At 44.7% G+C, this 144,179-nt stretch overlaps 2 protein-coding genes and 1 pseudogene across 2 annotated transcripts in view; 2 read left to right on the forward strand and 1 right to left on the reverse strand.

Moving 5' to 3' along the window:
• Positions 1-9,428: 9,428 nt before the first annotated feature.
• Positions 9,429-111,373, forward strand: SHLD1 (shieldin complex subunit 1). Its single transcript, XM_088478074.1, has 3 exons — positions 9,429-9,561; positions 16,002-16,186; positions 110,885-111,373. The coding sequence occupies exons 2-3, from the start codon at positions 16,006-16,008 to the stop codon at positions 111,340-111,342; spliced, it is 639 nt and encodes a 212-aa protein (XP_088334200.1). The 5' UTR covers positions 9,429-9,561; positions 16,002-16,005; the 3' UTR covers positions 111,343-111,373.
• LOC148517902 (parafibromin-like) lies at positions 49,751-78,336 on the reverse strand (annotated as a pseudogene).
• Positions 111,374-128,862: 17,489 nt separating the features above from the next.
• CHGB (chromogranin B) overlaps positions 128,863-144,179 on the forward strand; it is a 64,542-nt gene continuing 49,225 nt past the window's right edge. Inside the window, exons 1-2 of the mRNA XM_088478075.1 lie at positions 128,863-129,120; positions 141,436-141,479. Of these exons, the coding sequence (XP_088334201.1) occupies positions 129,072-129,120; positions 141,436-141,479 (93 nt within the window). The 5' untranslated portion in view covers positions 128,863-129,071. The remainder of the gene's footprint in view (positions 129,121-141,435; positions 141,480-144,179) is intronic.

The raw sequence follows: 144,179 nt of genomic DNA on the forward strand, positions 1-144,179 counted from the left end.
TAAAACCATATTCTGCCCTTCAGCAAACTGAAAACTATTATAAATGTCCAGCACATCCTCTCCTATCACATGGAGGAAAATGGATGCCTTGGTCTTATCTTCCTCATTATCTGCTCCACATGCAGTAAGGTAAATATTAAACCTTTGTTTATATCTTTTCCAGTTTTCAGACAAGTTACCAGACAATTGCATGCCTGTTGGAGGAGACAGCTTATCCATTGGTACTCACAGTTTGATGTGACAAGAGCACAAGGTATATTTTTCACACACTGAGTATCACAGCTTTGCAGACTTTTGCAGGATCATCTCATACTCTAAGCACTAGCAGAGTCCATTTACACTTCTTCTGACACCATGTTTTGTTTGCATGCTTGTATATGCATTCATATGGACACTGATGCATGGGTTACAACTACTATGCTTCTTTATTCAGCCATTTGCAAACTATTGACATACCGTACACAACACTAAACCCACTTCCCAGCATTCCCCATGGTCCTAGGGACCGTCACTGAAGATTCAGGCTTTCACATACAAGTTAGGGAGTGTCTACAAACATTAGGCATATCTAATGCAATAACATCACATAAAGTAGGTGCCATTTTAGCTTTGTGTAGTTCTGCTCTGTGACCACTGAGGCTTGGTGTATACCTGCTGAACGCTGTACGATGCTTAACTGCTCTGCTTTGTTTTGCCTGACAGTGTCTTTTCTACATTCTTTTGTGATTGATCCTTTCTGCTATACAGTTATAGGGTCTCATTCAGACCTGGTCGCAGGCGCCGATGCGCTCGCAACCAGGTCGATGGTTAGCCCTGCGCATGCGCAGCGGCCGCACTGTGCGTGCGCAAGCCCCGGAGCGAGAGAGAAACTCTCTTGCTCCGGAGCTCTCTACAAAAGGGGCGGCTGTCGATGCTGATCGATAGCTCACCCCATTCTGTAGGTGGGCCTTAAGGAACGCCTACCGTTTTGTGGGCGGCCACACTGACATCATCAGTGATGTCAGTGGGGAGCTTCCTGCTCGAATAGAGCAGGAAGCTCCCTGGGGCTTGCGATTGCCGAGACCCAACCGTAGGGTCTCGTCGCAAGCCCCGATGGTCGCTATGGTGTTCACCATCGGTGACCATCAATCTGGTCGGTCGCTAAGCTGTGGGTGGTAACCCACAGCTTAGCTAGCGACCAGGAGGCGAGGCCGCACTAAAGGAAGCGGACGCCCTCATTCAGAGAGAGCGATCGCTTCTTGCGACCGCCTCTGAATGAGGGCCATAGTAGCATATGCTGCAGCAGTGGAGCTAACTCATAAGGAGAGGGCCCAGAACAGGAGAAGCCTAAGATCATGCTGGACAAAGGAGTGGCTGCTGCAGAGGTAGTCCCTCTCTCACATGCAACTGCTTATGGAGATTCAGGAGAACAATCCAGATGACTACTGCAACTCCCTGCGCATGGACGAACTGCAAAACTTAAAAAAAAAATGGGTGTATTACAAAAAAGGACTACGGGGAAACCTAGCTTTTCAACAGGGTCGTTGGTGATCAGTAACATAAAATAGCGTAATTGTGCATACACACGATCAGATTTTTCCTTCAGATATGAACGATAACGATTTAAAAATCGTTCAGTCGTTCATATCTGAAGGAAAATCGTTCATATCTGACATGCCTGAACGATGGGCGATCAACGATGTGTGTTCCCGTTTGTCAGATAACGATATCTGACATCTGATGGGTTTGCAGTCAGACTTGGACGATTCCATTCATTTTAATGTAGTCAAAAATCGTTCAATCGTTCAAATCGTTCAAAACTTTGGTAAAATCGTTCAAATCGTTTAATTGTTCAATCGTTCATCTGACAAATCTGACAAGTCTGACAAATCTGACCGTGTGTACGCTCCATAAGTTTGTATATATGAGGCTTGTTCAATTAAGTAATGCCTAAATGCTCAGAACTCTGAAATAATATGCAATATTTATTTGAAACTTTGTCAGTTTGTAGTTTAATATGTCTGCTAGCTATATATGTATTTTTGTTTAGGTAGTCCAAGAAATACCATGGACTCCAAGTTGAAACAAAGAGCCGTCACTGAATTTCTGGAAAAAGAAGGCTGCAGTGCTACAGAAATCCACAGAAGACTGAAAAAAGTGTATGGTGAGCGTACAATTGACTATAGCAATGTCAGAAGGTGGATGAAGTTTTTTCAATCGGGAGAATGGTCCGTGTGTGACAAACCTCGTGGTGGCAGACCATCAACTGCAATGACAGCAGAGAACCGACACAAAGTTGATGCCATGATTCAGAAAGACCGTTGTGTGACCATCAGAGATATCAGTGATGAACTTGAATGTAGCCATGGCACTGTAAAAACACATCAATGATTTGGGATATCGTAAAGTGTTCTAAATGGGTTCCAAAGCAATTAACCAGGGATCATAAGGCCCAGAGGGTGGAAGTGTGCAATGACCTTTTGACCAACTTTGAAGCCAACCCTGAGATGTTTTTGGAAAATGTCATTACAGGAGATGAGACCTGGGTATTCCTTTATGACCCAGAAACAAAGGCCCAATCAAAGCAATGGAAACACCCAAGTTCACCTAGGCCAAAAAAGTTTAAATCACAGCGAAATGTAAACAAAGTTATGGCCACATTCTTCTGGGATTGCCGAGGTGTTATTCTCATCGATTACTTGGAACCAAACCAATCAATCAACAGTGATCGATACATTATTACACTTAAGAAGCTGAAAGAAGCCATCCGCAAAAAAGGTCAACAATTCCACTGTCAAATGTCATCTTACACCACGACAATGCCAGACCTCACACTTCGATGGCAACATCTGTGGCCATTGCCAAAATGGGGTGGGCAATAATGCCACATCCACCATACAGTCCTGATTTGGCCCCTTCTGACTTTCATCTGTTTGGTCTTCTCAAATACTGTCTCCGGGGTCAACAATTTGAAGACATAGAGGTTGTTAAAAATGCCATACGTTCCTGGGTCAAACGCCAACCACTGGAATTTTTCTAAAGTGGATTCACAGCTTGGGTTGAGAGGTGGAGAAAATGTTTGAGGGCAGATGGTGAATTTTTTGAGTAGAGTCATTCTGTTACTAAGACTTCAAAGTATTTTACTGCAAATTTTCAAATCTGTATCTATAATAAAATTTTAGTTGTGAGCATTTAGGCATTACTTTTTGAACAACCCTCGTACTGTATTTCTAATGTTTTTTAATGTTGAGTTGTTAATGATTTTAATTGTTTTTTTGAAATAAAGTTTAAATTCGTGCACCTGTGTCTACATTTTTAATAAGGATATAATTGCATTTTTAATGTTTAGGTAAACAGAAATATTAGAGTGGCGAAAAACAAAACAAGATTCATGCACACAAAGGTAATTTTTTTTTTATGAAAAATGCTCACAGTAAAAAAAATTGTAAACAAAAGCAGTGATCTGTGTGTGAATGAAACTTACTAGCCTAAATTACACATGGTTCAATAGGGTGCAATATACAGAGATGTAGCTAGGTGCCATGGTGCCCGGAGCAAGGGTATGTTTCGGCACCCCCCCTCCCCTGTACTGAATTGGGGGCATGGCCAACATATAGGGGCATGTTACATTTGAAAAGCGCATGCACAGTGTCAGATTCCCCCAGAGGAGTCTTTCACAAATGTGAAAGATTCTTCTGATGTAGCCAGGATCTAACTCGCAGGAATAGTAGTTATCGCTATTGCTGTCCCTTTGAGCTTTGTTTAGTACATAGAGGGGGTATTTAAATGAAATTTTCCAACACGATATGGACGGGTAATAAACACGGCATAGACCCCCCAAATTAGATACATATTTCACCATCCATGCAGCATGGATGGTGTAATGGTTAGCATTATTGCCTCACAGCACTTGTATTCAATTACCACCATGTGTGGAGTTTCTATGTTCTCCCAGTGCTTGTTCTCCGGGTACTCCGGTTTCCTCCTACAGTTACAAAATATACTGGTAGCTTAATTGGATCATGACAAAAAATAATCCGTACATGTGTAAATATGGTAGGGAATATAGATTGTAAGCTCCACAGGAACAGGGAATGATGTGCATGGTAAAATATTATCTGTAAGGTGCTGTGGAATATGCGTGCGCTATATAAATAACTATATGTATATATATATATACACACAATGCAATGCTCCGGTACTCCAGCACTCAGGGCCTAATTCAGACCCGCTCGCGAGCTCTGAGCGGGTCGATGGTGCCCTAGTGCGCATGCGCACGACGGAGGGAGCTCCGTCGTGCGTATGTGCGAGACCCGCATGGCGACAGCCAAGCTGTCGCTATGGGTCTCGCACCAAAGGGGGCGTGCTGTCGATGGTGAGGATAGCACGCCCCCTTTGGTGGGTGTGCCGGGGGCGTTGCTGCCCAGATGGAGGCGTTCCCATGGGAACGCCTACCGTCTGGGGCTGGCCCCACTGACATCACTAGTGATGTCAGTGGGAGTGCTTTTGGCTCTGATAGAGCCAAAAGCACTCCTGGGCTTGCGGCAGCGAGACCCTACCGCAGGGTCTCGTCGCAAGCCCGATGGGCGCGATGGTCTTGACCATCGCGACCATCTTTTTGGCCGCTCGCATAAGCTGTGGGTGACCGCTCCAATTTTAGGTAGGAGGGCCCTGATTCAGAGCGAGCGCTCTGGTCAGAGCGTCCGGCTCTGAATCAGGCCCTCAGTGTATTTGAGCGTTCAGCCCCAACTTGCTCTAGTGCCCTCCTCAGGGGACAGCACCCCCAAATTAATCTGGAAAATATCAAGGGCGGCACTCGGAGACAAATAAATGCAATACCCTCACCAGAGGGATTTTATTGTGGGTCAACGTTGTCCTGAGGAAGGGGTGGAAGACCCCAAAACTTTGACCCACAATGAAATCCCTCTGGTGAGGGTATTGCATTTATTTGTCTCCGAGTGCCGCCTTGATATTTCTCATATAAAATATATAAATATATATATAAGCAAACAATTAATCTGGCACTCCGCTGGACCCCGCAGGGACTGACTTGCAACGGTGTGAGAAAAGGCGGCACTCAGAGATGGTAGCAGGGTGAAGCTGTAGTTTATTAAGTCTATGCATTTTTTATAACTGATAATAGTGGCAGTGTTCCCCCTCACTGATTGTAGCAGGTCCTCATCCCTTATATTTATTATTGAACCCATCAGTCAGTGACCTGTTAATTATATATCAGTGCAATAATAAATATAAGGGATGAGGATCTGCTACAATCAGTGAGGGGGGAGGGCACTGCCAGTGACTTTCCTCCCCCCTCATTGATTGTAGCATGTCCCCATCCTTTATATTTATTATTGCACCCAACAGTGACCGCCCCTATAGATTATAAAGCCGTATATAGCCTATATAAGTGCAGCCTGAGCATACTTTTTTTTCTGTGTCGGTGCGTTGCATCCTGGGTGGCTCCTCTGTCCAGACTCCTGTCCGGTCTCCGCCCACCTGATGTCATACGCATGTGCGTGTGACGTCACACGCATGACTTGGAGCACACATGGAGGAAGCTTACGCGTCTCAGGCTGTCACTGACAGCTGCGTGCAGCGGGGCGCAGGCGTCCAGATGGTAGGTGCCGTGCCAGAATCGGGCTGCGGTGCACCCTCTAACTTTTGAGGCGCCTGGAGCTTGCACTCCACCGGAGCCGCCCTCCCTACGCCCCTGGCAATATATACGTATACACATGTCTAGGTAACATTGTTGGTCTGCAGTGTTTTATCCAAAGTACATTAGGGGTGCATGTGTGAATAGAACATACCTGAGACGAGGTCTCTTTGATTCTGTACAGACACCAAGAAGGCCGGAAAGCCAGAAAACAGCTGCAAAATTGAAAAGAAGAATGAGTGTATTACAAAAAAAGAACATCACGAGATAATAAAGGTATTTAGCGGGGTCATTGGTAGTAACATTGGTGGTCTGTGGCTTAAAATACATATTTGTTGGTCAGTTACATATAATACACATTGGTGGTCAGTGGCAAGTTGGTCTGTAGTGTTTTACACAAAGTATATTAGGTGTGCACATGTGGATATAACATACCTGAGACAAAGGGGGTCATTCAGACTCGCTCGTGAGCGGCAGTACACTCGCAAGCGGGTCGATGTTCCCCCACTGCGCATGCGCACGACGGAGGGAGCTCCGTCGTGCGCATGCGCGAGTCCCAGCTAGCGATGGGCTCTCCATCGCTCCGGGTCTCGCACCAAAGGGGGCATGCTGTCGATGTTGATTGACAGCACGCCCCCTTTGATGGGCGTGCCGGGGGCGTGCCTGCCAGATGGAGGCGTTCCCATGGGAACGCCTATAGTCTGAAGCCGGCCCCACTGACATCGCTAGTGATGTCAGTGGGAGTGATTTTGGCTCTGATAGAGCCAAAATCACTCCAGGGCTTGCGGCAGTGAGACCCTACCGCAGTGTCTCCGTCGCAAGCCCGATGGTCGCGATGGTCAAGACCATCGCGACCATCATCATGGACGCTCGCTATAGCTGTGGGTGGTAACCCACAGCTATGCGAGCGTCCATGAGGATGCTCCAAAAAAATGTAGGAGGGGCCTGATTCAGAGCGAGCGCTCTGGTCAGAGCGTTCAGCTCTGTATCAGGCCCAAAGTCTCTTTGATTAAAAATAAAGAACAAGAAGGCCAGAAAGCCAGAAAAGAACTGCAAAATGAAAAGAAGAATGGGTGTATTACAAAAAAGGACATCACCAAGTAACCTACTGTAGGTATTCAGAAGAGTCATTGGTGGTAACATTGGTGGTCTACGGCAAATAATACACATAGGGGGTCTACGGCATATAATACACAGTGGTGGTCATTGGCATATATACACAGGGGTCTGCGGCATTTATACACAATAGGGGTCAGTAGCATATATACACAATGGGGTCAGTGACATATATACACATAGGGGGTCTGCGGCATATATATACACTTTGTGGGTCAGTGGCACATATACAAATTGGTGGTCAGTGGCATATATACACAATGGGGGTCAGTGGCATATATACACAATGGGGTCAGTGGCATATATACAAATAGGGGGTCTTGGCATATATACACATAGGGGGTCTGCAGCATTTATACACAATGGGGGTCAGTGACATATATACACATAGGGGGTCTGCAGCATATATATACACATTGGTGGTCAGTGGCACATATACAAATTGGTGGTCAGTGGCATATATACACAATGGGGTCAGTGGCATATATACACGTAGGGGGTAAGTGGCATATATACACAATGGGAGTCAGTGGCATATATACACATAGGGGGTCTGTGGCATATATACACAATGGGGGTCAGTGGCACATATACACAATGGGTGTCAGTGGCATATATACACAATGGGGGTCAGTGGCATATATACACATAGGGGGTCTGTGGCATATATACACAATGGGGGTCAGTAGCACAAATATACAAAATGGGGGTCAGTGGCATATATACACAATGGGGGTCAGTGGCATATATACACATTGGTGGTCAGTGGCGGATCTAGACTTTACTTTTAGGGGGGCGGTTTAAGAATTAATACCGACTCCTCCCCTCTCTATTCATTACAAAGGCTCCCCCCAGCCCATCATGTGCACCAGACCCTCCCCCCCAACCCCACTGATATACCTCACAAAGACAGACTGACAGCACTCTTCTGAAAAAGTGACAGGCAGGACCAGACCCTCCCAAATAATAATTTGCCACACAAAAGCTCCCCCCAGCCCCACATGTGCACCAGACCCCCCCAACCCCACTGATATGCTCCACAAAGACAAACTCACAGAACTCTTCTGAAAACATGACAGGCAGGAGAAGACCCGACCACATTGTCAGCCCACACAGCCCATGCAAGGAGGACAGGGGTGGCCAGCCGCAGAAGAGGTTATTACCTTAGCCGGTGCGCCCACCCACCCGCTCCGCCAACCCCCTTCGCGCTGCGCACACCCTCTGCACCACCCGTATTCCTGCCAGCCCGGACACAACTTGTGACTGTGTCAGTGACAGTGTCACATAACAGACCCACGCGCTGGTGCTGCGCCGCGGCTGCCTGCATGGCAACCCTGTTGACAGGCAGCAGCACCAGCAGCTAAGCCCGGCCGGCTGACACTAGTTGTGTCACTTAGTTGGCTGGGTTTTTAGGAATCTTAGCTATGTGTACGGGGGGGGCGATCACCATTATCGCCCCCCCCCTGGATCCGCCGGTGGTCAGTGGCACATAATACACATTGGTGCTCAGTGGCACATATACACATTGGTGGTCAACGGCATATAAAACACATTGATGGCCAGTGGCATATAATACACGTTGGTGGTCTGCAGGGTATCACTAGGCAGGGATATTATACTTACCAATATAGCAGAAGATGCTGTGATCGCACCTGGATTTTGGTGATGCTGCTAATCTCAGTCACGAACCGGAACAAAATGGATGAGGGGAGAATCCAGGGGGTGCCAGTCAAGCGACGCCCACATCGACCAGGTGGGATCGACATATCGTTCATCGTTCAGTAGTGTGTACATACTGCACGATCTGCAGCGAATTCAAAACGAGATTGATAGATCTTCCTGCATGTACAAAAGACCTTAAGATGCGACGGGTGACGACGCAGGAGCGAGCTTAGTGCATACATACTGGACGATTTGAATGATTTGTCGTTCGACGCTTTGTAATCGGGCAAATAAAAATATTAAGAAGTAGAGATGTGTGGTTCGGTTTTCCAGAAACCTGAATCCACCCGAATGTCATGAATCCAGATAAATCAGAGTCATGGTTCTGATCTCCTGAGGAGATCCGGATAATCCGAGTCGTGGTCCTGATCGCCTGAGGAGATCCGGATAATCTGAGTCGCGGTTCTGATTTTTCCGCGGTCAGGAATTCAGATTTTTTTTATGCGAATTTCGGATTTTGGATTGCATAAATTACATTATTTTGGCTGTTTTTAAAAACTTTTTTCAATAATAAAAAAAAAAAACAGTTCCAAAACTAAAACACTTGAGGGTGGTTTTGCATAACCAAAACAGGAAGATGAGTCCAGATCCAAAACAAAAAGCAAAACCACGTCTTTACAGATATTTTAAAGGAGCTTTGCATTTTTTAAATCCCGAGTGCAGCTATTTTTTTTTTAACCGCTTACTAGACTATATATACTGTAAGCTTCCACCAGATAAACATAACATAAGGATGATTTCAGAAGTTTATTAGTGTTTTATATGTGTAAGTAGCCAGTTTACTTAAAAAAATTTAAAAAAACATCGGTTAACATCAGTTCCAGAACCACAGTGTTATTTAAGGAATAAACAAAGTTTTGTGACCAATGTTAAAACATCGGTATTTCCAATGCTTTCTTTCGATGCCCTATATACGTTTGCCAGGATCAAAGATCGTAGATTGATTATGCTGTCTGCCACAGTCTGAATCTATCGAGTGCTGAGCTGCTCATTATCATTCCTCTGCTAAGACAACGAGTCCTGTCCTGTGTACTGTGTATATATATATATATCACTGCCTGCAGGAAGAGCTGCTGTAAGATCAGACAGTGAGTACTGTGCTAAGGCAGGGCGTTTAATAAGAATGTGGTGCGTGCAAACACAGAGTGCTGACTAGTATATACAGTATGGTCACTTGAAACTACTCAGGTATGCATAGGGCAGTGTGAGCAGAGAAGGATGATTCACATTATTTGCAGCTCGTATATATAGGGTCTGATTCAGCAAGGAACGCAGTTGCTAATACGAACGCAATCGGCTGATTGTTGCGTACTGTGCATGCGTATGCATAGCAGTGTGCGTGCGTGAACTAGCTATTGCGCTCGCAGTGACTACGCAGACCCATCACAGAGTGATTGACAGGAAGTGATGTTTGTGGGTGGTGACGGAGGGGGGAGTCGGACGAACGCAGGCGTGCCCGTGCGTTTGAACACCGTTGTAGGGGTGTGCATAAATTATCCACTGCGATGCCCTGCGCAGCCTGGGGCCTGATAGCGTGCATGGAAGTTAGTCATTTCTGAGTAAGGTCAGAGCTTGTGCAAGTGTGCGTGAGGCTGCGATGGTACTCGATGTTACCGATGGTTTCACAGTCTTGCTAAACATTACGGATGTGTGTATGGTAAAATGGGCGTCCTTATGTATAGCGGCGGCGGCATTGCGATCGCAATGGATTTGCATACTATCGCAGTTGAACTGCCTGCGTAATCGCTATTGCATTCGCAGTTGCGTTCCTTAGTGAATCAGGCCCATAATTACAAGTCCCAAACTGGCTCACATGGCATGCTGGAATTTGTAGTTGCACTAGTCACACGTCACAGAAGCTTTTATACAGCAGCCAGTAGCAGTTATTTCAAAGCTCAGATAAATTACTGTGTAATTGATGCAAAATAACCATTTGATAACTGTTAAGTTAACTATTAAATAATCATTTATTTTTAACAAGCTGTGATTTTAGCATTTAATGATTTACAATAAGTAGCTACTTTATTAGAAATGCCGTTTTCAGCAGCTGCAAATATACAGCAACTTTACTCCTCTGCACTGTTGACCATCAAAGGTTACATCCATTTGTAGATATAATGAATAGTTTCTGTATTGCTATGAATTGCTGCCACATACTGTAAAGCATACATGCCTACTCTCCTGGGAAGGTCTGGAGCCTCCCGAAAATCGAGTTGCGCTCCCGCCCCCGGAAAGGTGGGCAAGTCTCCCAGTCGGCGCCGCATCCCCCAGCACCCCCCCATCTCTGGCATCCAATCCGGCTTGTAAGTGCCAAAGTGGGCGGTCCGGGGGATCCGATGACGCGATTCAGTGTGACGCGATTCGCACTGAATCGCACCACCGTGGCCCCGCCCCCCAGCTGCACAATGCCGGTAATCTCGGCATTGTGTGATGGGGGCGTGGCCACGATGATGCGATTGCAGAGTCACGCCCCCGATCCACCCCTAAATTAGCTCCACGCCCCCATGCTGTACAGTTATGGCTGCCTTCTCCTGGAGGATGCAGCCACAATGTCGGCATGTATGCTGTAAAGATAACACTGTGGAAGCCCATTTGGATGAGATTGTCAGACTAGTGCAGCTTTGGAAATTGCAGAAAAGATTAATGCAACATTGCAGAAGTTTCATGTTTTTAAGCTTTGGCGGTAAACTTATTTATTGCTATAGACAGGCACTGATGCGGTCTCCTGTCCTGGACAAACTACATCCTATAAGCAATAGCCATAGATAGGCACTGATGCGGTCTCCTGTCCTGGACAAACTACATCCTATAAGCAATAGCCATAGACAGGCACTGATGCGGTCTCCTGTCCTGTACAAACTACATCCTATAAGCAATAGCCATCCTTGTGAAGTGGACAGAATGGGGAGAATTTACGCGGCGATAACGGGTCCCCGTGTAGTGGGCGGGGCTTAATGACATGATTTTCTGTGAATCGCGTCATTTAGACCCACCCCCAAATTAAATTTAAGCCAATTGCAGCAATTTGCCGTGAAGGGGGCGGGGCTTAATGGCGCAACCAGCAGGCCCTGCTCCCATCACAGCCCACCTGCTTCTCCTACCAAGGCTTCTCCCGGGGCAACTATGGGTGAACATGCCCCTGTTTCCGGGAACGCCAGCTGTCCCCGCACCTTAAATGTCTCTGTCAGAGGCATAGCAGGGGCTGCATGTGATCATGCAGGGCTCATTCTGCACATTCGCAGAACGGTTCCTTCGCAGATTCCCGATAGTTGTGTTTAGTACAAATAGTGCACCTATATTCAGTCTTTGTAAATGTGCCCTATTGTGTCTACTTTTCAGATCAGGCTAGTAACAAAATGTTGCTCTATCATCTAAGGTTTACGTACTATCCTGAATTGCGCATGTTGACGTACATAGCACCTGATTCAGCAGCAATCTCGAATGCAGCTACGTACGTAGATCGAGCGATTGTTAGCCATTGCGCATGTCTATAAGTCGCTCTGCGCGTGTGCTGTGATCACGTGCGCACAGAGGAATCCATAGCAGAGTGAGTGACAGGCTGTGAGCGTTTGGGGGTGGTGATGGGGGAGTGGTTGGAAAACGCAGGCGTGCCTGTCCGTTTGAACGCCATTGCATGGGCGTGCATAAATTATCCACTGCGACTGCATACGCAGCTTGAGAGCCCTCTGCGTGCGAGGTGACATGCAGCGTCCGCAGCTGGTCAGACTTAGTGTAAATGCTGCGTACCTGTGCGATGTGCGTCGATGGTACCGATGTTTATGCAGTAGAGCGACATTGGACGGATATGAGAAAGCAGCAGTGGGCGTCTTTATGCCGGCTGAATGTTGGAAAGTATTAGCATATATTAATTTCTGCCTTCTGTAAAAAATCACAGCTGCGAACGCAATTGCGATCTATTCTGAATCAGGCCCTTAGAGTACCGGTGATCTGGTTTTATTAATGGGAGGGGCCGGGACTGGAAGTGCAGAGAGTGATAAGTAGAGAAGGGAGGAGTCAGGATTCATTTACTGCTCAGAAAAGCCCCATTACACGGTGGTTCGCAGACAGATGGATCAATCCCTGGGCACTAGTCAATTCTGTCTGAAGTCTGACTTGACTCATGCGTAGTCGCCAAATTCTTCCTGTAGCGCACTAAGCTGGTATCTGTGAGAACCGTCTGCATTTCCTAAGTTGTGTGCGCAAAAGAGGGAATGGTCTCGTGTTCTCAAGGCCTCGCCCCCTGGGATGTGCCATTTTAGGGCCGTGACTGTGTGTCATGCCCCCAGCCTCTCCCAGCACTAAATGAATGCCACGTGGATCAGTGCACCATCCATGCTCCTGCTATGAAGAGCAGATGTGACAGACACCACAGCCCGCAGGTGGGCCTGAAATGCAGGACTGTCCACACTGAAATCCAGACGCTTGTGAGGTCTGACATTGTCAGTGTTAATAATAATAATGTAAAATTTCCCATATGGCTGTTAGGGAATGGGTGCATGTTATGAGAAGAGTATAAAACCCCTTCAGTAGCCGTACCTGGAAGTGACGTGAGTGAGGGCGGAAGTGGAGACTTCTGCCCACACTTTCCACAAAAATAAGAAATTTGGCCCCTTGCGGGCTCGCTTCTCTCGCCATGCTGCGGGCACAGTGGCTCGCTTCGCTTGTCACAAGAATATATTCCCCGTCTATGCCCACTTGAATGGTAGGGAATGACGTTGGACACTGGCAGATGACGTCATCGTACATCTACGGAAGGGGATCTATCTCTTCCCATGTCAGCATATGTGTATCATTAATCCTTCAGCAAATTACAGGACATGAGGTGCAATTTTTTTAAAATTTTTAATGCCACTTTAGAAATTGTCAATAAAATATATATTAATGCAAAGTAATTTGTAACTATGAAGGTATTTTATTGTTGGAAGAGATTCAGCTAGCACGAAAGCTGTTTTCCATAACATGCGCAAACTATTCGTATATTTTTTGTTTGTTTCCATTTTTTAATAGTCACAACATTTTGGTTTTGCCTTAAAAATGACAAATTTAAGGAATGTTGCAAAAATGTGACAGATCACTGCTCATTACATGTCACCCTATGTGGTAGTGGGCTGACAACTTCTGTATGTGGGACCCGAAAGGAGGGCACTAAGGGGGGGAGGGGATGAAAAACCTGTAAGCAGAATACTGACACCTACCACCTAAAACAAGGGTTCTACCACTGCAGTGTAATCTCCGCCATAGACAAGATCCAGTCACTTACATAGCATAGCTAAAGATCATTCCCCCCCCCATAATTTGCTCTACTCATCCAACCAGTTTGTGTTTTTCTGTTTTGTTTTTAAAGTAGTTGTGTAGTGTTTTTTTTTCAAATCTGCTTTCTTCTTGTTTTTTTAGTTTTTGTTGTCTGCTATCAGTCCACTCTGCAGGCCTCCAAAGATCCCCAGAGTTCAATGCATCAGTTCAATGCATCAGTTGTGATTAGTTTAAACACTATTGGAGCTATTTAATACACCCTCTGGGGATGCGAGCAGAAATCCGACAAAAGTCCAGGCACGAGGCTGCTTTCTGCCCTTCGCGCTTGGAAAACAGCATCGCGCCAGGAAGTTAGGTCGGGGAAATGCCCGTTCTCGCGCCTTAAACAGCGTGTTTAGTCGCATTCTCCTACTTAACACCGCGCAGAATTGAATAGCTCAGGGAGCTATTTCCCTGCGCTATTTACATCGCGGGCAATTGAATCGAGACCTATGTTTGCTTTTAAACTTATATTTCAATCCGGCATCAACCATATTAGTCAAGTTCTATGAGCAGGTTTCATTATGACCAAATATATCATGCTCAGTAGTATATACTTGCCTAACTTGATAATATGATATTGGATTAATTTTTTTATATCTTAATTATAAACTACTAATTGAGGGCCTGATCCAGCAAGGAATGCAGTTGCTAATACGTACACAATCGGCCTATTGTTACGTACTGTTTATGCATTGCAGTGCGCAAAATAGCCATTGCGATCAGAACTGCTATCGCAGTGACTACACAGACCCATCGCAGAGTGATTGACAGGAAGTGCCGAATGTGGGAGTTGCGGGGGTTGGGCGGCCGAACGCAGGCGTGCCAGTGCGTTTGAACACTGTTGCGGGGGCGTGCATAAATTATACACTGCGATGGCCTACGCAGCCTGAGGCCTGATAGCGTGGGTGGTTGTTAGCAATTTCTGAGTAAGGTCAGGGCTTGTGCAAGTGTGCGTGAGGCTGCGATGGTACTCGATTGTACCGATGGTTTCACAGTCTTGCTAAACATTACGGATGTATGTAAGGTAAAGTGGGCGCCTTTATGTAGTGCTGAGATTGCATTGCAATCGCAATGGATTAGTATACTATCACAGTGAGATTGTGTGCGCAGTTGCCTTCCAAATCGGTTTTGCAGACATATCTTTATAGTTTTCACACTGCACATGCCAGAGACCAGCTCCCTTTACTCCTAAAGGGTCGCAACCAGGTGGTCATGGGTCGTTCACACGTAGGCTACTGTGAATGGACTGAGGGTATGTCAGTGGACCTGTGGGCTAGGAAGAGCTGTGCGTACACCTAAATACACTTGTTCTCAGGTAGACATTATGCACGGAGGAAAGGGCTGCTTCAAGTTTGCGTTGATAATAATTACAGCTATGAAGCCAGGCATGTGGGGGGGAAAGGCCCAGTCCGGTCGCACGACTGCATATTTTAAGTTTACATTCATGTAGCTGCAGCGATACATCACATCTAAAATTTAGCCCTTCAAAAATAAAATATGCCCTCCTCACTGATCACCCAGCACCTAGAGTGAACACTGCATTTAGGGCCTGATTCAGATTGGTTCACAAGGCTGCGTTCGCACGTACCCCGCTCACTGCGAAAATATGCTAATGAATGCAATCGCACAGCAACCGCAGCTCTATACCAAGACGCCCACCACTGTATAATGCCGCCCACTTCCCATGGCATGCATCCGCAAGTCAGCGAAAACATCGGAACCGTTCGTACAGTTGACCCTACCGCACAAACTGCTAAACTTTCTATCGCCATCTAGACCTCTGCCAACGTATGCTATCGCAGGGGCTTAATTATGCACGCCAATGTAACGGCGTTTAAACGCCCAGGCACGCCTGCGTTTCTCTGACCAACCCCCGTCACCACCCTCAAAACGGTCACTTCCTGTCAATCACTGTGTGAAGCCTCTGCGTGCTCACTGCGATAACTTCCCGATTGCAGAATGCAAGCATCGGCTGGTTGCGTGCGAGCGCAGCCTTGCAATCCAACCTGAGTCAGGCCCTTAGTTCCATGCATGCATTCTGGAAGCAATTACGGCGGATTTGCATCCATCTCTGCATCAGGCCATTTATGCATCGGAATTTGCTTTGCAGTTTTTAATTAGTTGCAGATAGTATTACGTTTCAGTAATAGAATTCTGGTACATTTTAGTGATCTATGGGATGTATACCTGTATTTCTGTGTAATATTCTGCATGGTTTTATTTGCTTTGTCAGAGTGATGGATGCGGGAGGAACAGCGCCCAGCCAGACGTCTGAATGTAGCAGTGTCTTGGATCTCTCCTGCACATATAACATATCAGACAGAGTCCTGCAACAAGAGCCACCACCCGGAACATGGGAAGAGGATGTAAGTCTTGATATATCTCCTGCTTCATCGCTGCCTTCACAAAACAATACAGGTAAGGTAGATATTAGTGTGATGTACAAAGTAATTGTATGATGGAGAATGAGAATGACTGAGCTGCTGGTATGTAGGTTAATGAGTATCTATGCACGTTGAGGTGAAAGTGGTCAGTTATTAAAATAAAGTAGCTTAAGCATAATGGGCCTATTGCATAACCGGTTAGCATGGCGTGCCTTCTATTCTAACGTTGTACAGTAAGAGAGTGTTTGCGCAATTGCGAACAAATGCAGAATGTGACACAAATCCATATATGCCCCGTATTATTTCTGGATGGTCAATGCCAGGTACAAATAGCAAATGATCTTGTTCGCCAGCACTAGTGAGCCCCTTGCGTCTGTTTGCGATAGCACCACTGTTGCTCAATGGCGCGTTCTTCGTTGCTTGCTCATATATTATTATACTTTCTACTTCAGGGTCCATAGGGTATCCACAGGATACCTTGGGGTATAGGTGTGACGTCAGTCGCAGGGCACCAAAGAGTTAAGCTTTCAGCCTCCCAGGATGCACTAGGTCCCCCTCCTATACCCCGCCCCCGGGCCAAGGCACCTCAGTTTAGTTTGGTGCCCGGCCGGAGTCGGGTGCACCTGTTGGAGTGGGGGCTAGAAGAGCCCCTGAAGCTTTTTCTTCATGCAGCTGTGGCTGCACATCTGGATGAACAGCATGGACTGTCAGTCCTGATGTCCATGCTGTCTTCCCTACACCCCGCCGGTACCAGAACGCCGGTACTGATCCGGGGATGCTGGTGGGCGTCTGGGGTCACAGCTAGCGGTGACCCCAGATGCTCCGGACCATGGCCGGATTCAAGGGGGACAGAGGTAAGCAGCGGGGTCCCGCGGTGGGTCCCCGCTGATCACATGGTCCTAAGTCCCCAGGCAGGGGGCTCCCTGGGGACTGGCTGCAGCGTGGAGCCAGGCGACCAACCTGCGCTTCCACTACCCCCTGGGACAGCGGACCGCAGCAGAGCGGTAGCGCTGCGGCGTCCCAGGGGTTAAATGCATGCCAGGGGAGCGCGCCTTCCCTGTCTCACAGCCGGCGCCTCCCCCGCTGCACACAGCCCTCTCTGCATGCTGCCGACTGGTCCTGTGGCAGCGCTCCTCCCCCAGGCCAGCCTCCTCTCTGCTCCTCGGCGGCCATCTTCTCCAGAACGCATGGTGAACGCTGCTGGAAGCGCTGGACGGAAGCATCGTGGTCTGGGTCCCCCCGCATACCTCTCCTCCGCTGTGGCTCAGGTCTGTGTATGCAGCGCTGTGTCCTACCAGGCCCTGTGTCTGTGTAGTTGAGTAATCAGCGCTGTTAGTGCAGGAATTGTTATTTCTCTGCATTGTATGTGACTGTGCTAGCGCTGCCTGTAACTTTTCTTCTCTAAACTGTCAGCTTTATTACTGTCCCTGTTCTTCTGCTAAAGCCCTTGCGGTGCGGTGCTGCAGGGTGGTCTCTCGCCTACTTAATACTTAATTGGTGAGAGAGGTCACATACGTGGTGCCATCATGTCTGAAAGTGATTTTCCCCTCCGGCTACAGTGTACCACGTGCAAAGTACCGTTAGCGGAGGGGGAGGGTAGCGCGGAGGGCCTTTGCCGGCAGTGTTTGTCCATGGCGCGGCCTATTACGGTTACAGCACCGGTACAGGAGCCGCCCTGGGCTTGTTTCGCTCAGGCGTTAACAGCTTTAGTGGGCCAGTTAGCTCCGCAGCCCGCGTTTACTCCGATGGGTTTGTCCCAGCAGTCTGTGGTGTCGTCACCCATGCAGGGGTTCCCACGACAATTCCTGGTACCCCACAGTCTCCCTATTTCCCCGCTCCCGGGTTCTCAGGAGCCAGCGTGGGTTAACTCCCTGACGAGTTCTGTACAGCACTTGTCGGATGTGTTGCAAGGGGAGTCTGTGATGCGGCCTCATAAAAGGCCGGTGGCGTCTCTGTCCGCTCCTTATGAGGATGACGAAGGGACGTCTGATGATGGGGAGATTCTGGATCCTTACGATCAGGAACCTCTCCATACTAAGGACGCTGATGCTAAGTCCAAAGTATATATTCCTGGACTTATTCGGGCGGTCCGCACAGCCTTGGTGATTGAGGACGAAGTTCCCCCAGCGGCTAAATCTAAGTATGCCTTTTTCAAAGATGTGAAGGGCGATGCCACAGTCTTTCCTCTTTCGGGTCAGTTGGTGGACCATTTAGAGGAGGCGTGGAAACAACCTGGCAAAAGATACCAGCCGCAGAGACGCCTGGCGGTGGCTTATCCGTTCGCGGATAATTATTTTGCTAAGTGGGAATCCCCTCCACAGGTGGATTCTCACGTGACCCGTCTTGTCCGTAGTGCCACATTGCCGATGCCATCCATGTCCTCCCTTAAGGATGCTACGGACCGCAAGGTAGAAATCTGCCTGAAGTCCGCTTATTCCCTTGCAGGGGGGGCAGCACGGCCGGCTATGGCCATTTGCTGGGTTGCCAGAGCGATGGAGCGCTGGGCGGATTCATTAGAGGCTTCTTTTGATTCCGACTGTCCGGCCGAACAGGCGGAGTTGATTGGCAATCTCCGTGATTCGGCCACCTACATCAACGAGGCGGCTCTAGACATTAGTACTCTGGTGTCTAGAATTTCTTCAGCAGCGGTGGCTGCTCGTCGCACCTTGTGGCTGCGATCCTGGAAGGCGGACGCAGATTCCAAGAAAGGTCTGGAAGCGTTGCCGTTTACCGGAGAAGTTCTCTTCGGTCCGGATCTGGATAAGATTGTGGCCACGCTGGCGGCAGCCAAATCTGCTTGTCTCCCGTCGGCCGCTGCTCCTTCTGGTTCGGGACCATCGTCCTTTCGGTCATCTAGGGCCCAGGGCAGGCCCAAACCACAGTCGTTTCCTCGACAGGCTGGCCCTAAGAAATCGGTCAAGCCCCGGAAGCAGGCATGGAGTACCAGACATCCGGCCCCCAAGCCAGATGACAAGCCTGCGGCCTGACGGTCCGGGCCTCCCTTTGGGGGATCCCAGGGTGGGAGGCCGCCTGCTACAGTTCGCCCAGTGTTGGTCGACCACTACGACAGACACTTGGGTTCTGGAGGTGGTTTCCCACGGATACGCCCTCTCCTTCCGGCACAGACCCCCGGCTCGCTTCTTCACCACGGGTCTCCCATCAGACCGGAACAAGGCTACGGAGCTGCGGAAGGTATTGCACACTATGCTCCAGGCTGGAGTTATAGTGGCTGTTCCATTCTCCCAGAGGGGCCAGGGTTTCTATTCAAATCTATTTTTGGTACAGAAACCCAATGGGTCATATCGTCCGATTCTCAACCTCAAAGCACTCAACAAGTCTTTGCGGGTCCCGAAGTTTCGGATGGAGACCCTACGGTCCATCATTCTGGCGCTGGAACCTGGGGACTACTTGGTGTCATTGGACATACAGGACGCTTACCTGCATGTCCCTATTCTTTTGCGCCATCAACAGTTCCTCAGGTTTGCAATCCGCAGCGACCACTTCCAGTTTCGGGCGTTACCTTTTGGCCTGGCAACAGCACCACGTGGTTTCACCAAGGTGATGGCGGTCATGGCGGCTTCTCTGCGGCTGCAGGGAGTCCGCATGTTGCCGTATTTGGACGACCTGTTATTGGTGGCAGGATCTCCAGAGCTCCTGTTACGCCACTTGGACCTGACCATTGCACTGCTGCAACGGCACGGCTGGCTAATCAACTGGCAGAAGTCCACTCTAATCCCGTCTCGGAGGTTTCTGCATCTTGGAGCCTTATTGGACTCGGGACAGCAAAGGATCTTCATGACGGAGGACAAGATCTCTGCTTTACAGTCAAGGGTGCGCAGTTGCCTGCACAGCCGCCGGGTGTCCTTACACTCGGCGATGAGGTTACTGGGCTCCATGGTGTCGGTGTTCGACATGGTGGAATACGCCCAGTTTCACTCCAGACCTCTGCAGCACCTGATCCTGTCCAAGTGGAACGGGCTGACTCAGTCTCTGAAGTCCCAGACGATTGTGCTCACCCAGGAGGTTCGCCTGTCCCTTGCGTGGTGGTTACAGACGACCCACCTCAACAAGGGACGTCCGTTCTGGGTTCCAAATTGGGTCCTGTTGACAACGGACGCCAGTCTTCGGGGCTGGGGAGCAGTTTCAGGTCCACACTTGTTCCAGGGCAGGTGGACGCCGACAGAAGCGGAGCTTCCAATAAATATCTTGGAACTCCGTGCGGTCTTCAATGCTCTCCAGCAGGCACAGCGGTTTCTCCAGGGTCGCCCGGTGCAGGTCCAGTCGGACAACGCTACCACCGTGGCCTACATAAACAGGCAAGGAGGAACTCGCAGTCGGGCGGCTCTCGTAGAGGTCTCTCGGATCCTGGTTTGGGCGGAGCGCAATCTTCCGGCCATATCAGCGGTCTTCATCCCGGGAGTGCTAAATTGGGAGGCGGACTTTCTAAGTCGCCAGGACGTTCATCCGGGGGAATGGTCCCTGCACCCGGACGTTTTTCAACTACTGGTGGACAGGTGGGGTCTTCCAGAAATCGACCTCATGGCGTCCCGGCACAACAACAAGTTGCCGGTGTACGGGTCTCGCACAAGAGACGAAGGGGCGTCTCTGGTGGATGCTCTGTCCGTCCGGTGGACGTTCCGGTTCGCATACCTGTTCCCTCCGGTCTCCCTTCTTCCACGGGTAATCCGGAAATTCAAACAGGAAGGAGGGACGCTCCTGTTGATAGCTCCCGCGTGGCCCAGACGGCACTGGTTCTCAGACCTTCAGGGTCTGTCCGTGGACAGTCCTCTGCGGTTGCCGCTACGACCGGACCTTCTGTCTCAGGGTCCTTGCCTTCACCCGGACCTGACTCGGCTGTCTTTGACGGCGTGGCTGTTGAGACGGCCATGCTGAGGTCCCGGGGGTTTTCCAGCTCTGTGGTGCGTACCATGTTACGAGCTCGGAAACCGTCTTCCGCGAGGATATACCATCGCGTGTGGCATACGTTCTTCCAGTGGTGTCGACCGAGAGGTTATGCACCGCGGGAGTTTCGTCTGTCTCGGATTCTCGCCTTCCTGCAAGCGGGACTAGATCATGGGCTTCGCCTTGCTTCTTTGAAGGTACAGGTTTCGGCCCTATCTGTCTGGTTTCACCGTAGGATTGCTACAATCCCGGATGTGCGCACCTTTATGCAGGGTGTTCTCCGCATTCAGCCGCCCTTTGTTCCACCTGTGGCGCCTTGGGATTTGGCTGTGGTCCTGAGGGCTCTCCAAGGACCGCCGTTTGAACCACTGGGCTCAGTGGATCTTAAATGGCTAACAGCTAAGACTGTTTTCCTTCTGGCCATTGCTTCGGCCAGACGTGTTTCTGAGTTAGGGGCTCTTTCTTGTAGACCCCCTTTCTTGGTTTTTATGGGAACAGGGCAGTGCTCCGCACTCGGCCCGAGTTTCTTCCCAAAGTTGTTTCCCAGTTTCATGTTAACGAGGAAATAGTTGTTCCGGCCTTTAACTCACCGGGTCTTTCCGTGGGTGAGGCCTCTTTGGATGTTGTGCGGGCCTTAAGGACTTATGTTGACCGCACTTCTTCGTTTAGGAAGTCGGACGCTTTGTTTGTCCTCTATGGCTTCCGTAAAAAGGGTTGGCCTGCTTCAAAGCAAACTTTGGCAGCCTGGATCCGTATGGCTATTTCTGAAGCTTATCTTCATGAAGGCCTACCGGTCCCTCCTTCTCTGAAGGCTCATTCCACTAGGTCTGTGGGTCCTTCGTGGGCAGCTCGACGTGGTGCCTCGGCAGTTCAGATCTGCAAGGCTGCTACGTGGTCTTCTGTCCATACCTTCGTGAGGTATTACAGGTTTGACACCTTCGCCTCTCAGGATGCTTCCTTCGGGCAGCGGATTCTCCTTTCTGCACAGGAGCGTCCCCACCCTTAAAGGATACTGCTTTGGGACATCCCCAAGGTATCCTGTGGATACCCTATGGACCCTGAAGTAGAAAATATGAGATATGGTAAGAACTTACCCTTGTTATCTCTATTTCTACGAAGTCCATAGGGTTCCACAGGACTCCCGCCCTGTCGCACCTGTGCTGCAGATGGGCTTTGCTCTGGTCACCGGTTTTCCGTCTCCCTCTGGTGAGAATGTGATTCTTGTATGTGTCCAGATCTTTGTTCTCTCTCTTCCTTCTCCTCCTCCGGCCTATGGCTTGGTAACTAACTGAGGTGCCTTGGCCCGGGGGCGGGGTATAGGAGGGGGACCTAGTGCATCCTGGGAGGCTGAAAGCTTAACTCTTTGGTGCCCTGCGACTGACGTCACACCTATACCCCAAGGTATCCTGTGGAACCCTATGGACTTCGTAGAAATAGAGATAACAAGGGTAAGTTCTTACCATATCTCATATTTTTGTGTGTGATTTAGCAGGTTATTTTCTGCTGTTGTTCATTTTCTATTACACAGGACAGAGATTGTTTGCATTAGGGAAGTATTTGACGTTTTATCGGTGTCTAATAGCGAGTACATATTTTGGAATGGCCATAGGCAGTTACATATACCTTTTATAATTTCTAAGTCAGGCTCAAGCTGCCCATCCACTAGGCGATGCGGGGGACGACGGCACAATTACGGGGTGAACTGCATGCACTGAACATTCAGACGTTCAGTGTATGCAGATCAATCATCCCCGAACATGGCAACCTGACGGCGGTCGTCAGGTGGACCGTCATGTTCGGGCAATGATTGATGTTAAAAACGACCAGCGGGCGCGTGCATCGCTGGTCGTTTTTAACCTTTTACTGCCCGATTTGCGGGCGATTACCAAGCGATGGAGTTATAATGACCGTCGTTATCGCTCCATCGCTAGGTTTAATCGCCTAGTGGATAGGCAGCATTATGTAACTTGTCTCTCTCCGGTTGTGGGGGAATATCACGTCCCAGCAGGTGCTGGCAGCTGGCTGAGTACTGTATATGCATGCTGTTTCACTAAGAGAATACATCAAATTGTTTACAGAGGGGTGTGAGAGAAAAAGCCACTGGGAGTAATAAGAGAACCTGGTGTCTCACAGACTGTAGTGGGGATATGGCCACTGGTAGTGACATCAGGACCCGATGTCTCTGCAGACGGAATCGGTATGTAATGCTGGCTGTCGGGATCTCTCCTGTCAAAATACAGACAGCGGCACCCCAATGGTTGCTATCCCTACCCCCTTCTCCCCCCAACCCTCCCTTCTTGTAGCCTAACCCTCTCCATCCTGCACCCTATCCCTCCCCTTTCGTGCCTAAACCTAACCCTCCCCCCTTAGTGCCTAATCCTACCCCCCCCCCCCCGAGTGGTGCCTAACCCTATCCCCCCCCCCCCAGAGTAGTGCCTAACCCTATCCTCCCCCACCCAAAACCTAATGCTAACCCTGCTGCGCTGTCTAAACCTAACACTCCCCCCCCCTACCGCTAAGGGTGCCCCGGACTTACCTTGTTCGGGCTGGCGTTCTTCTGGATTTCGGCGTCGGGATTAAGATAGGCGTCGGTATTTCGATGCCTATCTTAAGTCTCTTGTCGGGCTTTCCCCGTCGGGATTTAGACCAGCGGCATCGCGGACACCAGTCTCATATCTACATCCCCCGCAGACTGTAGTGGGGAAATAACCACTGGGATTAACATGAGGACCCAGTCTGCAGACTGTAGCAGGAAAACAGCCACTGGGAGAGGAAAGAGGACTCAGTGTCTTTACAGGCTGTAGCAGGGAAGTAGGGAGAGTGCACACAATAAACGTACTGTTAATAAGACATACATAATTTTGTTTTTAGGTGAAGAATGTTTTAAGATCTAAACATTCATTTTTATCTGACTCTTGGGGTGGGGGGAATTCATTTGTTTTATCGTGGCCGCAACTGCCGTCTAATGTGTCGGGAGCTATTGAATTATTTTTGGGGCGACCATCACTATCATGGATAGTGTTAGAAATACCATCCAAAGAGACAGTTAAGGCGCCCAAAAGCCCTACTTTGGGCAGATTTCTGCTCACAACTATCAAAAACCTGTGATAAGTGATTGGCGGCCACAGAACAATTGAATAGCTCTCGTCTAAAGTGGCGGAAGCTATTCAATTGTGCGAACATAAACAATTTAACTCCACCACTTTGCATTCTTCTCCTGACTTTATCTGAATGGTAGAAATACACATGCATATGCATGTTACTATGCAGACAGGTCTTCGGTGTTTACCATATGGACCCCCTTTTGGCAGACATGTATGGCTTATTACCCTTAACCAGAAAATAAACTGAAATACAGGCGCAGCTTCAGGCCAGCCAGACCAGGAAAGGGGGCAGATAACCATCCATGACCAGGTTCACGAGATTTGTGGTATTTTTATATAACTGTGTCCTATTTCTTATGCAGACAGTTATGGGACATGGGACACTTTGGGTAGCTCTTCAAAAAATGTCCTGTGTCATCTTGACAGAAGAATGTGCCCTAACTCTGTGGACTTTGCATTTTCTCCCTGTGCTTGCGTGGGTTTCCTCCGGTTACTTCGGTTTTCTCCCACACTCCAAAAATATACTGGTAGGTTAATTGGCTACCAACAACATGTGTGTGCATGTGATAGGGAATATAGGGGGTCATTCAGACCCACTCGCGAGCGGCAGTACGCTCGCAAGTGGGTCGATGGTCCCCACTGCGCATGCGCACGAAGGAGGGAGCTCCGTCGTGCGCATGCGCGAGACCTGGCGAGCGAAGGACTTTCCATCGCTCCGGGTCTCGCACCAACGGGGGCGTGCTGTCGATGTTGATTGACAGCACGCCCCCTTTGGTGGGCGTTCCGAGGGCGTGCCTGCCAGACGGAGGCGTTCCTATGGGAACGCCTACAGTCTGAAGCCGGCCCCACTGACATCACTAGTGATGTCAGTGGGAGTGATTTTGGCTCTGATAGAGCCAAAATCACTCCTGGCCTTGCGGTTGTGAAACCTGACCACAGGGTTTCACTCGCAAGTCCGATGGTCGCGATGGTCAAGACCATCGCGACCATCTTGTTGGACACTCGTATATGCTGTGGGTGGTGACCCACAGCTATACGAGCGTCCAGGAGGACGCTCCATTTTAATGGAGGTGGGCCCTGATTCAGAGCGAGCGCTCTGGTCAGAGCGTCCGGCTCTGAATCAGGGCCATAGATTGTAAGCTCCACTGGGGCAGGGACTGATGTGAGTGGACAAATATTGGCCCTGATTCAGAGCCGGACGCAAGTGGCTGCTCGTTCGCTCCGAGCGATGTTTGCCCAACTGCGCATGCGTACGGATCGAAATACGCATGCGCGAACCACTCAGTATGGCCGAAAATCGTGTGCTCGCAAAATAGCGAATGCCTGCTATTTTGAGTGACAGAATGAGGTGTATGTGGGTGGTAACAGGGGAAGGTGCTTGAAAACGGGGAGTGGAGATCCGATCGCAGGCGTGCTTAAAGGTCAAAACGGGCGTTTTATGGGTGTGCATATTTAAAACAGCAGCGTCATTGACCACGTCACTGGGTTATTTTATAGCCAGAACTGCTCGCAAAATTGTGGTAGCAAAAACCAACCCCAAGAATAGCGAGCAGTTCATACGCTGGTCGATGTAGTCGATTAATCTAATAAATAGCGGACATGACGTAGGATGCGAGCGGCCAGGCCTAGAGGCGTGAACAGACCGCAAACAGTTCATTTGAATAGCCACCCCTTGTTTTAGAATGAATGACCGCAAATAGCGAGTGGCTCTGAATGAGGGCCATTCTCTGTAAAGAGCTGCGGAATATGTGTGCGCTATATAAATAACTGGTAATAAATAAATAAATAATAAATGTATGCGAGTCACAGAATTCATTAACCTTGGACACTGAGAGAGTTAACCAAAAAGTGGGAGATCTAGGGGAGGGCCCCTGCACAGCATAAGAATCCCCATCCCTGTTGTCCATTCATTGGGGAGAAGCTGAAATGCTGTGGATGCACCAAGATCTCCTATTTGTGAATCTACCACAATAGCAGTCCTAAGGCCTCCGTTGTGAAGCCCTGTACACACTGCACAATTTATTTGAATGATAACGATATCTTCCAGTCGTCCAGTGTGTATGCACTTACCGACGAACGATGTGCACTCCTGTGGGTCGTTAACGATATCCCCAGTCGTCTGTACATGTAGTCCAATCTGGGGATATCGTTAACGATGCCATGCTGCCGGATGCCGTATGGAATCTTGCCCCCCACACACACCGCCGTCATTGCCTGCATCAGCAAGTGTTTATGCATTTACAGATGCTGGCACCCCCAGGCGGACCGACGCATCCAATATCTAATGTATACCCAGCTTTAGTGTCCTAGAACTCTGTGTTATTCCTTTTGTTTTTGAAATTGTTTGAATGTATAATTCTGCATCATTTTATTTAATAATTTTTTGTAACTAAGCTTTGGAAACATTTTTTGGGATTAAACACATTTAATCTAGTGTATGCTTTGTGATTCTTACTGAACCTGTGAGCCTGTGAGGCACGTGCTACATACCTGTGTGTAACTGAGGGTGAATTATTAATAAGTGTTCTGGAAATGCAAAGGGACACTTTCACTGCCACCCTTTTGCGGTGGCAGTGAAAATGTGTATTTTGGTAAGTGACCGAGGTGCGCCGGCGTCACGACCAGCGGGTCCGGATTGCAGTGTCTGAGAGTCATTCCCTTACCTGGCTGCAGTGAAAGTGTGTATCTTGGTAATTGACCGAAGTGCTACGGCGTCACGACCAGCGGGTCCGGATTGCTGTATCTGAGAGTCAGCCCGGGTTTGTGATCTTACCAATAGCACCAAATCGGCTTCTACCTGTCATTTTATAAAGAATGTATTTGATAAATGCTGCCTTGAAGCTGATTGGTTGCTATGGGCAACTTCTCCACTCTTTAGAGGTACATTTCACACTTAATTTAGGTGATTCTGTAATAGTTGGGGAGATGTATTATAGTGGCAAGGATAGTGCCACTATAGCTCTTCCTGCTTTGCCTTTACTGAGGCGCACCAGGAAGCAGTACCGACGAAATGTGATAACATCTCATCTGCAAGAGCGGGGGAGTGAAATCTCCCCCCACCTTTGATTCCTGCCAGACCCCACAGTACATCAGCCTGGTGCTTATGCGCTGTTTCACCACCCGGCCGGCTCCAGTGGGCATCGCGAGATCTGCCGTGCACAGCCTGGAGCCCAGCAGCTGCCGCAGCCAGGGACAGTGCTTGCAGCTGTCGGAACGGTCAGTGCCACTGACCGTTCATACATTTGCCTGCGCCTCGGCGACCTAACTGGGAGGTTGGAGCGCCAATAATAACAGGGATGCATAACTTCTTTGCATTACTACATGCAGAGAAGTGGTAACTGCAGCACTTGACGTGCGCAGTTAAACTATTGCCCCCTAACGCCCCTTCATACATCTTCCCCATAATCCCATAATAGTGTACGTTATACAGAGCGCAGTTCTTATAGTTATTCTTTTTGGCTTCACTGATTGTACAACTTGGGTAAAACCAAACTTACTTGTTTGTCTAGTTGTGATTTCTCCAGTGCTGTAATGTGATCCTCTACCAATGTTATATTTGCGAAATGCTGAAATTGTCATTTTATATTTTGAGTGCGTATTTGTTTGGGCTTTTGCACGTAATGGAATTAGTAGTGAGGCATTGTCTTGTGCTTTTGTTTGTTTACTTCCTGATTAAATTGACATTGCACAAAGCGTGGCTTCCAGCGTTATCTAGTGTCATTTGGCTTAGCCTTTTCCAGGGAGTTAAGTGAGCAGGTTGAGGCCAGAATGAGCAAGACAAATCTGGATGAATCACTCCTTATAAAGGAGACGGGCTGAAGGGCTTGTTGTTGTTAGTAATGGATTACAGGAAGGATGACTGTCTCTCAAACCGCTAGAACATCTGAAGGTTGAGGAGAAAGCGGTTACAATACATTATTTTATCTGTGGAATATTCTTTATCGTACTGTGTGGATTAGGAGTTGCATATATTTCATATCATTTGGAGGCCGTAACAGGGCAATAATGCACTGCATGCTGGCCACTGGCGGTACCCGGGACCAGGGAGAATTTGAAGCTGACTGCATGGAACATCTTAAGGGCGCTCTGGCCCACTTTGAGGTAGCTTGCTACAGGCACTGACTGGCCGAGCGCTTTCTAGGCTGCAGACTGCCATTCCACTATTGCCTCATTTAAGAGGCTACTAAAATATGAATGCATGTGCAGCCTTTATGGGTCCCAGAGCTGAAAAGGGCTTAGCATTACCAGTAGGCCGCCCTACCTCCAAGTCCCTTGTTACCCCCCAAGGCCTCTACTCTGCTCTGCTTTGTTCCATCTCTGCAGATCAGCCATTATCAAATTAAACAATACCGTACCAAAGCATGTATCAATAAAGTATTGGTTATAAAGATTGACACACGTCTTGTCAATAGCTTTTTACCTGTGGTCAGGTACATTTTGTTATATACAGTGCATTTTTTACCGAAATAAGTGACTGTCCTATGGTCAGGCAATACCCCTTCACACCAAAATCCCGGGTCCAACCTGGGTTATTGAACACGGTTTCAAGACGTGTCACAGCTGCTGAAATGGTCTTCACACTGCAGACTGGACCTGGGTTACTGCCGGGTCGTGCCTTTACACCCGTGTGCAGTCTGCCTGAACTGCGCGCTCTTGGAGATGACATCATCTCCAATCGCAGCTGATCCGCCTCTCTGGTCCTTTTAGCGTGACCCGCATCGCGCCGTTCACACAACAGCCTACCCGGGTGAAAGCCGAGGTAGCTTCCAGGGTCGGATTCCCGTGTAACACAACCCGGGTTGACAATTTCACACCAAACCTGGACCCAGGTTTCCCCGGCAATAACCCGGGTTAAGAGTTTGGTGTGAAAGGGGCCTACAGTAAGCGTCTTCCTGGTCTATTAAGTAGCTTGTGATACAAGTTGCAGGAAAGAGTGTTAAAATATATCAGCAATTCCTATAGAACAACTGTTTCCAAACAGAAAATAAAGGTCCCATCATAAAAAAAAATCATATAATATAATGCATTTTATATATAGAGTGATTAATCCCAGAAGAGTTTGTGCTATCCTTATGACCTTGGGGCTCTCTCTACTCCACAAACTTCTCTAATGAATACTCTGCCGCCGGCATTGTTCAATTGGAACGTTCTGTAAGTGCAGTTACAATGTGCAGATAAACTCCTGTAAAATAGCAATCTGTCATCAGGTATGCTATTCTCTGTACAACCGTGCGTGGGAGAACTACGCTAATGAATCTATGTTTATTATGCTTCAGTGGGCAGGTGAATGGGGTTATGCGTCGTGAAATAGTTCACAAAGTACAGATTTCATGAAAAGTGTGGAGTAAAAAGTGGTGATAAAAGGAAAGTAATATAAATTAAATCCTTCCGACACAAAATATGAAACAATTCTCTTTCTTTATTGACGTAAATGACTGTATAGACTTAAACCGGTTACACACTGGAGTGATTTCGGGCCGATATGCCGTTTTGTAAGGACATATCGCCTACATCGCTCAGTGTGTACCGACGATTGCGTGCACCCACAGCCACCAGCGACGTTCGCCAGGTTTGACGTGTTGCACATCAAACCTAGCGATATCGCTGGTGGCTAGTGCATTGTTAATGAATGACGTTCCGCCGTTCATTAAAGTCACCCAGTGTGGACGTATAATCAGTGTACTGTTCACGGGTGTTAGTTTTGATGTCGGAACAAATGCCGTCGCCCCAGTGCGTGCCCAGCCTTACATGCAGAAGTCATTAAAGCGAAGATACAAAAAGGATTTGGTCTTCTCTTGTAGGCGGTATAGGCTTGTAGTACAGACGTGTCCACATACATCTATCCTCCGTGCGCTACAAGTCGCGTTACATATAATGTGGGAGCTCCGTGTGACTCGGTAGCGCTGAGCATCTTATCGTGCAACTTTTAACCTTCAAATAGTATTATGTATTACATGTTTCAGGATTAATTATACAGATGTGTCCTCATACATCTAGCCTCCTTGCACGCTAAACGGCCCTTCTAGTCGCGTCATGCCGTGGCGTGACTCTGTAGCGCAGAGCATCTTTTTGTGCTACTTTTTACCTTTAAATGCGTCTTATTCGCACAGTGATGCGAATATTTTGCACAAGCAGCTTCTGCGGATTAAAATAAGAATGCCTATGTTCTGTGTACAACTGCGGGTGTATCTGCATACGATAAGCTACGTTACAGTGTTACAGCCGCTGACATTGTAACATTGCGTTTTGCATGCAGATACACCCAAAGTCGCACACAATAATCCTGAAACATATAAACGTGTGTCTCTTGCGCGTGTTGGAGTACTGATGCTATGATGATGATGTTGATGACTAACAGCAATACTGTCCACTTCCTTTTTCTTTAACTGTATTTACAGTTGTCTATTGACATTGACATTTCTATATGGGCTAATACACAACAAGATCACCATTGTGGGTTTTTAGTTTTATTTTGTAAAGGAAAACAGATGTTTGTGTTTAATTTTTATTTGTTTGTGTTTTAATGACATTTTATAATGAAAATGTGATTCACATGTATTAATGACACTGTTAAGCCACATATCTACACGTTTTCTATGCTATCGTTGGGTGTAAGCCTGATGTCCACCTAGGGCAGGCATGTCAAACATGCGGCCTGAATAAACATTTTATGCGGCCCGACAGTGTGGGCCCACATATATATATAATATGCGGCCCACACCCCTGCCCTGAGCTCCGATCGGGCAGTGTTTACTTTATTTAAAGCTGGCAACGGTGGTCTGTGATGCGATCAGAAGCCTCTGATAGCTTCAGAGGAAAGCGTTCCCAGGGATGCAGCGCGCCGGTGACCTCAGCTGTCGTCTCCTGCGATCAGAGGAGCCTCTGGGGTCTATGCAGGACAGTGGGAGTGAAGACAGCGTGGACTGGAGCGGGGCCCAGCGGCCATCGTGAGGAAAGATAAGTACTGCACAGGTGAGTGGGGCCTGTTCTATACTGGGGGGGGGGGCACAGCATAAGGGTCATGACTGGGGGCATAACATACGGGGCTCTGCATAAGGGGCATTACTGGGAGCTCTGCATAAGGGGCATTACTGGGGTCACAACATCAGGGGCATTACTGGAGGCACTGCATAAGGGGCACTACTGGGGCTCTGCATAAGGGGCACTACTAGGGACATTGCTGGGGGCACAACTTAATGGGCAAACTGGGGCACTGCATAAGGGGCATTGCATAATGGGCACACATTCTGGGGGCTTTCAATAAGGTGTACTACTACAGGGGGCACTGCATTTTTTTTATTAATAATAAACCTTTAAAAATTGCATATAAGACCTTTTTTTTTGTGTGACGCCCATACACTCTTAAGACCTTGAATATTCGTCCCGGTTGGTATTTTGACCTGAGGCCTGCTTCTGCGTTGCACGTAATTCTGAATATGGAGGCGTCAAGCATTGCAGACGGCATACTCATCTCAAAGTACTTACAAGCGGTTCTTAGTAGTACGCATCTCAGTCATGCCTCACTTGCAGCTGGATGGGCATCACTGGGTGGCAATAGAGCGATTAGTACATGGAATAAATTTGCCGCGGGCATGTACACAGATTTTCATCCTATTCTGAGCCGTGCATATGCAGAGATCCGCCAGATGTCAGCCAGATCTCCTGCACCAAAGGGCTGGTGGGGAAGCTTATTCTAGTAATGGTGGCAGGGGGGCAGTCTGGTCGCTGAGATGCTTCCAACTCAGAATAACAGAGGATTTCTGATCGCAGGAAGCGGCTGGAATTGAGACCACATTGAGTACCACTCAGAACTAGGCTCTTAGAACAAATGCTAGTATTATCTAGCGATGTGTCCGCCTGACATATGTACGTAAATATATACAGTATATTTTTTCATATGCCCCTTTTCCCTGTGTATGTCCTGAGCGCTAATGCCTCCATCTCTCCATTATCTGTAGTTTAAAACTTTAGCTTTGTTCAAAGAATTTTTATAAATGTTTTAAAAAAAAGAAAAAAAAAAAGTACATTTTTATTCCGCTAGATAAATCCTTATGTAAATGTGAGGATTACAGATCAACATTAATAATGGATTTTTGTAGGTTTTTAAATATGTATAAAGAGAGTATTTTCCTTTGTATGATGTGTTTACTCTTTATCAGTTTACTTATCCCTCATGATCGACAGTTTCTTTTGACAACATAATACACAATGCAATACGGCTTGTGCGCAGGGCAACCTACACAGAAAGGGAAAGATATGATTCTTTTATGATATTTCCATGCTGTAATAACTGAGGCCTCTGCAATGTTCCAGCACAGTTCCTATAAAGCGATGATACATGATGTGTAATACAAGCTCTGTATCCAATCTGTATGTGTCTCGTGTAGCCGCAGATGATCAAAGGGACCTCTGCAACTGTGTGCTTAAGCTGACGGCTAAAACGTTTCTATGATTCACAACATATTTAACATTTATTACACCATTTTTTTTTTCATTGGTGAAATATAAATGCAAAATATAGATCGTTTCTTTCCTGCCACCGAGCTACATTTTTACATTTGAAATACAGGTTATAGTGAAAGATCATTAGTTAGTGGACTTTTTTTTTATATCACCCTTGTAAGGGGTCCGCAGTGCGCTTGGCACTTTGTGAGGTTACGTGCTTGTTTTTGGCTGGACTTAGGCACGGCATTGCACTTCAGGATAGCGACGATTATTGCTGACACAGGCAAGCCGCAAGAAGGCGCCTCGATATGTGCTTACATACAAAAAGAAGTCATGTTGCGTGGATCTTACAAACTTCTTACATATATAGGTGAACAGGTGATTGCTTTACTCAGCGGGTGGGTGCCCAATGTGGGCTTGGTGCAAATTCTTGATGGACACGAACCAGAAGGGTCTCTTCTGTGCCCGATTTCTTTTGCCCCTTTTATTTTTTATTTTTTTCCCTTTTATGTCTGTGTGATAAATAGCTCTATTAATACACTCCTCAGTTTGAATCTAACTTGTATGATTATGTAGCTAATTTACCAGCCCATCTTCCCTAGTGCCAGATGCTTTTCAATGATGTCCATTAATGGGTGATCATGTTGCTTGAACTAGTAGCATATTATAATAGAGGCGGATAGGTTGACTAGTCGGGCAATATGGTGAGCCAATGCCACCACCTATACAACACTCCACCAAAGTGTCAAAGTGCTGCTCTGCGTCATCTTGTGGTTGGTCTGTGCCCCAAGTCTTCCCTCCCTTTGTCATAAGATAAGTGGCTAAGGATGGGAGGGTGATTCATATCTGATAAAGCAGTGTTCTTCCCAGAACTTTTTTGATGGGCGCTCCATCCAGCATTTTTCTAACATTGCTTAGGTCCCAGAGTGCGATGGCGCTGGCCAGCAGAGGGCATCGCGGGCAGCGGAGTGTTCTCCATGAGCAGGGCCCACCCTGCGCTGAAGGCACATTGCAGGCATTGGGAACTCACAGCTGCCCCCTCTCCTGTCCAGAGGACGCCTGGCAGTGGGTGGGATACCGAGTGGAAGCGGATGAGGGTGTGCGGTGCCTCCCTTTCCCTAGCTGCCCCGTGGTGCCATGCTCTGTAGGCTTTTTGGTATCGCAGCCATCCCCTCTCCTGCCCAGGTGCCACCTGGCAGTGGGTGGGAGGGGATGAGGGCGTGCGGTGTCCCCCAACCGATCCTTTCCCTGGCTGCCCTATTATGCCTCCCCGCTTTGTGGGATTTCTGGGGAGAACACTGTAAAGGAAGAATAGAGGAGGTGGAAATATGTGACAAGGGGAGGGAAGATTGGAGCCATTATTTGTGGCAATAGAATAAGGGGGGCATCATAATATGACCCAGAACCAGGAGAGAGGTGGGTGCTGTAGGACCACAAAAGTCCTGACTATATGGCATATGGACATTATAGATGTGTCCTGTTATACTGTGGCTCAAGTCAAGCCAAATATCCAGTGTCTGCGCGCCAGGTCCCGTGAGACTCAGCTACACCAAGCGTTAATAAAGCATCAAAACTGCATTTCTAGCATACACAGGACACTGGGGCTTCCACAATTTCTACATGGGTGTGAGACTGGGTCTGAATCTGTGTAAAAGGGCTCTGATGCAGCGGCCACGGCCTTTCCTCATGGCAAGTCCCATCGTGCTACATCTCTGACTTTGCACGTGTGAAAAAACGATTCCTGTGCGGCTAAAGCCGCAGCCCTGCGTCTCTGGTGAGCGGCTTTTCATCCAGTGTTCATCCTAGTACCCTGCACCTGTCACAACCCGTGCAGTTCGCCTGTGGTGTCGCTCTCTGCTCTGGTGCTTCTAGCACTCTCATCTGATGCAGAAAACTGCTGAGATACAGGCCCAGAGTGGTATCACTCTGCAGTACATATTTGTCAGCTATGTTCCTCCTCTCTGGGAAAAGAGAGGTGATGCAGCTGACCAGTTGGAGTGGGGCTGGGTTCTTCATGTCGTCAGGCCCCGCACCTGTCACGACGAAATGCGGCGAATCACGAGTCTGTGGGGAAGGGGCTAAAACAACGTGATTTGCTTCATTTCAGTCCCGTCTGCTCCATACTTACCAGTAAATCCTGGTATTATATCCCCATCCTGCCCACTTCACTAGGAAGTGTGCGAGATGCGGGAGATACATCCAATCAGACTATTTTCAAAAATGTGGAGTCTGGGTAGGTAAGTATGGTGCAGATCGGATAAACGCTCTGATCCTCTGGGCAATTCAGTGTGCGCCCCGTATGCACTGAACCTTATTTTAGGTCAGTGTCTGCTTTCTCCAGTGGGATCGGGAGGTTCGTGCTCTAAGTTTTTAAGCAGCTCATAAGATGTGACCTCCCACTCCGACCGTTCAAGGAGCGTTTGTAGTCTTTTATCAGCCAACGCTCCTGCATACACACCTATCAGGGCCGGCTCCAGGGGTCTGAGCACCCTGTGCCGTCTCTTTAGATAGTCTCATAGGCCACACCCCCTGCGTGACGTTATTTGGACCTCCAAATAACGTCAAGCTGGGGGTAAAGCCCAGCCCGCTGGGTTTCCCCCAGCCCTCTGCCGTCAGTGAATGGATGCCGTGCGCATTCGCGTGGCATCCATTCACACTCCGGGGGTCCGGCACAGCCGCACAGCTGTGGGGGTCCCCAACCTCCCAATTTGACCACCCGCGGGCCACTTTGGCCCACGGGTGGAACAGCAGGACAGTACTGTCCCGCTGAAATCGGGATGTTGGAGAGGGGTGCACCCTCTATGGGTGGCACCCCTGTGCGACCACACTGGTTGAACACCCCTAGAGCCGGCCCTTACACCTATACAATTATAGGGCCAATCAGCGGATATCTTGTGATCGGCCCGATAATAATTGTATAGGTGTGTAGTGTGTTACCCAGCTTTAGGATAACTAGAGGATTGTATTTTAACGTATGCTAAAACACAAGTAAAAAACGCATAAATACAACGCTGCCTTTATGTGTGCATATGATTAGCGTTTAGATGTGTGTTTTGTTTTTTTAAACCTGCGTCTGGTGTTTTTCTGTTACTATTATAGCCAAGTGTATATGGAGACCCTTATTGGCCGCGTTTCATTGAATTTACAATGCGCCCTCATTGAGATTAAATGCTAATTTTAATTTTTATGGGTGTGTAACTTCATACAAATGAATGGGGACGTGCTGATGGGTCAGAGTACAGCCAGTTCCCACACTCTGGCCAATCAGCACGTCCCCAAGTGTCGGGGTGCCTACATGGAATGAAGAGGATGTAATCTCTGCATTTTGTAAGTAACAAACTGGTGAAGAAGGGATGTGTGTGGGTGTTTTTTATTCTTTGATAAAGGACTTCAATCCGACGGCGATAACCGGCGTTAACTGTTGATTTTGAAATAGATTCAAAACTGACAGTTCAGTAAATTTATCACCAAAAATCACAAAGAAAAATCTTATGGCTCTTTTATTAACATTGCTTTGATTCGGTGCAATCAGTTGTTCTTGGTCAACTACAGGTAACATCTGTTGGCATAGTTGTTGCAATAAGTTTAGTGCAAATTGTGCACATAAATGCAATATTAGTAAATGAGGCCTTTATATGTTTATCAGATTAGACTGCAGAAACTGCATGTGTGGTTCTGGCAGGACAGGGCAGAGACACTGTACATAAGCCAGAAAAATTCAACAGGACAGAGGTTTGCAAGCTGGAGCATTTATAATAACAGCTGATAAAGGAACAGGTGTAGTAATTCACAATCCACAAATGGCAAAGATATTTTTTTGAAAGCTTTTCATATCTGATGGTGACATCTATTGGTGACATGTGCGAACTGCTTACACTTATGTACATCAACACTGTGCCACATGCCCCTGAGTGTGCATTTCTGCACAGGTTCATTACATGACTGCAAAATTGTGTCCAGGTCTATAAACACATAAATACGCTATTCAATATAATTTACTGCTTTTTTTACAGTATTTGTATCCAACGCCGTAACTAGGGTGGTGTGACCTATACCATGGCACAGGGCACCGCAGGACAGGAGGGCGCTGTTTGGGCCTGTCAGTTTTCTATTTATTATCATTTTCACTTGTAGCTACCTCTTGTGTTATCCCCAGCATCTTCTGGCCTCCCCTATCTCTTCCCCGGCCCTTCCCCATGAGGCCATGCCCCTTTTTCGGGTGCGTTATGTCCCTACTTGAAATATAGGGGGGGGAACCAATGCTCTTTCTGGCACAGGGCACCAAAATGCCTAGTTACAGCTCTGTTTGTATCTTTACTGCTTATAATCTATTTAGCTGTAATCTGTCAATTGCAGTTCTGTTAAAAAGAGGAAAGGACATTGTACAATATCTTTCATTACCATAACAGAAAGCTAAGGGAGTCTGATCGGGTTGAATATGATTAGTCGATAGTTATCATGTTGACATTCATGATGTCGACATGAGAATATATACATGGTCTACATGGATGATACGTCGACATTATAGACTGTTGACAAACAGTCCCTTGTGGTCTAGTGGTGTCCTACTTTGTCTTGGCGGCTGCTGCAGCTTTTCCTGGGTCCCATGTGAGTTCCGGAGGCGATATCTCAACAGCAGCTTTCTGGTGAGTATTTCTCACACTATCCATAATCCCTAAACCTCCCGGTGGCGCCTAACTGTCGGCATCCTCAGACTGTTGGCGTTTCCCTAACCCTCCCGATGGCCCCTAACCGTCAGCATCCTCAGACTGTTGGCGTTTCACATGCCGACTGTTCAGATGTTGACATTCTGAGGATGTGGATATGGTGCATGTTGACATTATGAATGCTGACATCGTTGCTGTTGACCTTCTCACTGGATACCGTATGATCCAGGATGGAACAGGTTAGAAATAAAAATAGGAGATCACATCATGTTGACTTATCCTGATATCACTGGCCCAGCCCCTGTGTAATGATCCAACAATCTGCTTTGTCTGCCATCACATCACAGTACAAGCTAAGATTATGAGAGCCTTAGTTGTGTTGTAGGTTGACTGTGTCTGGTAGCCATACTTGTTTCCCCTTCAGAGAGATTTTGCAAATGAGAAAATGTTTTGTAGAATCAAAGTAAAATTGACAAAGAAAAAATTGCAAAATGATGCTTAAAAAGTACTTCACTTGCTATTTAAAGAAAAAAAAAACCAAAACATTATCGCTCTATTTACTACAATCTGCATTTTGAATGCAGATTGTAGTGTGATATTACTGACTGAATTCGCATTGCGAATTCAGCCAATATCACAGGGATTTACAAAAAATCCCTTGCAGAGACAGAGTTTGCGATAAAGCTCTGTCCCTGCTAATTCTCATCGCACACTTATCACGGTACTTTTGCAAAAAATACCGTGACAAGTGCCCGCGCATGTGCCGAACAGCCGCCGCTAAGCCCCGCCCCACCACCTGCGATTCCCCCCACGACCCCTCCACCTCCCTCCCCACTTCAACCCCCCTCTCCCTTAATTACACTTAACTCCGGTGATCGGTGCACCGGTGATGTCCTCCGTGGCTCCGGTCAGCTGATCTCCCAACCTGCACTGGGACCCGGTCATCACCAGAGCACCTGGTATTTTTGCACAATTTATTTTTAGTAACTTGCGATCTGCTTACTAAAAATAAGTGATAATTAGGGCTTGGAGTAGAATTTTACGAATTCTACTCCAATTGCTCTTTAGTAACTTTAGGTGATACTAAAATAACGTGAAAAAGATGTGAAAACACCCTTTTTCACTTTATTTTAGTAAAAACAATGATAATAAATAGAGCCCTATATGTGGGATTGCTGCTTTAAGTTTAAACCTTTGGTAGCTGAAATGGAGATATTGCGTTTCTTGTGTAAACATATTATGGATTATGGATATCAGTCTACAAGCCTGCTGTGTGTTCAGCCCAATGTCGGCTTGTTTTAAACAACTATTGACTGATGGTCTGCAAAACTGTTTTATCTTTTGAAGATTTTACCTATGTGAACTTTTCCCAAACCAATAGTAAGTTTCCAATTTTAGGTGGTGTTAAAATCTTTAACTTTTTAAAAGAAAATCATTAAACCATTAAATATTTCATAATATGTTCAATGACAAAAAGTATATACAATATTTACCTACCCAACCTAGTTTTACTTTGAATTATGCAATGTGATTTACCAAATATTTTCCAATGCAACATGCATGCAAATATATCCGCCCTTCCTGTAGATAACCTCATTTATAAACTAGCGAAAGCTGTATAAAATCTAGCTAATGGCTATGTGTTGAGAGTTCCTGAGATCTGCGTGCCAGGTTTCCAGACAGCAAAGGCAAATAAATAATTTTGTTTAATTAGTTACTGCTTGGAATAGCGAAGCTAATATTTATGCATATTATTTTTAGGTTAAGATAAAAGTTTTGCCTTGAAGGTAAGTGATCAGTTTGATTTTAAGGAATGCGTAAGTCAGCAGCATCCTAGGCATAAAATAACAGCGATATGTTACGTTGACGATGCAATTTGTATAGAAAGACTGGGAGTGCGCGCATAGTTGCCTACACTTCTGGAATGTCCAGAAGACTTCATTATTAGGGGGGATCCCAACTGCCAAAAGAACAGTCAGTGTTTATAGTGATTTATGGGTCTTGATGATGTAATTGGCCCGCCCACATGATGACATAATTTGTCTTACCTACTTGTGTCACCTCTTCTCATTCATCCTCTGGTGATTTGGGAATAGTAAGTAAGTTAGGGTGCAAAGCAAGAGTACTATGGCCCTCATTCAGAGGCACTCGCAAAATGCGAGCGCTGGTTCTGAATGTGGGTGGCCGCTTCTCTTTTGAAGTGCGGCCTCCTGGTCATTAGTTAAGCTGTGGGTTACCACCCACAGCTTTAGCGACCGACCAGGTTGATGGTCGCGATGGTCAAGATTATCGCGACCATCTGGGCTTGCGACGAGACCCTAAGGTTGGGTCTCGGCAATCGCAAGCCCCAGGGAGCTTCCTGCTCTGATCGAGCAGGAAGCTCCCCACTAATATCACAGCTGATGTCAGTGCAGCCACCCACAAAACGGCAGGCGTTCCTCAAGGAACGCCTCCGTTTGTGAAACCACCCCCCGCCACGTCTACAAAACGGGGCGAGCTGTCGATCAACATCGACAGCCGCCCCTTTTGTAGTGAGCTCCGGAGCGAGATAATTTCTCTCTCGCTCCAGGGCTTGCACCCGCGCAACTGCGCATGCGCATGGCCTAAACATCGACCCGCTTGCGAGCGCGTGTGAATGAGGTCCTATGTTCATTATTATTTCTTAGACAATGACAGTCCTTATCAGCAGAATAACAGTACCAGGCGCAGGTAGATAAAACAAAAGAACATTTATTTTCACACACCCGAGTTATATTACTCAATATTTAGCACCGTTGTTAATCATCTGTACCATTATCTTTACCATCAGCGTCGTCTTTTTTTTTTTATTCTTGAAGTCACTGGTCCAAATACCATTATTTTAATTCAGAAGCAAAGAGACAGTGACTTAGATTGATGAAGGAAATATGGTTTTGTATTGAAGAGTCATCAGATCATAGTAATAAGGGAGAAAAACAAGTTGAAAGCTACAGAATTTCATAATGACTGCGTATTCTCTCTGTGCCCTGGGAATAGAAGTGTTTGATGTTGTGAGAATTTACATATCTGCTGTTTTCTTTCTCCCCGGCTTTGGGACACTGTGTTCCCAGTGCTGTAGAAAGTCAACATGCATCAAAGGAGTTTTCAACTCTTCTACTAAATCGAATTGAGCCCCCAATCTAAAACTGATGCCAAGCTCTTTTGAAAGAAAAATGTAACATTCTCAATGTCATACAGAATGAGATGAAGGGTAATTACACCTGGAATTGTACAGCGCTCGGAAAGTTATTTTGAAAATCGAATCAACCTGGGCAGATCCAAAAGTACACTAGCTACATAACACCAAAGCTGTTTCTATTGGCAACACCTACCTGCAGAGGGTAATAGTATTAACGGAATAGTCAACAACTCTCCCGGTGTTCTTGTCTCTGATTTTCAGTATTGCCAGACTGCCCCGTAAAATGACTCTTATCCTGTCTCCGATCCAGTTCTTATATAGTCTTATTTTCTAGGCTTTACAAGTTGCTATTCCTTGAAGAGAATTGAAATGACAGAAAACTATGCTAAAATTAAATTCAGAGAGCATGACATAACCGGTATTGAAGTTCCCCAAGGATGATCAAGATAGTTTCGCATGTGGCGTGATTAGATTCATAAATCCGCAGCTAGATGTCTGTGGAAACCTTTTTAACATGTTGATAATGAAGAAAATAACTTTTTTTTTTTTTTTCCAATTAAACCAATCAGTTCTTTGTTCCACTTGGTGAATTATTAACAACTTAATTTCCAAATCCTAGTCCTGTACTAATTACTTTTAAAATAGAATGTTCCCAAATATTGCACTCACAATGCGCACTTTGTTTTGTTATGCTAAGTGTGACCAAATGGCCTTACGCCGCTGGCTGGTACAGATTGTGGGGAGGTTACTTTTCCTTGAGTAACCTGAGCGGGCTTACTTTGCCACTCCTGGGATATAGGAATTCCCTTTCACCAATAGGCTCCTACACCGGCACCTAGAACAGCTAAACTCTTCCAGGCTCACACATCGGCAACTGGAATTGCTTTCTACTTAGTCATTGATATAATTATATAAATAAAGAATAATCATATTTCTTATAATTCATTTCTGAATGGAAATAAATCATCTACAAGATCAGAGATGTACAGTGGGGTGGGGGGTGTTTAGAGAGGAGGTCACTCTTTATTTCTTAAATCAAGCTTGACAACCATGCCTAAGCAGATGTTTGTTTCTTTTACATAAACAATTGATGTGTGTAATGTTTCTCTAACTGCAGCCAGCTTGCTAGCGGAATGCGTGAAATTGCCCAAAGCTTGGTCTACCTTATCAAGTTTAGCTAATTGGAGGTGTAGGGGCTCCAGGGAACGTTAAAAATGCCCAATCTTTTATTTAATTCCATGGTACAAGAAGAAAAGCTGACTGCAAAATCATCGGATGCTCAGAATTCTGTTTTAGTAAAGTAAAACATACCTGTAGGATTCTGGAATGTAAGTTCACATACTGTAGTTCCACTGATACCACATAAGCTTGGTCACAGTGTCCTTCTAACCATGAAGTATGTCACACCTAAAGGCCCATACACACCTAAAGATATATCTGTCCAATCTGTCTGGTGGGAAGAAAAATCTGGTAATGTATGGGAGCAAATAACAATAGAAATTTTACCCCAAACACTGGAAAATGAATCAGATTTTCCTTCCCACCAGATTGGACATACCGTATATACTCGAGTATAAGCCGACCCGAATATAAGCCGAGGTACCTACTTTTACCCCAAAAAACTGGGAAAACTTATTGACTCGAGTATAAGCCTAGTGTGGGAAATGGCAGCAGCTGGTAGTGCCCCCAGTAGTAATTCCCCCTGGTTGTGCCCCCAGTAGTAATCCCTCCTGGTAGTGCACCCAGTGGTAATCCCCCCTTTCAGTGCCTCCAGTGGTAATCCCCCCCTTTCAGTGCCTCCAGTAGTAATCCCCCCCTGGTAGTACCCCCAGTGGTGATGCCCCCTGTAGTAATCCTCCCCTGGTAGTTCCCCCAGTGGTAATCCCCCCTTTTAGTGCCCCTGGTAGAGCCCCCTGTAGTAGTCGCCCCCTGGTAGTGCCCCCTGTAGTAATCGCCCCCTGGTAGTGCCCCCTGTAGTCCCCCCCCCCAGTAGAGAGAGCTGTGATAAGAAAACAAAAAATCACTTACCTGAAACTCCCGCTCCTGGTCCCGCCGCTGTCCGCTCCTCCGGCCGCTTTGCATGGGAGAGACGTTGTCATGACGACGTGTCTCCCATTACCCACTGCGGGAGCCGGAAGATGGCTCCCGCAGTGGGAGCAGCAGCAGCCGCTGAGAGTCTGACAGACTCTCAGTGGCTGCTGATTACAGCAAAAACACAGCTGCCGGCTCTGGCGGCTGTGTGTTTGTACTGTGTAGCGCTGACCGAACTCCGTCCGGTCAGCGCTACACTTCACTCGAGTATAAGCCGAGGGGGTACTTATTCAGCACAAAAAATGTGCTGAAAAAGTCGGCTTATACGCAAGTATATACGGTATATATCTTTAGGTGTGTATGGGCCTTAAGGCTCCAGCACATATATAACCTCAGCCTTCACCCTAGCAGCATGTGGTGTGATTCACTTAGGGCAGGGGTGGGGAACCTTTTTTCTGCCGAGGGCCATTTGGAGATATATAACATTATTTGTGGGACCGATTCAGGCTAGGCCCCCCTCCGTGTGACTCAGACGGGGTGGGTCCACAATCGCCGGTGATTAAAACAATGCCCGGAGCATCCTAAGGATGGTCTGGGGAGCTGTAAGGGCAGTGGTGTGACCATCTGAAGCATCCTAAGGATGCTCCAGGCGGCACAGCTGCATAGATTCTGGCTACAGGGTGCCATTCTAGGCACCATGCTACCCAGATGAGGCTAGCAGATAAAAGCACATAGGGCCAGACCAAAGATTCTGGGGGCCTTATACGGCCCCCGGGCCTGAGGTTCCCCATCCCTGACCTAGGGGAAGTGAGCGGATCCCAGAAACTAACATACTCTGGTGGGAGCTGGGAGAGCTTTTGAGTCTCCCGGACATTCTAGGAGAGTTGGCAAATAAGTTTATTACATACATGCTCCTTTTTACCATTCCAGCAAAGGTTCATGCCCCTTGTAACTGTGTGTTGCCCTGTGTGCAATACTGTATACAGGGCTGATGCAAGGTTTCCGGGCACCCTAGGCAACATTTCACCAACCGCCTATGCTCCCTCCAATTCATAATATGCCATGAATCCGTCTCCCCAGATTATAATATGCCACATAAGTGTCCCAAATTCATAATATTCTATATAAAATTTGCCAAACAGCATCACACCAAAATCATAATGTACCTCATAATACTGCAAATTCATAAAATGCCACATAGCGCTGTACCACAAATTCATTAAATGTCACTCAGCCGTGAATTATGCCATTTTTTTTGTGGAGTCAGCGCCGCCCTCTGGTGGCCAGCGCCCTTAGGCGGCTGCCTAAAGCTGAAAATTAAAGAGACTGCGCTATACCAATCATAATAATAACTATATATGTGTACACAAATGTAATAACTAAAAATTTTATTTATTAAAACATATATTATTTATAATGACATTAGTTTTTGGTCCCAGCATGGTATTTAAACCTAATAAAAGTAGGTGATATGTCATATACTGTACATGCAGAAAAATAGACTATATCAAACCATTTTATATGAACAAGACCCTTTCTTTAGATCCAATGTATAGGAAAAAAAAAGTACTAAATGTCCTGATAAACACAGATTAGATGGTCATAATCTTCTGCTATGGAATATTAGTGTCACAAAGTTCCCAAACATGTTACAAAAAAAGAGGATAAGTGAAACATCCGATTTGTTGGAAAGATTTGAATAACTTTCATTCATTCAATTAGCGATAATGCCTCCAATAGGTACATATCACATATGTTCCATTAGAATAAATTCCAATAGTAGCTGGATAGTATAAAGCTTACCATTGCAGCATGTGTCAATAAGTCTTAGAGCCGTCCCAATACGGCTGTTGCCTAATGGTAGCTCTGGCCCTGACTTGTTGTTGATCTGTATATTTATTGGCAAGTGCAGAGTCCTCTTTGCTTGTACCATATGCATTTCTAAATACAATTTTCAGTACCTTGTTTTAAACTTTAAGTTTGGTCGAGTGTGATTCAATAGATCCACAATGTATAGGTCGACAGGTACAAAAGGTTGACATGGATGTATGTCGTAAGGATTAAAATGTTGACATGGGTTCTAAAATGTTTAATAGAATACTATCAGTAGTGTTTACACTAGCTCCGGTGGCAGGCAGGGCGCCCGAGCTAGAGAGGGCACCCGAAAAGGGGGCATGGCCATTGAAAAGGGGCATGTCTATAAGACGCGTCACCTTTTTGTCACTCTTGGGGGCGTGCCCGGCACTTACGGACACGCCAGGCAGCCCCCAAGTGCCGCTGACAGGTAGAATAGATGCCGGGCACATGCGCCCAGCGTCTATTCACCGGAAGTGACCGGGTCACCGCACATTTCCCCACCCGCGGGACACTGTGGCCCGCGGGTGAATACGGCACCCGCAGGCTGTCTTAGGGGTGTGCTGTGCGGTGAGGGCAGGGCGCTTTTTTCCCTCCAGCAGGAGGGCAGGGTGCAGTGCCCTGCTAAAACAGCCTAGCGGGAACGCTATATCAGAATATGATATTTATGATATATGGAGGGCGAAGAACCCTACGTCCAGGGATTACACGTTTTACTCCCACGTACATCGATCCTACTCAAGGATAGACTTAGCGCTGTCAGATAAATGGACTCTGCGGCAAATCAGGAAAGCTTCTATATTACCTGTAGCCTGGTCAGACCACTCGGCTCTTGTTCTACACTGGGATGTTGATTCCCATAAGACCCCCACCCCTAGACCGTGGCGCCTAGGTGACCACTTGCTGAATAACTCCATAGCTAGACAGAATATTCTTGATTCACTTACAATATATTTGGAAACTAAGACACCTGAGGACACTTCCTTATTTAATCATTGGTGCACTCTAAAGGCGGTGGTGAGAGGTTCAGCAATCCAGTCGGCGGCTAGACTTAGGAAAGCCGCCATTAAAAGCCTGGCAGACCTAGAGGTTAAATTGGCTGATCTTGATACCAGGCATAAGAATTCCCCCCTTAATGATAAAATGTATCGGGAACTTCTAAAAACTAGAGAAGAATGGAATGTGTTACTTTTGGGGGCGGTTCATAGGAATATATTTAAATTGAAACATAAATATTATGTTCAGGGTGACAGAGCGGGAAGAATGTTCGCTCTGAAGTTAAGAGGCAAAATAGCTAGGGAACGAATTTGGATGATTTATAAATCCAGGGGAATTAAGGTTACTGATCCTAATGACATTGCAAATGCTTTCGCAGATTTACTACTCTAAACTATATAATTTAAAGGATGATCCCCTAGTTTCCCAACCCACCTTGGCTTCCCTCCTTAGATGAAACTTCTATCACTTCCTTGAATGAACCTTTGTCAATAGAAGAAGTGTATGCGTTTATTACCTCTAAGCCTCTAGATAAAGCACCAGGCCCAGACAGGTATATCAATAAATTCTATTAAGAGTTTAGGGATTTGCTGGCCAAGGAAATGTTGGAAGCTAGATTGGTGGCGTTTCCCAAACCGGGTAAGAGCCCCTCTCTTATTTCTAACTATCGCCCAATAGCATTATTAAATTCAGATATTAAAAACCTTGCGAAACTTATAGCAAATAGGCTGAACCTGCTCCTGCCTACCTTGATACACCAAGACCAAGTGGGTTTCATCTTGGGCCGCCAAGTACGGGAGAACCATTGTTAGTGCTTTCCTTGGACGCAGAGAAGGCTTTCAATAGGCTTCACTGGGGATATTTAACAGCAGTGCTACAGCGTTTTGGAATATGTAACAGAGCCCTGTCCTCTGTAATGGCTCTATATTCCAATCATTCAGCTAAAGTGTTTTCTAATGGTATGCTTTCCAATGGGTTTGATATATCGAATGGTACCCGTCAAGGTTCCCCATTATCTCCATTAATATTTGCGTTGGCTATTGAGCCTCTTGCAGAAGCTATTCGGTCAACTTGGACTATTCAGAGCCCTGTTCTTGCGGGATTACATCATAAAATCTGTTTATTCGCAGGTGATGTGTTGTTGACCCTTACCCACCCCATCTGTAGTTTATCAAACTTAATTGCAGTACGAGAGAATTATTCGCACATATCATACTATAAACTGAACACGTCCAAAACTGAAGCTCTTCCGATTAATGTCCTGCCCAATACGCTTACCTCTATCAAAGCGTCCTTTTCATATGTTTGGAAACCTTATATACCTCGGAATCCGAATTACCGCGCAAATTTCTGATTTAATCTCAAGTAATTACCTCCCCTTATTGAGTTTGCTATCTCTACTATTGAAAGACCTGATGATACAGTAGGTCTCATGGTTGGGGCATATTGCCGCACTGAAAATGATGCTTCTCCCTAAACTCCTGTACCTTTTTAGAACAATCCCGCTGCTGGTAACAAAATACCTATTGGATAAGTTTCATGCACTATTCATTACTTATGTTTGGAAAAATAAGAAGCCAAGAGTATCTAGGAGTATTTTATCTTTACCTGTGGAAGGGGGATTGGCAAACCTACCAATCTACCAATTGGCATGCTTAATGAGTCAAGTAGGAGAGTGGTTCGTATCAGATACTCCAAAGACTTGGATAGGTCTGGAAAGGGACATGATTTCCCCACTACCTTTGACAGGTTTATTTTGGTTACCTCAATCCAGTAATCCTCATCGAACTGGTTGCTTAGTAGCGACCACATCCTCTAGAAAGGCTTGGCTTGAGGTAGTTTCTAGATTGGATGACATTGCCCTACCTACTAGTAACCTCTCCCTTGGGGGAATTGCATCACTTATTCCAAATTTTCGATTTGATCACTGGACAAATAGGGAGGTGATTTCCTTAGGTGATGTTACTTCAAACGGCACTCTGAGCACTTTCGCTCAGATATGTGAGAAATTCTCTTTACCGGTAAATGATTTCTTAAAATTTCCTCAATGACGTCATTGGTTATATAATGCAACACATACTCCTAATCATATATGTAAGTTAGTAAATATCTGCAATATAGGGTTACTTCAGTTTCTTACAATGGAGGCATAACCTGGTGGTATTCCCTTATAATTGGTTCCACAAAACCTTCTAAATTCCCCTCATTGGTAAAGTGGGAGTCAGATTTGTCATGTTCTTTGACTGAAGAAGACTGGCAGTCTTCCGCACCTGCTTTAAACTCTCTAAATGTGTTTCCCATGTAGAACAATTTTATAAACTCCTACATAGATGGTACCTAACTCCGGAGAAAATTCATATGATTTGGCCCTCTACTTCCAATTTGTGTTGGCGACACTGTGGCCTTGTGGGTACGTTACCTCACATGTTCGGGTCGTGTCCTCTGTTACTTCCATTATGGACTAGGGTGTTTAAACTCATAGAGCAGGTCCTGAAGACCTCTATAACCCCAGATCCTTTAATAGCTAACTTCCATATTTATCATGGCTCCATTAATAGTAATGACCATTATATAATAGGACACATTCTCATTTCGACTAAATGACTAATCGCCCAACAATGGAAATCTAATGTTATCCCTAATATACAGGCTATTGAAAATAAAATTCAGGCTCATTATGAATTTGAGACAGCAGGTGTCTCTTATTCGTCATCGGTATCCAACCCCCTGATTCGTTGGTTCGCTTGGAGTGAATATTGGAGCCAAAAAACGTTCCCTAGGTAACTAAATTGAATAAAATATAATACATTGCAACGCTATTTTCAAGGCTTTATTGGTTACATTTCAAAATTCATTGTAAAGTTTTTACAGTAATGTTGGTTATTGGGTCAGACAATGTGGTGTTTTTCTATAAGAACAAATGACCGATTAAACGCGCATTTGACTATTGTACTAGTGCTCAGGGCCGTAGCTAGGGTAGTGCGACCGGTGCCATGGCACAGGGCACCACAGGTCAGGGGGCACTGTTTGGGCCTGTCAAATTTCTGTTTATTATCATTCTTGCTTGTAGCTTCCTCTTATTTCATCCCCAGCATCTCCTGGCCTCCCCTATCTCTTCCCTGGCCCTTCCCCATGAAGCCATGGCCCTTTTATGAGTGCATTATGTCCCTTTGAAAAATGAGGGGGCGCCAATGCTCTTTCTGGCACAGGGCACCAAAAAGTCTAGTTACGGCTCTGCTAGTGCTATACATTCCACTTCTAGATTTAGGGTCTATTCTCATTGAATGATGCAATTATATTGTATGTACCTTTTTAAAGTTGGTTACTTAATTTAACTTTGTTTCCCCCCCCCCGCTTATGTCTTTTGATTTTTTTTTTTTTTACTCTTTCTCTGTATGTTTTTTTTTTTCCTTTGCATGTTCTTCCGAAATGCAATAAAAATTGAATATTGGAAAAGAAAAAATTTTGATATGGGAATGGTCGATACAAATATTGTCGGCACTTTTTTTTTTTCCTAACGCTAATCTCCAACCTAACCCTCCCCGAGGTGCCTAAACCTAACCATCTCTACTAGTGCCTAACCCTAAAAAAAAAAAAAAAAATGTTGACCATTTTTGTGTTGACTATTCTCACGTCGACCTTTTGCACACATCCATGATGACATTCTGTATGTCGCCATTTTGTCCATGGCGACATATTGAATGTCGACCAAGGACAAAATGTCGACCATTCGACCAAATGTGCTTTTTTGTGGGCATGTTTTTTCATTTCGAGTTCAGGCTGAAAATAGTTAATAACACCCAACACAGATTTACCCTTGTGATAAAAACAAAACTGTTTGGAAAGGCTTCTTTGATGTCAATTACGGTCACTGTCTTTATAAATGTCAAATGGGTCACGAAGAGTTCTTCCATCTTGGAGACATATTTTGGACAGGTTGAAAGCTGCATGTCTTTTGTGGATTAATCTAATGTGACCTTTTATATTTGTTAATGTGTGTGTGACAGTACAAAGTGTTCCGTGCCCAGCCTGTGTAAAAGTCCATGCCGTTGAAGATGTAGCATAAATTATACTTGTACATAAATTTATATTCCAATTTACAGTCCTTGAATCACAGCATCTTTCTAGTGCACACAATTCCCTATGTATCCAGTTTGCCGTTTTTGGCTCTTATGTAATAGATTGCAATTTGCTGGTCCCGGTGTGATTTTGGTGATACACAGTAGCTGCTAGATTTAAAGCAGCAAATACTTTTAATGCACAGTAAAACAGGTTGTGCTTTAAAACTAAGTGCTGCTTTATATCTAATGGTAATCTTGCCAAAATCACGCCGGGACCAGCAAGTCACATACCATTACTTTAGGGCCTTTTGTGTTCTAAGCTGCACAATCGTTATACTGTCTGTAGATTTAGGTATAAAATAATAAAAAAGCTGAAATCTTTCATTTGTGCTGATACATGTATCGGAGATCCTTCCGACGACACCATTGCCAGCCTTTAAATTACCAAACAGGACCATATGAATAAACACTCCTATGACATGGTCCCAGTGCCGTGGCTGCAGTTTACGTGGCCGATCTGTTATTATGTATGGTTCAGTAACACTTGTGCCACTAGATTTCATTTGGTATTTTTGTCACTGAATTAAAACTTTGTTTTCCATCTGACGGCGTTGTTTCTTCTTTTCATATAATTAAAGGACCTGTGGATCTTGCACAAGATCTTTAACGTTTACCATTATTTATTATTGAAGTGGTACTAGCTGGTATAATAATTATAGGTTTTACGTGAAACTGTTGCCTTGTTGGGGGTCATGGTTTTGGCACAGGCTTGTAGTAGGGGTCTGATCCATCCAGGCAGATGCACCTTCAGTCACAGATCTCAATGTCATCCCTTGGCATGTTCCCATAGTGTCAATTTTAAAGCCTTTCATTTTCTTCTGTGACTGTGATTGTGTTGCCAGATGTTTATTTGTCAACATTGGGCTTATTAGCACTGGAGTCTCTTCGTAAAAGTTTGGGTCATTCCATTTGCTTTTACCATCTAAAGAATTGCAAATATGTTTTGGGCAAAGTTTTCTCCTTTACTCTGTAGGATAGTCGATCTTGTTCTCCCTGGTCCTTCCCTGCTTATGATATCTCTTGTAGCATCCATATCTGCATACACAAAACAGTTCTTCTTTAAGGATGTTGTACCGTCATACGAATTGCGTTTTGATTTTGTAGTTTTTCTTTTTGCCAAGGTTTTGGCCTGGATCTCCATAGCCTCAGAGAGCAAACTAATTTGTTCAGTGTGCACCAGGCCTTGTTTGTAGCCTTCCAATTATACAGCACATCTCTCCTTGTCCTGACGGACAAGTTCTTCATCCTCTACTCTTGATCTTGTTGCTTCTACTAATATTTTATCTGCAGCTTTCTACTTCAGGGTCCATAGGGTATCCACAGGATACCTTCAGGTATAGGTGTGACGTCAGTCGCAGGGCACCAAAGAGTTAAGCTTTCAGCCTCCCAGGATGCACTAGGTCCCCCTCCTATACCCCGCCCCCGGGCCAAGGCACCTTAGTTTAGTTTGGTGCCCGGCCGGAGTCGGGTGCACCTGTTGGAGTGGGGGCTAGAAGAGCCCCTGAAGCTTATTCTTCATGCAGCTGTGGCTGCACAACTGGATGAACAGCATGGACAGTCAGTCCTGACGTCCATGCTGTCTTCCCTACACCCCGCCGGTACCAGAACGCCGGTACTGATCCGGGGATGCTGGTGGGCGTCTGGGGTCACAGCTAGCGGTGACCCCAGATGCTCCGGACCATGGCCGGATTCAAGGGGGACAGAGGTAAGCAGCGGGGTCCCGCGGTGGGTCCCCGCTGATCACATGGTCCTAAGTCCCCAGGCAGGGGGCTCCCTGGGGACATGTCTGCAGCGTGGAGCCAGGCGACCAACCTGCGCTTCCACTACCCCCTGGGACAGCGGACCGCAGCAGAGCGGTAGCGCTGCGGCGTCCCAGGGGTTAAATGCATGCCAGGGGAGCGCGCCTTCCCTGTCTCACAGCCGGCGCCTCCCCCGCTGCACACAGCCCTCTCTGCATGCTGCCGACTGGTCCTGTGGCAGCGCTCCTCCCCCAGGCCAGCCTCCTCTCTGCTCCTCGGCGGCCATCTTCTCCAGAACGCATGGTGAACGCTGCTGGAAGCGCTGGACGGAAGCATCGTGGTCTGGGTCCCCCCGCATACCTCTCCTCCGCTGTGGTCAGGTCTGTGTATGCAGCGCTGTGTCCTACCAGGCCCTGTGTCTGTGTAGTTGAGTGATCAGCGCTGTTAGTGCAGGAATTGTTATTTTTCTGCATTGTATGTGACTGTGCTAGCGCTGCTGCCTGTAATCTTTTCTTCTCTAAACTGTCAGCTTTATTACTGTCCCTGTTCTTTCTGCTAAAGCCCTTGCGGTGCGGTGCTGCAGGGTGGTCTCTCGCCTATTTAATATTTAATTGGTGAGAGAGGTCACATACGTGGTGCCATCATGTCTGAAAGTGATTTTCCCCTCCGGCTACAGTGTACCACGTGCAAAGTACCGTTAGCGGAGGGGGAGGGTAGCGCGGAGGGCCTTTGCCGGCAGTGTTTGTCCATGGCGCGGCCTATTACGGTTACAGCACCGGTACAGGAGCCGCCCTGGGCTTGTTTCGCTCAGGCGTTAACAGCTTTAGTGGGCCAGTTAGCTCCGCAGCCCGCGTTTACTCCGATGGGTTTGTCCCAGCAGTCTGTGGTGTCGTCACCCATGCAGGGGTTCCCACGACAATTGGTGGTACCCCACAGTCTCCCTATTTCCCCGCTCCCGGGTTCTCAGGAGCCAGCGTGGGTTAACTCCCTGACGAGTTCTGTACAGCACTTGTCGGATGTGTTGCAAGGGGAGTCTGTGATGCGGTCTCATAAAAGGCCGGTGGCGTCTCTGTCCGCTCCTTATGAGGATGACGAAGGGACGTCTGATGATGGGGAGATTCTAGATCCTTACGATCAGGAACCTCTCCATACTAAGGACGCTGATGCTAAGTCCAAAGTATATATTCCTGGACTTATTCGGGCGGTCCGCACAGCCTTGGTGATTGAGGACGAAGTTCCCCCAGCGGCTAAATCTAAGTATGCCTTTTTCAAAGATGTGAAGGGCGATGCCACAGTCTTTCCTCTTTCGGGTCAGTTGGTGGACCATTTAGAGGAGGCGTGGAAACAACCTGGCAAAAGATACCAGCCGCAGAGACGCCTGGCGGTGGCTTATCCGTTCGCGGATAATTATTTTGCTAAGTGGGAATCCCCTCCACAGGTGGATTCTCACGTGACCCGTCTTGTCCGTAGTGCCACATTGCCGATGCCATCCATGTCCTCCCTTAAGGATGCTACGGACCGCAAGGTAGAAATCTGCCTGAAGTCCGCTTATTCCCTTGCAGGGGGGGCAGCACGGCCGGCTATGGCCATTTGCTGGGTTGCCAGAGCGATGGAGCGCTGGGCGGATTCATTAGAGGCTTCTTTTGAATCCGACTGTCCGGCCGATCAGGCGGAGTTGATTGGCAATCTCCGTGATTCGGCCACCTACATCAACGAGGCGGCTCTAGACATTAGTACTCTGGTGTCTAGAATTTCTTCAGCAGCGGTAGCTGCTCGTCGCACCTTGTGGCTGCGATCCTGGAAGGCGGACGCAGATTCCAAGAAAGGTCTGGAAGCGTTGCCGTTTACCGGACAAGTTCTCTTCGGTCCGGATCTGGATAAGATTGTGGCCACGCTGGCGGCAGCCAAATCTGCCTGTCTCCCGTCAGCCGCTGCTCCTTCTGGTTCGGGACCATCGTCCTTTCGGTCATCTAGGGCCCAGGGCAGGCCCAAACCACAGTCGTTTCCTCGACAGGCTGGCCCTAAGAAATCGGTCAAGCCCCGGAAGCAGGCATGGAGTACCAGACGTCCGGCCCCCAAGCCAGATGACAAGCCTGCGGCCTGACGGTCCGGGCCTCCCTTTGGGGGATCCCAGGGTGGGAGGCCGCTTGCTACAGTTCGCCCAGTGTTGGTCGACCACTACGACAGACACTTGGGTTCTGGAGGTGGTTTCCCACGGATACGCCCTCTCCTTCCGGCACAGACCCCCGGCTCGCTTCTTCACCACGGGTCTCCCATCAGACCGGAACAAGGCTACGGAGCTGCGGAAGGTATTGCACACTATGCTCCAGGCTGGAGTTATAGTGGCGGTTCCATTCTCCCAGAGGGGCCAGGGTTTCTATTCAAATCTATTTTTGGTACAGAAACCCAATGGGTCATATCGTCCGATTCTCAACCTCAAAGCACTCAACAAGTCTTTGCGGGTCCCGAAGTTTCGGATGGAGACCCTACGGTCCATCATTCTGGCGCTGGAACCTGGGGACTACTTGGTGTCATTGGACATACAGGACGCTTTTGGCCTGGCAACAGCACCACGTGTTTTCACCAAGGTGATGGCGGTCATGGCGGCTTCTCTGCGGCTGCAGGGAGTCCGCATGTTGCCGTATTTGGACTACCTGTTATTGGTGGCAGGATCTCCAGAGCTCCTGTTACGCCACTTGGACCTGACCATTGCACTGCTGCAACGGCACGGCTGGCTAATCAACTGGCAGAAGTCCACTCTAATCCCGTCTCGGAGGATTCTGCATCTTGGAGCCTTATTGGACTCGGGACAGCAAAGGATCTTCGTGACGGAGGACAAGATCTCTGCTTTACAGTCAAGGGTGCGCAGTTGTCTGCACAGCCGCCGGGTGTCCTTACACTCGGCGATGAGGTTACTGGGCTCCATGGTGTCGGTGTTCGACATGGTGGAATACGCCCAGTTTCACTCCAGACCTCTGCAGCACCTGATCCTGTCCAAGTGGAACAGGCTGACTCAGTCTCTGAAGTCCCAGACGATTGTGCTCACCCAGGAGGTTCGCCTGTCCCTTACGTGGTGGTTACAGACGACCCACCTCAACAACGGACGTCCGTTCTGGGTTCCAAATTGGGTCCTGTTGACAACGGACGCCAGTCTTCGGGGCTGGGGAGCAGTTGCGGGTCCACACTTGTTCCAGCGCAGGTGGACGCCGACAGAAGCGGAGCTTCCAATAAATATCTTGGAACTCCGTGCGGTCTTCAATGCTCTCCAGCAGGCACAGCGGTTTCTCCAGGGTCGCCCGGTGCAGGTCCAGTCGGACAACGCTACCACCGTGGCCTACATAAACAGGCAAGGAGGAACTCGCAGTCGGGCGGCTCTCGTAGAGGTCTCTCGGATCCTGGTTTGGGCGGAGCGCAATCTTCCGGCCATATCAGCGGTCTTCATCCCGGGAGTGCTCAATTGGGAGGCGGAATTTCTAAGTCGCCAGGATGTTCATCCGGGGGAATGGTCCCTGCACCCGGACGTTTTTCAACTACTGGTGGACAGGTGGGGTCTTCCAGAAATCGACCTCATGGCGTCCCGGCACAACAACAAGTTGCCGGTGTACGGGTCTCGCACAAGAGACGAAGGGGCGTCTCTGGTGGATGCTCTGTCCGTCCGGTGGACGTTCCGGTTCGCATACCTGTTCCCTCCGGTCTCCCTTCTTCCACGGGTAATCCGGAAATTCAAACAGGAAGGAGGGACGCTCCTGTTGATAGCTCCCGCGTGGCCCAGACGGCACTGGTACTCAGACCTTCAGGGTCTGTCCGTGGACATTCCTCTGCGGTTGCCGCTACGACCGGACCTTCTGTCTCAGGGTCCTTGCCTTCACCCGGACCTGACTCGGCTGTCTTTGACGGCGTGGCTGTTGAGACGGCCATGCTGAGGTCCCGGGGGTTTTCCAGCTCTGTGGTGCGTACCATGTTACGAGCTCGGAAACCGTCTTCCGCGAGGATATACCATCGCGTGTGGCATACGTTCTTCCAGTGGTGTCGACCGAGAGGTTATGCACCGCGGGAGTTTCGTCTGTCTCGGATTCTCGCCTTCCTGCAAGCGGGACTAGATCATGGGCTTCGCCTTGCTTCTTTGAAGGTACAGGTTTCGGCCCTATCTGTCTGGTTTCACCGTAGGATTGCTACAATCCCGGATGTGCGCACCTTTATGCAGGGTGTTCTCCGCATTCAGCCGCCCTTTGTTCCACCTGTGGCACCTTGGGATTTGGCTGTGGTCCTGAGGGCTCTCCAAGGACCGCCGTTTGAACCACTGGGCTCAGTGGATCTTAAATGGCTAACAGCTAAGACTGTTTTCCTTCTGGCCATTGCTTCGGCCAGACGTGTTTCTGAGTTAGGGGCTCTTTCTTGTAGACCCCCTTTCTTGGTTTTTTATGGGAACAGGGCAGTGCTCCGCACTCGGCCCGAGTTTCTTCCCAAAGTTGTTTCCCAGTTTCATATTAACGAGGAAATAGTTGTTCCGGCCTTTAACTCACCGGGTCTTTCCGTGGGTGAGGCCTCTTTGGATGTTGTGCGGGCCTTAAGGACTTATGTTGACCGCACTTCTTCGTTTAGGAAGTCGGATGCTTTGTTTGTCCTCTTTGGCTTCCGTAAAAAGGGTTGGCCTGCTTCAAAGCAAACTTTGGCAGCCTGGATCCGTATGGCTATTTCTGAAGCTTATCTTCATGAAGGCCTACCGGTCCCTCCTTCTCTGAAGGCTCATTCCACTAGGTCTGTGGGTCCTTCGTGGGCAGCTCGACGTGGTGCCTCGGCAGTTCAGATCTGCAAGGCTGCTACGTGGTCTTCTGTCCATACCTTCGTGAGGTATTACAGGTTTGACACCTTTGCCTCTCAGGATGCTTCCTTCGGGCGGCGGATTCTCCTTTCTGCACAGGAGCGTCCCCACCCTTAAAGGATACTGCTTTGGGACATCCCCAAGGTATCCTGTGGATACCCTATGGACCCTGAAGTAGAAAATATGAGATATGGTAAGAACTTACCCTTGTTATCTCTATTTCTACGAAGTCCATAGGGTTCCACAGGACTCCCGCCCTGTCGCACCTGTGCTGCAGATGGGCTTTGCTCTGGTCACCGGTTTTCCGTCTCCCTCTGGTGAGAATGTGATTCTTGTATGTGTCCAGATCTTTGTTCTCTCTCTTCCTTCTCCTCCTCCGGCCTATGGCTTGGTAACTAACTGAGGTGCCTTGGCCCGGGGGCGGGGTATAGGAGGGGGACCTAGTGCATCCTGGGAGGCTGAAAGCTTAACTCTTTGGTGCCCTGCGACTGACGTCACACCTATACCCCAAGGTATCCTGTGGAACCCTATGGACTTCGTAGAAATAGAGATAACAAGGGTAAGTTCTTACCATATCTCATATTTTTACAGTTGAGTAGATTGTTCTAGTGGTGCACATCTATTTTCACTGGCAGAAGTTCATGTTGTAGGGGTGCACATCTATCTTTAGTAGCAGAAGTTACTTCCACATTTTAGTGGTGCACGTCTATCTTTACTTGCAGAAGTTCACGTTGCAGGAGTGCCTGTCTGTCTTTACTGGCAGAAGTTCACGTTGTAGCTGTGCATGTCTACCTTTACTGGCAGGTCACATTGTAGGGGTGCATGTCTATCTTTACTGGCAGAAAGTCACGTTGTAGGGGTGCACATCTATCTTTACTGCAGAAGGTCACATAGGGGTGCCTGTCTATCTTTACTGGCAGAAGGTCATGTTGTAGTGGTGCACGTCTATCTTTACTGGCAGAAGTTCACATTGTAATGGTGCCTGTCTATCTTTACTGGCAGAAGTTCACATTGTAGTGGTGCATATCTTATCTTTACTGGCAGAAGGTCACATTGTAGAGGTGCCTGTTTATCTTTACTAGCAGAAGTTCACATTGTAGTGGTGCATGTCTTTCCTTACTGGCAGAAGGTCACGTTGTAGGGGTGCACATCTATCTTTACTGGCAGAAGTTCACGTTGCAGGAGTGCCTGTCTGTCTTTACTGGCAGAAGTTCACGTTGTAGCTGTGCATGTCTATCCTTACTGACAGAAGGTCACGTTGTAGTGGTGCACGTCTATCGTTACTGGCAGGAGTTTACATTGTAGGGGTGCATGTCTATCTTTACTGGCAGAAGTTCACATTGTAGTGGTGCACGTCTATCTTTACTGGCAGAAGTTCACATTGTAGTGGTGCATGTCTTATCTTTACTGGCAGAAGGTCACATTGTAGAGGTGCCTGTTTATCTTTACTAGCAGAAGTTCACATTGTAGTGGTGCACGTCTATCTTTACTGGCAGAAGTTCATATTGTAGGGGTGCACGTCTATCCTTACTGGCAGAAGGTCACATTGTAGGGGTGCCTGTCTATCTTTACTTGCAGAAGGTCCCATTGTGTGGGTGCCTGTCTATCTTTACTGGCAGGTCACATTGTGGGGGTGCATGTCTATCTTTACTGGCAGAAAGTCACGTTGTAGTGGTGCACATCTATCTTTACTGCAGAAGGTCACATAGGGGTGCCTATCTATCTTTACTGGCAGAACGGGTCATGTTGTAGTGGTGCACGTATATCTTTACTGGCAGATGGTCACATTGTAGGGGTGTATGTCTATCTTTACTGGCAGAAGTTCACATTGTAGTGGTGCACGTTTATCTTTACTGGCAGGTCACATTGTAGTGGTGCAGTCTATCTTTACTGGCAGAAGTTCACATTGTAGTGGTGCATGTCTTTCCTTACTGGCAGAAGGTCACATTGTAGTGGTGCACGTCTATCCTTACTGGCAGAAGGTCACATTGTAGTGGTGCACGTCTATCTTTACTGGCAGAAGGTCACATTGTAGTGGTGCATATCTTATCTTTACTGGCAGAAGGTCACATTGTAGTGGTGCATGTCTATCCTTACTGGCAGAAGGTCACATTGTAGTGGTGCACGTCTATCCTTACTGGCAGAAGGTCACATTGTAGTGGTGCACGTCTATCCTTACTGGCAGAAGGTCACATTGTAGTGGTGCATGTCTATCCTTACTGGCAGAAGGTCACATTGTAGTGGTGCACGTCTATCCTTACTGGCAGAAGGTCACATTGTAGTGGTGCACGTCTATCCTTACTGGCAGAAGGTCACATTTTAGTGGTGCATGTCTATGCTTACTGACAGAAGGTCACATTGTAGTGGTGCATGTCTATCCTTACTGGCAGAAGGTCACATTGTAGTGGTGCATGTCTATCCTTACTGGCAGAAGGTCACATTGTAGTGGTGCATGTCCATCCTTACTGGCAGAAGGTCACATTGTAGTGGTGCATGTCTATCCTTACTGGCAGAACGTCACATTGTAGTGGTGCATGTCTATCCTTACTGGCAGAAGGTCACGTTGTAGGGGTGCATGTCTATCTTTACCGGCAGGAGTTGATGTTTCCATATTTAAGTAGGCAAAAAGATCTTCTCTGTCTGTTCTGCTGACTGTACTAATATTTTCAGCCACACTCCGTCTGACATAAATATGATGAGGTAGGTGCATATTTTTTCAGCAGAAAACAAGATTGAGTCAAGCATACAGTTTTCTTTGGGCCTGATTCACTACGGATCGCAATATTGCATACGCACGTAGTTCAACTGCGATAGCAAGCCAAACCACTGCGATTGCAATGCACCACATAACGACGCCCACTTTACCATACGCACAGTACTTAGCAGAATAGCGTAACCATCGGTACAATCGAGTACCATTGCAGCCTCACGCACAGTTGCACAAGCCCTGGCCTTATGCATGCGCAGAAGGCCACAATCACCAAATTGCGTGCGTAAACGCAGTTGCGAACCGTAATGAATCAGGCCCTTTGTCTCCAGTTCCAAACTTAACATTGTTTTATTCTTGGCATTCTTCGCCCAGGACAACTCCATGAATATAACTTAATCTCCTTTGATTTTGACGCCCTACTTTTGGACTTCCTCATGGCGCAAAACGCTGAACACATCTACCATATTTTCCTCCTCCTGGTAGGGAGATCAATTTGATTTACATTTCAAATGGACTTTTAACTACAATACACATAGCACTCAATCACAGTCTAATCACACACTTGTTCAATTATAGAAGCACATTGAGATTTTTTGGGGAAAAAAAAGCAATTAGTTTGCAGCAGATACACAACCAGCAGCAACACAGCACTGAGATAAACCTGGAGATGTTATCATTTTATACTTTATAAAGACCATCTGCACGTATTTGCTCTGAGGTCTTAGGTCGTCAGACATATTCTGTTCAACCGGAGGAAAGTGCTGAATCTCATTAACTTTTTAATATCAATATCCTGTTTTTTTTTTTCCAGGTACATCATATGTCTGCGGCTTGTTCTGTATTGACTTGTGAAGTTTAATTTCCTTTCATAAAAGTTTTGAACAAAATATTAAAGATTTCACAGATTAAAAGCAATAAAAAGAAACTACGGTATTAGGCCGGTAGATACAGTGTTGTTATAAGATGTTGCCTTTCTGCATCCTAACTTTAAAGTATGATGGTGAACTCCATCCAAAACTAGTAGTTGTGTCTACTGTATTTGTCCATTTCCATGTATTTAGATATTATAAATGTGTTAACTAGTGTTTGGTTTTAATTTTTCACATTAAAATGTGAGTGTATTTTATGGGAACTTATTAATTAACTTATATGTGATAGTTTTAGTGTCCATTTCATACCAGTTTTACACTACCTGCTCTTGACTACATAGGATGTTGCTTTTTCCTAGAATAGTTAATACATTAAACAGCTGCATTCTTCCTATTTCTACACAGATTGATATCTGAGACCCATATGTATTAGGGGGTATAACACAGGTAACCAAATACATCCAGCAGACTGGTGCCTTCATTAGTAACACAAACTGTGCAATGAATAACTAGTATTGGGCAGCTCTCCATCCAAACTAAGGAATTGAACCAGCATGGCTCATAATTAGCTCTGATAAACACTCAATCTATTATATACACACACATATATATATATATATATATATATATATATATATATAGTTTATTTTGATCTGTTAACAAATTACAAAGTGAATAAACAGAAGAGAAATCAAAATCAAATAAATATTTGGTGTGACCACACTTTGCCTTCAAAATAGCATCAATTCTTCTAGGTACAGTTGCCAGGCTTCCCCAAACAGTTGATGGGTGTGCCTGGGTCCCACTGGATTCTGCCAGTTCTGAGCTGATGGCACTGCTGGACTATTTCCAGTTTCGAAGGGAAGTAAGGATGATGTGTCTTTCATCTGATGCACTAAGTTTCCCTGGCCGACCACTGCATCTACAGTCGTCAACGTTGCCCGTTTCTCTGTGCTTCTTCAAAAGAGCTTGAACAGCACATCTTGAAACCCCAGTCTGCTTTGAAATCTTTGCCTGGGAGAGACCTTGTTGATGCAGTATACAGTAACTACCTTGTGTCTTGTTGCTGTGCTCAGACTTGCCACGGTGTATGACCTGTAACAATAAACTGTCTTCTACAACCTCACCTTTTGTAGCAAAGTTGGCTGTTCCTCACCCAGTTTTAAGCCTCCTACACAGCTGTTTCTGTTTCATTTAATGACTTTGTTTCAACCTAGATATGAAAATGATGACCATTATCACATGTTTGGTATGATTGGTTAATCATACACCTGACTATAATTCTACAAAATCCCTGACTTTGTGCAAGTCTGCGTAGAAATAAACTATTAACAATTCTATTTTTGAAAGCATTCTTACTTTGCAGTATATACATATATAGAGACAGAGCGAGCGAGCTGTAACTAGACTTTTTGGTTCCCCCGTGCCAGAGAGAGCATTGGTGCCCCCCCCCATTTTTTAAATAGGTACATAAGATGTGCACCTGAAATAGGGCCATGGCCTCATGGGGAAAGGCCAGGGAAGAGGTAGGGTAGGCAAGGAGATGCTGGGGATAAAAAAAGAGGAAGCTGCAAGTGAGAATGATAATAAACAGGAAAATTGACAGGCTAAATCAGCGCCTCCTGCGGTCGGAATACCCTAGTTACGCCCATATATATATATATATATATATATATGTATATGTGTATATATATATATATATATATTATGTATATGTATATATATATATATATGTCGACAATGTAGAAATTATGATTGTCACACCACTTGTCCTGAGGAAGGGGATCCGATCCCCGAAATGTTGACTGCACAAATAAATTCCCCTGCTATGGGGTTCTTTGCTTAAATTAAGAAAGTCTCTGAGTGCCGCCCATGCTTTTTTCATGACCGTATTGTGGGGGCGCCGAAGTGCACCGGAGCAGGGTACCACAGTGGAGCACTGGAGTGCTGGGGTATATACTGTATAAATATAAATATAAATATATATATATATATATATATATATATATATATATGATGTATATAAAAAATATCTGTAAAACAAGGAGGGAATGGGAGGAGCAAAACATTTCACATGGCCACATATTCTATATCGACATTTCAACAATGTCAACATAACTGTCGACATTGTTGGGTCAACATTATGATTGTCGGTATTTGAATATTGACCTAGTGCCTGAATCCCACTTTAGTCATATGTAATAGATCTAACTTGGTAACACGAAGATCATGATGTACTCATGAGGAACCGGTATCTCATTTAGATTTAACAATGGTCCCGGACTCTGGAATGTGAGCTAACGGCAGTAAGATTTTTCATTTCTAAAAAAAAACAACCCCAAAATAAAAATATATTTTATTCACAACTTGTTCTGCACTGACAGTTGCCTGGCATTCCTGTGAGAGGCGATATCTACAGATAGAGACAGGATCTGTTTCAGAGTTGGAAACAAAGAATGAAAAATATCTAGGCAGCAAATTTGCACCTGGACAAACCATGTTGTAATGGAAGGGGTGTAAACACATTCATTTTATTTGTTTACATGTATGATAAATATCTGATTTTGCATGTAGCCCACAAATGCTGGACAGCTTTTTTTTATTTTGCTCTCAACTTTGAATCAGCCCCAAAGTCTGAAAAGTTAGTTTTAGTTGAGCCTTAGATGGTGTGTAGGTGGATCTTCTCAGTAAACCAGAAAGGGCTCATCAGCAAAGATTGTGATTTGGACCAGTTTCGAGCAATAATGGAGTAATCCCACCAAGTATTTCTTAGGAAGTCTCTCATGCTGCAGTTCTGGCAGCATAGTTGTGAGGGCATCTTACACTATACCACAAAAATCTTTTCATTTCACCATTTGCACATAGAACTAGACTGGCTACCTCTCACTAATTCTTAGATCTCTTCTCATAGGTCTGCTTTCCATGTCAGCATAGAGTTCCCGTGGGGTCCCTTATTGATACATAAACGCTAAAATATTGCCATGAATGTGGTATGCGAGGAACATGGCATAGGAGCAGCATTGGTGTTTATTTTGTAGTAATCTATCAATTGTAATATTTAAAAAAAAAACTATATGTATTTATGAACACCAGGTTATGGTGGCACGTGGGCGGCATTTAAAGATGGCTGCACCCAGGTCAGCTCTGTGTCCTGCTTCCCACATAATCTTCCAACACTTTCTAAAAGCAATAAAGATGTGAGGAGGTGGGAAATGACTATGGTATCACAGTAGTGATGTGCGGTCAGGTGAGGCAGAACCTTTCCTGTCATACTTGGGTATACTGCAGAGTTTTGACTATAAAAATGAAAAGAAAAATGTAAAGAAAATATTATAAATATCTTCTCTGTATTATTCTAATCATTTTTATAGTCAAGATTCTGGAGTAAAAACGTATGGCATGCTAACCGACTATCCAGGGAACCTTTCCGAGAGCAGCCGGAGAGGACCTGCTGCTTTTATCTTCAGGGGGCGGGGCCAGACTATAGCCATCATTAAGCCCCGCCCCACCCCATTACAGGAAAACCCTAAGATATGCAGGTCCATGAGGAGGGGGTGGGGCTAAATGACGCGATTAGCCATTTACCTCACCGCACATCGCTGAAGGACAGGGTTATTTAGAAAACCTACAAGAATTTGGAAGGGTAGTGCCAGTGTGGATAGGGAACTGTTTATAGTGGCCATTGAATAATGATGACAATGATTATTGGTCTGTACAATATGTGGGAAAAATTTTGTCTACTGTACAAAGTGTTTTTTTTGTTGTTTATTTTTCCATACCTCGTGTGCTTTTTATTTATGTTTTTACATTACTATTGTCTCAGCAGTTTTATCCTTTTATGTCCTACCATACACCACATATATTTATTGTACTAGGTAATATTTTTGTCATATTGCTTTGAGATATCCAAGGCAATTTTATGTTACTATCGCTGTTAGGTTTCTGTACGTCCCAGTTTTCCTGGTTATTTGCACAGATAACTCAGACGTCAGACCTAAATTGAGACGTCTGGTACCAGCATTGTCAGGATTTATGGGAATATATAGTTATACTTCTTAGGCTGCATTTGGTACCTTTTATATGGAGTGTAGAACCTTTAATTTCTTCATTGTCATGGTTTTCTGTATGATACTGTAGCAGCAAGGGCTACTTCCACAGAAGGACCAGAGGGCCTGATTCAGAGATGTACGCTGTGCACACAGCAGCTCGCCATTGGACGCAGCTGCTGTGTGCATTTATGCTAATGCTGCAGGAGGCGCCTGAACGAAAAAGATGCCTTCAGCCAGCATCTTAGATCTGATGCCTGCGTCCGAAGATGCAGCGTAAAATCAAGACAGCGACCATCAGTTTGCAGCATCGGTCATCTGAGTAAACCTACGGCTACTGAAATTGGCCACCTCCTCTGCGCTGCCAGCACTTCCAGAAACCGGGGACGACACGCCCCGTTTTAGGGAATGCTGCACAATGCCGCCCCCAAATGGCAGGCTGCGGCTTAGGGAGCACTGCGTGCGATGATGCTGGACCCGTTCTGCACATGCGCATAATGGGTCCTGTGCAGTGCCATTTCTAGGGGCGGGCGACCCGAGCAATTGCACGGGGCACTCCGCCCTGGCCTTGTCAGTCACTTACACAGACGACTGTATCAGAGGCAGCAGTGACCGCTTCCCTGAGCTCGCCCGTGCCGCGCCTCTCCCAGGCTGTCTGTCCCTGCCCACCCACCGCATGATGCGGCTGTGTCGTGACGTCACGACATCACGTTGAGCAGCCGCGCAGAGGATCCCGGCCAGGTGCCATTCACGCCCGCCCGACTCCTCTGACTGCTTGCCCGCCTGCCAGACTGACTCACTAAGCAGCCCTCCGTCTGCGAGTTCGCTCTCAGAGCCTCACAGCCGCAGCCTGATTGACAGGCTGCAGCGTTTAGGAGGCAGAGCAGTGGCGTTCCTGGAAACGGGGGCGTGTCGCCCCCGTTTTCCGGGAGGGACGAGGCCATGGTCTGCTTGGATGCAAGCAGACTTCCTGGCATTGCAAGCTACCAGGACCCGGTCAGGCTGCTACCGATGGTCACGATTCTTCTGATGGTGACCCCAGGCTGCGGCCTGATCTTGCTGATCACGCTGTCTGACATCTCCTTCTGCATTTGTATTTTACATGGAAGGAATTGCACAGCCGCTTGTGTGCAGCTGTGCAATTCCGTCCATCTGTGAATCAGGCCCACAGTACGGTAATAATACTAAGTAGGCAGGTCTAAAGCTAGGTTCACATTAGCCGATGTGTACCCAGCGCGATATCGCCGGCAATGGGACGCGGCATATGACAAGTGCATACACACTTGCTGATGCCGGGTCCGGCTGGAGGGGGGTTGTTAAGGTGCGTATCATGCTGCATTCTATAGCATGACATCATTAGCGACATCCCCTGTCAGCCCTGCAGTAGAGCCTACGGGCGATGACACTAACAACCTGCGGGAGCGCGCATATCATGTGTACACACTACACGATGTACCCGATATGTTGTATTGGACAACATATCGTCTAGTGTGTACTCACCATAAGTGTCAAGAATTTTCAAAATGCAATAGTGTAAAAAGAAACGCAAAGTATATTATTACTGTAATATTCCAGTGTCTCCCTAGCTTGCCAATTACAGTGCATGCATAGATAGATAAGACTTCATTCCATGTCAACCCGTCCTTGCATATTATTTTTAACTCATCTCTTTTTTTATTGCTTAAGTGGGTTTAATATGTACAAAGTCTTGACAAGCTTATTAATGGGTTGACACTGCCTTTGCTAGAATCTGTCACTCGTAATAGGTAGGATATTGAACCATGCTCCATTGCCTCTTCAAAAGCTCATCACACATAGATAGTACATAGAAAACAGGATGCAACAGTCTCTTCACTATTGTTTATTCCTGACAGTAATCCCAAAGCTCCAAACATCTCTGTTCCTGTCATGCAAACTGATAGCTGAAGATCTCAAAGGCATTTGCTTAACCTAAAGCTCAGACATCTTAGTTTTCAATAAAACAGACGTTATCATCATAATCGTGTACAAATATGGCAATACACAAAACATTAGCTCCTTGATCAAAAAGCAATACAAGGAAAACTTAATAATAATTTAGTATATAGAGTACATTGGGCATGAAAATCATATACTGAGGACAGAATTTTAGATAGGCCTACAATGGTTTATAACAAAAAGCTTTTCTCAGATGAATGTTATGTCATTTACTTATATGTATTTACTTTATTGGTTTAATAAGCTAACAAGCCTTGAACCCAAGTTATTGTGAGATGAAATAAAGCTTCTTATACATAATATACAGTAAAATGGCCACAAATATATAAAGTAGGTGATATTTGTTATACTTTTATAGAACTCAAGATGGTTGACATTGTATTTACATTTGCTTTTTATTTCCTGTTGTCATACGTTTTAGATTGAGTGAAGGTGTCTGCTTACTGTATGTATGCATAGGAGAAAACTTGCTAGCCCGCAAACAGTACGTTATCACCTTTCGATAGTTTTAGTAGACTCATGGAACGTTATACTTGTGAATTTTACTACTGTAGTTGCACACTGGACATGAATTATTGTTTATTGTGCTAGTTATCATAACACTTTAATAAAATGTCCACAGTGAAAAACAAAAAAAGAGTAGCCTGATATACACTATATGGACAAAAGTATTTGACCACACCTGTTACTTATTGAATTCAGGTGTTTTATTCAGAAATGTTGCCACAGGTGTATAAAATCTGTCACTCGTAATAGGTAGGATATTGAACCTGTGTGTGTGTCCCACAGCTTTATCAAAGTCCCCTTAATAAAGCTCTGGCACACACAGGGAAACGCGTCAGTAGCATTCTGTACTGGGCTTTTATTGTGCTGGGATTTTTTTTTTACCATTTCTGGACACCTGGACCAAGCCTGGATTTTCCTTTTGATCTCTGGACTTAACACGCCAGATTGTCACCTAATATCGTCTCAGCAACTTTATCCACAAAGGTTAATTTTCAGTAAAGAAATACCAACATGCAGGATTACTTCTGCTAATGAACCCTACATTCCTGGACCTCAGTGGTAATTATATGACACTGCCTGACATCAATCTGTGACCGGATGACTTCCAGCCCGGACTCCCGATCACAGGTTGAGAGTTGCAATCCCCACTTGACCTTGGGGTATCAGGGATTCCCGCTTACCATCAGTGACCGCCTGTCACTGACTCTGCCCACTGCACCATAGGCATAACGATGCTGCCACCACCAAACTATACCATCGGCGTTTGGAACCGCTTCTTAGTTACACTCCTACTGCCGGCGCCTGGAACTGCTCTGCTGCGTATGCGTCGACTGGCTGTGGCCACACCTCCTGTTTGGTGTCGGCTGTTCCTGCCTGATCCCTCGCAATGGACCAGGCTCCTGCTGGGTAGCTGGCAGGGGGCTTGAGCTTCGGAGATGCTTGGTTCAACCCAGAACAGTAGGAGAACGGAATAGCGTTTGGCGCAATGCTGTTGGTCGCAGGGTACAGATGTAGTCGAATTAAAGGCAAAAGGTGTTTATTGCTCAAAGTCTTAAAAAAAGACCTTCCTTCAAGTTGAAGGGGAATAATCAGCATACAAGAATTCTTATCCAACAGCAGTTCTTCTCCACAAAGGATTTTCAGAGATGTACACATACAGGCTCACATGCCCACTTTTTATATCATTCTTACACACAGTAGCGGCTCCAGGCACAGGCAAGCCGGTCCGTCGCCCGGAGCGCTACTGTTTCCGGAGGGCGCAGGAAACGCCCACCTCCCACCCAGGGCTATAGGATATATTTAAGCTCAGGGGGGAGGGAGCGGAGGAGGGAAGGGGCGGCAACACATGACGGCGCTGGGCGCAGCACAACCTAGCGCCGGCTCTGCTTACACACAATATCACAGGGGGGTAAATCCGCCCTGTGTTCCTCTCAACCAATCATGCTTCCTCACATAATATAATTTAATCACATATTACATTTCAAAGGAGTCACCCAATTTCCCCCTTTCTAATCTACCACCCAAACCTAAACACAAACTGATTTATTATACATTATAACTGTCTCCTAAAATGTTGATATGACATTTCACAGGAAATAGTAAATGACATTCATCCTTCCCAATGGAAGTATCTATCAGTTTGGCATTTCCAACCTTAACACATTCAGGTTTTAGCAAATGACATCCAAAAGGGGCTTCTTAAAAACAAACACATTGTCTGTCCCAACCTTGCTGGCTATTGCCTTTTCAAAGGAAGTGCTGTAAATGAAGGGTTTAGCGGCCCATAGGAAACTATTCACACAGAAACCTCCTAGCCAGGTCTCACCTGGAGTTCACTGACCACAACAGGTCTTTCTATTCATCAGACCTCCTGCTAGGAAAATACAATCAGCATCTAATTTCCTGCAGTCACAAGCTGGTCATGTGTTATACAGGCATATCCAAGAAGTGCATTTTCTTTGCAAAATAAACATTTAAAATCATACCTTTTAAATACCTTCACATTTCATGCCTGTGCACAGCATCAGGCTTTGCACCCTGCAGCACTGTAGCCCAGGATCTGCTGTCCTGTCTCTGTGCTGCACATACCATTTTAAATACGTTTTTATTTTTAAACACTCAGCGCCTAGCGCAGAGTACACATTTACAATGGGCACCTTTTGTCCTTTTAAAATGTCGCCGCAGCACGGGGGTTAACCCCTTCAGTTCCGCGGCCGCCATTATACACGTGGGGCCGGCCTCCGGCCACACCATCCATATACCATCTATATGTTACCAGCCAATGTATTTCACCATCAGGAACAGGTGTCTATTGCTGTACACTTTTATTACCCCCAGATGCTTATAGATCATTGAATTCTTACTATGGTGTTGTCATTACTTTTCATTGTATTATGATGATGCTTGATTATTCATATTTTTATTGATATATATGGCTTTATTGATTGTCAGAATATATCTTTTTATTTTTATTAAATAATTCATGTACGCTATCCATTTCATTTCATAGAAGCATCATTTAAATGCTATTTTACCGCTGTTAATTTTCCTTATCTCCAGTGAAGGGCAATCTTAATGCTTCAGCTTACTAAGACATTTTGGACAATGCTATGCATCCAACTTTGTGGCAACAGTTTGGGGAAGGCCCTTTTACTATTTCAACATCACTGTGCCCCAGTGCACAAAGCAAGGACTATAAAGACATGGTTTGATGAGTTCAGTGTGAAAGAATTTGACTGGCCGGCACAGAGGGCCTGATTCAGAGCTGCTCGCAAAAAGCGAGCGCTCGCTCTGAATCAGGGCGGCCGCTTGTTTTTTTTGTTGCGGCCTCCTGGCCGCTTGCATAGCTGTGGGTTGCCACCCACAGCTTATACGAGCGGCCAGGTGATGGTCGTGATGGTCAAGACCATCGGGCTTGCAACGAGAACCTTGTGGTAGGGTCTCGTTGCCGCAAGCCCCAGTGGACTTCCTGCTCTAATAGAGCAGTAAGTCCACCTACTGACATCACGAGTGATGTCAGTAGGTCCGCCCACAAACGGCAGGCGTTCCTGCAGGAATGCCTCCGTTTGCCCAGCTACCCCCCTCCCTGCCTACAAAACGGGGCGAGCTGTCGATCAACATCGACAGCCTCCCCGTTTGTTGCGAACACCGGAGCAAGTGCTTTTTGCGCTCGCTCCGGGGCTCGCGCACGCATAGCGCTTGCGAGCGGGTCTGCATCAGGGCCAGAGCCCTGACCTCAACCCCATCGAGCACCTTTGAGATGAACAGGAACGGAGATTGCGAGCCAGGCCTTTTCCAACATCAGTGCCTGACCTCATAAATGCTCTACAGAATGAATGGGCACCAATTCCCACAAAAACCTTCCAAAAGAGTGGAAGCTGTTATAGCTGCAAAAGGGGGGACCAACTCCATATTAAAGTATATGTATATGAATGCAATGTCATTACAGTCCCTGTTGGTATAATGATTAGGCGTCCGAATACTTTTGTCCGGGATGTAGTTAGCACACCGGCGGACGGAATGCCGCCGGTCTGAATCCCAACGCTGGAAGTCCGACACGGGACTTAAGATAGGCGTCAAAATACCGACGCCTATCTTAATCCCGAAGCCGGAACACACACAGACGCCAGCACGAACAAGGTAAGTCTGGGGCATCTAGCTGCTAGCCGCGGGGGGGGGGGGGGATTAGGTTTAGGTAGCATAGCAGGGTTAGCGTTAGGTTTTGGGAGGGGAGGTTAGGGTTAAGCACCCCTGAGGAGGTTAGGGTTAGGCACCACTGGGGGGGAGGTTAGGGTTAGGCACGAATCGGGGAGACTTAGGTTTAGGCACTAACGGGGAGGGTTAGGGGGAGAAGGGGGGAGGGTAAGGAAGGGTAAGTATGCTTACCCGACCCCTGTCAGGATACCAACCATCCGGATGCCGCTGACTGTATTTTGACAGGCGCCATTCCGACAGTTGGCATTACATACCGATTCCCTTTTGTCCATATAGTGTATGTATAATTTTGCACCATTGCTCATCCTTGTTGTGTCTTTTGCCTCTGTTCTGTGACCGCCATAGATCACATTGTGAACGGCCCCTTCACTCACTCAGGATTGTATTAGTGAGCTTTATTAACAGTAAAGCTGGGACTGGGAGTAGAAGTAGAACATAATTCAGATTGCAGGAAAAGTGGTCTGACACCGGTAATATTGGTGAGAGGCAGATTCTATAGTTGTCAGATGATAGTAATATTTAAGTTGCCTTGGCCTTTAGTACCGCTTATGAGGCACACACCAGCGAGGGAGACTAATTACACTACAAAACATCTGTCTAAATGGTAATTCAACCACAAGTGCTCGTTTTTAAGTGACTTTTACACTACAAATGTGGGCTGAAGTGTTCAAAGGAATTAGCTGCAAATAATTTCAATTAAGAATAAAGTGTTGTCAGTTAGGGGGAAGCAGGATGCTATTGTAATTCTGAACCTTTTCCCTAAATTAACTTCTTATTCAGTTGTTCTTATGGATGAAAAGCAGAGCTCTCATTCTAATCGTTTGTCATGTATGTATTCGTGCCATATACGGCAATGTGTCTAAACACACAACTGTTCATTTTCATATGGGCAATGGAAGAACACTGTTGATAATAATCATAAATATTTATAATATAATGGGCTTAAGTGGGCACCAGATTTAATTCATATTCCACTCCGTGTCTCTGAGTGTATTTCACAGAATGGATATGTAATAATTCTCCACGTCACATATGACCGGTACATAGCCCAACAATCTCTCGTTGCGAGTCGAATACTGTCATAGTTATTCACTTGACGGGCATTGACTGTATCTAGACAGCGGATGCAAAATTATTCTTTTCAAGAGGAAATTTGATTTTTTTTTTTTTTATATTAAAGCAAAATTGAGTTCTGCTTTCTGATCTGATGACAAGCCGACACCAACTGCATTGTTGCATGCTAAAAGAAAACTCGTCCTAGAACATTTTCATTTTCATATTATTAGCGACACAAAGCACAAACCGGAATGTGATGCAGGCTATCTACATATAAATATGTCTGCTGCTTTTTTATTCATGGGTTTTAGCCGATCTGTGGAAGCAGCATTCACAGTAGAGTCTGATGGATCTCAGTGCAAGGACGCAAACAGCGAGTTTCTGCATAAAGTGAAAGGGCAGGTGTAAATCTACACAATTTTTGCGTATGTCCGTCCTAGTCTGCGTCATACGAAACTTGGACACATCTGTCTTTCTGTGAAATTAGGCATTTTAGGGCGACAACAGTACCAGCGCATGTAACCACATTGACCCGTGAGAGCGCCAAGGGAGTATCGTGGATGTGTGTATATAAGCTCAGTGCGTATGGGGAGGGAAATCTGTTTCCCGTGGATCTCTTGCACCTAAGTGGCTGGTGCAAGTGCCAGTGCTAATGATGGTGGTGGTTGGCATAAAATTAATTGGGGACACTGGTTTCTGCTAGCAGATGAAAGAACCCCCCCTATTAGCCCTATGTATTCTCGTATTAGCATAAGGAAGTTAACGGCTTCTGCCGCTGCCCGCTACTACGGTACAGCCGCTTTGTTTGCGACTCCGAATCAAAGCCAGAGTCTCTGGATAAAAGTAATTGCAATTATTAGCACAATTAAAGTATTTTTCATGTTAATCTATGAAATCACCAAGTTACAACTGTAGTAACTATCTTTTAACACTTAAGAAGTTATTCTTATTGAGTTCATATGAATATATGTAATAAAATTGGCTGCTGAATAAAAATTATGTCAATACGTTGGAATGTAATATCAGTTGGTTTGACCCCTCTTTCCATTGACAGAGATGCAAGGAGATAGCATGAGGGCGGAGAGTCAGTGGGTGAAGGAAAATGAGCGGTGGGGAGATAGTGGTGCGGGGGGAGGAAAAAGTAGAAAGATGAAGGGAAAGGGGGGAGGTGGAGACAGAGAGAGACATTGGGTATGACGGATCGATTAATAAATATTCTGTGGTTAATCACCGACCAAAGCTCATTTATTGTATGTCAGACCCTTGTGTTGCAGAGTTCTCTGGAGAGGTAAATCAACACAACCACCAGTCTTGTAGATTCCTCTGACTATATTTACGTGTCATACAATAATATAAAGCATAGTGTTCTCACATTTGCAACATATGAGTATTTTCACACTACGGACCTGATTCAGACCCGCTCGCAAGCGGCCGCTCATCATATGCCGCCAATGTTATGCATTTGCGCATGTGTATGCATCGCAGTGCATGAACTAGTTTGAGCGATCGGGAAGCGCTCGCTCGCCCAGCAAAGACAGCCCAGTGGAATGAGTGACAGGAGAGGCCGTTTGTGGTGGTAACAGGGGCAGGGCAGTAGTAATGGGGGAGTGGAGTTGCCTGAGTGTTTCAACTCTGTTTCAGAGGTGTGCATAATTAACAGGCAGCGTCAGAGTACGCGTCACCTGGCTGGTTTTTACACTGAAATGCTCGCAGTGCTTGCTATAGGGTAAAGGCAACCACAAGCGCTGCAGTTAGATCCGATGGAACCTGATGTACTTCCTGGAGATGACGTGCGCTAGTGGGCGGCTAAAGACAGGCTGGTGGGCGTCTATAAACACAAAGTGTTCGCTCGCAAAGACATAGTGGGCGTGCTTATGCCTTGCCGTGCGATCGCCTGCCTTGACGTCACTTAGCTGAATTTTCATACACTGGGAGCGAGCTGCCGCATCTTACGAATGGGTCTGAATCAGGTCATAAATCTGTTAGGGAGGTTAGAATACACAGTCTATTCATAAGCTATCTAGTCTGACAACATCTGCACATTCCAAGGTTCTAAAACTCAAAGGTTAGCAAAAATCTTTCTCTATAATATTCTACATTTAAAGCTATGAATAACTTTACAGAAACATATCATCCATCTTGTTACAAAATGGAGTCTTACTTGGATAGCTTAACATCAGATTCTTCAGGTATTGACAATCATATGAAAAAAACAATACAAATGTTGCTCAGAAATTGTACAAGACATTGTTTACCATTTACAGTAAATAACAGTCATCAGTCCTACAAGATTGTTGTTTTATTTTAAGAATATTGTATTCATACATTTTGGGCAAAATTATTCGCACCCCTAAAAATATTTAAAATTTAAACGACAGTAATTTGCAACAAAAAAAGTATTTCTTATTTTTTTATTGCTTCCAGACCCAAGGAACTCATTTGTGACTAGGATCATTTCTTCTTTCCCTATGGTATAAATATATGGTTGCAGCCACGTCCCTTTATCAACCATCAACATGGCTGAAGAGATGGCAGCTCAAATGAGACAGAAGGTTTTGGACCTACTGTAGGAAGTTGTTATAAAAAAAATAATTAGTAGTTAGTTGTAATCACCATTAAGTACAGTCAGGGCGATAATAAGAAAGCAATAAAAGCGTGGGACAGTTGAAAATGTACCAGGAAGAAGATGATGCATGAGCATATATGGCCTGCGTACAGCGAGGAGAGGATGGTAAGTGAGGCAAAAATTAACCCAAAGATCAGTTTCAAAACTCCGTTTTTACAATATTAAAATCCACTGTCAGGCGCCACCTGCATGGCCAGAAGTTTTTGCAGGAGTTCCACAAAAGAAGCCTCTCCTAAGAGCAAGGCACAAAATGCAGTGTCTGAACTTGGCAAAATTTCATAACTACAAATGGAATGGTGTGATGTGGTAAAATGAGACACAAATTTAACTTTTTGCCCAAACATATCATTGTGCCATTTGGTGAAAAAAAGGGACTGCATACAGAAAAGTAGCACCTGACACCCACTTTTAAAATACAGTGGTCAAGGGGATTTTGAGAAAACCACACTGCGATAAGGAATTCCACACTAAACCAGGAGATTTTAGGCCAATATCTGAAACTTGGCTGTTGGTGGACCTTTCAGCCAGATAACACACATCAAAGGATCTGATTTGGAGTTGTACACTATGACGACAATATTTTCGCAAATGGAGTGTTTTTTTTTTTGGTTACTGTGTACTCGTGTAGGTACTTTACTGTAGTCCAGAGATGGGGAACCTTCTTACTGCCGAGGGCCATTTTGATATATAGAACATTATTTGTGGGCCTGGTACAGGCCACGCCCCCACCATGTGACATCATATGGGGTGGGTCTACAATCGTCGGTGATTACAGAGAGAGCTGTAAGGGCAGCGGTGTGACCGTCTGAAGCATCCTAAGGACGCTCCAGGTGGCACTGCTGCATAGATTCTGGCTGCAATGTGCCATTCTAGGCACCCTGCTAGCCAGATGAGGCTAGCAGAAAAAAAGCTCAGAGGGCCTGACCAAATCATTCCGGCCTGAGGTTCCCCATCCCTGCCATAGTCGCACACTGTAAGTTTTTAATCACAGCCTCTGTGAGTCTTCCTGTATTTTTAAAGTGGCAATCATTTTAAAGGCAAAACTAGCTTGGGTTTACCTTTAAAATGATTGTGCTTTAAAAATACAGGAAGACTGGCAGGAGTTCCTGCAGCAGCTGCAGATCGCATCCGATTACATAAGCCCGCCTGTGTGTGATTGTTTTTGTTATTGCCAGAAGGTAGAGGTTGTTTGAGATGAAGCGGTGGTGGATGGTGGTTGGCTTGTTACAGATAGAGACTGCATTCTGAGGGGCACATTTAAAGGATTTTGAAAGTTATGGGAGACAGGTGATACAGTACATTTGAGGTTTGCTGAATTTCTATAATGTACTGAATGAACTGGTTGTTTATCACCAGCTGCTACTAGGATTCAGAGGAAGGAAAGATGATATTTATGTAACATTTAGAAGGTCTTACTTTGTTCCAAAAGGTTAAGGGTATTATTAGAGAGCGAGGATAGGAAATAAACTCATTATTGTTACAGTGGAGTGAAGGAGGAAGGGGGCATTATGGCTAAAATGGTGTGGTCAGGGCCGGATTTAGGGGTCAGGTCGACCTCAATTTTATTATTTTCATTATTAGAGCCCTTTTATGGTGATTGTCAGTATAATATAATAGGGTTGGGGAGGTATTTGGATACTTGTTTAGAGTGGATGGGTCACATATCTCACTGCACCTGCAATGGGAGATGTCTCTGATAACTGGGTTGGCACCTGCTCATTGGCCAGTTCTCAGGCCTGGGCACACGCTGATTGGTCCATCCATTTACCAGTAAGGTACTATACAGTGGAAATGGTTTGGGAAATTTCAGACTGTATTAAAACAAGTGTCCGAGTGCCCCCTCCAGAAGGTGGAGCCCCTAGGAGCGTGCCTGACCTGCCTCATGGGAAATTCACCACTATGTGTGGTGAAGGATGTTTTAAGGATAATGCCTTGAAAAACAAAATCCTTTCAGGAAATACGGTATTTGAAAAGCACCTGAGAATAAGTTTTACTAAAGTAAGAGTTTTTAGAAGATGTTGCCCATAGCAACCAACCAGCTTCTAGCTATTATCTTCTAGAAGGTGCTAGTTAAATGTTAAGTAGAATCTGATTAGTTGCTAATGGCAACATCTCCACTTCTAAAAACTCTAATTTTAGTCTAAAAACTCTAATTTTAGTAAGTGTCAAGGGACTAAGGTAAATGAAAGAAATAGAAATAAAATGGCAAGTTACAGGGTTCAGGGTAATAATTTTCTAACATGCCATGTCTGGGTGCAGCTCTATGCAGTCTGTTGGGAGATGTTCTCCGCTTGCTGTTGACTTCCCATAGACCAAATACACATAGCAAACTATTTTGTTTTATTATAGGTTTGATGGTTGAAAACCCATTTTATTTGGAGTAAATTAGATATAACTAGTAAATAATATCTTGTTGCTCAATTCCCATAATGCAATGTCGCTCAGTAAAATAATCCCAGCACAATCAGTCTGGCTATCTGTATCTATCCTAAAGCCATGCCTAGTGTATGCCTAATGTTATGCCTAGTGTATGCCTAGTGTTTTCACTCATTATTATTTTCAGTAGCTGTCCACACATTGTCTAAATATAGAATGGATGTGTCATGAATATATTTCTTGTATGTTATTTTATTGGCTAATAGGAACTGCAGCAAATAGATCAGAGGAATTCTGCAATGAGACAGATTCAGGTATAACATGTGCTCTGCAGGTTACCGGCTATACTGAGCATGTGTGCCTGAAGCCTGTCTTTATAACCTTTTAAAACTGTAATGTAGAAGTGATACTAACTTTAGCACAGGAGCAGGGGTGTAGCTAGTGATCCGAGCGCCCCTGGCAAGGTAATGGACTGACGCCCCCCATAATTTCAGGAAGTGCCCCCCAGTAGTAGTCCCCCCTATGTAGTTCCCCCAGTAGTAGTCCCCCCTATGTAGTTCCCCCAGTAGTAGTCCACCCTATGCAGTGCCCCCAGTAGTAGTTCCCCCTATGCAGTGCCCCCAGTAGTAGTTCCCCATATGTAGTTCCCCCAGTAGTAGTCCCCTCTATACAGTGCCCCCAGTAGTAGTTCCCCATATGTAGTGCCCCCAGTAGTAGTTCCCCATATGTAGTGCCCCCAGTAGTAGTCCCCTCTATACAGTGCCCCCAGTAGTAGTCCCCCTATACAGTGCCCCCAGTAGTACACCTTATGCATTGCCCCCAGTAGTAGTTCCCCTTATGCATTGCCCCCAGTAGTAGTCCCCACACAGTGCCCCCAGTAGCAGCCCCCACAATACAGTGCCCCCAGTAGTGTCCATCCCCCCACATAACGTGCCCCCAGTACCGGCCACCCCCTATATAGTGCCCCCTAGTAGCCACACTCCCCCACTGTGCTGGTCCAGAAAAAAAAAAGAAGCAACTTACCTGATCCCCATTCCTGCCGACGACCGCCACTGTCCACTCCTCCGGGTCCGCTCTCGCTCTGCACTATGGGATGGGAGAGACGTCATGACTATTACTCGCTGCGTGGGGAGCCGGAAGACGGAGCTCATGAGTGAGCTCCAGCCGGCTCCCTCCGTGAATGCAGAAGCTAATGAGAGTCTGTTTGACTCTCATTGGCTGGCTGCTATAACAGACAGCCACCGCTGGCGGCTATGTGTTTGTAAACTGTGTAGGGCAGACCGCTCTCACTGCAGTCTGCCCTACACTTGGGGCCCGGGGGACTAGCGGGGTAGTCCACCCATTGGCTGCTTGTGGAACTACCGGATGGCGCCCCCCCCTTTGGCCGGCGCCCCTGGCAAGTGCCATCCTGGCCAATGGGTAGATACGCCCCTGCACAGGAGCTGATTCATTATGGATCGTTATTGCGATTGTGGATGCGATTACGCACGCAGGTCTGCTACGAAAATATGCTAATGAATGCAATCGCAAAGCCATCGCACAGCCAGAATAGAGACGCCCACTACCACTATCCCACATCCGTAATACCTTGCAGTCCTGCGTATACATCAGGAACATCGAGTAACATCGACCATTCATGCAGAATTACAACAGGTCTGACCTTACTGTATCCTTGCACTAACCTCGTCGCACGTAGTGAGCACCCAAGCTGCGTATGCCGTTGCAGTGGCTAATTTATGCACGCCCATGCAAAGGCGTTCAAAGGGACAGGCACGCCTGCGTTTCTTCAACCACTCCCTCATCATCACCCCCAAATGCTGACATCCGTTCCTACGGTCTGCGATGGTTTCGTGTCTGCATAAGTGATTGCAGCGCGATCGCACTGTAAACTCTTGAATGTGCACTGCGACACATACGCATGCACAGTACGCACCTCTGTTGCAGTTGCGATCCATTACTGAATCAGGCCCAGGGTGCGGGAAAATGTGCAAATGGTTTAGATGCATTTTAAAATCCCGACTTTCGCTGCAGTTCAGTTTAAGTGGTTACTGATGATTATTGTGTAAAGGTAAAAGTTTAATATACAATGCAACAGAAACTCTGCAAACCGTATTGTTTTTAGTTTCATTGTCTGTGTCTGTGTTCAGCATTAACATGTGGATAGACAAATACATGATATCTTGCGATTCACCTGCTTTGTCCTAGTTTTATTGCGCAAATATCAGAGTTTGCCACATGATCATCGCCTTGTCAGGAGTGGTATGTTAGGTTGACAGTTCTCATATCGACCGCATCGTGCCAACATGGTCAAATGTCAACATTGCAGCATGTCGACTTTCATCGTGTCTACCGATTGTCCCTGGTGGCCCAATGGTCACTTACCTGGTCCCGGCGGTAGCGTAGTCTTCCTGGTTCAGCGGCCAGGTGACCAGCGCTTCCAGTGGAGATGTCTGACGGAGCAGCATTCCAGTAGTATCACCTCAATCACACATACACGTAAAACAAGTGCAATGGCATTTCTTAAGTCCAGCTAGTGTTGGGTATTTGGAAAAGGGTAACGTGAACCGCCCAACAATTGCGCCAATCTGTCATTTTAGCACATTTCATGGTTCACGCCAACTTCACGGTCCATGGAACTGGCCTCAGATGTTCTATTGATACTTTGTTTGTGGATAAACATAAAAATGTGGATAATGTAAACTATTATTATTATCATTTATTTATATGGCGCCACAAATGCTCCGCAGCGCCTTACAAAGCACATAAACAAGTTATAGACAAGCGACTTACAGAACAATACAATACAGGACAGGACATGGATAATATATATGGTTACATTAGTGACCATAACATCCAGATAAGCAACAGAGCATAAGCAGCCAAGTGTTAGGTGCCCTAGTGGTGAGTAAGAAGTAGATGAAACTAAAGTAGGGAGAAGTACAAGAGGTTAGAGGGCCCTGCTCGTAACAGCTTACATTCTAAAAGGGGAGGGTTACATGACTGTCCAGCCCAGTAATACTGAGGGGCAACCCATTACTGGTCATTTGTTTCTCTCCTGAAAGACTGCTCAATGTAGCTCCATTTATTAGATGGTCAGGGAGGAAATGATGAAAGAAATAGTGAATAGCCTAAGGCATTATCAACACTATAATTATAACCCCCCACACACTGTACAGATGATAGCAAAAAACAGCAAAGTCTAAACAATAGTGTCATGAATGTTAAAAAAAAAAAAAAATTCCATCCCCCAGATGTATAGAAATGTAAATGTTATGTAATGGAAGATAATACAGAGAAAAAAAAAAACTTTAGAAAATAGTCTCTTTTAATCTTGTGAATTGGAAGATGGAACAAAAGTCAGTTTATTTAAAATAAACAATATAGATTGTACCTTCTGTGTGATTATAATAATTGAGAAAAGGAACATTGCCGGAATGCATATGAAAATGAATTATGACCGCATAAAACTCACATTTGCACTGTATAATTAAACTAACAAATCTTTTGGCATCATTTAAAAAAATTACTTTCAGTGCAAATTCTAAAAATGATTTACAGTATTTAGATGCAAGCAGGTAAATATATTTTCCATTTAAGAAATCTTAATGGATACAAATCTTATTAATGTAGGGGGGGGATTGCTGTTGCTTTTGCTTAAAATATTTATGAGGTGTAAATTCACGCTTCGGGCTAGATTTACCAAGCAGGAGCTTTGACCCTGAAATAGAAAATGGCTATGATATTAAATCTAAAAGATGCTTGACTTTGAATTGCATATTTTTGTTTAAATTTCAGTGTTAAAGCCGCCGCTTAGTAAACCTAGCCTATGGAGTTCCTGTATATATGATAAATGATTCTGTACATAGCAACATTATTTATTCACAATGGGCCTGATACAATTCAACGTGAATTGAATAGTGCCGGGAAGGAGCTCCCGGAGCTATTCTATTCAGTGCGCTGTTATGTTGGAGCATGCCCATTCTCGTTCCTTAAATACAGTGTTTAGTCGCAAGAACCGGCGCATTTTTCCGGATAAACTGCCTGGCTTGATGCTGTTTCCGCGGCGCCAAGGGCAGAAAACAGCATCGCACCAGGAGTTTTGTCAGATTTGGGCTCACACCCCAGGAGTGGTGCGAGATGAAATCCTTAATCGGGCTTAGCAGCGCGCTGAATTGAATAGCTCCAGGAGCTTATTCCCGGCGCTATTCAATTTGCGCTGAATTGAATTGAGCCCAATGAATATATAAAATAAATTCCTAGCCCATGTTACACAGATCCATCATCATTTTGTACTGGGAGACTCATTGTGCCGTGAATTGATTCGTTTTGTGGATGTCTAGCTGTGATAACACAAATGCACTTGGCCCTTGGACATACTGTACGATAGTGGTTCACAAACTTTCTTGAATCACAGCACCTTCGAGTATCAGCATTTTTTCCACAGCACCCCTAGGCCAGAAGTTTCTTATTGGGAAATTCATCAACAATGATTAAATGAAGTAAATTGTGCTTAGCCGTCATCCAGTTCTGTGGTGGTGGACAGGGTCGCGTCTCTGTTTGTTCATGTATTTTATGTTGGGCAAAATAAAAAACATTCCTGGTGGCTGCTAATCACACTGACCATACATTTGATTTGGTCCTGTACCACCAACCATGGCACCCCAGGGTGTCACTGCACCCAGTTTAGGAACCATTGCTTTATGGGATCTCTCCCGCAGGGGAGTCCTAATAGTTAGCAAGTGGCACATATTATCTTGTAATATATATGCAGCAATGTGCTGTTATGATTACGCCCACTCACAATGTGTACATGAAGGCAGCAGACCTTAGTGGATGTTAATGTAATGGATGCTGTGTGTCTCAAGTAAACGTGCTCCATCTATAGGTATTGAAACAGTAGAATGATGACATTTGGAAAAGTCCGTATCACCACAGCCTTTTTATAAGCCCAGTCGCAGACTATCGTAGCCCATGATGCTAACCTACATCTATGCAGTGGCGTCCCTCCCCACGGGCCAAACTCCCGTTTCAGTCACTCCGGGGGTCCCAGTGGTGCAGACTACCCCCGCGGACCACTCTGTGTGCACTGTGGGCTCCCTCACTGTGTTAGGAGCTGAGTGCTACACGTAAAGCCAGAGTGCAGAAACCGGCTCCTGTCATTGAGGAGGTGTCAGCACTTTGGTGTCACCCCTCGGCAGGTGGTACCCGGGTGCGGCCTGCACCCCCCCTTGTGACACCACTGCATCTCCATTGCACCTACATAGTACAGGGAGCCATACAAAGATAGAAGAGCCTGTGATAGCCTAAGATAACTTTCTATAGTAAATGGAGTTATATGAGAGTATATAATATCCAGGGCCCAAAGTACTTCTATCTATTTGATTGCAGTCACATAGTAGCTGTGGTCCTGTGATGGCTTAGCCCAGCCAGTGTCTTATAATACAACTGACTGAAGCTCTACGGTGGCAAACGCAGGATTTCTAGAGGGGGGTTTCCAAATGCTTGATTTTAGAGTGAGTGTGGCCAGTCCATGAAGAGGGTAGAATTAGCACTTAACCGACTTTAATATGTGTCATATAAAGTGTATTGTGTGTGATAATTCCAGCATATACAGGACCTGCAATCACAATAAGCCATTAGATGCGGCAGTAGGGCCATCCTGCCTAAGCTGAATGTTTTCATTTTAGATGTGGGCACCATTCCAGAGTATTATAGCGAGGCTGGGAGCAATCTAGCACTGCCCTGGACATATATGTACATATTGGGCTCTATAGCAGCATATCCCTAACAGTGAATGTTTTCAAGATCTCCTAGTTGGTGCACAGGTTATTTATTACTAGCTGATACATGCTAAAAGATCCACAGGTGGTGCTAATTATTTCATTTGTGATAGTGAGAATAACATGCAGCACTTGTAAAATTCTATTATATTACTATTTCTATTGTAGTCATGGTGTGGGCTGGTGAGGGGGGTTTCCAGGCAGACAGAAACCCCCCCTGCGTTTGCCTATGCTCTACATTAAATCTTTGCCCACAAACTGTGTGCACCACCAGCCAAAGAGCTTCATTCATAGAGTCCACTCCCTCCCCACCAGACACCAAGGGGTAAAGTTACTAAGTTGCAGCTGGTAAAAGCCAGCAATTCTCGTGTTTAAGCAGGATTTGTAAAAAAAAAATGACACTGAGAAGTGGAGGCTTTTGCAAATAGTAAATTTACCCTTAGTCCCTCTACCCCCAGCTAGGGGTAGGTACATCAAGCATAATAAAGAGTGGAAACGTTTAACCGATCACTTTCTACCTATCATTTTATAGAATTAACTTGATAAATGCTACCTCACAGCTAATTGATTGCGATGGATGGGTACTTCTCCTCTTGTCCACTCTTTCTTTAGGAGACTTGATACACCTCCCCCTATGTCTGTGAGCGGTGAAGTGACAACATCTTGAGGACACAGTGGAGAGGCATTTTAACATTTCAGTGATAATAGGTGGAAGAGATCAGGACATTAAATCTAATATTGGGAATTCTCATCATTCTGGTGCTGAAAACAAAGGCATTTCCCGTGCAGACTATGGGCCTGATTCACTACAGATGGTAACTGCGATTACGCACGCAGTCTCACTGCGATAGTATGCTCATCCTCTGCGATCGCTATGCCGACGCAGCACTACTCAAGGACGCCCACCTTACCGTACACACATACGTAATGTTGAGCAAGACTGCAAAACCATCGGCAACATCGGGTACCATCGCAGCCTCACGCACACTTGCACAAGCTCTGAGCTTACTCAGGAATTGCTAACTTCATCGCACGCTGTGAGTATTCCGTCTGCCTACGGCATCGCAGTGTATAATTTATGCGCACCCCAATAACGGCTTTCGAACGCACTGGCACGCCTGCGTTTCGCCGACCACCCCCACTCGTCAACACCCACAAATGGCACTTCCTGTCAATCACTCGTAGTCTCTGAGATCGCAGTCCCAATCGCAATGGAGTCTTCGTGCACGCCCACTGCGATGCATGCGCAGAACGAAAATTCAACCAATTGCGTGCAAAATTGCAGTTGCGATCCGTAATAAATCAAGCCCTATGTAGTATGTACAGTTATTTTATTTACTTTGGTGAAATGTACTGTACTCTTTAAAACACTGTATAGAAGACAGACTGCCCTTAGAGGACTCATATTCATTTCAATGGAATTGATTTTGCTAAACATTTCACAATTTAATAATATATGAACCAATCCTCATCGGATGAAAGTGGAGACTGTAACGGGTGCACATGGACGTCTGTTTTCTGTGCTTTCATTGTAATTGTACTTGTAAGCAAAGATGTGCTACAGTATATGTATCCTCATCTCCATGGATACACTGTAACACTGTCAAAAAGTACTGTAATCACTTACATATATAAGGCACGTCTGCGTTTTTATTTTTATTATTATTTGTAAGTCTTGTATATGCCAACATTCGGATTTTGTGTAACCATTTGAGTGATTGTGGGCCCTAATAGGAATGCATATGGTGGACAAATCAAGTGTCACTCCAGATTCCATGCTCTGTTTTCATTCTGGGATCAGTCCCTTAATTATTAAAACTTTGTCTTCTCCTAAAATACTGATGTTTGAGCTGACATGCATACAGATGTGAACTCATGCACTATTGCTGCCGTCATGTCAAACAGCCCTTCTCGGCAGCAGTTCCTGTGTGACTCGGCTCGCACTGATCGTCTTTTTCGTCCTGAAAATGCGACTGAGTCTGAATCTGTTTACGTAGCTCTAATATGCAGCAGCTTTTTTTCACGCCAAGTTCCATTGTGCTTCATATACGGGGCCTGATTCAGAGCCGGACACTCTTTCAGAGCGCTCGCTCTGAATCGGGGCGGCATTTTTTTTTTCTGAGCCGGCCTCCTGGCCACTCGCTAAGCTTTGGATGACCACCCACAGGTTTTGCGAGTGGCCAGGTGACCATCGGACTTGCGACAAGACCCTTGGCGTAGGGTCTCATCCATCGCAAGCCCCAGTGAGCTTCCGGCACTGATAGAGCTGGAAGCTCACTGCTGAGGCCGCCCCCAAACAGCAGGCGTTTCTTCGGGAACGCCTCTGTTTGGCTAGCCACCCCCCTGCCCGCCTCCAAAACGGGGCGAGCTGTCAATCACAATCGACAGCCGCCTCTTTTTGCTGCGAGACCCGTATCGACGGAGCTCCCGTCGTTGGCCGGGTCTTGTGCATGCGGTGTGCGCATGCGCAGTGGGGGACCATCGACCCGCTTGCGAGCGGCTCTGAATCAGGTCCACAGACTCAGACGCACACAGATAAACAAATGCTGCATAATAAATTAATCAGTGTAGTATCGTGAAGCGGTTTGTCGCATCCGTTTGCAGATAAGACATTTTTAGGTGAAAAAGATGCTTAAAGCAAGCCAAATCGCAGGGGACCTGGCGACTCACTAGCGCTAGGTGTCTTGCACCACGCTGTGTATTGGTGTATGAGAACACATCTGTATAGTGCAGCGATAAATATGATTTCTTGTGTAAATTATACCTGGTTGATATAAAAGACATTACCTGGGAAGCATAGATTGATACCCTATTACTAGCACCTCCTAAGGATGTGTATAAATCAGGTAATTTTGAGGGGAGAAAGAGGCTCTGAGACCATTCCCCCTAAACAAGGAATGACCCCCCAAAGTGAATAATTTCCACCCCTTGATCCTCATTTAGCCGCTTTGATGGCAAGGGTTTTCTCACCCCACTGCTGAGCCTGTTTTTAGAGTTTTCGCACTTGTCAAATATCAATATCAGTAATTTATTTGTACAATACCCACGCAAATTATTCCTTGTTTTTTCTTTCTAGACTTTGATTTGTTTAGAAAAGAACATCAGTTTCTCTATATCTCATCACACAGCAGAGAAAGTCTACCCAAAATGGGCAATAAAAGATGATTCTTAATATTATAATTATTTTAGTAGTATCATCATTATTATTATTATTGCAGGAAATTGAATATTTTTTTGTAACCACCACCAATAAATACTTTGTGGTACTTGCTTCACCATTAATCCACCTTTGCAAAACAGGAATAGTCAGGATTCTATATGGCTTCATAACAGTATCTGCCCTTTAAAATAATGCATTTTTTTACTAGTTTTAATGAGACACATAAAATGTGTAGGAATAATAGGGTGACACAATGAGGCATACCATTTTGAAAAGTAGACAACCTCCCACATCATGTAAAAGGCAGCCCAGTGTTTACTAATTCCAGGATGAGGCAGATCTGGGATTTAGAACCCCCCATCTCTGGATGACCTAACACATTTGATAGTATAGAGCAGTTTTTCCCAGCTCCAGTCCTCAGGGAACCCTGACAGTGTGTGTTTGCCAGATCTCCTCACAAAATCACAAGAGAAATAAATTTTTTTAGATAGTGTTTATTTAATGAAATTATGAATAGAAAAAAAAACAGACATACGACAAAAACAGACAGAAAAAAAACATTTACAAGTGAGTGTCGTACATAAAGATATAGGATAAATGGGACGATATTGCGGACACAGCAATAAATTAGAATGTAAATAAAACATTTGTATATTGAGATTAGAACAGTAGACAATAACAAAGTCAGCTGAAGAAGAAAACAGCCATTAAGTTAAACAATATAAAATATAAAAAGAGTAGCAGAAAGAACTACAGTATAACATCTAGTGGGCAATAGTAGAGGACCGGTGGATGTGGCCCGTAGTGTTTGCAGGCACAACTCAAATATATGGGGATCCAACCAAGGAAAAAAGTAGGCAAACCCAAGCGCTTAAAAACACACTGATTCCTATAAAATATACCTGCAGCGGTAAGTAGCAAAAAGGGGAACAAATTGCAACCCCACAAAAAACAAATACAAAGAAATACCGCGCTGATATACAAGAATAAATAAGAAAATGTAGATTTAATAAAAAGAAATGAATGAATCATAAAATACACATAACCAATTGAATAGCAAGGCAAATAAATATTACAAGTAAAATATATAAGCAAATAAAAATATTATAATAGTGCTAATAGCTGAATGATAGATGGAGCTGTGCTGTAGTCTGGATAATGAAATGATAAATTCATAAGCAGTTAAGGTGCAGCAGTTGGTAACACTAGACACACAGGTCCGTGAATGATACCTTGTGTATGGCAACAGTATAGCCACCGTACTGTAATAATTGTGTCCGTCTATGGTATCCTAAATGAAGTAAGCAACGTGAAGCTTGTAAGATGAGAGACACAGGATATTGTGTTTGCATTAGCTGAGTATCACCCCGTCGGGTGCCACAGTGCTTGGTAAAAATTTAGTTACTGATCAGCATCGATGTCTCAAGCTGCTGAGGATACTCAGGTGCAGTGGCGGCTAGATGTAAAGGAAGCCAGCCCAAATGACGGAGCTGGGAGAGAAGCAATCATACAGTTGCTAAGCGCGGCCACAACTTACTGGAAGTCCACACACAAGACGGAAGACGGCAGGCACTGGAAACAGCGTACAGGGACCGGTAACAGCACAAATCAGAGTAGTCAAACAATGGCCAGCAACGCGTTTCGTCCCGTTCCTGGGACTTTTTCAAGCCTGATGCACATATTAGAGTCCCTCTCTTAAATAAGGAACAGGATGGATCCAATCAATCCTTGGGGGGAATTCAATTCAACGCGCTATTGAATAGCGACGGGAGGGACTTCCAAAGCTATTCAATACACCGCGCTGTTTGGGCGTGCTAAGGATTTCTTCTCGCACCCCCCCGCGCCCGGCACTTTGGTCAGAGAATGCCGGTTATCGCGCCTTAACACCCTTGTTAAAGCGCGATAACCAGCATTCTCCGACCACACAGCAAACTGAATTGAATAGCTCCGGGAGCTCGCTCCTGGCGCTTTTCAATTCGCGTTTAATTGAATCGACCCCTTTAATTGGGAGCTGTAAATGGCAAATTAGTAAGTTCTGAATAGCATCTCACAAATTGTACATTAGAAAGACCGTTGGATTAATCACTAACTTATATAAATATCTCTAAAGAATCAAGGAAAAAATTATATACAAACATATATGTACACATAGAAATAAAGGAATAAAGATATGGTGTATACATACACATATGCAACAATATACACATACAACAGAAAAAAATATAATGGACAAAAAAAAATTATTTTAGAAATAAAATTAAATTAAAAGCATAACTATAAACTATAAAAGTAGCATATGCTACAATCAAAAAAAATATTTTTATAGTAAAAAGAATCCTATATACTGTATGTGTATATATCAATCAACATGTATTTAGAATCTCAAATAAACCCCATTCGTAGGATAAAATACATATAAAACATATATTATATATTTATAGCAATTCGGTAATCAAGAGAAATAGAGAAAATCTTCAATCATAAAAAATTGAATAATGAAGCATAAAAATAGTTTTCATAGTAATTTCCCAGTAACAAAGATAAATGGAACTAGCTGGTTCAAGATAAAAACGAGAGGACCGCCCATAGGAAATAATAATATTTTGAAATTTGATAAATAAATATTAATTAATATTGATAATTAATCTACAAATCAGTTAATCTAAGAAAAATTACATATTAAAAATCCAAAGGGAATAGTACTAAAAAAGGAAATGGATGATATTGGGATATAACAGTTAGTCATGTAAATATACACTTGATGATCCAGAGTAACCATTATAAATTATTATTATTATGATTATATGTATAATAAATATACATTAGGAAGAACCTGATGGGAAAAAATATATATAGAGAGAGAGAGAGAGGAAAGAAAGGAGCAGAAAGAGAGAAAAAAATATGTATATATAAAAAACTAAAAAATATATACACAGACACGCTCATAGTTCATCTGGGTATTACGAGTGTCATATATAAGCTTCTTATGGGCGGCAGTACTATTCATCAATGAAACCCAGTCATCAAAGACAGGTCCCCGAGAGGCCAGCCAAGCCCTTGCTATGCAAATCTTTAACAAAGTTAAGTACATAACGTCTGAGAAATATATTAAGCTGATGGTCATCTAGGATACCCAAAAGGCACCCTGCGGGATCCATAAGGGAAAGAGACACTACTGTGGAGGAGATCGCCAGGGTTACTCTTCCCAGAAAACAGAATCCTGTGAGCTGGACTAGAGGAGATACCAAAAAGTGCCCGTCAGTACAGAGCAAGAACTTCTCCCCCCCCGAAAACTTACATAATCAGACTGGAGATAAGGCCGATGCAAAATTAATAATTGTATCTGTTGAAAATGTACAGACATAGCGGCCTCTCTCTGCTTTCTTCTTCAGGGTCTGTAGGGTCCACAGGAACTACCTTGGGAATATGTGGTTTGGAGGAAACCTGGCACCAAACAGTCAACTCTTTCTGGTCCCAGAATGCAATGGGTCCTCCCCCATATATACCCCGCCTCCAGCCACAGGTCCTCAGTTTTTCGTTTGGTGCAGCAGGAGATGCACCGTTATAACAGAGCGGGACTGAAGCAGTCCCAAGTTGTTGTTTTTTCTCTTACTCCATGAGTTTAGCAGCAGGGCGTCTTATAAGACGCCTGTGTCCTGCAACTCCATCTACCCCCGACGTTGTAACGCCAGTAGCCTGTGTGGTCTGGTGATTTCAGCAGGGTTGCGGCGGAGCTTGCTAGCTGCAATGCCGTGACCTGGACTGCAACTGAAGGACACGGGGAAGTCGGGTAAGAGCGAGGCAGTCCTGGCTTCCAACGAGGGAAATGGAAGCTGCTGCAGTGAGAGCCTGGTTGTGTCCGCTCCCAAACTAGACCACTGGGGCCATATCACCTGGCACTGGGGACGAGCTTTAGATGCATTCTGTTGCTGGGAGGCCAGCGTTCACGATTTTTTTTGCACCATAGGGGAGATAAGCCCTCACCCTGGCAGCCCCTCCCCCGACCCAGGCGCCGGGCTATGGAAGTTTTGCGCACCTGGGTCGCTCCGCCCACCTCTGTATATGAGACGCTCACTGACCACGTTTCTGTGCTCTGTGATAGCGGTTTGGTCTCAGGAGATGTTGGAATCTCCCTATATACCTCTCCCCAATGGCCAGGTACATAACACTCTATATCCTATCGATCAACTCTGTTAGGGTTTTGAGTAGTTGATTCAGAGCCCATTTGCAACTAAAGGTTGTATCTGCATTGTATGTGACTTTGTGCTAGCGCTGCTGTGTTCTACTGTCAGTTATTTATATCACTGTTGTTTTTCCTAATCCCTCTGTACATGTGGTGGGGTTGGTTTTCTATAAAGTTTAACTTTTTACTAATATTAGTATATCAAAAAGGAAAAAGTCACATTTGCATTACTTTTGCACCTTTGCACCTTATATGTCTAAGGTCAAAGGGAAACAAGAGGCTGAGGTGCTGGTATCATGTAAATCCTGTCAGGCAGGCCTGTCTCCTCAGGATTTCATACAGGATGGTTTGTGTATTTCTTGTTACAAGATTCCATCACAACAACCCAGTGTACAGGTCCTGTGCAAGAGCCACCGTGGATGTCCTCTCTTTCGCAGGTTCTAACGCATTTAGTGGACTGTTTGGTTGCACCCTATACTGCCTCCTACTGTGGGATTTCCACAACAGTCGCAACCTGCTATGTGTGTACCCCCTATATATCCATCCTGGGTGGATGCTTATGCTCATTCTTCACAGAGTATGATTCAACAGTCTTCCGCTCTTCAACCTAGACAAGCGGATAGGTTGGTAACCACTAAGGTTCAGGGACGGAAGAGGTCATCTCGTCATTCCGCCCAGCCTTTAGACTCAGATGCATCATCAGATGAATCGGGTGTTGCACATCTGTATCTGAGGAGTCTGTATCTGAGAAGGAGGATTGTCATGCCTCCGTGGAAGTTCCCTCTCTGGTGAGAGCGGTTAATTCCATATTAAATTTAGAGGATGAAAAGGCACCTCCTAGGTCTAAAGCTCCGCTCTGTAGACAACAGAAGGTGGTTAAGGATGAATTTCCTCAGTCTGAACAGCTTTCAGAACTCATGGCTGAGGCATGGAGTACTCCGGATAGACGGTTCCATGCTACAAAGAAGTTATCCTCGTTATATCCATTTCCAGTAAGTGAATGTAATAAGTGGGAGGTCTCTCCTACAGTGGATGCTCACGTGACCCATTTAATTAAGAGTTCCACGTTGCCCATTCCATCCGCATCCTTTCTTAAGGATGCTACTGATAAAATATTAGAAACCAGTTTGAAATCAGTTTTTTCTATATCGGGGCAATCAGGCGGACGGTGATGGCCTGGCGATGGCTATGGTGATGGCCTGGGTAGCCAAGGCCATGGAAGAGTGAACAGCAGCAGATGCTACGAGAGAACAACTATCTTATTTCTCTCTTATGCGGGAGGCAGGGTCTTACATAGGGGATGCGGCAATGGACGCAGGAATTATGGCGTCTAGGGCATCAGCAGCCTCAATTGTGGCATGCAGAGCCCTCTGGTTAAGGTCCTGGAAGGCGGATGTGGATTCCATGAATGCTCTGGAATCTCTGCCTTTTTCAGGTAAAAGATTGTTTGATCCAGAGTTGGATAAGATAGTGGGTTACGTTTGCAGCTTCAAAATCTGCTGGGTTGCCATCAGCAAACACTTACAAGAGGCAGTTTTCCTTTCGGTCCTTTTACCCTCAGGGAAGGGCAAAGGGACAGTCCTTTTCCAGGCAGTCAAATTCCCGTAGGACTACCAAGCCACAACAAGGGAAGAAGTCCTGATCAGTCAGACGTCCAGCTGCCAAGCCGGACGACAAACCTTCAGCCTGATGGGGCGGGCCTCCCCATCTCAAGGTGGGGAGATGGGGGCACGATTTCTTCAGTTTTGCGACACCTGGCATCAGAACAACAGATGCCTGGGTCAGAGAAGTGGTCTTTCAGGGATATGCAATCACCTTCCGGGGACGTCCTCCCCAGAAATATTTTTGCACAAATCCCCCATCAAGCTCCGTCAAAGCCCTTGCCCTCCAGGAAGCCATTCAGACTTTGCTGGATTCAGGGGGTTATCATTCCGGTTCCCTTGGCTCAATAGGGAAGCAGATATTATTCAAATCTGTTCTTGATTCAAAAACCGAATGGGTCTCATCGCCCTATCCTGAATCTAAAGCATTCCAACAAATTTATTCATGTACCCAAATTCCGTATGGAAACCCTGTGGTCAATTGTGCTGGCAATGGAACCTGGGCATTTTATGGTTTCCCTAGACATACAGGATGCATATTTGCATGTGCCTATAGCACTATCCCATCAAAGGTTTCTACGATTTGCTCTTCGTCAGCAACATTACCAATTTCAGGCACTACCCTTTGGTCTGTCCACAGCTCCTCGGGTGTTTACCAGGGTAATGGCAGTCCTTATGGCTCATCTTAGAGGACAAGGGGTCAGAATACTGCCATACTTGGACGATCTCCTAATATTGGCACAATCTCAGGATGTTTTACGTCATCATCTCCAGCTGACAGTGGTCTGTCTAAAGGAGCACAGCTGGATTGTCAATTGATCTTGTGCTCAAGTTCTCTGCCCCCTTTTCCCCTTCCCTGGCATTGATACTATTTGCTGTTAGTGTCCAATCACTTTTGTCTGCATAGTGTATAATAAAAATAGACTCAGTGTGACATCACTATCATGACTTATTTAAGCCATAAAAAAGACTTTACTGAGCAGTATATTTTAGGACAAAAGACCCCCCATAAAACTTTAATTATTAAACGAGGTTGGTATATGATGTCAGGTTTACAGTGCACCTCCTATATTTTTTTTTTTTTGGAAAACGTGATCACAGCTTTAAAGTGTGTGCAGTCTTTAAGCAAAAAATCCAATACAAAAGAGTTCTCTACTGTACATTGTAGATAGTTGGAGACACATACAGACAGTTGGGTAGAGAACACAAGCTAAACCTTCAGTTGCATGTAAGTGCATTTGTGTAAAGATATATTTTGGTGCATATTTGGCTTTTGCCAAGTCCACCTAGGTCGCAGCTCAGTGTAAAAGGGTCCTTGGAAAAAAAATCCTTGGTGACCCTGGAATCCGACCCTAGTCGCGACCAGAGCAACCGTGCAGTGCAAACGTGGCCCTGTTCATGCCTCAACCCGGCGGATGACATCATCCACTGTAACGCCGGAAGACTTGGGTCCAGCCGCTGATGTGAAAGGGGTAAAACCCGGCACCGACCCATGCTCAATGTCCTGGGTTGGCACCGGGTTTTTGGTGGAAAAGGGGTTTAACATGGCTGAGAAAGCTGAAACTTCTACCAGTGTTTGTAAATAAGCCGTGCAGGTAACATGGCTGTTATAGCTGGATCTTCTGTTATTGAATGCAGACAGGTGACTAAAGCTAGAGTGGCTGAATAGGCTGTACATGTAACAGAATTAAGTAGCGGGATATTCTGCAATAGTTGTGAGGAGCTGTGCAGGTTATAGAGCTGCAGTGGCTGATTAAGCTGTTCAGTTAACAAGCCTGAAACAGCTGGATCTTCTGACAGTGGTAGTAAATATCAGGATGGTTAGCAGTAATGGCAAGGCATTCGGGCTAGGACAGGAGCCAAATGGATCCAGAGGATCAAAGATAAAGCAGAATTCAGAAGCAAGACCAGGTCAGGTCTTCCCGGTGTCTGCAACACATTGCGTCATTGCAACATTTGGTACAGACAAGTTCTGGTTTTAAAGGATAGTAATCATCAAAGATCAGACACATCTGTAGTGTAGTGAACACAACATTGCTCAACGTGGAAGAAAAACGGCAGTTGTATAATAGACGCTGAGCGCGCTCAGGACTTGAAAACGGAAGGCTACACTTGGGAATTAAAAACTGAAAGCTTATCTCTCCTTACGAGTACATGGCAAGAAGTCCATTGAAATGGGGACATAGGGCTTCTGAAGCTTTATTAGCAGACTCTGTTATCACTCACACCTATTCTCATGTCTATGAACACAATACTGCTATATGAGTCACTTTTTCATTCCTTGTCCCCTTCGCTTGCCGTGACTCTTATTTGCTACAATTGTGAGCCACTAATGCTGGCCATACACGCTATAATTATCGGGGCGATCCGCCTGATATCGGCGGATCGCCTCCATAATTGTAGCGTGTGGGGGGGCGACCGAGGGTTAAATATTGCTCGGTCGGGCATGCCGGATTGTCCAGCATGCCCGTCCGATGCGATATTTCCCGGTAAACTGTCGGCCGCATCGGGCAGTGTATGCCCAGCCGCGGCCGACAGACAGACATTTCCTGTGTTCCTTCCTACGGAAGGAACAGGGAAATGTCTCCTCCCCCGGGGGCGGAGCGCAGATGTCTGCCGAATACACTGTGAGAGAAATCTCACAGTGTATGCCGGCGACATCTGCGGCTGGCAGCCGGCCAGTTAAAATGTCTGTCGGTCTGACAGACATTTTATCTGGCCGTGTATGCCCAGCATATGAGAGACAGTTTAACAGCAGATAATCTGAATAAATCATAATCAATGCTCATCCAGTCTGATCCATTCTTTTTATCGCTTCAAGAGCTAACACATGGACACGAGCGCCCTGATTCTCTCTGACAAAGACAATATACTATAAATTAAATATTCTACTGTCTGTTTCAATTTAAAATTAATTACTAAATTATAATCAAATGATCTTGGGTAGGATTGTGTACTGCTGATGAATAAGACGCTTTATTGTCAAGTCTGAGTAGAATAACGAGACTTGGGAAACAATTGTCGATCACTTCTGTCGTGATTTCCATTAGTTTTCATCCCAGCAGATTTGCAATACGGTATCATTCAACGCAGATAATGACAGCAGAGAATATTCTGTTTTCAATTCATAGCCAATCTTCCCAGAAATACGTCAATTTATCAGGCTTTTGGAAAATTCAATAAACCAAGAAACAATGTAATCATGTTATTTTGGTAGCCAAGTTGTGATTTCTGTTAGTGTTCCAGAGACAAATTTAGTACATCAACGTGTGTCAGCGTCAGGTGTCATTTTCACTTGCATTTTTAAGTCTGAGGGGTGTATTTACTAAAGTGAGAGTTTTTAGAAGTGAAGATGTTGCCCATAGCAACCAATCACATTCTAGCTATTCTAGAAGCTGCTAGTTAAATGTTAAGTAGAATCTGATTGGTTGCTATGGGCAACATCGCCACTTCTAAAAACTCTCACTTTAGTAAATATACCCCTGAGACCTGATATAATGATATGCTGGTGATAATTACATATTCCTGAACTACCGTGATTTTTAACCAAGAATGCACTATTGATTTTTCCGGTATCTGGATGGAAGATCGACAATGAATTGGTCGACGGGCAATACGGCGACATGGTCAAATGGTTGACAGTGCAGAAAGTAGGCAGAGTTAAAAGGCCGACAGTAAATTGTTCGACCCTTTTTTTTTTAAATGGTTTTTCAACATTTTTAAGGTTAGGGTTAAGGCACTTTTTTCCTCATCTGAAAGTCACACTTCCCACCAACTAGTCAGAGAATAGTAACGTAAACACTGCTTCTCTCCTGCTTATTATATTGAGGAGTGGGAAGTAACACTTGAAGTCATTTTATATTCTGTTATGAATTGTCATACTCATCACTTGTCTCATACCCTCCAACATCTCTCAGTTAAAACCCGGTACATGGGCGTGGCCATAGATAAAACGGGTGTGTCCATGGGTACTGTTTGGTACACTGCCTTGGCCTTCTGTACACTGGCACTGGTGTGATGACGTCATTATGTCAGCGTCAGTGCAGACTGCAGAGAACCACGGTGGACGGAGCCACCTGTCACTCAGCAGCGCTGCGGGAGTCCTGTGTCCCAGCAGCACTGCTAAAGAAATCAGGAGATTGTACCCACCCAGTACAAAACGGTACAACCCCTGTTTGCCATTAAAAAATGGTACTGTACCGGCTAAAACAGTATAGTTGGAAGGTATGTTGTCTAGGGGGGGAGGGTTAGGTTTTGGCAGCGGGGAGGGAGGGTTCTAGTTAGGGGGATGGTTAGGATACTTACAGACAGGTGTCGGTATTATAACCCTGTCGGGATGCCGGCGTCAGGATTTTGACCACCAGGATCCTGAGCACCGACATCCCGTGCCATACCAAAATGGTTTGCCACTTATGAATGACCTAGGGAATTGGTATGTAATGTCAAATACCGACAGCGGCAGCCCGACGGATCGAAATCCCGACTGCATCAGGTAAGTACCCTAACCCTTCCCTCACCCTCCCTTAGTGGTGCCTAACCCTAACCTCCACCCCTAGTGCCTAACCCTAAACTCCCCCCGATAGTGCCTAAACTTAACCCCCACTCCCCACATCCTAAACCTAACCCTCCTAGGGGTGGCTAACCCTAACCCCCCCTAGTGGTGCCTAACCCTTACCCTACCCTAACCCTCCCTTGGTGTGCCTAACCCTAAGTCCCCCTGGTGGTCCCTAAACCTAACCCTCCCCCCACCCCCATGGCTAAACGCTAAGACATTTGGCTTACCTTCGTTCGCTATGCCGGGTGTCGGGACTTTATAGTGGGGCTAATGAATGGCGTTGGGATTTCTACGCCTATCTGCAGTCCCATGTCGGGATATTGTCGGGCAGGAGAGCGCCCGCCGTTATCCTGACTGCATCCTATGACCTAGACGTGCAGGTTACGCACACCTGGCCATTCCGTATTTGTACACGGGGCCCCATGCATTGTTATTGGCTAAGAAGTTTATACATAGACCAATACGACAACCATATTTTCAAACAAACCAGTGAAAATGTCCCAATTTATGGTGTTCATTGCTATAATATGATTCCAGATGCATATTTTCTTTTTTTTTCTTTATATATTTGACGCTCTATATGCATAGACTTACTAAAATACATGTATATGTTAAATGTTATTTTTGGTATTTGTTAGCTGTTTCCGGATATCTGATTTGCATCATCTCTGTATGCAGAGAGTTTAGAGGGTAAATTTACTAAAGTGAGACATTTTAGAAGTGAGTTTTAGAAGAGATGTTGCCCATAGCAACCAATCAGATTCTTGCTATTATCTTCTTGAATGTGCTAGTTAAATGTTAAGTAGAATCTGATTGGTTGCTATGGGCAACACCTCTTCTAAAACTCACTTCTAAAAACTCTCACTTTAGTAAATTTACCCCTAGGTGTCTGGATTTTCGGTTTCGGACAGTTTGAACCGTGAGATACCGAAAAATACACAGACGCCTAAAATTTATTTCTGATGGCTCACACTATTTATGTCCAGGCATGGTTCATTGTATTTTATACGCCCTTTGATGAAGTCAGAATGACGTTTGCAGTGCCAGGTTGGCGCACGGTAGTTCTCTCTTGCTGTACTGCATTTGGAATGACGGCATTTGAAGATCTTTATGACTCCACCAGATAAGCCTATTTTTATTATTTGTGATGTACGTGGAATTTATTATCAAATACATTTTTAATGGGGTATTTATCATTTACTTTAGTATGGTTTCGCTATACTGTTTTTTGGGTTGGGTAAAAAATGTACGTGGAATTTATAATCAAATAAATGTTTATTGGGGTATTTATAATTTACTATATTATGCTGTTTTTTGGGTTGGGTACGGGATGCCGGCGTTCAGAATCCCGACACAGGCATCCCGAGTGGGTCACAATCCCAACAGAAGGAGATAATTATACTACCCATCCCCTACCCCTCCTTACCTGTATCGTAAACTTAACCCTCCATCATAGCCTAAACCTAAGCCTCCCCCCATAGCCTAAACCTGACCCTCCCCCCCATTAACTTTAACCCTCTCCCTAGTGCCTATCCCTAACCCCAATACTTACTGTCGGGATGCCAGCGCCAGGATTCTGACTGGTGTCGGGATTCTGGCATTCTGAGTACTGGTATCCCGACAGCTGGGATAATAACTACATCCTTTTGTTTTTACCATTACCTCCTGGGACATATATATGAGAAAAAAGGATTATCCCACTTGGCAGTGCTGGATGTGTGGTCCTTGATGGGCTTCTCCTTACTGGTGCAGGTAAGCATTACCCCTAATTGTGTTTGGTACATGGAGACACTCTTGCTTTGTCTTTTTATTTGTACATATGTGTATATGTGTAATATATATATATATATATATATATATATATATATGTTTGTGTACTGTATATATAATTTTGTGGGAATTGTGACTTTTAACTATCATAGAAAATAGAATATTTGTCTTCCTAGTTAAAGTCCTGGACCTATGCCCTCTCTGAATGGAATATACATTAGTGAATACCCGCTCTTAAAAAAAGAACCAATCTTTGAGCACATTTTTAAACTGTAGGAGAAATTTACTTGGCTTTAAATGCCCGATGTGTGGGAAGAGAATAGGGTTATTAATATGCAGTGCATCAGTCCATGGAATGCATTAAGCAATGTCATGCAGGGAGTTAAACCTTCACATACAACTCCTTATTCTAGACAAATTAATCACAGGGGAGAGGTTATGCATTGTTCATAAAAAGCTGTCACTTGCGATCTCTCTGTGCCATTAGAAAAGAGCGTGATTACACCGTGCAGAGAATAAATGGATTTCAGCCTTACTCTGCAATGCTTGTGCTAGACTGCTGCTTTATTGTAGTGATCATGACTCTCATAGATCATCTACTGGAAAACAAATACATGCTCCCTAATTAAATAGGGCCGTTGCACTGTTCAGAAAGGTGTTTCAATTTGTTAATGTTTCTAATTAAATAACTCCTGTGCTATATTATTTTATGACATGCTTAGATGCTTCTATTACAAGGCGGAATGTACGTGATATATTTCCACTGTGTGCTTTAACTCTTCAGTGGGAGAATATGAATCAACAGACTTCACAGAAGTAACATGCCACTCAGCACACTTCATAGAAGTAACATGCCACTCTGCACACTTCATAGAAGTAACATGCCACTCAGCACACTTCATAGAAGTAACATGCCACTCAGCACACTTCATAGAAGTAACATGCCACTCCGCACACTTCATAGAAGTAACATGCCACTCAGCACACTTCATAGAAGTAACATGCCACTCAGCACACTTCATAGAAGTAACATGCCACTCCGCACACTTCATAGAAGTAACATGCCACTCAGCACACTTCATAGAAGTAACATGCCACTCAGCACACTTCATAGAAGTAACATGTCACTCAACACACTTCATAGACGTAACATGCCACTCAGCACACTTCATAGAAGTAACATGCCACTCAGCACACTTCATAGAAGTAACATGCCACTCAGCACACTTCATAGAAGTAACATGCCACTCAACACACTTCATAGAAGTAACATGCCACTCAGCACACTTCATAGAAGTAACATGCCACTCAGCACACTTCATAGAAGTAACATGCCACTCGCACACTTCATAGAAGTAACATGCCACCCAGCACACTTCATAGAAGTAACATGTCACTCAACACACTTCATAGAAGTAACATGTCACTCAACACACTTCATAGATGTAACATGCCACGCAATACACTTCATAGAAGTAACATGTCACTCAACACACTTCATAGAAGTAACATGCCACGCAAAACACTTCATAGAAGTAACATGCCACTCAGCACACTTCATAGAAGTAACATGCCACTCAGCACACTTCATAGAAGTAACATGCCACTCAACACACTTCATAGAAGTAACATGCCACTCAGCACACTTCATAGAAGTAACATGCCACTCAGCACACTTCATAGAAGTAACATGCCACTCAGCACACTTCATAGAAGTAACATGCCACTCAGCACACTTCATAGAAGTAACATGCCACTCAGCACACTTCATAGAAGTAACATGCCACTCAACACACTTCATAGAAGTAACATGCCACTCAGCACACTTCATAGAAGTAACATGCCACTCAGCACACTTCATAGAAGTAAACATGCCACTCAACACACTTCATAGAAGTAACATGCCACTCAACACACTTCATAGAAGTAACATGCCACGCAACACACTTCGTAGAAGTAACATGCCACTCAGCACACTTCATAGAAGTAACATGTCACTCAACACACTTCATAGAAGTAACATGCCACGCAACACACTTCATAGAAGTAACATGCCACTCAACACACTTCATAGAAGTAACATGCCACTCAACACACTTCATAGAAGTAACATGCCACTCCGCACACTTCATAGAAGTAAGATGTCACTCAACACACTTCATAGAAGTAACATGCCACGCAACACACTTCATAGAAGTAACATGCCACTCAGCACACTTCATAGAAGTAACATGTCACTCAACACACTTCATAGAAGTAACATGCCACGCAAAACACTTCATAGAAGTAACATGTCACTCAACACACTTCATAGAAGTAACATGCCACGCAACACACTTCATAGAAGTAACATGCCACTCAACACACTTCATAGAAGTAACATGCCACGCAACACACTTCATAGAAGTAACATGCCACTCAATACACTTCATAGAAGTAACATGCCGCTCAACACACTTCATAGAAGTACCATGATACTAATGATATCATAATTGACTAGTATTGCGACCTGTCATTGGCCGGGTGGTCGCTAGCTGCTGTGCCCGGCCTTGACAAGCTTTTTTTCCCCTCCTCTCCCTCCTCTCCTTCCTTTCAACTCCCCATCAGATGTGCACAGCCTGTTCTTTTGCTGGGGGGATGGGAGGGTGTGTGGAGTCCATTGCGGGGCATGCAGATTTATTTTTTTGTGAGAGCTGTGGTTTTTATTGGAGGTGTTGGTGGCCGTTCAAGCATACATAGAACACTAGTGTTAAATTGCAGCTTAGTTCAGCTGTTTGCCATCTGGAACAGCCACTAGGTCCTGTTGTGCATGCACTAATCATATGAATGGTGTTTTCTATCTGATTCTTTTGCTGCGATGGTTAGTTACCATTGCATCAAAGTTTTGATGACGGAAGCCCAACCAACATTTGATGGTGAGCTACCAATGTCCATCCCTACCTCACATTAAGTGCAGTGAGAGAAATGTCACCATCAGGGAGAGACCCTTGTGTACAGTGTCCAGCGTGCATGTGCTAGACTGATACCGTACAGGATTATATAATAGATTAGACATAGCAGGAGCAAGTGTTGGAGGGAACCATACCTAAAACAAAGTATAACAAGTGGGCAATAGTTCTGGCTTATGGGATCCCCGAGACCTGTGTGTGCAGATATACATATAATATACACTTATTTTATATATGAGTATAAAACAGATATTACTTGTCCTATAGGGTATATTTGAAAACTAATCATGGATTTTAATCGTGGATTTTGCTTGCTATCGACTAATTGGAAACAGATTTCAGATTGGTCCTTTTGAGGGCCATCCTAGGTTCATGTGTTACTTGAGACCACACACACACACTGTCCTGTCTGGTTTGCACAGTGCCAGGGCCTTTGCTTTCATTGAGTTGTGCCGTCTTTCCGAAGATGTCACTGGGAAGATATCACCGGGAGGAGGGATCTGCTTGCCGGCACAAGGTAAATATACTCTGGTTGCAGACCCTGCACCCATTATATAGATATGTCTATTGTCTGGGAGTACAGTCAAAGAAGAGCACAGTGGCATTTGCAGAATGCCTGGAAATAGAATAGATGCAAGTGATACAATACAATACAATACACTTTAATGTCATCAACAACAAAACAGAACATGTTAAATTGTCAACGAAATGTCAATTTACAAACACTTCAGCATATAAAACAAACCAGTAAAACATTTCCATAAAACTCAGGTCAGTGCATTTTTACGGTTCAATAGACGAACAGCTACCGGAAAGAAGCTATTATATAACCGCTTTGTATGAGCGCGCGCACTCCTAAAACGTATATTTGATGGTAATCTTTCGAACACCATATAATTGGGATGACTAGGATCAGCTACGATACCTCTAGCCCGCTTTAATACTCAACTCTCATAGAGAACTTGAATTTGCAGCAGTACAATTCCCAAACCAGGTGATAATCCCATAAGTCAGGACACTCTCTATTATACAACGATAAGAACTTAGCAGCGTCTCCGTAGGAAGAAAAGGCGGTGCTGCGCCTTTTTTTACCACAGCTGAAGAATTCAAAGACCAGGACAGATCCTTTGAGATATGAACTCCTAGAAATTTAAAGGAATCCAGTTCCTCAATGACCATATCATCCAAAACCACCGGTAATTTGGGTCCACAGCCCATCCTCCTAAAATCAATGACCATCTCTTTAGTTTTCGTAGTATTTAGGAGTAAACAATTTTCCTTGCTCCATTCAAGCAGTCTTTGCACCTCATACAAATAGGCTTCCTCCCCCTCTTTTCCTATCAGGCCCACAATGGCAATGTCGTCAGCAAACTTCACAATCTTAACAGTCTGTGAAGTTGAAACACAATCATAAGTAAGTAATGAATATAATAGAGGGCTCAAAATGCACCCCTGTGGGGCATCAGTTTTCAACAAAATTTCTCCAGAGACACATCCCCCTAACTTAACCACTTGTGACCTATCTGTCAAAAAATTCAAAACCCAATTGCACATATGCCCATTTAAGCCTAACTGAAGAAGCTTTGAAACCAAAGATGCCGGAATAATAGTATTTACTCCGCTGTGGATAAACCATGAATTACACAAAGTATAAACAAAGCACTGTTTACGTCTGTTGTCCCCGAGACCCTCTGTTCATGGTGAAACATGAAATGGATATGTTCAATAAAGATTAAGCCCACCGGTACTTGCACTCCTCAGATTTATCCTTCTATATTTTCCTGTATGCCTATGTATGGAACCTGCATGATTTTACTATGTTTTCATGCTGTAACAGTACTAAAGCTGTAAATGAGCTGTACAACCCTGGGGTCAGGTCCATCCTGCTCCAGCCTGCTTCGTTATGTGCATTAAGTTTTGTTTCTAGGCAAACTGTTGGCAGCAGGGCTAGGGATGTAGTTAGCATCCCACCGTGCGGGTTACCGACAGACGAAATACTGACTGCGTCAGGATCCCGGCACCAGAATCCCGACCACCGGCATCCCAAAGGTAAGTATCACTCGTTGGGGGGAGGGTTAGGGTTAAACATTAGGGGGAGGTTAGGTTTAGGCACTAGGGGGGAGGTTAGGTTTAGGCACCAGGGAGGGAGGGTTAGGGGTAAGGGTTAGTCTTACCTTACTTCCTTATGGGTGTCGGGCTTCTGACTATCGGTATGCCACTGTTGGTTTTCTGACCAGCAGCATCCTGACCTCTGGGATCTCATACCTAATCTGCAGGGCTATGCCTGCTAACACACCCCTGAATTGTTGTTAAGTCTAGAATTGTTTCTCTCACTAAAATATAGTAGGGGGTTACTTCAGGGAGGTAACCAGAGCTAAATGATCCAAAGGCTCCCTATGCTGAGAACCATTGTGTATCTTCATACTTTGTGCAGTCAGTTCTCAAAGTGTTTTCAGGGCTGTGCAGGAGAGATGTTTGCCCATGTCAGGTACTTGGAAGGTAAGAGTCTTCAATCAAGTAACCAACAGTGATGGCTTCCTCCCTGTACCCAGGTGCGTGGCAATCAGCCTGAATAAAAGGCCACGCGTAACGTAGGGCTTTGAGGCTGGTTGCGAGTGACGGACGCACCTTATCAGCAGTATACCCTGCACTTAGCACGTGTGAAGCCGCGTAACAAGGCTATTTTCGTTAGAATGCGGCAATCGCAACCAGTGCGGGGCGATTTTTCTTAAATAATTGAATAGCCCCCTTTGAATTTTTTTGTTTTGCATTGAAAGCACACCATAAGGTCTGATTTCTGCCACCTCAATATATGTACAATTAGGTCCTGTTGCAGGAGCTGTTTATAGGATGTGTACCCTTCTTTTAATGTCTCTTTTTCTTTTTATTAAAAAGAAAAAGTAGTATCTACCATGAGATGATATACATGTCCCCCATGATATGTAATAGTCTCCAGAAACCAGAAAAATACAGAAAATGGTTTACATTTTGCAAGAGTGGAAATATATTGCATTTGGAGAGAAAGAGATGGTAGTTTGATTGAAAAGAAAACATTAGTTTATGTACATTGTATATGCCCTTATTAAATGTAAATTGCCTCTAAATGTCTGCATGTTCCATTTCTACCAGTAAGTGGATGGAACCCACTTTTCTTTGAAATACGTATATTATAGTGCTGTAAGATTTCTTTTCATGCTCTCATTATTTCCCCAATTTGGTGGAAACCAAGCACATAGTTTTGATACTCTGCCAGCAAAAAAAAAAAGTTGTACCGTACTTTTCATTAGTTCACATCTAAACAAATGTGGTTTAAATTGAGATGCTCTTTTGATCTACTGAAAGCAATTGAAATATACTTACATGTATAGTTTTCTTTTTTTAGGATTTGTTCTTGTTGTGCATCTTTAAAGCCTAGATGAAAAATTGAGACTGAATATAAATACTGTAGATTAGATTGTTTTTCCTTGTGATCTGTTAATATGTAGGACGGTTCCCAAACTGTGTGCTGTGGCACCCTGGGGTGCCTTGGGACGCTTGCACGGGTGCCTCAGGTTGGTGGTCCAGCACCAAATCTAATTATTTTGGTCAGTGTAATGCAAATATGTGGACAAACAGAAGTGCAAACCTCTCCACCACCGGAACTTAAGGATGACAGGTAAAAGCACAATTCACTTCGTTTTACTGCTTCACATTTTTTTTCTGAGTTTCTCAATTACTTTTGGCTGAGGGGTGCCGTGAAAACAATTCTGATACTCTAGGGCGCCGCGGTTCAAAAAAGTTTGTGAACCTCTGATCTAGGTGTTTTATGGCTTCTTTGAGTTTGCAAACAATAACAAAAAAATAACCAATATGAATCTGTTTTATCTAAACACAATATTACACAAACCAGTCAGTTATATATATATATATATATATATATATTCACTTTTTATTAACTGTACGTATGAAAGTGTATCAAACAGAAACCGCTGCCAGCTTTAGTCCTGCTGGCCTTTAAAACTAAACCAAAAAGCTTTATCTGTAAAATTCTGTGAAATGTTTTGTCTTATCTGTTCTCAGCTGCTAGAACAATCCTGTTTGCAAAGGATATAATTTCATAGTCTGTCTATCCCTTCCAAGTAGATTCTGAAATAAGATACAAAATATTCGTACATGGTGGTGAAGTGGAGAGAGGTTGTTATCCTCCTCAAAGAGTACCGCGCAATGATAGGCTACTCCTACTTTTATTGTGATGATCCGATCCTTTTTTTTTTCTGGCAGTGAGGTTCTTCCCTACTTCCCTTTTTCTCTTTCCCTCCCTTCCTTCCCTTTTTATTATCGTGTTATCGTGTTTTTTATTTGTTCTTATGTTTTTCGGAAGTGCTGTTTATTTGTAAAATGTGATCCATCACTTACTGTTGTTCCTGCGACATCATGTTAAATGTATTACAGCATGCTTTGTTGTTCCTCTACATGTACTTGTACATGTTCATTCTATTTTGTGTTGACTTTCAATAAACATAAATTGTAAAAAAGAATCTGTCATTGTTACGCATACTTACCTACTTTTGAAAAACTATAAAATAATAATAAGAAAGATGATACTGTCGCGCTGTCAATCAAGCAGCTGGTAAAGGGATAGTCAGTCCCAGCAATGATAATAAAAAAATATAATAATACAAGAGCCAGCGCTAAATAAACACAAAAATCACAATAAATAAATAGAATAAAATAAAATGAACTGAGATGGACGGTTTTATAGCTAAAAATTAATTAATCAAAATAAAAATAGACTAAAAACAATACACACTGTGCGTAATTAAGTATTCACATTTCAATGATGACATACAATGAACAATTAAAATGCAAAACTTGCAAATAATAACTTCCAAATTAATAATACTGGGATTAGGACTCCCTCCTAAATTTCCACAGGATAATATTAAGCAGCACAAGAGGTTACCAGTCTGTAGCGTGTATTCCATAGAGTTCCTTTTACATCTACTGTGCAGTTCGTAAGGTTAATAAGATGGAAACACCCAGGTTTCTATAAGCGCTGCAATCCTTTACCAGGAGGTTATGTAAATAGTCCAGAGTGCATCCAGTAAGTTGGGGAGTTGTGGAAATAGATCTCTCAACGCGTTTCGCTGGTGAATTGTCCACCAGCTTCCTCAGGAGTATAGCTGTATGAGTGTGTGGGTCACTACGTTCTCAAGATGACCTTTAGGAAATATAGGGAGGGGGAGGTCCAGGTGGTGGTAGTAGGTGTGGGAGGCATGACACCGTGGCATGACAAACGCGTTGAGAGATCTGGGTGTTTCCATCTTATTAACCTTACGAACTGCACAGTAGATGTAAAAGGAACTCTGCAGACTGGTAACCTCTTGTGCTGCTTAATATTATCTTGTGGACATTTAGGAGGGAGTCTTAATCCCAGTATTATTAATTTGGGAGTTGTTATTATTTGCAAGTTTTGCATTTTAATTGTACATTGTATGTCATCATTGAAATGTGAATACTTAATCACGCACAGCGTGTATTGTTTTTAGTCTATTATTTTTTTGATTAAATATATCTTTATTTTTAGCTATAAAACCGTCCATCTCAGTTCATTTTATTTTATTCTATTTATTTATTGTGATTTTTGAGTATATTTAGTGCTGGTTCTTGTATTATTCTACACCTGTGAGCGCAGCGGTAAAGTGGGCGTCTACTGCAACATCTGAGAGGCGTGTCTTAAAAATGATTTACATCCATTTGTAAACGAGCCTAAACCAGTTAGTAAGATCTACTTGTTGATGAAAACACACTGATACTTTTTCAGAAAATGCATGTAGCCATAGGAATCACTGTGCCTTATAACCAAGGCAGGGACAATATACTAATGATCCCATTTGAATGTGTACAGACCTGTTTTGTTTTTTGTTTTTTTAATATAACAGATTCATAAAGGGGGTAAGGTGCAATCAGGGAGATTGTTAGACTCTTCAGGGAGACAGGGAGATTGCTACTATTTTCGGGAGTCTCCCTGACAATGAGGGAGAGTTGGCAAGTATGCTGTTACGCTTGTGCAAATTTTGTCTTTTTTTAGAGATATTATAATATAATTTTGCTATCAATTTCCTAACACAAGAAATATGTATTTCAGTTGCCATGCCTATTTTCATCTTTTTAGTCGATTACAACAAACAGACGCAAACCAAAATGATAAATGCAAATACATTTTATACCATTATCAAATATATTCAGTACCATGATGGGGGATGTATCTAGTAACTACTGTAACTAACCTCTAGATTCTAAATTGGAGGGTAAAGTACTTATATAGATGTTATTAGAAGAAAGATTAATGAAATCATTATCTTAAATATTAAGTAATACGATTCAAATGGAACCATTCTGTATTTCCGAATACATTCAAAACTGAGATCTGAACAGACTCGGGAAAGGATTCTTTATATACAGCTCCCATATATTATAAAAATGTTTCATTGGCTTTTCAATATCAAAAATACAGAGCCATAGTTCATGATACAGGACATCTTAAATTAAACTTCTTACTAAACTCAAAGACAGGGGGACTTTAGATGGGATGCAGTAAGGAAGCCGATGGTCGAAATGCCGACTGCCGGCTTCCCGACTGTCTAATCCCAGCAGGGGTCTAATGACAGGCATCGAGATCCCGACACCTGTCCTTTTACCTACGCCGGGAGCCCGACGCCCGGCATACCGATCGAAGGTAAGCCAGGCGCGGGGAGGGAGGGTTAGGCTAGGGCCTCCTGGGGGGGACTTAGGGTTAGGCACCCCCCCGGGAGGGTTAGGGGTAGGCTAGGGGAAGGGGAGGTTAGGGTTAGGCACCCCTGGGGGGAGGTTAGGTTTAGGCACCCCCTCGGGAGGGTTAGGTTTATGCAGCGGGGAAGGGGGGGTTAGGCACTAGGGAGGGAGGTTAGGGTTAGGCACCCCTAAAGGATGGTTAGAGTTTAGGGAGGGTTAGGTTAGTTAATACTTACCTTTTGAGCAGTCGGGATCTTCACTGGTGCCGGGCTTGCGGCGTCAATATTTGAACCGCCAGACATAGGTCCGGCAGTATTTCATACCGATCCCCTTTAGATACCCAAAATGTAAGGATAGCCTGCTTCGCCACAGTAAACGTCTGTCAAAAGAGGCAATAGTATTGATATTTGGGATAAAAATTCCTATTGGGAGAAAGCAAGCAACAAAAACTTCCACTTGTTTTGATAGTTTAAGATGAAAAGGGTATTAATAATAAAAACAAATAATTGATCCCAGAATTGGGTAAACTTTTGCCAGTACCATAAATTTTGTGCCAAAGTGACATTAGGCTGTCTGCATTTAGTGCAAGCCCCTGTTCCTGGAGCAACAAAATATTTTCTATGTATAGGGGATACATACATTCTGTTTTTTATTTTAAGATGAGTTACATGCAAGGACATATAAGGCAATAGAGGAGAGAGATCTCATATCCTGATCTAATTAAGGAAGAATTCCTGTGAAATCCAGTGTAATAGATGAATCTCTACTCCACTCCAGCTCAGTATTCATCCAGATTGAAGAAATATGTAGGATCGACCAAATTAATATATAGATTATGTATTCAAAGTCTGATCAGTTTAGACAGATTAATCATATCCTTCATTACATCTCTGGAATCTGCATAACTAACTTACAGGAATAAATTATGTTATACAGTGACGAACTTGGAGATACATGAAATGTTTGAGGAATATTATATTTCTCACTAAATTGTAAAAAGGTACGTATCTGAATCCTAGGGCCAAATACATCTATGATAGACATGTTACCCTTATGAGCCCAGGTTTTAATCAAAATATTGTCTAAAGATAAGAGAAAAGCAGGGTTTCCCCAAAGTGTAACAAATGGAGAATATAACGGGCTTCAGAAGAGATAAAGGCAGAAAGGAAAATGTAAGTGGATCGCTTCAGAATAGATCCCTTTCTAATTCTTTATTGATAAAATTATTCTTTAGGCACCCTGGGGGGGGGTGCCTAACCCTAAATCCCCCCGGGGGTGCCTATAACTAACCCTCCCCCCCATCTAACAGCCAACAGTCACTGCTTACCTTTGTTCGGGATGCCGGGCATTAGGATTTCGGCATCTGGCTACAGATAGGCATCGGTATTTAGATGCCTATCTTTAGTACAGAGTCAGGCTTCCAGCATCAGGATTCTGATGTCCAGCATTTTGGACGCCGGTAAATAAACTGCATCCCCCAGAGAAGGATATAACTTGACACAAAGTAAATGCTAATTATTCAGTAGAGGAATATTTATTAAATAAGCCTGACAAAACTGATTTAGGCGCAAGAGCACACCATAACAATCTGACCAATGCCTCTTAAATAAGGGAGCAGAAAAAAAGGAGTCTGAGAGAGTTTCAACAGAACCTAGGTGCTCACACATGGTCAAGAGACTGACAGAGAGGAAATAAAATCACAGCCCCTGGCTCATTATCGTTCCAAAACCAGTCGATGATTGGATCTGATCTGCTGCATAACAGTTCTCCAACACACTGAGCCAATATCGTGCATATTATGTAGTGTGTATGAATTTCCGATCATGTGTCTCATGAACATTGGTTCCTACATTAAGTGGAGGTTAGACTGTGCTATTCCAGGTTTTGCATGTGAATATGTGAGATTTGATCTTATTTGATGAGTGTTTTGCATGCTTTGGAATAATGATTATGTTTTTAAATGTTTATCGGGACATTTTTATTATGTGGGTCAGTATTTCTAATAATAGGTTACTTTATCATAATAAATTAATTGACCGATCCAGATTTAGCTATACTGTATCATTTATTTTATGTGCTTTGTTAGTTGTGTTTTAGTAAAACTGTATATTTTAATCAAGAAATCCATCTTTTTCTTAAACATTCTACCTCTAATATTATTTCTATCCCCTAGCATTAGTGTTACAATCTGTGCTGTTAATCTTTTTTATTTGTTTTTTTGTCTAGAGAAGTATACTGGGGCCAGCTGCTTTCATCGTTTTTCTAGAAGCTGTAATCATAAAATGCAGCCTTCATGATTAATCCTGATCATGTTCCATTTTAATTATAACTCATCTTCAGGCTTTATCGTACATAAAGCACTTTTAACTGTGCTGGCAATTTATATTACAGAAACATAAAGCTAGAATGACAGTTTTTAAAATGCCATTGTAGCCTAACTTCTAAGTTTGGCTAGGGAAAGCCCGCACCTCATTATACAGAGCCGGATTAAGGGATGAGGGGGGGCGCACAGGTGACACGTGTCCCAACTGCAGTGCAGAACTGCACTGCAAGCTGGAGAATCTCAAGAGAGGGAAGGTGGAGTCAGAGCAGGGGGTGTGGTGTTACACAGCACTGTGCAAGCAGCATGGGAGGAGGGGAGGAGCAGCTGCTGGCAGAGTACCCAGAAAAATTAGGACTATCCATCTTGTAAGGTGAAGGGGACACAGACACTACAGTATATTGTCTGTATGTGTGTGATTATGTATATGTGTGTGACTGTATGTATATATGTGTGGGACTACAGATGTGTCCTCGTGCATCTAGCCTCAATACACCACACAGCGCGACTTGCCTGGCGTGAGTGAGCGCCAGGTCCCATCTCCTCTGCTAGCTTTGGGCGTCTTATGCATCTAAGTTGTGATGTGATGTGTCTAGGATGCACCAGACTGTTCTGATTAATATGATACGCGACACCTGCATATCTGTGTGCGACTGAGTCTGTATATGAAGCATAACAGATCTTGGAATGAAAAAAGCTTCGGTCGCTGCATTGTAGCACTTCATATACAGATTCAGAGACTCAGTCGCACACAGATATACAAGCGTCACATATCAAATTATTCAGCACAGTCTGCTGGTGCTTCCTAGTCGCAATGCACTGCGACTTAGACAGATGGTATTTGGCAAATAAAGACGCCTGATGCTAGCAGTCTCTCACAGGACCTGGTGCGCTGAGAGGGGCTGTTTAGTGCGACTGCGGCAAAGATGTATAAGGAGAAATCTGTATGTATGTGACTGTATATGTGTGTATACATGTGTCTGCGTTCTCCCCAGAAATTCACGGATGCCAGGCGACACCATCAGGCAGCCGGGGGTGAAGGGTGCCAAAGTGAGTGAGGGGAAATGCAGCCTCTGAAGGCCCACATGGTATAGCAGGAGGTGGGGTTGGAGAACAGGCTGTTACTCACATTAGAATATCTTCCCACTGCAACAGAGACCTGAGTAATCATGTCCGTCCTTTTATACTGGGGGAGGAAGCTGCTCTGCCCTCCACTCTGGTGCCACCAGGCACTAAGTCGCAATGCGCTGATGTTTCTCTCTGACTTTTGACCATGTCCCAGTGCCAGATGGCAGCTGAATTTTCCTGGGCAGACCGTCTGAGAAATAAAGCATGGGACGACAGTGTGTGTAACTGTATGTATGTGTGTTTCACTACATGTATGTATGTGCGTAAATGTATGTATCTGTATACAGTATTTGTGTGTTGGTGTGTTTATGTGTATGTATGTATATGTGTATGTAATTACTGTAGGCATACCCCTCCAACTGCCCGATTTTGGCAGGGCAGTCCTGCGTTACGGTAACTGTCCCACCCACAGGCCGCAGAGCCCTGTCTGTTGGGGTCAGCCTAGCAGTTTGGGAAACGCAGTGCATGCCCCAAGCATGGTACGAAACAGGGGTGTGACACATGGCCATGCCCCCTTCTCGTGTGTATGACGAAGGCACATGTGCAAGGACCCCATTCCCTGTCCCAAATGTTGCTCTTTAGGGCCCTCCAGACTTAAATGCCCCGGGACCCCCAAAGTCTTGATCCAGCTTTGCCCTTATAGCTCTAAGCCCCTCACGGACACCCCAAAGACCATATTGTAATCGATATACAGCGTAAATACATGGTTAATAGCCTGTTTATTTTAAAAGTGCACAGTTTATTCAAAAGTACCGTAGTCCTGGCATCTGTGTGTTTTTCTAATATAAAATCTATTATGTTTGATTGTTGTTTAGGCTTTGCAACAAACTGGGAAGATAATGAACAGTTCCAGACTGAAGATGATCAGAAATCAGTAAGATTGTCACACAGTAGGGATACATTCCAAGTTTCAGACCAAAACAGCTTAAACGTAACCCCTTCCCCCAATTTGGAAAATAAAGGATGCCTTAGCGATGGGAAGATTCGTGCTAGTTTGGATGCTTTTTATGAAAGAAGCTGCCAGGCAGACGATTGCCATCATCTTTCTGAGAAAATATCAGATTTGCGCAAGAAGAACCATTTGTATGCTCAGCGCAGTTTTCAGTTGGCGAAAATTGTTTTAAATCAGGGAGGAACCAACGTTTTACAAGACTGTCCAGGCACCAAGGTCTTCAATTCTTCAGAAGAGACCAAATCAACCATAAATATAAAACCTGTGCCAGGACTATCGACAGATGTGATCCGTTTTATCATGGCTAGGAGAAAAACATGAGTGACCTTTTTTTCATTTTTTTTTTTTTTAATAAAGCAATTAAAGAATTAAATTTTTTTTTGTTTCTAATGTCTTTTCCTTTTGTCAGAAATTAAAATACACAACCTCACTATTCCAATACACATCATTTAGGATGTATAGTGAGTTAACTACGGTGAACTTTTTCATTTTCTGGTTGAATCTACAGTGGTAAGTAAGGTTGATTTATTTATTTTTTTAAACTACTAGAGGTATATTTACTAAAGCGTGGGTTTTTAGAAGTGGAGATGTTGCCCATAGCAACCTATCAGATTCTATCTATTATCTTCTAGAAGGTGCTAGATAAATGATAAGTAGAATCTGATTGGTTGCTAAGGGCAACGACTCCACTTCTAAAAACTCGCACTGTAGTAAATATACTTCCTAGATTCTATCCCAGCGGTTGTATACCTAAGCTATGTTAAATGCAGGATTTAATAGGGTGTGGCATGGAGCGCCATAAAGATAGAGGAACAATGTGTGTCGTAGAGGATGGCATCTGAACTATTGTGCCCACTGCAGCACTGAATTTCCATATATGGAGCTTAATGACCCCTAGGGGGCAGTCTGTAGTACCTGCACATCTTTTGTATGGAATCGTGATGCTTTTCCATGAAACCAGGCTTAAACAGGCAGCCTTTAGAGTCCATTGTCTCATCTGCATGTAGAGCTAGGAGCAAATTACGTCGTAATGAAAGATAATAACTCCCCAAAAAAAAGCATTTGCAGAAAGTATGGCATGAATAAATCGTTAATGATCTTCTAAAATAGAAAATGGTTATTCACTATGACAAGTCCACTGACATTTAACCATACTTCAATTAGCAAAATTGAATTGAATACAGTTCTTGTTGTTGGCAAAGCTCAACCATTTTAGTGTAATTCAGTATTTTCTAGGAGACAGCGTATTGAAAACTGAGTAATATGAAGCAGTGTCTACAGGCTAGAGCTTAGCCAACTTTAATACTTACATAGCACCAGCTGATTCATACGGCAAACAGATAGCTATGTCAGCTGCAGGGACAGATTAGTGTCACTCCACTTTCCATCCACCCAAAAATACATGGCCCTGAGAATACTAATATTCCCACCTACTCTTCCCCTTCCTCCCTTTCTGTCTATTCTGGCTGGGTTGAAAACATCAGAAGAAGCCCTTCCATCTTCTGATAGGTTTCATATTTGGGATAGAAAAATGTTTTTTGGGACCCGCACAGGATAGAAACAGTAGAAGAACACCATCCCTGATTGTCAGTTTTACAGTAATGGGAGGGTGCAGATATATTTAGACAAGACCAACTTAAATTCAAATAATGATACACAAATTGTGAAGGTTTCATATTTGGCCCAGGGGAGGCCCTTGTAAGAACCGCAGGATATCTGTGCTCATTGAAAACTACACCTGTCAGTTCTCCGCAGTTCTTCAAATGTGTTTGACATTATAACTGTAAAGTGTCTGCTGAAATGCAAAGTGTCAGTTTCCCCTGGGGAAGTCTTTCACAAACACATCTACTAAATGCCAGGGATATAACTCACAGGGACAGCATTTACCATAACCGCTGTCCCTTTGTACATAGTGGGGATATTTTCATTAAAAATCAACATATTCCCTTGTGATATGGATACTTAATAATCGCGACAGCACCGCGATCAATAGTACATAGACCTCCTTTTTTTTTTTAAGCATTTTATTGAAACATCTCAAGAATTTACAAGGTTATTAGTGACAACATATATATGAATACATGTGAAACAGATGTAACCTGATATATACCAGGGATGTACACCGACCCCCGTGTTTTGGATCTGTATCTCTTTCGTGTTTTGGATGTGGATTTGGTTGTGCCAAAACCACCCTTGCGTGTTTTGGTTTTAGATCTGTATTTTGACCACCTCACAGCTCACAATATTGTTTTCATCCGGTTTAGGCCCAAAATTTGCACAAGCTAGCTGGCTAACTAAGCGGCTGCAGTGGGCGGCACAAACACATGGCAGTTCAACTTCCAATATGGCACATAAGGAAATATATGTTTTCATCAATCAAGAGGCCTGAGGATGTTTTGACCACAAAAGCAACTTGGTGGTTCAGAATATTTTTTACAATTAAAGGGGCATGCAGGAGATGCCGTCTGGGGCCATAAACATTTTTGGCATTCAGCAACCACATGTCAAAGATTGCAGCAGCCGTGGCAGTTGAACTTTCAACATGGCACATCAGGAAACAAATGTTTTTATTATTCAAGAGGCCAAAGTGAGTTGGATTATGTATGCAATTGAAGGCAGGGAAAGGAAGATTTGATTACTAGTAAATATAATAAAAAAATTTGATTCTGAAGCAAATTACAAGGGAGGGGAGGCACTTACACAGCATATTTAAATCATTCACATCAGTCCTTGCCCCCAGAAGAATCCTTGAGCCCTATGCCTGCTAGTGCTGCAGGGAGTGGATTTTGATCCCAGAAGGGGACCAGTAAGACTACTAGTAGTACTTTAAAAAACAATTGACTGTTAAACAATCCTTTGCAAGGAGGAGCAAGTATGACATCAATCACCCAATTTCACAGTGGGTCACTGACGCTATAACAACTGCTGCTATTAGATGTGCATCCAATATCCACCAATAATGCAGTGGGTTTTAGACAGTTAATTGAAGTCCTGTGTCTTTGCTACCAAATCCCATCTAGATTCCACTTTACTAGAAAAGCAATTCCCAACCTGTATAGGGACATTAAAAAAAAACTTAATTAGTAGCCTCCAAAATGCCGTTGTACCCACTGTCCACTTAACCACAGATATGTGGACCAGCTGAACAGAGCAAAGTTAACATTTAAGGTTTAAGTCATACATTGTGTCTTTCTTCCCAAATGACACAGATCTGAAGAGATGCAAAGAGCTGTTGGAAAGCAAATTGGCAGCTCAAGTGGCACGTGATGCAGCAATGGCTTCTTCAGTTTCTCCAGTAAGTGCATCTGCTGAGAAAAAACTAAACTTTCCCAAAAGACCCACTGGTGTTGCAGATGAGTCAACACAACCAAGTTTTGACATCTGGTCGGGTCTAAAAGAATTGCCTACCATTAATGAGACCTCTACCATTACTTCATCTGATATGGTCACCATTCAAAGAATGGTTGAGGACTATTTTGATAGCGCCCAAATAGGCATGTCAGATAGTCAGTTTGATTACTGGCAGGGAAAAAAAGGCAATTTGGAGGCCCTTGCACAAACTGACTTTGCTTTACTTGAGCTGCCCACCTTCCAGTGTGTACTCAGAATGAGTTTTCAGCAGTGCCAGGAACCTTGTCAGCAAACGGCATAAAAGGCTACTTCCTCAAAGTGTAGAAAAGATGATGTCCATCAAAATGAACTACAAAATGTATGCCAATTACATCCAAAAATTACAGCGGCACCTTTAATGGTGTATTCCAGCGGTGACAAATTAATATTGTGTGAAGATGATGTACACACCGATGAGGGAGAGGAATTGTATGATGATGGCGACAACATCTTGCCTCTGTAAAGCCAGTTTGTGCTCATAGAGATCATTGCCAGCAATGTCAGCTGCCAATTGGGAACTTGTTTTGTGGGGGCCCAAACAAACCAATCGCTTCATGATTGATATTGTTGATGAAGGTGTCGGTGGTGAAGATGGCAGATGCTTGGATCTAGCAGAGAGAAGGGAGCTAGCTGATTCTGGACTGCTTGTTGGTACTTATTTAGCCAAAGTTTCTGAATTTTGAAAAACTTTTTGGATGGATGCACTGCAGATGGCGTAACAGGGAAGAGGTTCCTAGATGGTTAAGGTTCCTACCTCTACTTACTCTGGAACAGATGGCTTAACAGTTGTTGTCTGGATTTGGGTAGAAATAATTCCACACATAAGAAGTGTATTTTTTTTGTCTTGTACCCAGGCATGACAATGGGCTTTTCCTTATCATGGGCAACAACTGTTTTTTCCACTGGTTTAAACAACATCCTCATCATTAACATCCTTATTAGCGTCAGCTACACAAATGTTCTGCTCTTTCTGGTGCACTTCCACAGAAGCATCCTCAGTTTCTATGTCAGCATGTTCACTTGTGCTTACATCATCATAAGAGGCAGAACCACCAGTCATAAATAAAGGCCAAGGCCTTAGCCTATCCGTGTCACTTCGTGGGGTGAAAGGCATACTGCCAATTTTATGTCTTTCTGCAGCTAACTTTCCCTTTGATGTTCTTTTCTTTACCACTGTAAAAGATTGGTTCTTTGATTTTAGATGCCCTGACTTAAGCCCTGTATCCCCTTGGGCATCGGCTTTAGTAGATGATGTAGATGGACTAGTATAGTCATGACTTGTGGCACTGGCAGCAGCTCCAGCACTAGTATGTGGTTCCTGCTCTCTAAACTGATCGTTCTCCATATCAACAAACAACAATGAAGTGGGGTACAGCACACATGTCAATTTGTACCAATTTTAAATATTACACTGCAGTATTAATGACCTACAGTGTCACAACATTTTTTTATGAATAAGAAAAGAATAACTGCGCTACCACTTAGTGTCACAACATTTTTTTATGAATAAGAAAAGAATAACACACTGCGCTACCACTTAGTGTCATAAGAATTTTTATGAATAAGAAAAGAATAACATACTGCGCTACCACTTACAGAGATGTCATTAAGTTTTATATATTATGCATGTTATATAGCACTTTGTTGTGGTCTTGTAGTTGGCGTGTAGACAAATCATTTATTCACGATTGAGGAAAGAAGTGTAAAGTTGAATATTGCACTGCGCTACCACTTACAGTGTCACACGATTTTTTATGAATAAGATGACACACTGCGCTACGACTTACAGTGTCACAATACATGGATGATAAACTGCGGTCTGGCCGGCAGTGTCACCAAACAATAACAGCACAGCTAAGTTGCTAACACACACAAAAGAAAAAAAAGATCTTTTTTTAATTTTTTGAGGAATGATTATTTTATTTCATTTTAATTTTTTTTTACACTGGGGAAAAGCACCTCTGGACGAGGCAGCAGCCCCTTGATGAACAACACAGCACCCCTTTATGGACAACAAAGCACCCCTGTGGAGCAGCGGAGTGGGGACGGACCACTTGCAGAGTCACAAATACGTGGATGAGAAACTGCGGTCTAGTTGGCAGTGTCACCGAACAATAACAGCGCAGCTAAGTTGCTGACACACATAACAAAATGAGAAGAAAAAAAAAAGATTTTAATTGTAACTTTTATTTTTTTTACACTGGGGAACAGCACCCCTTTATGGACAACACAGCAGCACCCCTTTATGTACTACAGCCCAAGCCCCTTTATGGACATCACAGCAGCAGCCCTTTATGTACTGCAGCCCTTGCCCCTTGATAGGACAACAGTGAGTGACACAGTAGAACCCCCCACTTTATGTACCGCAGCCCCAGCCTGACAACACTGCACCCTTAAACAAATAGTGACAAGTCACTGACAACAACACACAACACTGACTGTACCCTAGAAGAACAGAGCACATCTGCTCTGTACACTCTCCACAGCCCGAGTGAAAATGGTGCTGATCACCGGGACCTTTTATAGAATCCAAAACCCGTGAGAATTCGACAGCAGGATGATGACGTTTTGCATCGTTTTCAGATCGAGTGACACAGGAAAACCTAAGCCAGACTCGGATCTCACCTCGGATCACGAAGTTCAGGTGGGTCCGTTTCTCGGAGAACCGGACCCGGTCATCTCTAATATATGCTATCAAATATAAGGTGAATTTTGATGTTATTTTTTTTTCTTTTTTCTTGTTCCCAACATATAACAATATATTATCATCAGCTGAGCTCAACAATAACTGGGATGAAAATGAATAAAAACTAAATAAAAAGTGACATTAGCATTGCCAATACTATTATACTCAGATATGTCTGGATAGTGATAAGGATCATATTAAATACATACTGGAAACATCTTTACTACATATTAAGTATATGAATGCATGCACATGTTGTCTTGCTAATTTTAACATGTTTTGTTATATTTTTATTTTAATGTATATTTTTGTGTGTTTTTAATAAACTTATGTATTGCTAAAAAGATAATTTATTCTATTTATTTTTGTCATTGTTGAATATACAACTATTCATCACAAAATGTAAAGATTAATCCTAACATCGGGGTTTTCTTTTCTGCATCGCCAACTACCATAGGAAATTTTGGTAAGGGGCCTGGTGCTGCAGCACTTACCTCCGGGCCCCTGATTCTTCTCTGGAGCGGGGCCTTTTCACAAATATGATACCTGACCTATATCATTCCAGCATAAACCGTTATAGCATAACCTGTTAGCACCTCCTTTCCCATCAGTTATAACCAGGTTTATTTAGGTAAACTTAAGAGCATTTATTTTTAGTTACTACATGATTAGAGATGAGTATCCTGTATTTAGACAGCAATAGTACCGCTGCCAGTAATGCGTACAGAGCACTCGGCGCACTTGGCTCCGTTTCAGGGACAGAGTAACTCAAGATTTCATTTTAACTCTCACGCACACACAATGCAATTTGTATTCCTCCCATACTCTATAACCAGTACAATTATAGCAAGCTTTGGTGTCACTACACCCAGACTGGCACAAAAGGCTGCTACATGTTGTCAGGTTTGTGGCAGTAGAATGTCTCAGTCGGTAGCAGATGATTGAAGCTCTATGACTCAGCTGACTGACAGCAGATGGAACGACACCGGTTCCCCTAAATGATTAATGCTCCTGCCAGAAAGAAAGTTGTCTACTTTTTTTTTTTTTCAAAGGTAATTTTCATTTGTAAGATTGTATGAATAAAACCAATATCACATCACAGTAGTCACTGGCTAAAAATAGTAAATCCACTAAATATCCTATACGCTCATGAGAAATGTGTTAGAGGAAACGAACGAGCTATTCAGAAGGATTACGTTCGTGTAGCAATGGGCTATCCAGATGAGCAGTAGGGCTGGCTGGCTGTATTTCATTTGTGTCCGGTGTTATGGTTTTGCAATCTCTTTATACGGGATGTATTTGGCATCCCAATGGACAGGATGCCGACGCTCACAATACCGGCACCAGAATCCTGGCCGCTGATATCCCAATGGTAGGCATTAGGGTTAGGTATAGGGTTAGGGTAAGGCACTAGGGTGAGAGTTAGGATTAGGTGTAGGCTTAACATAGAGTACTTACCTAGAGGTGTCGGTATTTTAAACCAGTCGGGATTCTGAGCTCCGGTATCGTGTGTGCCGAGATCCCGTACCCAACTCCTGTGTACAAATGCAGCCATGTTGATATAATGAAACCCTTGCATTGGGTCTTACGGAGAGAACGCTGCAATTGCATCACAAAACACAGGCAAAATTTATATTAAGAAAAACTGCAGTTGCGACCGTTTGATGGGGTAATGCAGGTGGCTGTTTGGCAGCAGGTTCAAATACCAACTGCGGATGCCCGATAGGATGAAGATCTCGACTGGGGCAGGTAAGTACTATTCCCCCGCCCTGTCCCCCCCCTAACCCTCCCTTAGGGGTGCCTAACCCTATAACTCCCGGGGGTGCCTAATCGTAACCTCCCCCCCTTCCTGCACCCTAAACTTAACTCTCCGGGGGGGGCCTAACCCTAACCTCCCCCCAGTGGTGCCTAACTCCCCCTTCCCCTAACCCAACCCTCCCTGGGGGTGCCTAAAGCTAACCCCCCTCGCGGCTCACAGTAAGGGCGCCCAATGCTTACCCCACTCGGTCCGGCATCCTTCTGTGTTCCGGCATCGGGATTAAGATAGGCGTCGGGATTTCAACGCCAATCTTAAATTCCCCGTCGGGCATTAGCCGTCATGATTTTGACCGGTGGCATCGTGGGCGCCGGTCATTTAACCACATTTTCGTTCCCATCCTCTCAGAAAGTTAAATGGTAACACGCAGAGTCAGAAGCTCAGGAAATTCTAACATCACATGAAAATTATATTTGGCCTTGCTCTCCGATTTGAGGAGTCAATTACGAGTCAGTCCAAGTCATAACATGCATTATGTAACACTCGGATGTGTCATATTCACCTGATTGACAGCTCATGTAAATAATGGAGATATGGAAACAAACAAAAGTTTAATAGAAGAATGATGGACTAGGCCCATTTGGCTCTTAATTACATTTCTTTGCCATAGACCAGCACTCACATGCCAACTTCGGGGCTGACTAAGAGTTGGGAGCTAAGCAAAAAATAAAGAAAAAGAATAAGCAAATTTACACCTTGATAAAGCCATGTTGCACTGCAGGTGGGGCAGCTTTAAAATGTAGAGAGAGATTTACATGTATATTTACTAAAGTGCAAGGTTTTAGAAGTGGTGATGTTGCCCATAGCAACCAATCAGATTCTAGCTATTACCTTCTAGTTTAGGTGCTAGATAAATGTTAAGTAGAATCTGTTTGGTTGCTATGGGCAACATCACCACTTCTAAAAACCTGCACTTTAGTAAGTATACCCCGTAGAGTTAGTAGGGGCGTGCATAAGCTGAGCTCTAATCTGCAGTGTAAAAATAAACTTGTGGGCTACATGCAAAAGCAGCCAGTATCTACCCTGCATGCTACAATAATACATGTATTTGCACCCATTGCATTATTACATGGTTTGTCCAGGTGCAAAATTGCTCCTTGTTGTGCCCTTGATAATCAACTCTCTGAGAACATCTAAAGCTGTATATACCGTACATTGCGGATCCAATTAGAATTTTCACGCAATTCCTCTTTACGGACAGATCTTATACTTTTTCAGCAGTGGACATGCTTGTGGAGGATGGGCGTAACCGAGTAGGGCGTTCACCCATGGGCGTATCCTGTAGTTGGAATTGCGGGCTATGCAGAGATGTGAATACGGCAAGGTCCATTTGATCTAAGCCTGACCTCTTGCACCTGGTATACGGCTTGCACAAGTGCGCACTGATGGTGATGATGATGGCTATTGCACATGCATTTAGATTGGGCAGGTGCAGTCGCATAGATGCTTAGTACAACTCTGCATGTGGGCGAATATCTGCATCTAATTCCATAACACACAGTGCGAGTGCAATTGCGTCCAATTTGCGTGCAACACTCAATGAGCCCCTAAATATATGACGAAAGGTGAAAAAAAAGTCGCTTTTAAACAAGCAAGAACAATTGTGAACACGACGGCCGTGTGAGTAGTCTTACTTTCACTCCAATATGAAAGAAAAGCATGATAAATAAGAATAAAAGCTAGAAAAGAGCCTGCAGATATAACAGCCTGACTGACCTGAACCGCCTGCAATGAATACATATTTTATTAAGCCATTTATTTCTACTACAAATTATATTCGGCAGAACACACATTCCTCCAATGCAATATTCACTGTAGACGTTTCTCCACACTTTACATACAGTACCAAGGATTATTTTAGTGGGTGTTTTTATAACTTCGGTCATTAATTATAGAAGCAGAATTGATACATGTTGTGTTGTATAATGTTGTGGTATCACAGGCTGAAGTATACCGGTAACCTACAAACAGTAGAGACTGACCATGTGTGCTGTACCAATATTAGTGAGTATGCAGTCGGTCTTTTCACTAGGAACTAGTCATGTCACAAAGCCTTAATGATGTACACTGCCTGCTGGTTCTTACATAATTGATGGACTGAATTCTAATGAATATTGAACTCACATGATGGCTGGCTCAACTAGGTGTGGGCGACAAATTAATTATAAAGGAAAACTCATATGCGAGGTATTGTGGTAAGTGCAGTTTTTAATCATAACCTGCTTTAACTTTGGATGTCAGGACCGCTCAGGCTACAAGTCCGAGAGGACAGCACCATTGTTACCACCATTGTTGCCCTGCATATGGCTTGCAGGGTGCCTGGATTGGCAGCCTGAAACCTAGAGAGACATGCTCCATTAGATGCACAACCTCCTTGTCCCAGCCTCCTCTTCTGTGACCTCATAATGCCACATGAGCTGGGAGCGAGGGGTGGTTTAATGTGGCCAAGTGTTCCAATGTCAAACTAATGTATCTAGGTCGGAGGTTTCCAAACTCGGTCCTTAAGGAACCCTAACAGTCCAGGTTTTAAGGATATACATGCTTGACCACAGGTGACTCAATTTGATTTAACCACCTGTGCTGAACCATGGATATCTCTAAAACCTGAATTGTTGGGGTGCCTTGAGGACGTGTTTGGTAACCTCTGATCTAGGTGATAAGTTACATTTGGTCATCATATGGCGGCATGTACATGGAAAAGCAGCTATCAACCAACAGACTTGGGTCTGATTGTTTTAGGCTGACACACACCACAACCTTATTAATGTTTTCCAATTACAACGAGGCTTACATTTTTATGTTTCTCCTTAAAGCACTGGTTCCAAAACTGGGTGCCAGGACACCCTGGGGTGCTGCCAGGCACTTACAGGGGTGCTACAGGCTGATGGTTCAGGAACAAGTCAAATCATTTATGGTCAATAGGATAGGCAAAACCTGTTGGCTGCTACTCGTAAAGTATGTATATAAACAGACCTGTCCACCACCACATAACCTAACCTAAGGATGACAAATAAGCACAATTTACTTAATTTAATAATCTTTTGCTGAATTTCTCAATAAGAATATACTGATATTCTCTGGTACAGTGATAAAAGTTTGGGAACCACTGCCTTAAAGCTAAATGGTCACAACCAGGGTTACGTGGCATGGAAGTTTGCAGTCCTTACCGGTGAGGGCGCTGTGGCGCGGTCCTTCTGGCCTGGGAGCTGGCGTGGGGAGACTGGCATTGCATGTACACAGAGGTCTGCCAGCGTTGAGCCATCCTGGCAAGAGTAAGTCTAGTGGCATCTCCGCGTCACGACTGTCTGGTTGCCACCATCTTGTCTTTGGCCATGTAACGTTCCGTTACTGGGTACTTAAGGGTGTTTGGAGCGCCCTCTTGTTGCCAGTGCAACGTGTTCACAGCATCAGCTGTGAGAGCAGTTCTCTGTGCTCCTGAACCTGAGACTTGTTCTCCGGTGCTTGTCCTAGCTCCTTGTCAGCCTCCGGCTTCCTGCATAGCCTGCACCGCTCTGCCCTGCCTTGCACTCCGCTGGTGATCAGCCCTGCACCTTCCACCAGACCCACTCTTGCCTGAACCTGTCTCCGCAGTTAACCCATTCCTGCGCAGCCATCATTACAGCATTACTGGATTCTCCTTTCGGCCATCTTCACAGCATTACCCGATTCTCTTTTCAGCCAGCATCACAGCGTTACCGGATTCTCCTTTCAGCCATCATCACAGCATTTCTGGATATCCCTATCGACCACTATTCAGGATACCAGGATATCCATTTCACTCTTACAGTCTATCTGGATTCACCTCCTTCATCTCTGGCACTGATCTGGACATTCGTTTATTCCCACTCACTACAGTTCCCTCCTGCCACATATATTAGTTTGTTATTACTGGACTTTAGTTTATCTTATTGTTCATGTCTACCAACTTTCACATTAAACAACCTACTTTTCAGTTTAAACCTTGAGTCCACAACAAACACGGGCCCTAACATAAATCAAGTAGTAAGCCTGTTAGTGATAATATACAGCAGGGGTGGGGAACCTTTTTTCTGCCGAGGGCCATTTTGATATATAGAACATTATTCGCGGGCCTGGTGCAGGCCGCATCCTCTCTGTGTGACCACAATCGCCGGTGATTACAGCAATGCCCTGAGCATCCTCTGGATGCTCCAGGGAGCAGTAAGGGCAGCAGTGTGACCGTCTGAAGCATCCTAAGGACGCTCCAGGTGGCACTACTGCATAGATTCTGGCTGCAGAGTGCCATTCTAGGCACCCTGATAGCCAGATGAGGCTAGCAGAAAAAAGCTTAGAGGGCCAAACCAAATGATGCCAAGGGCCTTATACGGCCCCCGGGCAGGAGGTTCCCCATCCGTGATATACAGTAAGACCGAAAACAGGACTTGTGGACTTAAGATGGAAGTGTCTTGACTTGGCATGAAGAGAACCTGTCGGAGCAACGTCACTCTGGGGTGATGGTCATCACAGATATTTGTTGAACCCTACCATTCTTGCATAAATATTTATGTATAAGAAGCCATCTATCTACTTACGTGAGACATATTTGTCCTCACTTGTAAGATCAATGGCCATTTACTGATGTTACATCTGTGCCAATCAGTAGATCATGGAAATCTTCTTCATTCAGACCAATGCTATCCTGTGAGCTTGGGTTTCAGAAGAAGAAAGGGATGAAGCAGACCTGGGTTTGTAAATAGTAGAAGGGCCAACTCCATGGGAAGAAGTAGGAAGGAGAATGTGAGCAGCCTTCTCAGATTCTGTATACCATAGGTCATGCCAGGTAATGTACGGGTATAATAACGTTGTGTATGTGTTGATAACAAAGTTTTATATATTATCACAGTTTTATTATTTATTATAATAGTTTTCCCTTGTAGAAATTATACGATGCTTCTAGGTATGTTTCGTGTTTATATTTGTTTACACATTTTCAGTAAAACATATTTTTTACAGGTTACTTATTTCAGGGTTTTCTAGTGCACAGCAATGGCTTCATCTGTCCCTAATAACGTGATGGTACAAAAATGACCAAGTCAATTCTGTAAGCTAAATTGGCTCTTTGCACTCATATGATGGCACACAAGGTGTCAAACTCCCCCACCAACCAGAAGCAAAGGTAGCCTAAGGACTCTAATACACTGGCTTGAAAAGGGATCATTCCCATTACCTAACATCAATGATCCTTATTATGTGCTCTGTTTCTATAAGGTGAACAGAGCAAAGTTTAGATGTAGCTTTTTGTTATCTCCTTAGATGAGTTCTCAAGAAGCTCCTACACCCTATGTTTGGAGCGCAGTGGCTCCATACACTATATATTTAGTTATTTCATATAATGCAGTTGATCTCTATCACCTCATTAAACTTATAATCTCTCTGCCCCAATTCATCCCCCATTCATGTGGGATGAGCATGCACAATAGCGAAAGATGAAGGAAAGAATGGGAATGCAATGGTCTTAGTTCTGAATCTGTCTTAGTACATAGACCCCTTGGCGGTTTCTAAGAGAGAGACTTTTGTTTTGTGTATAACGTGAGGCCGGGTAAAGTCATCTGACAAAATAAACTAAAACAGCAACTATTGTACATAATACATGGAAGTAATATCACTCTCTACGTTCTCTATTTTGTATAATACATCTATTTCTTGTGCTTCTGTTAACTTGAGCCTTGTGTCATTATAGAGCTTCATATCAGATTTAAAATATGCGAAAGAGTTTTCAGGTGGGAAATGTAATTGTCTAAAAGCTAAGTTTTCAGTCATCTACTGTAGATTTTCTTTGTAGATTTATGGATAATCACATCAGCAGTTCTACATTTATACATACAGATAGCAAGGTAGCCCAGAGGTGGATGTCAGCTGCTTGTCTCAGTTATAACAACTCGTTTAATTGCAGCATAAGTCTTGAAAAATGAAATTGCTAGATTTATATGGCAATAGGGCCATGTACATTTTCCCTGCAGTTAGCTCTGTTAGCTCTAATTGATCTTCGGTACTTCAATTTTCTGTTGAATTGCACAAGAAACTGAGTTACAGATAAACATGCTTCCTCTAGGGCACTAAGCGCAGTTACCAGCAACCCAGCTATGTTCAAAACAGGTAGCCTTAATGTGGTTAAACTTAATTGTTTTTCACTCTGCGCCAGGAACAGACATGTTTAACTTCTGATATGAATCTCAATTCGTCCAGAGAGGCTAAATTGACAGCACAGACTGAAGCATTAAAGTAATTAACACAACAAAGTCACCTGTTCAATCTGAAATTCACATCCTTGTATTCTTCTCTATTAAAGGATATAAAAAATATAATGTTTAAAATGGTTATAAGATTAGTTTAGAGCAGAGCACACCAACCACACCCCCAACTGGTTGATAGTTGGATCTGCAGATATTAGCTAATGGAAGCCGGTTGGCATCGGAGTCTGGGGGGCTTATATGTTGCTGCTGTCCTGTACTGTACCTGCTGGTCCCCGGAGGCTTCTCGCTGACTCCCAGCTGGCGCTGTTGGGGCGACTGTGCGTCTTTTGGGGAGGGTGGTTGGCTTGGCTGCTCTCTTTTAGTTTAGGACTGCGCTACAGCACCAGCTTAACAACCACCAGTGCCGCCTACCATGTTTACACCCACAGCACAGTTGTCATCATTAGTAGCTTGACTTGCAACCACCCGTTTGATGTGTGCAAAAGCTCCATCTGAAACAGGTGCCCCATCTCAGTCCGCATGCTACCATCAAGCTAGGAAGTCAACCTACGTACCCATGACACTTCCGTGAACATTTCCATACATTTGCTAGGTCACTGCTCAGTCACTGTCCGGAAACACCCATTTCTTGTAAAGTGTGGTCCATTCAATTCATTTGCAGCAGCGTCCTATGTCATATGGCTGATCTTGTGCATGCATAGTCGCTACCTTTTTAATTTGCTGCATGTGCATTATACTGAAATCAGCAAGATGCATACCATATCTGTGAGTATGGCCGACACGGAATCAGGCCCAATGTGCTCCCCATAGGGGTCAGTGTATCCTGCAGATCTCCAAGGCAGGATGACCAGTATACAGTGAAGAGCGTGTGCACATTTATAATGAGTACAGGGTGAACAGTGCACACGGGCCCCTGGGTCCAAGGAGACCTACACCGCACACCCGGCACCCATTTCATACCTCTCCATCAGTGCTGCAGAAGCCACTGGGGAAATGGTACGGGCACCATTTTGACTACTGTAAGACCATGGGACTAGATAAGTATTTAATAAAATATGTTTTTAACTAAACTGTCTATGGAGCATATTCAATTGGGCGCAAGGTTTAGTGAGGTAAAAAACCTAGCACCCGGTGGCCTGTCCTCTATCTTCTCACTGGAGAGAGGGCTGCTGGGAGTCCTGGGGGCTGCTGGGAGGCTCTAGGGGCTGGTGGGAGGGGCAAGGGCTTCAGGGAGATGTAGTTCTCCCAATGCCCATTCCAGGGGGCCACACTGACACTGGGGGGGACACACATACACCGGGGGTCACACACACTCATGCACACACACACTCACTCATACTCACTCATACACACTCACACACACACACACACTATATACTCACCGCTGCTGCAGGAGTCTGCGTCCCGACGCTGGACGCAGAAGACAGCACTTCGGAAGGAGAGTAATTACTGACTAATTAAGCTAATTGAAAACTTAAAAAAGCTTAATTAGTCATTAGGAGGGGTGACGCCGGGGTCCCAGAGCAAGTCCCAATGATTTTTCCTAAAATTAGCGATTTTAGAAAAAAAATCACACTTGCTCTGGAGGTGCAAAATAGCAAAATAGAAAAAAAAAGCACCTAATTGAATAGCAAAAAACCCACACCAGCAGGAAAAAACTCACAGGTGCGGGTTTTTTGCTTTTCTCGCACCCAATTGAATATGCCCCTATGGGGGACATACAATTAGCCGTGGGATTTACCCCATGGCTAATTGCCGTGCTGGACCTATTCAATTAGCGGGGATTCCTCCCGCAGGAGTCCCCGAGACCCCTCGCGGGCCCCACTGCAGTCGGACTTTACCTCGCACCGCATGTAGGTGCAAGGTAAAATCCGTGTCAAAACGACCAAATCGACGAGTCCCAATATTACGGCGCTGGAAAAAGTCTATTTAATTGAATAGCTTTTCCCGCGCTTTGGGAATTTAGGCCAGCAATTAGTCGCGGTGTAAATCCCGCGGCTAATTGAATCTGCCCCTTTGTGTTCTTATTTATTAAAGGTCTTTCTTCAAAAACTGCCACTTTGTGTTTATTTCCATTTTTTTTCAGTGATCCACAGGTCATAGCTTGCCCCAGCAGTAATTTTTTTGCAAAAGGGCCATGCTGGGACATGTTGTTTGCCAAAGAGAAATTATTATTTTCAATTATTATCTATTTATTACCTCCATATGGAAAGCCCCTGGGGTACAGAAAAGAGCTCTGGTGCACCAGGACAGGTTAAAACTTGGCGGGGGTAAGGCTGCGTGCATTTTTGTGGGCCCAACCCTTCCTGTGGAAACTAGCCCTGCTGCCAACTAGCATGGAGCTGGTTTGGAACCATGGTAGCGGGACCCCACTACTGTGGGTAACCCTCTATGGCTCCACCATCCCAGGTTTGTTAGGGCTCCATGTCAGTTATTGTTCTGATTTGAGGTAATCAGCACTGCTATTTCTGTTTGTAACATGCAGAAGTAGACATACAGTGTCCACCTACTTCTGTGACATCAATAGATCATTCAGTTGGAGAGAAGTTGGCTTGTTGGCTGGTGTGCTTGAAAAGTTGGTTGTGTGGAGCACATTAATCTTGTGATCAAATCTTCTGCTTTAGTTAGGGGATCAACAGATTAAGAGGATGTTATTGTGCATATCTGTAACTAATGTAAAATGTATCAGTATTAAAAAAAAATATGTTAAATCTAATTGCATGCAGAATGCAGAATGGTATAAATGTTCATCATTAGATTAGGCTGCATTTTGTTATGGAAATCATGCTACTAATAACTACATACGATTTGACAAATGTAAACCCTTGAGCCATTGTGTGTGGATGTGAAACCCAGAATGCTCACTCTTTGTATCGCATTGGAAATGTCATGACAATGAGATCACCGTCTCATAAAGGCAAATATGCTTCTTTATTTTTTTAGCAAACTAAAATGTATATGAATTTGTATTCGCTTACATCTATACAATGAAACAAATAACTCTGGCACTCAGAATAACAGTAGCTGGAGGTTTCAGCTGTAACCTGATTTAAAAATGTGCTGTTTAACAGTTTTTCCCCCACTTTCTAAATGTTGAATGAAGATTTTCCTAAAAATAATTTCTAGTTGTAACATTGCTGCATCATTTACCAAAGACTTAAAGAATCAGGACTGGTTGCCAGTCAATGAGAAAGAAACTCTAATCATTATTTGCCATTATATTTGGAAAATGTTTGTACCCAGAACGATTGCTATATTGTAATTCTCTATAGAGGGAGAAAGGAAATGTGTCTAGAGAACCCTGATTGTGGGTTAGACTGAAATTTGAAACACATTTCACATTTTTACATGGATCCATTAAATGAGAGACACCTATAAGTACAGTAGTCACTATTATAACTGGGGTTATTCCATGATATTCCTTTATATGAATAATAAATTAAAACCAGAAAAGATGTAACACTGAAAAATAATTGCATTTCTTCCTAGGAAAGTGAAGAATTTTCTAAAGCATGGAACATATAGGTCCAACAAAAGTGTTGTGCTATTTCCCTTTTTTCCTTCATTGCACGCCTATATCTTTAACATCTCCGGCACAACACATCGCAGGGATCAATAATTCATAATGATGAACAGTTCAGCATAAATAGTCTCTTTGGGGGGATCGTCGTGACGCAGATGCCTGGAAGGAGATAGGGGATAACTGGCTTGCCTGTGTAGCATGCAGGAGAACAGCCTCCCACGCCTACACCTTCCCTTTAAATACAGCCAAGCTCGGCAGCAGCTGTTATTACAAGCGCTGGATTCAGCCCTGAATCACCTCCAGCACCCAGCACTGTACAGGGAGGCAGAGAACTAGATAAAGAGCTACCACAAGTCGTTTAAAAGGGGAGGAAAAGCCCCAGTATATTCTACTTAGACAGGACAGGGGATTGTCAAAAGGAGGATGCCACCCGCCTTCGTACTGTTGAGCCTCTTGGTGGGCACTCTCGAAGGTAAGTGACCGCTGGCGACTCGCAGGAGACCTTAGAAAGCAGCACAGACACAGAACATATATTCAGTACCTTGGACAGCAGGACGTTACTGGGGAATCCAGCTTTCAGCACCACGGACAGCTCTCTGCTTAATAATGGGTGCAGCCACCATCAGCAGAACATACGAGGCTATATATATATATATATATATATATATATATATATATATATATATATATATATATATATATATATATATATATATATATATATAAATATATATATATATATATATATATATAAATATATATATATAAATATATATATATATATATTTATATATATATATATATATATATATTACTGTGTTAGCGAAGGCTTGACGTGTGTTAGGAGGTGTTTTTTTTGTTTGTTTTTTAGCACAGCCTGCTGACTGTTGTGAATTCGGAACCCCATAGTTCAGAAACAGAGACACATCACAAACGTGCCTCAACCCCTTTCTCCATGTGAATGATGCTGTGAATGGCATTTTAAACGCGCTGCTCATTGTTAAGTTACAGCATTAAGGGTTTACACTGCTGTTATTGCAGTGAGGCAGCATAAAAAATTCAGCAGGAGGCTGTTTTCTGACAATTTTAGCCCAGTGTTTTCTGCATCACTCAGGCTGAGGAAACTGTTGCTTATTGTGAATGAGGTGGGAATGATTTACTGGATCTGCACCCTGGATGTCTCTAGTTAAAAGTCTGCACTCTTGCCCTACATAAGTTTAAAGCAAGTGGATGTGTATTGGGAATGTCAACGTTTCTAAACATATTTTTAATATTTGCATTTTGCATGTGTACATCGCATATATGTGTGTTGAGCATAACCCAATATCTATGTTTTATAGTTCTATATTATACTAGGTTGCATTTGTTCGGCTTGATCTATAGTAAAGACACTGTGTGATCTTTATGTGAGTAATCAGTCTGTTAACTCAAATAATTTAATACCTGTAGTGCACCAATGACTGTTGGATTTAAGGTATGCAAGAGTAGCAGTAATTAAAAGACTAGTTAGGTATAGACTACCGCTGTTAAGTAGTGTAAGGGACATCTAGTGACCAAAGGGAAGAACTACATCCATTGCTTATTTTGTGCTTCAAGAATTTAGGGTCTCATTCAGACCCAGTCGCAAGCACCGACGTGCTCGCAACTTGGTCGATGGGTAGCCCTGCGTACGTGCAGCAGCCGCACTGCACGTGCGCAATCCCCGGAGCGAGAGAGAAACTCTTGCTCCGGAACTCACTACAAAAGGGGTGGCTGTCGATGTTGATCGACAGCTCGCCCCATTTTGTAGGCGGGCCAGGGGGTGGTTTCCAAAACGGAGGCATTCCTTAAAGAACGCCTACCGTTTTGTGAGCGGCTGCACTGACGTCATCAGTGATATCAGTGGGGAGCTTCCTGCTCCATCAGCGCAGAAAGCTCCCTGGGACTTGCGGTTGCCGAGACCCAACCTTAGGGTCTCATTGCAAGCCCCGATGGTCGCGATGGTGATCACCATCGCCATCAACCTGGTCGGTCATTAAGCTGTGGGTGGTAACCCACAGCTTAACTAACGACCAGGAGGCCGCACTTCAAAAATGAAGCGGCCGCCCTCATTCAGAGAGAGCGATCACTTCTTGCGACTGCCTCTGAATAAGGGCCTTAATCTATACCAGATACACATTTGTAAAACAGTAATGAAAAAAATAAATCAACAGAAATAGCAAATATATAAATAAATATATCATTTTAGAACTGTGAGTAAAAGTGGACACATTTATTTGTTAACTGACAGCCTTTTGCACCCATGTGCACTCAATATTTCTTAGTTATAAGACATATTTTTAAGATACATACTAGAATGATTGGTTGGCATAATAAGACCCTTTCTGTTTTCCCTTTTTAAGAGTCCAAGTATTGAATAGTGCAGTTAATTTCTATGAGAATGATATAAAATGTGATTGATCAATGCAGGTATTTTCATTTATGATTTACAGTATTGTCCCTGCGGCAAAACATATTGTATTGCAACTTGTTGAATGACATTTACCAATGAAAAATGAGGGTATGGGGCACAAAGCAGGCAACAGACCGAAGGATTAATGCCAAGTCTTTTACACATTGCAGTCTGTCTCTCCAAAGAATAATACTTTGTAATGTGTGCAGTGATTATTGAATAATGAATGATGATAAGTCTGAATGCCATACTAATGTGTCTATCAGGAAAAGAGTGTATGTGTACGTATACGTACATATATATTATTACTTTTTATACATTTCATCCTATTGCCATTGTATTGTATTGAGTTGCAATAACCACTACATATAAGAAAACTGCTCCAACATGGTGAAATTCTTATCAAACTAATAAGTTTATACCATACACATTGCACAATATTTATTTGTGCTTATTTTTCCATGCTTATCTTCTAAAAACTATTTTAGGACAATGGGTGAGCTTGATAGGTGGACACTAATGCCGCCGCAGTTGCAATTTTTTTCTGAGACTCAGCGGTGGTAAGATGCAAATGCAAGTTTCTGCGTTTTGTGTACTAGTATGCGCCAGACAGTGCAAGCCCTGAGACAGTGGCATCACTAGGGGGATGCGGACTGCACCGGGTGACACCATCCGAGGGGGTGACACCAAAATAGCACAGCTGCGCCACTATTTTGGAGCCAACTTCTTGAATGGTCTCACAGTGAGCAGCAGCGGATCATCCACTGTGCCGGGGAGAGAGGCAGGGGGCTGCCCAGCGGCTCCCAGAGCGCTGTGCAAGTGAACAGCATGATGCAGGCATGCCCCCAAAATGTCATGCATCAGGGGGTGTGGTGACATTGACACGAAGTTACTCCCATTTTGTGAGGACCATAGGAGGTCTGACAGGGTGAGAACAGCACTCTGGGTGCCACCAACCCCAGTGACACCACTGCCCTGAGACGGCCACTTTTAATGCACATGGAAATTGCAAATCTTCTGGTGGTTCCAAACACTTCACCATCGCCACCACCATCCACACTCTCCTTCTCATCTCAATAACATGCCGCTGAGACAGAAATTTTTGCGCACACTTCAGGCCACTTCCCATGTGCCTCACTGGTTTTATTGCCAGTGCCTCCATATGCCATAGCAGACTCCAAATACACTCAGAGGAGCAACTGCACAATTGCAGTTTTCAGGACTTTTTGTGCATGCGCAGGAGCAAATAATCACTAAACTGCAAACATTGGCACGCTATACAGACAGGCACCCTGCCGTGCATACCACTGCACAGAGCATTTTCAAGATGCTCCATGCACTGCCCTGGCATATGTGTGCGACATCATGGTGTCATGCGCAAAGGAGCCGGGACTGGCATAGGGCGCATTAAAGTCTTGTTACGGCACTGATGTATGCCATTTATGTAAACAGAGGTAATTACTTTCTGTCTGTCTACTGTTTTTTATGTATCTCATAATCAAATCAGTAAAAAGTGAGACAGTAGTATATTCATGCAATTTATTAAAAAAATATAATAATAATAATTAGGTTGTATATGCAGATGTAAGTCACTTTAAAAAATAAAAAGATACTGTATTTTGAATAACATTACAATGATATATTGTGGGTGTGTAGGACAAATACTGAATAGAATGGAATTCCCTAGCATTGACTCCCTCTCAGCATCCAAGATTTAAATGCCTTCTGGAAAACCACCTCTTCTCTTCAGCTGTCTAAGCTGCAGCTGACAATGTTGTGGGGGGAGTGAAGAGGCCAGGATCTCCTGGAGATTTCCTGGCCTCTTTTGTGCATCTGCCCTGTGGGTCACTTAGCCGGCCGATGGACACGAAGATGATCCGATGATGCGTCGTAAGACACAACTCAGATCAGTAATGCATGCATTATCATATTAGTGCTATTGTAGCTGCTACCATGTTAGCAGCTGCAATAGCATCTCCGTCCTCTACTGAATAATGCCCCTAATTCAGTACTCAGGGTCTAATTTAGGCATCCCACAGAAAGTACACTGGAAAACAACTTTCAAGGCGTTAACTTCATCAAAAACTATCTCCATTGCAGAAAATAAATACATATTAACTCAGTATCCAGAAGCATGATTGCTTGCACAGACTTTTAATTATGCTCACAGGCTACACCTTATGTTTCCAGGGTACCGTATATTATAGCCCATATGCTTACATGGTACAGTATATGCTAAACCTTATTCTTACAGGATACAGTATATGCTAACCCATATTCTTACAGGGTATAGTATATGCTAACCCTTAAGCTTACAGGGTACAGTATATGCTAACCCTTATGCTTACAGTGTACAGTATTTGTTTACCATTATGCTTACAGGGTATAGTATATGCTAAACCTTATGCTTACAGTGTACAGTATATGCTTACCCTTATGCTTACAATGTACAGTATGTGCTTACCCTTATGCTTGCAGTGTACAGTATATGCTTACCCATATGCGTACCGGGTACAGTATATACTTACCCTTATGCTTACAGTGTATAGTATAGACTAACCCTTATGGTTATGGGGACAGTTTATGCTAACCCTTATGCTAACAGGGTACAGTATATGCTTACCCTTATGCTTACAATGTATAGTATAGACTAACCCTTATGCTTACAGGGTACAGTATATGCTTACCCTTATGCTTACAATGTATAGTATAGACTAACCCTTATGCTTACAGGATACAGTATAGGCTAACTCTTATGCTTACAATGTACAGTATGTGCTTACCTTTCTGCTTACAGTGTACAGTATTGTTTACCCTTATGTGTACAGAGTACAGTATATACTAATCCATATGCTTACAGGGTACAGTATATGCTAACCCTTTTGCTTACAGGGTACAGTATGTGCCTACCCGTATGCTTACAGGGTACAGTATATGCTTATGCTTACAGGGTACAGTATGTGCTTACTCTTATGCTTATAGTGTACAGTATATGCTTATGCTTACAGGGTACGGTATATGCTTACTCTTATGCTTACAGTGTACAGTATGTGCTTACTCTTATCAGAGCCGTAACTAGACTTTTTGGTGCCCTGTGCCAGAAAGAGCATTGGCGCCCCCTCATTTTTCAAAGGGACATAATGCACCCAAAAAGGGCCATGGCTTCATGGGGAAGGGCCAGGGAAGAGATAGGAGATGCCAGGAGATGCTGGGGATGAAATAAGAGGAAGCTACAAGTGAGAATGATAATAAACAGAAATTTGACAGGCCCAAACAGTGCCCCCTGACCTGTGGTGCCCTGTGCGATGGCACCAGCCACACTTCCCTAGCTACGGCCCTGACTCTTATGCTTATAGTGTACAGTATGTGCTTATGCTCACAGGGTACATTACACGCTTACTGTTATGCTTACAGGGTACAGTATATGCTTACCTTTATGCGTACAGGGAGGGTACAGTACATGCTTACTCTTATGCTTACAGGGCACAGTATATGCTTACTCTTATGCTTACAGGGCACAGTATATGCTTACCGTTATGCTTACAGGGTACAGTATATGCTTACCTTTATGCATACAGGGAGGGTACAGTACATGCTTACTCTTATGCTTACAGGGCACAATATATGCTTACTCTTATGCTTACAGGGCACAGTATATGCTTACCTTTATGCTTACAGGGTACAGTATATGCTTACTCTTATGCCTACAGGGCACAGTATATGCTTACTGTTATGCTTACAGGGTACAGTATGTGCTTACTCTAATGCTTAGAGGGTACAGTATGTGCTTACCCTCATGCTTACAGCTTACCATGAGTCTATGGTCACTTAGCAGGGCTGCTGTAACTGAGATGCTGGAGCCATATTTACTGCATACGGGATAGTAGACGCAGGATGCGACACACCCCTGAAACGGTTAGGACACATCTCCATTTTTAGCCGACACTCCTTGCTGCCTCCCCCAAATGCTGCCTGCCTGTCAATCGCACTGTGGTTAAAGACTCCCAGCGTGTGACTATGGTAATGTACCTTGACACATATATATATCTTGACAAAAGTTTTGTAAATAAAACTGAAACATTGATATAGCATTATGTGTACATCACCATTCTATACTGTGAGTGCCGCTGTACAACATCTGCTGCATGCACCGTTTCCCGCAGAAGGCACCCGGGAAGCTATTACTCTGTTAGGGAGTGAGTACCGGCTTTTCTTCATCTATATACAACAAACCCTCAATGTGCTAAATATATGCAATGTAAAATATTAAATTGGGCTATTAATGGTAAGTATTATGTGTACTTCAATTGTAAGTCAACAGGCTTATCTGAAATAGTGCGAATTGTGGTGTAATCCTCTTTCAGGACTCCTTTTCTACTATGTTTATTATTAACCAAATCTGAAATAAAGTCCAGCACCAAACAACCAGGAGAATCTCGTAGTGTAGTAAATGAAATATTTTACATTTGAAAAGATCAGATTAAGGAACTGATTCAGTACGGTTCGCACCTGCGACATCGCACGCAATGCAGCTGCGAAAATACGCTAATGCTTGCCAAAGCTCAGCCGGCATAAAGACGCCCACTGCTGCTTTCTCATATCCGTCCACTGTCTCTCTCTGCGTAAACATCGGTACTATCGACACACATCAGACCACTAATGCAACATTCACAACAGCTCTGACCTGCCGCTGCGCTGCATGTCTCTTCGCACGCAGTGGGCTCTCATGGTGCGTGTGCAATCGCAGTGGCTAATTTATGCACGCCCAAGCAACGGCGTTCAAATGGACAGACACGCCTACGTTTTCCCAACCACTCCCCCGTCACCACCCCCAATTGCTCACAGCCTGTCACTCACTCTGCAATGGATTCCTCTGTGCGTGCGTAATCGCAGTGCGATCGCAGCACATGTGCAGTACGGTTTATATGCATGCGCAATGGCCAACAATCGCTCAATCTGCGTATGTAGTTGCATTTGCGATCGCTGCTGAATCAGGCCCTAAAAACACATACAATATAAATACTTGACAGCATATTAATGAGGCGGCTATGTCACCCAAATTCTCTGGAACAGATGAAGATGATGTATCCACTGCCAATCTCACCGCCAGACTCACTATGTGAGCTCAGGCGGAAGGGGTGGCATGGTGTCAGTGATGGGGCGGTGCACTCTGCTCGGTTGGGAACAGACGGGGGCGTGCCGCGAGGCCAGGCCCCTGTGACTCACAGCACACCCCCTTGAAACTTACACACGCCCCCCCTTAAGGCAGATGCACAGGATGGACTGCCATGGCTGATCTACAGCCCCAATCCGTCCCTGGTGCTGGGCTATATTACAGGATTACACCACGATTCCCACTATTTCAGATAAGCCTGTTGATTTTCTATAGAAGTACACTTAATACTTACAATCAATAGCCCAATTTTGGTATTATATATTATATATATGAGAGATGAGCATTTCGGTTTTGTCTCGTATGTTCCCGCCAAGTTCGGTTCTCAGAACAAGGCAAAACGTCATCTTTCACAGACATCTGTACCAAGATCTTGGCCAGAAGATCCGAACCAAAATAGAAACTCTCATCTCTAATATATATTTGTAAGCACACCAACATCGACGCAACATCGCTCGCACCATCAAATTTGCGGTAGCCTAAGGTCTACACTCGCTACTCTCCTCAAATCCAACTAACTATGGCCTCTGAAGCAGTGGATTTGCTATTGGGAATGCATGGGCTTTCCCAGACACGCCCATGACACTCCCGTAACATGCCCATGACACTCCCCTAACACACCCATGACACTCCCCTGACATGCCCATGACACTCCCCTGACACACCCATGACACTCCCCTAACACGCCCATGACACTCCCCTAATGCCCATGACACTCCCCTTAACTTGCCCATGACACTCCCCTAACTTGCCCAAGACACTCCCCTAACATGCCCATGGCACTCCCCATGACACTCCCCTGACACGCCCATGACCCTCCCCTAACACGCCCATGACACTCCCCTAACACGCCCATGAAACACTCCCCTAACACTTCCCCCTTTTTGCCATCACTTTAGCAGCAAAACATCTCTCACCTTCGTAAATATCTGTACTGCATCCATCTCTATATCAGCGCCAAAGTTCTCATTTGCAAAATGGGGGAGAGGTTTATGCAAAAAGATTCCAATAAATATAAAGTTTCCATGACTACTATATAATTGGTAACATATAGAGAGAGCAGGAAGTATGACATCAGAGAGTTGAAATACAGCAGCTCTACATCATTTAAAACTGAGTTTAGATTTTTATGCGGTGCTGATAAAGCTTAGATTGCTCATTAATTGTGTGCGCTGGTCGGGAACAGAAGTCACTATTATCAAAGTGTTCAGTGTTAGAACGGAACGCTCAGCTATTTTTAATCCAGATGAAGATGAATTCCTGCGGCACGTCTCTGTGTAAGGCGTAGCAGCAGCGTCACGGAGGCCAACACTCACTGAACAGAAGAACATTCTGATTTAGCTTCTGAAGCTCATTAAAAAATCACAGCTTACAGAGTGAAATATAAGGATTTTGTCCCTTTTCATATATTTTTTTTTTTTAAATATATATATATATTAGAGGTTTTTATCTGGTGCATATTTGCATTCATTGTTATTGGTTGGGCTGCGGTATTTATTACTCTGCAATGAAAATTAGTATAATGGGCCTGATTCACAGTTGGAAGCAAATGGAGATGTGGACAGATATGGATACTGCGCATGTGCTGTAGAAAGCAATCGCCTGCTGCGTGGGCGCTGCACGCGCTACAGAGATGGCAAGCGTGGACAAACAAACCATTCTTTCCATGAATGGGCATTTCTGGGCAGTAACTGGGCAGCGTGGAACTGATCTATGTGAGTATTACGGGAATGACCTGAGGTTATAAGCCGCGTGCTTGATCGTAGAGCGTGGACGGAGATGGGATGCCTGTTTCAGACATCTCTTCTGCATCCAGTATGGAATGGGCGCAAAACATACCACTTGCTTACTCTACTGAAAGTTGTGGGAGACTACCGAATTTGTGGATAGACCCCTGGAAGAGTAGACGCCCCCCCACATCCTGCCCTCTTTCTAGCAAAGTGGGCACTATGGGGAGGATAATGGTGTGAATTGTGGATAAACGGGGAGGAGGTGGGGCCATTTCGATGTGGCCCCGTTCCCTCTCGATCGACCTGCCATTTGCGGTAATCCCCATGAGGAGGTGGGCCTGGTGACGTATAGCACTGGGCCCAGCCGCCACCTTTAGTCAGGTGCATCTCTCCTCTGGGCTTCTCCCAGAGGAGAGAGGGCAAATGTAGTCAAGTATGGCGAAAATCTCGATGCTAATGATGACGGCTGTGACGGTGGATGGAGAAACAGTGGGCGGCCTGGTCCTCTGCATGCCGGAGCGCAGATATCACCATACACGTGCGGATACTTGCATCAGCTAGTAGGCTGACATGACCATATGGTATGGATGCTGATGCGCCCATCTTGGAATCTCCCCCCAGTGTGTGGGGTGCTGTGGTGGAACTGTGGAGAGTGAAGCTGCTTTGGTGCCCCTGATGCTGCCAACCCCCACTCCCCTTGAAACCTCAGCACTCTTCTATGCAAGTGCATGTGCAGTGTAGTGGGTGCATGCACTGGGCTGCAAACGCTCAGAAGAGGCGCCCCCACTCCCTGCCATTGCGGGGCTCGGCAGGATAAAGTGGCATTGCTGGGACTCTACTCAAATTTTGGCAATTCCATCCCTACTGCGCATACATGCCGACTATCTGGCTACCCCTTCCGGGAGGGAGCAGTGAGATCGGCATTACTGGGGGGGCGTGGCCAGCAGATGGAGGCGGGGCCGGCAAGATGAGAAGTTTTTGCGGGTGGGGCGGGGGCTGAGCCACGCGAGCGCATCATTTGGCCCCGCCCCCGCTACACACTGCCGATATTACAGGCAGTGTGAAGCGGGGGGCGGTGCCAAAATGACGCGAATCGCGTCTCCGCCCCCCTTCGCTGCCGGGAGACTTGCGGTGGGACAGGAGGGGTCGGTGGTGGGACAAGAGGGGTCGGCGGCAGCCGGGAGACTTGCCTGCCATCCCGGGAGGTTGGGAGCGGCACCCGATTTTCGGGAGGCTCCCGACCAAATCGGGAGGGTAGGCAAGTATGCTACTGCGATGTCTGTTCCAATACCTGCAGTTACTGTAGTTGGGTATTGTCAGCAGACACCCTTTAGAAAACATTTAAGTCTTGTTATATAATATGTAATTGTGATTTTATTTGCTATGAATTGCTAAATATGTTACTTGATTCTGGGCCTGATTCAGCAAGGAACGCAGTTGCTTATACGCACGCAATCGGGCGATTATTTCGCACTGCGCATGGGTATGCATCGCAGTGCGCAAACCAGACACTGCAATCGAGATTGCACTCACAGTGACCACGCGGACCCATCGCAGAGTTATTGACAGGAAGTTCCGTTTGTGGGTGGTGATGGGGGGGGGGTTGGGCGAACGCAGGCGTGCCAGTGCGTTGGGACGGCGTTGCATGGGCGTGCATAAATTAGCCACTGTGATACAAAACGCAGCCTGAGGCCTCATAGCGTGTGCTGAAGTTAGTAATTCCTGGGTGAGGTCTGACCCTGCCTTAATTGTGCGTATGGGTCCGATGTTGCTCGATGTTACCGACAGAGCCGGCCCTAGGCATAGGCATAGTAAGCTAATGCCTAGGGGCGACTTGAATGCCTAGGGGCATTCAAGGCTCTGCCGCTGCCTCCCACACGCCGCTGCTGGCTACAGGACAGGGGCGGAACTAGCGGCGGTGAAGCCAGTGCCTTGCACCGGAGCCCGCTGTGGTGCAGGGGCCCGTGGCCGCCTGCATCCGACAGCACCACTGCACGCCGACCCGGTCCCCATTATTTCAATGGTTGGAGTTGGAGCGGACCCGCTTCGGCCACTCCGGCTCCACCAACATAACAGCCACCCAGCGCGGCGCGGCCCCTTGTTATGACACGGCGCGTGTGACGTCATGCGCGCCGTGTCATAACAAGGGGCCGGGCTGCTGGAAGGAGAGGATCGAGAGGAGCCGCGGAGAAGAAGCAGCCAAGGTAAGAGGCAGCGGGAAATGGTGCCGAGAGACACACTGGGTCTAAGGGAATGGGGCTGAGACACTCACTAGGTCTGGGGGAATGGGGCTGGTGGAATATATATATAAATACATGCTAGGGGGCATCAGCCAAAATTTTGCCTACGGCACCGAATTGGCTAGGGCCAGCTCTGGTTACCGATTATTTTGCAATGTTGCCAAAGTATACATACGTGAGTAAGGGGAAGTGGGCGTCCTTATGTCAGGCTGAGATCGCAATGCGCTTGCAAACATTTACATATCACCGCTGATATTAGCAACTGCGTTGCGTGCGTATAAGCAGGATAGTGATCCTTGCTGAATCAGGCCGTCTGTCTTTCTGAGACCGAATAGGTAGAATTGATGCAGTCAGTAAGGTTTTAAGGGAGGATCAACATACAGGTTTAACACAATGTACATCAAAGGGTACTTGGCTGCAACAGATGACGACAGTTCTGTTTGGATGGTGATTTCTGGTTCCACAATAATAATAATAAAAACCAGGATCCCTAGATAAATGTAACTGAAGGCTGAAAGCAGAAAATATAAACATAAAATATCTGCCCATAACATTACACTAAGGAGTACAGTGTAAAAGGGGATGTCAGGATTTGTTAGGAAAGAAACACCAGGAATGCTCCCAGCTGCCGGATTATGTAACATCTCGCCGGTCAGGCCTAAGGGCCGTGTATTCACATTACCAATGTTCTCATTACAATTACATGACTGGTCATGGAAAAGTGCACAGATGTTGCCCGTTGTACTGTGAATAATTGCTGGCAGGCCACTTACCCTACATACATATAAAACAGATGAAGGGTGGAAATATTATTATTCTGCGGCCATTGTGTTGTCATGGTATTTATATTGTCCAGACATCAGAATTGTATTTTCTGAGCTTTAAATGTTTTAAAATAGTTATTAAGCTGTTCAGTTTCCAAAATACAACTTAAAACAATCCAATATCCACAACAGAGGGTTAAAGTTACATTGATTGAAGAAGGCCATCTTTACCATCTGCTTCATCTTTACCTTCTATGATTTGTTTGTATCAGGATCCTGGCAGTGCACAGCGCTGAGTACTATAATGGTGCTTTATAAATAACAGATGACTATAATCAGTGCTTTTATAGCTATGGGAAAAGGTAACAGTCATGTGGAGATGCGATCTGTGATGTGATAGGATAAGATATCCCGCATTACTAATTGTCTTTTATTCACCTCTTATACAGTTACTGCAGCTCCATATGATAAAGGAATACGGGCGGAAGAAATGGTAAGTTATTATTAGGTCCTTGTCTGTGTCTGTATTATTGTTGGGAGGGTGGTGAAGAGTACACCCTGATTGTCATGGGTCCCGTCATCGGGATCCCTGTGTTCTGCTATTCATGAGGAGGAGGCTTTGCTATCAAAATATGGGCCTGATTCAGACCCGGTCGCTAAGCTGCGGACGCTCGCTATGGCCGATAGTCGCTCGTCTGCATATAAGTCGCAGTGCACGTGCGCAAGCCAGTCACTGTGATAGGGAACCGTACGCTTGTAGTATACAGACTGGCCGCTACTTTGAGTGACAAATAGCGCCGTTTGTGGGTGGTAACAGGGGAAGGTGCTTGTGAACGGGGGAGTGGTGCTGCAACCGCAGGCGTGTCTGGCTGTCAAAATGGAGTTTTACGGGCGTGCATAATTAGCAAAGATGCGTCATCGTACACGTCACTTGGTTGTTTTTTACACTGTAGTGCTCTCAGTGCTTGCGGTAGGGTAGAGTCAATCACAAGCGCTGCGTTTGCTTCCGATGGTCCTCGATGTACCAATGGTTGAAGACACTTCCTGGAGATGACGTGAGCTAGTGGGCGTCTTAAGACACGCTGTGATCGCACGCCAAGACATTGTGGGCGTGCTTATGCCTTGCCGTGCGATCGCCTTCCATGCCGTCATTTAGCCGAATTTGCATACGCTGGGAGCAAGCGTACGCATCTAGCGACTGGGTCTGAATCAGGCCCTATGCGTTTAAGAGGATATTGATTTGATTAAAGTACATCTTAAAGCTTCAGTAGATACAATAGTTATAACTATGATTATTATAGGGGAAGACATGGCGGGCTGCTCACATTTCCCTATTACTGTTAACATATATCAAATATTGCTGACATCCTATGTTCCTCATTTACGCTCAGGGATAAATATGACCAGGTCACCCCTGTAGATCTTATAATTATCCTATGACAGAGTTACTATACCTGCATTTGGGGATGTGATAGAAGCCTATTCCTTCCTGTGTGAGAGAACCTTTCACAATATGCCACAGTGCACAGATTCCCCATTCAGACCTACTACAATATATTATTGTTTGAACAGTGCAATTATCCTTCCTACACACAGTCTGACGTTACCTTTGGATGAGGATATTCCAGCTTCTGAATAAACAGACAATGTATTGTTACCAGTGGAAACATACACTATATCCCGAGGTGTAATGTTCATGATTGTGCAGTGTTCCTTTGTAAATATGGGTAATACTGTATATGCCATGATGAAATATTTTCATTTCCTTTTTACTCCTGTGTAACATAAGCCAGACCTCACAACTTGAATAACTGATTTGGTATTTACTTTAACATTATTAAAACAAATATTGTTTTTTTTCCAAATATACAAAACAGAGAAACAGACTGTTCCTTTAACAGAGTAAATACTGTACAAACACAAGGGAAGTAATGTTAATATGGCGCACACGTATAGTTAATTCAGTAGGCTAGCAGAGTATGATGAGATTATAGTTTTGCACCAACTAAAGGTGCTATGATGCTGGGCTTATTTCCTTCACTAGTGCAAGTGAAACACGTGATGTATCTAATATTAATTATTCAGCTCCCATTAGTCAGATTACACTATAATACCATAAACTGATATCTGATTTTCTAATTATTCTCTTTGACACGTTTTTAAATAAGTCCTATAGATAAATGGCACAGCCTGAAACCAGACTATTACTACAACATTATATAGCAATAATACAATCATTATTTTGCCTATACTGTTTAGGTGAGTACAATAAAGACACCAGCAGGGCCAGATGCAAGTTGGATGTATGTCTGGTAGCATAAAATCACACACCGATCAGCCATAACTTTTTAAACCACTTACAGGTGAAGTGAATAACATTGATTATCTCAGTACAATGGTGCCTGTCAAGGGGTGCAATATATTAGGCAGCAAGTGAACAATCAGTTCTTGAATTTGAAGGAAAAATAGGCAAGCGTCAGAATCTGGGCAACTTTAACAATACTAGCCATCACATATTGTATGGGTCAGAGCATCTCCAAGGCGGCAGGTCTTGTGAGGTGTTACCAGTATGCAGTGGTTGGTACCTAAAAAAGTGGTACAAGGAAGGACAACGAGTACACTGGCGACAGGTTCATGGGTGCCCAAGGCCAGGGCCAAATTAAGGCTGGTGGGGGCCCCAGGGCAACTAAATTGTGGGGGCCCCCTTCAAGCCACACAGAGCCCCCCCTTCCCTCTAAGCCTACCGCCCTCCTACTGCTCCGCCGCAGACTTACCTGAGTAACGGCGTGACCTCCCGGCAAAGCTGCTCCTCTCTTCAGCGTCGCGGATGTAATGTGTCACATGGCGCCGGTGAGATAACTCGGGAGCCGCTCTGCGCTGTATGCAGCGGTACTGACTGTGCCGCTGCATAAGGTAACAGCGGATCGCGGCAGTGAGCCTCAATCCGGGAACAGGTTCCACTGGACACCTGTTCCCGGCAGGGTCACACCGACCCTGTGTGGGGGCCCCTCCATGTGTGGGGGCCCAGGGACGACCACCCCTGTCACCCCCCCCTCCCTCTCTTAATCCGGCCCTGCCCAAGGCTCATTAATGTACGTGGGGAGTGAAGGCTAGCCCATCTGGTCCTAGCCAACAGAGGAGCTACTGTAGCACAAATTGCTGAAAAATTATTGCTGGCTATGACAGAAAGGTG

Source organism: Taudactylus pleione, unplaced genomic scaffold (genome assembly GCF_031769625.1).
Source record: "Taudactylus pleione unplaced genomic scaffold, aTauple2 ptg000206l, whole genome shotgun sequence".
In the NCBI taxonomy this organism is placed as follows: Eukaryota; Metazoa; Chordata; class Amphibia; order Anura; family Myobatrachidae; genus Taudactylus; species Taudactylus pleione.

What these genes read in the sequence shown, in the direction of transcription:
- SHLD1 (XM_088478074.1), top strand. Translation starts at nt 16,006, where the DNA reads ATGGATGCGGGAGGAACAGCGCCCAGCCAGACGTCTGAATGTAGCAGT. An exon ending in GCCTTCACAAAACAATACAG is followed by an intron (nt 16,187 to 110,884) that starts GTAAGGTAGATA and finishes ATTGTTGTTTAG; the next exon opens with GCTTTGCAACAAACTGGGAA.